Raw genomic sequence first — 118,668 nt, 5'->3', positions numbered from 1 at the left:
TGCTTATTATTTCCTTCATAGTGTATGATCACAGAAGTGACTATATTGAAGCTTGGAAGAGTACTTAAAGGTGTTTTTTGTTTGTTTGTTTGTTTTTTTAACAAAACTACTGTTGTTGATAATTCCACTTTTTAAAAATTTTTAAAATTTTTAAAAAGATTTTATTTATTTACTTGACAGACAGAGATCACAAGTAGGCAGAGAGGCAGGCAGAGAGAGGAGGAAGCAGGCTCCCTGCAGAGCAGAGAGCCTGACGTGGGGCTTGATCCCAGGACCCTGGGATCGTGACCTGGGCTGAAGGCAGAGGCTTTAACCCACTGAGCCACCCAGGCGCCCCTCCACTTTTTTTTTTTTTTAAAGCATTCTAATGTTTTCCATCTTCTTTCCAAAATAAATCTTGAATTATTTACTCTCGAAGGAAACTCAGAATTCTAGAACTTAAGTCTTGGCCCACTACTTACCATATGACTTGGCTCGATCATTTAACATTTTTACCCATAGTGAGCTTACTTGTAAGATGAGTATTTATCATTCCTGTTTGAATATAAAGTGAAATAATAATTATACCAAAAAAAAGACAAGAAAATAACCATTTAAAATTTGCAAGAGAGAGGATTACTCTGTTGTATGTATAATTTGCAAACTCTTTTGAAACCCTTTGCAAGAACAAGTATTTTGTGAACCATGTCAGTCATTTTTTTCTTGCTTATTTTTCAGGTGAAACTGTTCTTTGAATCTCTTAAGGCACAAGGGTTACATCTGGATATTTTTCAAATGATTTTGGAAGCCATAGCCAGAAATATTAAGTGGATGGAGAGGAATCTTCCCACTCTGAGGACTTGGCTACTGGTTAGTTCTTAAATGGTCAGTAGAAAGAGCACATCACATGTGGGCTTGAAATCAATAAAGCCCGTGTCAAAGTCCTGGGTATTTTGTCTAAACCAGTAAGAAGCCCCAAGAAACCAGCCACCGCAGCTGCCGGCTCTCAGCGGTTGTCTCTATCTGACAGATGTATGATGTTGAGGTGGGGGAAGTCCAGTTCAGTAGCTTACTTAAATGTAAACTTCCTGAATACTGGAGATATGTGGAGATGTGAATGTAGATATACAGACAGAGCTGCGATAGATTAGCCACACAGCCCACTACCTACATTGCCTTACAGCATGCTACTTTTTTGCTTTTTTGATGTTTTTTCTAGCCTTGCTTAGCATTCTGGATTTTGCCCAGCCAGTTTAACCTTCAAGGAAATAGCCAATTCTTTTTTAAAAAAAGTCTTTCATTTGCATCCTTTCATTTCCTTCCGCTTTTCCTCCTTCATCTCAGCCTGAAGAGTTCATTTAATTTTTACCATTCCTGGAAAATTTGAATCCAATTATGAAGTACAAGGATCAGGAAACCAGAGAATTCATCACCAAATCTCTGATTATTAGAAACTAGGTGTCAGGGCTTACCCACAAAGCCAGGAGGGCTGCTTGGCTTGAGCCTCACTGTCTTTTTCTTTCTTTCTTTCTTTCTTTCTTTTTTAAAGATTTTTTAAAAAATTTATTTATTTGAGAGAGAGAGAAAGAGAGACAGAGAGAGAGAGCATGAGAGGGGAGAAGGTCAGAGGGAGAATCAGACTCCCTGCAGAGTTGGGAGTCTGATGTTGGACTCAATCCCAGAACTCTAGGATCATGACCTGAGCTGAAGGCAGTGGCTTTACCAACTGAGCCACCCAGGCATCCCCAGAGCCTCACTTTCATTAAGAGCCTCAAGGATAGCCTCCCGAGGTCATCTCCACAGGCAGTAAAATCTGCAGTCATAGAGGTAGAGGAGAGAACAATTATACCTCACCACTTTAAACTGTACACTATCGCATTTTTAAAACATCTTTTGAAAATTGCAAAATTAGATTGTATCGTGTATATTTCCTGTTAACTCATGGTTTGATGTAAATATTTAAACATATCATGTTTTATAACCCAGTTTTAGCAGTTCTTCATATTCTTAAGGGAAACTGGATCTCTGAAATGCTTTTCTAAATGCTTCTCTTACTTGTTTTATTAATAAGGTATTTGGAATGAATAAGGAAACCACCACTCTTAGATATCAGGTTGTAAATTTAATAAATTCATATGCCCACATATGAATCACTATGAAGATATAAACATGTTCTAGAAAAATTTGAATCAATACACAGATTAACTTATCTGGGCTATTAAGGGAGACTGGGATATTGGAGCACAAGTAAGGTGGGCAGAGCGCTAACCCATCCATTTTATAGTGATATCTTGAAGGTTTACAGATCATTCTTTGGTGCCACGGTCAGAGACAAGGTACAGCTTGGATGGACCATTGACATGACCCAACACATTTTGCTAAGTTTGTTTTCAGATCATTTCTTGGAATCTCTGAAGCATCTTTGACTCTAGATTTGACTTGGTTGTGGTCTTATCAAGATCTGTGTAACATGTAATATCCCTCTGGAATTAAATGTGCTTTCAAATAAAGAAATTGAAAGAGTAAAGAATGTTACTTTTTCCACCAAGATAATGTGTAATTTAAGCAGAAGAATGTGTATGGGTTTTGGTAGATCTCTGTTGTCATACTTATTTCCATAAATAAGTAAAGTTATTTCTTTTGTATACTAAGTTATCTATCATAAATTTCCAAGTTTTTGGTTCTCTTCCTTTTAGTTCTTTACATATGTACACTTGTAAGTTCTCAGATTCTTGAGAACTAGGTACAGAAGTAGAAGTAGTAGTAGAAGAAGTTTTATCATTTGTTGGAAATGAACACAGTAAGTACTGTGCCAGTAATGGTTTAACAAGGAATTAAAAAAAAAAAAAAGAAATCTATTGTACTTAGTGTAGTATTTCAAAATCTTTACGGCAGGTGCCAAACCTCCAGCACCAACTAAGACTTGGCTAAAGTTAGTTTTACTTCCTTTTACCCCAAATGAACAAACAAGTTGTGAAATACTTATAGACGAGTTCATGAATGGATGATGGCGGGAGCAGACATGGCTCCAGGCCTGCTGACTTCCCACAGAGACTTGGGAGAATTCTGTGGTTTCCGAAGCCCACTCAGAATCAAAGGAGCCGAAAACCAATGTCTTGCTCTGTGTGAGGGGCTTTGTGGGGGGGGAGAATGGGGAATTCAGCCTTCAAGAGTCCAACTTTACCACCATGACAGGAATTTCTTGTCCTGCTTCATATATACCCCTGTGCATTTCATTTCTTGCTATGTCATTCTATTTCAGGTTCCACAGAATCAGAGGTCCTGATTTTCAGAGGGAAGTTCCTGGAGTTTTTTGTTTGTTTGTTTGGGGGTTTTTTGTTGTTGTTTTGAGTGGGGTGGGGGCTTATTCCATCCTAGCTATAAGGGGGATCTCCAAATAGTCCTGGAGGCTAGTTTTCCAGTTGAACATTGATGTCTGTCAAACACAAGGCTGCTTAAAATGGCCACATTTTTCTTTGCAACTTCCCTTTACTTACATTTGTTATTGACCTTCTTTCTTCCATTTAACCATGCATCAGTGTTTTCCATTTCAGCATATAAGGGTTTACAAGCTTTACGTTTACAGGCTTTAAATCATTTATCTGTTATGTTATCTGCTCCCTGAAAACTTAATCTCATTCATCAAAGTCGTGTCTCCAAATCATAAAGAAGGGCGAAAAATATTAGGAAAGGAGTGGGTTAGCTGGGTTGAAGCACATGTGTGTTTAATGTAATCTAATATTTTAATAGGTAGTGCCAGATTATCTTCCTGAAAGGGGGTGTTAATTTCTTTTCTTAAAAAAAAAAAAAGATTTATTGGAGAGAGAGAGAGGGAGAGAGAGAGAGTGCGTGTGCTTGCAAGAGCAAGCAGGAGGAAATACAAAGGGAGGAGGAGAGAGAATCTCAAGTAGACTCCCACGCCTGGCTTGGGGCTTGATCCCATGACCCTGAGATCATGACCTGAGCTGAAATCAGGAGTCGAATTCCTAATCTACTGAGCCACCTAGGCGCCTCTAATTCACTTCCTTTTTATGCCTGTATCCTGTGTTTGTCAGTACCAAATGTTAATCTTTTCTATCTAGTAACACTTTCCCTAGTAAAGTACAGCTTCCCTAGATATTTACATATCCATGCCACTAGTTTCTTTTGGTTGATATTTGCTTGATGTAATTTTTTGTATACTTTTACGTTGAATTTTTCTGTTTAGTTTCAGATGAGTCTTTCATAGAAAGGCTGTACCTGAATTTTGTTTGCTATTATGTTTCCCAACTTGGGCAAGCTCAGGCTCTCTCATCCATCCTTTCCACTCTCAAAGGCAAAAAAAGAAAAGAAAAAAAAATTGCCCTCAAGGTGAACACAGACTTCAGCCTTCTGCTTACCCCTCAGGATTCCTGCCTTCAATTAGTTTTTGATCCATGACTATTGCTTACTAGCTTTCCAGGTCACCAATATATTCAAACAATTAAAAAATTCTTGAATTCTTCATTTTTAGTTATTCTTAGCAAAAAGGTCAGCCAAGGTACCTAGTCTAGCATATTCCCAGAAGCTATAATAATTTATTTTCAACAATGTGCAAATGTCCAACACTTTTACATAAGTGACTTCTTAGGATGGAAATTGGTTTGCAGTATTGACTGCACAGTATCGATTTTTCATAAATAAACTTGTGGGATGCCTAACATTGTATCAGGAAGTTAGCAGTATAAACAGATCATTTGTTCAGGATTTAAATCAGGAAAATTTTCCAATATTCATAGGGAGAAACGGCTAGAAAGTCTGAGAAATGTAGACATAATTGACTGGGTGAAAAGAATTTCTCTCTCAATCACTTCTGCGATCTTTACTTTACAACCATGACTTTAAGATCTTTTGCTAATTCTCTTCTCTCCAAAAGTTTTCATCCTCTACCATGTCCCCAGATAAAGTCAGGAAACCACTTTTCTATTCTCAGTACATGATTAATTAATTCTCACCTCTAGGTGTTTACACATATGATTTCCCACCCTTCAAAGTTCATGTCTCCCTCTGTTGAATTATGCCATATTTCTTTGTTTCAATGTATCATTTCAGGTTTATGTTTCTGTAAGGGATTCACGTGTTGATCCACCTGACATTTCTTTGCAGTCATCTAAACAATGCTACAGTTATGATTATGATTATGATTATGGTGGGCAGAGTAAATTGTCTATGAAAAGACTTAAGGGATACAAAGGACATTATTTCTTGGTTTTAAAAACTATGTTCCTCATTAAATACTGTTCTCTAGGAAACTGAGCTTGGAAACTCTAACTGATTTCTAATTATTCTGAGTTTGAGTAGGGAAAAGGATAGGTTTAACACTCTGAACACTCAAATATGGCAAGAGGCAGGGATGGGGGTTGGAGAACTTTTTCTGAAAGAGAAACAATTATCTTCATGGCCCAAGGCTGTTAGGATATACTTTTATTTTCTTTCTGTTCATGACTCCAGATCTAGGCTCAAAGACTAGTAGTAGGAATTCTAGAAGGATAAACAAGAGCTTTTTAATCTGGTAAGGATTAAACAGGTCAAGAGTCTCAAGCTGATAAAGATCAAAGACAAGTTCTGGTCTGAAACAACTATGCACAATTCTTGTGAACCAGACAGAGCCCTCAGGAGTCAGACTGGGCAAGTTAATTCAACTCACCCCTAGGACTAAATTAAGGTCACTTAAGCAACAATGAATATGTTGTTGGTTAATGAGAGAAACTGTACAGCATTTAAAGGTTTGCATTTATTTTTTCTTACTCTAACTTGTGCCTTATCTATAGGCAGTAGTTATGACGCTACTGATCAAAGCACTATTTTGCTTTTATTTTATTTTATTTTATTCTTTTCCAAAGCACTGTTTTAAAAATAATGTTCTATATTATAGAAAAACCATTACCTGGTAGAAAAAGCATCTTATTCTCTGAGTTTCAGGTAACTGTTTCTCTGGGCAGCCTAGCTATTTGGATTTTAAGGCCAAGGGGAATATACACACTATTGTCTCCTCCAACTCACTGAGGACCTAGATAGAAATAACAATTGCAGTGTTGCCCTTGCAAGTCCAGATCTTAAAAATACATCTTCTCTTATCCAGTTGCCTTTTCTTCTATAATTTCGCAATTACAGATTCATTCCTTTGGGCTAATAAAAGTTCAAGTAGTCAATTGTAACTCATTAGTCATGCTTTAGTGAGACTTTTTAATTTTGTTTAAATGAATACTTAGTTCTTTATAGCTAGCTGAGAAAAGAGCCCTAAGGGGAGAGAGAAACCTGAAGCTGGGAGAGAGGATTGGGGTGGGTGGGTTCTGGGACAAGGGCAACACTCCAGAAAATACTGGTTTGGTTGGAAGCTCTGGAAGGCAGTATCTGTTACTTACTCAAGGGTGTTATATACAGGTGGCATTTGATAAATATTTGTTGACTGTGTGAAGCAGCATTTAGAATTGAGGAAGGAAAATGGAAAATGGGACCTAGCAGAACTCAGAGCCCCCTACTTGTCAATTTTGCCCCAGGCTGATCCTGCTAGTATATTTGTATACTTCTGTGTCATGCATTGTACACTATGCATATATCCTGGGTACTTGCCCCGACTGGCCCAATGTATTGCAAGCACCTTAAAAGTAAAAATGTCGTTCCTGTTTTGTTTTTAGTCTCTTTGGTGTTCTGCGCACCACGGGCACTCCACAAATGTTGCTGACTGACTTGACAGCCTGTGCTGGCAGCTATCAGCCAGAGGGAGGAAAAAAGCATCTGAGTCATCCCAGAGTCAGCCAAGAATCACAGTCAAGTGTAATTTTCGGCATAAATATTACAGTACCTTTTCATGCTCAGAAACAAACAAAAACCTGAAGGACACATTTAATGGGAAGGAAGCTTAGGCTCTGTGTTAGCAAGGCTGCTAGAAAGAAAGGAGAAGGAAAACTGAATCAGAATCTTCAGAGTGTAAACATCTCCCTCGAAAGAGCAGGTCAATCAAAAATGCCAGCTAGAGATAATTTCTAAAAATATCATTTTTATCTTCTGACTTTTATAGAAGGGGACCTATTATTGGTTTTCATAGCTAGAGGCAGGGCCCACCGTCCCTGACACATCCTAGCCTGGCTGGACCCCAAATGATGGAGGGCTTAGATATCAATATCAAGAACTCAGTTTCAGGGGCGCCTGGGAGGCCCAGTGGGTTAAGCCTCTGCCTTCGGCTCAGGTCATGATCCCAGAGTCCTGGGATTAAGTCCCACATCAGGCTTTCTGCTTGGCAGGGAGCCTGCTTCCCTCTCTCTCTCTCTGCCTGCCTCTCTGCCTACTTGTGATCTCTCTCTCTCTCTCTATCAAATAATAAATAAAATCTTAAAAAAAATAACTTGGTTTCCTTAGGACATGATTATTTTAAATTATCGGGTTGGAATATATCAGCATCATATAAATTTGTTTGCTCTCATGTTATGCTTTGCAAGTCTAAGCTTTTTGTTTTTTTGCATGCAATATACATGGTATTAAAATTTCACAGTTCACATCTAATCGTAATAGAAAATCCATCCTTAGTGCTTATTTTGTGCCAGTCTCTGTTCAAAGCACAATTGATGTGTTAATTCATCTTATTCTTATTCTTACAATAACCCTAAGAGTATGGTACTTACCTACTCAATTTACAGAGGAGAAAAATGAAGCTGAAGAAGATTAAGCAACTTGCCCCAGTCCCAGAAGCAATGGTTTTTTAGGACATTTAGAGAGTGCGTCTATCAACATGGTTCATTTTAGAACATTTTTATCACTCCAACAAGAAGTCCCCCATACCCATAAGCAGTTGCTTCCCATTCCTTCCTCTCTACCATCTTCGGCAACCACTAATCCACTTTCTCTATCATTTGGCCAGGCTGAACTTTTCATACAAATGGAATAATACAATATATGGTCTTTTGTAACTGGTTTCTTTGATGGTCATTTGTGTTGTTTAGACTTTTTGGCTATTATGAATAATGCTGCTATTAACATTCACACACAAGTTTTTGTATAGACATAGATTTTCAATTATTTTGGCTGGATAGCTAAGAGTGAAATCCTGGATCACTTTTTAACTCTATGTTTAGCTTTTCGCCGAACTGCCAGGCTATTTTCCAACACAACTGTATCATTTTATATTCCCACCACAGTATATTAGATGTCCAATTTCTCTAGATCTTCACCAACATTTATTATGTCTGCCTTTTTGATTCTAGCCTTCCTATGCCAGAACCTAGCCATGCTGTGAAGTGGCTTCTCCTAGTAGTTTTGATTTGCATTTGCTTTATGACTAATGATATGGACCATCTTTTCATAGGTTTATTGGTCATGTGTATGTCTTCTTTGGAGAAATGTCTATTCAGATCTTTTGTTCATTTTTAATTGCTTTATTTGTCTTTTATTATTGAGTTGTAAGAGTTCTTTATATATTCTAGATGTAAGTCCCTGTGAGGTATATGACTTGCAGATATTTCCTCCCATTCTGTAGGCTTTCTTTTTACTTCTTACTGCTATCCTTTGAAGTTACGTCTTTCTTGATACTTACCTTCAATTTTATTTCTCTTAGAAAGATGCTGTTATAATGAGTTGAATAGTGCATCCATCCCCAATCAAAATTCACATGTTGAATAACCATAACATCGTTATCTCAGAATGTGACTTTGCTGGAAATAAAGCCATTGCAGATGTAATTAGTTAAGATGAGGTCATACTGGAGAAGAGTGGGCCCCTGATCCAACACGACTAGTTCCCTAATTAAAAGGAAAATAAGCACACAGGTGTGCACACAGGGAGAATGCCATCTGAAGACTGGAGTTCTTCTGCCACCAGCCAAGGAAGCTAGGATAGAGGCCTGGAACATACTTTTCCCTTGGCCCTTCAGAGGGAACATGGCCCTGCTGATTCCTTGATCTTGGGCTTCTAGCCTCCAGAACTATGAGGCAATAAACTTCTGTTGGCAATACATTCTGAGGCAATAAATCTTCTACCTAGATTGTGATACTTCTTTTGTAGCAGCCTTTGCAAACTAATATAAATGCCTAATTTATTTTTCCATTTTAGTAGTTACTTCCAGATCAGAATTTGAAGTTTAGTAATATATCATTTCTTGGTTTGGAATCCTAATCTCATTGATCAATTACATCAAAAGTTACATTGCATTGGGCTCTGTCTTTACTTTTCCTGTGACAAGTACCTTAGGGTTTAAAGAAATTATTATCAAATTATTATTAAAATATATCCGTGTTTATAACCTTCAGTGGACATTTAAGTTGCCTACTTGACATTTTGATTGCTTGACTCTCCCTTTTCCCTTCTAAATAATAAAAATTATTTGATCCGAGTTCCCCCCATTTTCCCCTATGAAACAAGGAAGTGATCTTAAACTCAGCATTCCTAAACTCTGCTTTGTTTAAGAAATCGCTCATAGTAACCCTGTTTTTATTTCCAGTGATTGGTTTAGAAATGTACAAAATTCAGTTTTGGCAATTGAAACCTAAGACGGGTTCTAATGGGGGATTTTTGAGAAAGGTTTCCTTGCTCTTGAGAAAGAGACCAAAGAAAATGTTCCTTCTCCCTTCTCTGATGCAGTCCCCTATCTGTCCATGAGACACTCAGTCTTATGGAAAATTGCTCCCAGAGCAGACAGAGTGAGAAGTGGGTTGCTTGGTAAGGTTGGGAGCTGTAACTAGAGGCTGTCTTATCTCTGCATTTATGTGAGATGATAAATTTCCTTAATGTTTATGCTAATTTGATTCAATATTTTGGTTTTTGTAGCCCAAAGCATCTGAACTACTATATAACTGTTCCTTCCTAATAACATTTCCATTATATAGCTGAATCTTTTTGCTAATGTCTAAGCTCTACAAGAACTCTGTTGGATAATTATATTGCTTTCCTTAGTGCGCTAAGCATTTCTAGATTTGTGATAGCTTCAAACATCACTAATTGAGGCAGAGCATGGGTGTGGAAAATAGGTGACAGGTGAAATTAGATATTGACTCCTCTTGTCCTTAGGGTGACTGGGTAGAAGTCCAGGATAGCTGGAAACCTCATTGTGGTCATCTTTGTCCTGGAAGCAAGCAGCATCCTCTATTTTTTCAAGAGTACTGAATAAATAGCATTTCCTGAGGTATACACTAAATTAATGTATTGTTTAGTTTATTTCAAAATAATTAGAAAACATATTTAATAACGCTAAACTTAAAAGTTCACATGGAATGTCAGTAAATTAAATTGGAACATCAATTAAATAATTGATGGAACAGTCTTCCAGTAGCCTGAATTTAGCTATAATTCTCTTTACCCTTTATTTCTTGTGTATTATTGTCATTGGCCCTAAATTCCCTGTGGGAATAGGGAAGCAATAAACTCAAGAGCACTGGTTTAGAACACAGACCACCTGAGTTCCAGTCTGCATCTACCATTGGACTGTGAGTGACTCTAACCTTTCCAGAATTCATCTCATCTATTAAATTGAGACTTGGATTAGTTGATCCATGGCAGACCCAGTTTTTATTTTGATGAAAGTTTCTAGATTCATTGTTTAGCAAATTTGCTGCTTCTTTATAAATAAATGCTGTTTGTTACTCAGGGAGCTTACATTTTTTCCTCTCGTGTTATTTATTTCATAATAGGCCTCCAAATACTTTGTTTTCAAATGTTAAATGGTAGACAGTAAGGATTTTGAAACTAGTAGATGGGTATAGCAGATAATGTCACACTATCTGCTCTGATAATGAATAGTAACTTCATAATAATTTGAAGTATTGGATCCTTAAACTAAAGAAGGAAGCAGCTCTGTGTAGGAGGATAAGAGGAGGTTAATGATTGAAACAGAATCAGCAGCAAATTTATGAAATTATATTTTCTCAGAAAGTCTTCATGAAGTCAAATGTAAAATGCTATCCAAACAAACTAAAACAATATCACAAGGAAATCCCAGAATAAAGCAAAACAAAATTTATTATTATTCTTTTGAGATTAGGTAGGATTATGAAACATTTTGGTTGCTTGGTTTTTTTTTTTTTTTAACCTCCATTACAAAACCACAAGTCCGTAAATGTCCTTAGTGTGTGTGTGTAGGAATGGGAGGGATGGAAGGCAAGACGTTGGCAAAGAGGTAAAGAAGTTATTTATCTCTTTCTCAAATCTCAGGAAGACATGATGCCCCACCTATATTTGCCACGGCAGTGGTGAAGCATTTTTACCACAAGTCTGCAGAATTTAGGTATTTAAGACAAAACACAAGGTAGCGTGTTTCACACTTAAAAGCATGATAGACTCTAGCTTACAGGTAAGGTGAGGTGAGGAGACTTAACACTCTATGTTGTTTTAAATATCTCTGATACTAAGTGCTTTGGCTGCAAAAATAACTCCAAAGGAACATGACCTGACCTAAAGTATAGGGATGAGTCTCTTATCTGAGCAATATAAAGTTTGGAGTCCTTTTAACAAAATCCAGCCCTGCATATACTATATAACCTCTGAACACCGTTGGCACCAAACCTGTGGTTCACTTCCTGTTTGGGATTCTGAAGTGCCCTGGGGGAGGGGGGGTGCTAAGGGCTCTGGTTATGCTTAACATGGTGGGGAGAGAGTAACTTTGAGGTATCATAGGATACAGACATCTACTCCAGAATGATCACAAACACACTACTGTTTCTGGCAGAATTCAACATTGCAAATGAACTAGAACTCTAACTACCATTGCAGATAATCCTATATGCATTCATAAATTATTTGTTGCATACTTACCTTGGGTTAGGATACTGCCCTTAAAAAGGTAGTAACTCTGCCTTCATGGAGCTTGCATTCTTTTTTTTTTTTTTTTAAAGATTTTTATTTAATTATTTGACAGAGAGAGATCACAAGTAGGCAGAGAGGCAGGCAGAGAGAGTGAGAGGGAAGCAGGCTCCCTGCTGAGCAGAGAGCCTGATGCGGGACTCCATCCCAGGACCCTAAGATCATGACCTGAGCGGAAGGCAGTGGCTTAAACCACTGAGCCACCCGGGCGCCCAATGGAGCTTGCATTCTTGAGAGGGAGATTGATAATGATAATGATGAAACAGCAAACAAGCGTTGTTTCAGAGAGTGAGGAGTGCTGTGAAGAAAAGCAGGGCCCAGTCTTTAGAGAGGAGACTGTGTTTGTGGCTATTTTCCGTTGTGTGGTCAGGGAAAGGCTCTCTGCAGAGGTGACATTTGAGCTGACACCTAAAGGACAAGAAGATACCAGCAGGCAAAGTACCAGGCAGAAGGAATCATTCTTGCGCAAGGAACATGCAAGAGGAATGGTTAACAATGCTGGACAGAACTTGCCGACTTCCAGGAACCGCAAGAAGGCCTCTGTGGCCAAAGCATCCCTAGCGCGTGTAGAGGAGGATCCAGAGTTAGACCAGGAGTTTCACTTTTATTTTAACTGATGGGTATCCATTGGAGGTTTTAAAAGATGGAATGTTAAGAGCGTGATTTAATACAATTGACATCTAAAAATAAACGATTGCATTCCGATTTCACTTCTTTAAAACCCAATTTCTAATTCCGTACGGGTCAAAAGACACCCCAGCCGTCCCTGTTTGCCCAGGCTGTTTGCGGTCGCCGCCGGCTTGTTTGCACCCGACGTTTTAACAGCCTCAGAGGAGTGTGTGACAGTTGGCAGGCGCAGTGAGGCACTGCCAGAGCCAAGTCGCTGCAGGGGCCAGGGTGCGGGAGGGGAGGAGGGGAAGGAGGCTATGGCTGCGCGCTAGGAGGGCAGAGGCTTTCACTGCAAGCGTGGCGGCGGCGTACACTTCGAATAAGGGATAAGGAAGCGGGCCCCTACGAACCCGGGGTCCCTAGGGCCCTGGTTGTTCCATCCCGAAGGTTCGCCGGGTAATGCCTTGATTTGACATTGAAAACAATGCTGGCTCGCGGTTGGAGGCAACAGCGAGAGTAGAGGAGGCAGAAGCAACTTAGAGTTTCCGCTTCAACTGGGTAGCAATGTCTGGCCTGGCCGCGGGCCCCATGCGGCTGAACCCACTGGAGCCGCAGGTGTTGATTTAAAGCTCAGCTCTAGCAAGCCTTCTGCTCGCATACTGCGGCGCCCGCACCCCCGGTGAATCCAGCTCCAGGTTTTGTGATCCGCTTGCATGTAAAGACCGCGCCCTGAACTGCCCGCTGTCGGACTGGAACCTGCGCTTCTGGGGCCCAGCGGGAGTCCCCGCCCTCCCGTCTGTCTCCCGACCTCAGACCCCTAGGGACCACTCCGGTGTGGGCGGGGGGCAGTTCCGGGATGACCCATAGCACCTGCTCCCTCAGGCCTTGACGAAGTGAGCAATCCCGAGCCAGTCTCCGCAGGGAAACCGAAGCTTCGAATTCCGGAGAGCGACCTTCGCCCGCCGGCGTCAGCTGCGCCTCCAGATCGCGGCCTCAGTGGCACCTCTCGGCGAAGCCTCTCTTCATCAAGCTGTCCGCACTAGCTATCCACTCACTCTGCCATCACATCACCCTAATTTAATGTCAGCAGGACATTTCTTTCAGTCTTGTGTGCCTTCTGTGTTTATTGTCTGTCTCTGGAATGTCCACTACAGGGGGCAGTGGTCGATGTTTTGGGGCGCAGGATTCCCGGTGCCTAGGACCCGGCCGGGCCGGGATGCAGTAGACCGTCTTCTTTGCTGAATGACTGAACACTTTCCCCATGTATTTAAGAGCCTGAGCGGCTGGTGTTCCTGGAGGGGCGTGGCTTTTTTCAGGCCCCGCCTAGGAGGCAGCTCCCACCTCTAACCCGCTCCTCCCCTTCCTCTCCGAGGAGTTGGCCTCGGGCCTTGCGGTGTTTTTCCCATCGGCCTCCCCAGCTCCTTCTGCAGCTGTTGCAAAAACCCGGAACAGCGGAACTTCAGAGCGGCGGAGTGGCGCCGTCTCTCGCGGCACCTCCCCGACAGCCCTTGGCGGCCGCGCTGGGCATGCTCAGTCGACAGGGCCGCTTCAGTTCTTGGAGTAGGAAGCTTGGGCGCTTCGGCTGTAAGGAGCCGCGGCGGGGGGAAAATGGATCCCTTTACTAACGGTGAGTAGGCAGCCAGAGGCGTCAGGTTTGGGACTCTGTTGGGGCGCAGAGGGACGCTGGTCGTCGAGACACGCGGAGTCGGGCTGCAGCCGCCCCCGCCGTGGGTTTCCCACGAGGGTTTGGGGGCGGTGGAAACGTACTGGGGGAGGCAGCTGAAGACTGGGGCGGGGGTGGTCAGAGGCCGGTGCGGGACCCGGGGCTGGCGTGAAGGTCAGTGCCACCATCTGCCGAGGGCCTGGGGGCGTCGGGTGCCTCCAGACCCCAAGCTGCGCTGCGTGGCCAGGTGGGTGAATACCAAAGTTTGGGCTGCTTTGCGCAGAGGAGGGGAAAGTTGGCCTTCTGGGTTTGCCCCTGGAGAAGGTGGTGTCAGCCGCGGCTCTTTTGGCAGGAAGGGTTAAGCCTTGGCCACTGCCAAACCAAACTTCTCTTGTGCGCAGGGAGCTGTCCCCCCTGTCCTTCCGCGCGAGTTGCCTGCGTGACTTTTCCTAATAGGGCAGGGTGGGGGTGGGGGGCTTGGCAGGTTAATTTAGTGGAAGGAAGGAAAACTTGCAGAAAGGCTTGCTTGGTCCTGCTCTGCGAGGAGGTGCCTGCCCGCACTGTCACCCTCCTGTCTGTTGGTGAGGCATTCTGCAGGTCGTTCAAGCTTCCTTTCACGGGCTCCCGATAATACCAGTTTTTTCAGTGGACTCATTAAATATCAGGGGTCCGTCATGGTGATATCACAATGTGACTTGAGGCGAGAGTCAAAGCAGGAGCCTGCAGGATGCCCTGCAAAACAGCCACAGCTCTTCACTGAATGGACAGAATAAATCCCACCCTAGTTAAAACCAATGGCTTTTGTTTGGACCAGAAATGCCAGAGTCACAGCATAGGGGTGAGATGTCTTACCATTTTGTGGCCTTGAGTATATGGAGTCCCTTTTTGGGACAGAAAGTAGGAAGAATGCCAGTAAGGGAGAATTCATTTTAAAAATTAGACGATTCACTCTATCGTTGACCTGTGTTTTCTTGTGGGAGGTTGGTGACTTCAGGTAGACAGTTTGTCGCATGAGTAGAAGCCTACCTCTGCTCTGGTTTAGGTGGGTCACTTGCCCCTCAAGAGATAGAGACATATATATATATAGATAGATATAGATATAGATATATCCACTATAACCCAAACCCTAGCCAGACTTTGTTGTATGCTGTTTCATTCATGGGACTGCAAATTACTCATTATATTCTCCCTGCCCCTAATTCAGAATGCTTTATTCTACTGCCATCTTCCTGTCTGTACTAATTTGGCTTAATGATAGTAACTTTAATTCTGAATTTTCTTTCTTATTTAGGTTCTATTTGTAATTTCTAAGGCTCTAAGAATAGTTGGTAAAGTTACTAAGAGAATTAAGGAATACGGAGCTGAAGGTAAACTTAGAGACCTCCTAGTATTTTAAGTGTAAAATATGTTTAATACAAATCGTTAAATCATTTCAAATGAATATTTCAAGGCTTTTGCTTTGTCCTAGGTGGAATACTTGGAGCTTCCATATTTGTAGGATTTTAAATGTGAACTTTCACTTAAAAAAAATTCCCCACAAGTCTGAGTCACTGATTTGGTCAAGACTAGTGCTAGCTGATCTGGCGGCCCTGTGCCTACGGAATTAAAGTGCAATCTCAGATCCTCCAACTGGGGTCTTTTCTCCCCCCCTTTTTTTTTTTTTTTAAAGATTTTATTTATTTGACCAGAGAGAAATCATAAGAGAGGCAGGCAGAGAGAGAGGAAGGGAAGCAGGCTCTCCGCTGAGCAGAGAGCCCAACGTGGGGCTCGATCCCAGGACCCTGAGATCATGACCTGAGCCGAAGGCAGCGGCTCTCCCCTTTTAAAATATGTTCCTCTAGATGTTAATAGTTGCAGATTGTCACATTTGAGAGGGCAATGGAAAAGTCCCAGAGAGGTGAACAAAGAGGGAGGAATGCTTCAACATCGATGTAAGAAGTTGAATTTTTAATCCTTTTCCTATCTATCTTCCAGATTTTCAGAATCTGCTGGAAACAATTTGACAGTGCATCAGTTTAGTTAATGTGTTAATCACTTGTTGAGGGCTTAAGTGTCCTTTAACAAGGAAATAGAAACCATAACATCTGAAGCCAACCAAAAAATTAGCTTCTAGCTACGTGAGATGCTTTTCAGGTTTAAGGTAGACTATTTATTTATTTCAGAACTTTTGAAGGATAGCTGTAGAATTTTTCTAGTGTCTTTAAACAGGACTTGCTTAAGTATGTTTATCTTTTTACTTAATCCTATTTAGTACAAATGGTATGTACAACTAATTCTCCCCTAGGTCTGGGTGTTTTGGTGCAGAGTATTTCATGATCCCTAGAATTTATAATGACAGGATTTATCAAGCTTGATATTGGCTTTTGTTGCACATTCACCTTCTTCTAATAAAATATTCACCACTTACACTTTCTCATATAGCCTTGCTTATAGAGAGAGGTGTGAAAGCTTAGCAAAACAAGTTTCAGCAATTCAGAACCACTTGTCTTTCAATTAAAACATTGTCAGCGGTTTCACCCTCTGACCTAGAAATTTGTAAAAGAGGCAGATATAGTTTCTCTTTTGTCATTTTTAACTTTCAGTACTCATCTATTCCAGTAGGGCTTTCTGTGCTTTCCCTGTTTTCCATCAAAACTTGCTGCTCATATGGCTCATTTGTCTTGGGCCCTGCTCTCTGCCTGCTGATACTGGGTTCATTTGATGAATATCCTGTGTTAACCTGTCCAGGTAACATACTGCTACAACCTATTAAAATGCTTATCTCCAGAAAGGGTTTAAAAGAAGGGACCTTAGTGCCAGCAATTCCCATTTGGCTCAGGAGATATTTTTGATCTTGCCCTTGGGAGGGGACTTCTGACTATTACACTGCAGACTATATCCAGTCTGGCTTTGGATTCTTGGTGACAAAGATGTTCTGGACTAGTACTCAAGATTGGTTTGGCAGTAATTATTATGTCCTATTAGGCAATTAGAGGTGAAACTCTTAGGAAGTAGTGGTTTATATATTACTAAAAAAAACAAAAAATTGATGGCAACTCTCTAGATGTTTTGATAGCTGTACTAGAGTAGGGCAAGTAGTTATTTGATGACTTTATTTCTCTTTATTTCTTTATTTCTTATCCTTTACATGCAGGATTAGGGTATTTGAGAATAATTTAAATTCATGTTAAGGACTGTAAATGCCAAGGCTCAGTCTTAGGATCTGATCAAGGAGTTCTGAGGTTAGGGCTAGAAATGTGCGACTTCATTTTGAGGATACTAGAAGTATTCACCAGAAGGGAGCTTTTGAGAACTTTATTAGGTCAGCAAATTCAGGATTTGGAAGCATACTTATGGAGAAGAACTTTTTTTTTCCCCTCATATATACATATATTCATCATTTTTTTCTTATGAACAAAATTCCCAGGAATCACTTTGGTAGTACCACCTGGTATATAATCAAACAAGGGGGATTTACCTGTCTTGCAAACTATCTTTGTTTTGCTTTCAGATTGGCATCCAATTGGAAGTATTACCCAGCTTCTAAAATGGGAGGTCTGGAGAACAAATTTCGATATTCATGGGTTGTAAGGCAGTATCAAATTATGATTTCATCTTTTGATCTTACAAATAACAGTTGTCCTATAGCTGTGCATTTCTTTTTTAAAAAAAATAGCATGATCAGTCAAAAATACGAGTTTACCACATTTTGTGTGTGTGTGTATGTGTGTGTGTATATGTATTTCTTTTTTATGATAAATGGCCACATTGAAAGAAAATCCTTAAAATGGAAGATCATTGTTGTTCTTTGTAATGAATAGAAATATAGGTAAAAATATGTTTTTATCCTTCTGTCTTGATTTTTTCCATTTCAATTAAGAGAAATATGACTTAGATCAAGTGTTAACATCTTTTAATATTATAAGGTTGAAGGTGTAATTAGAAACTATTCAGTTTTTAAGGAAAGCAGTGGGGGGAAAGTCTTTTGCTTTGCATAACAATTTCCAAAAAAGTGTGTCTTGAGACAAACAGTGTATTTTAGGAATGATTAAAACCAGTGATTTTTTAAAAAGATTTTATTTATTTGACAGAGGGAGAGAGACAGAGAGCACAAGCAAGAGGAGCAGCAGGCAGAGGGAGAACCAGGTTCCCTACTCAGCAGGGAGCCTGACGCGGAACTGGGTCCCATAACTCTGGGGTCCGAATGCAGTCGCTTAACCAACTGAGCCACTCAGGCATGCCTAAAACCACTGATTGTCACTTATCTATAGATGATCCTTGAGACCTGAAAGATACATAACCAGAAAGATTGGTTATAAGGAAATTATCATTCAGAAATAAGCCAGGGATGATTTCCTCTTCAGTAATTCATGTGAACACTGTCTTTTGAATGCCCACTTGCAAGTAGATTTTCTGCTGGACACACTTGCAGGAAACCCACAAACCTGTCAGCAGATAATGCTGACCTCAATAAGAGAAATGAAATGGAAAGATCTAGTTTTGCTTTCATGCTAATATAAAACTAGGAAATACAGAAGAAACAAGAAAGCAATAAAACTTGAAGATAGTTTTCTAATTATGAAATAAATGTACCAGATTGTCTTTATAACCTGTTCCTGTAACATATGTCATCAGTAAGTTCACATTTGTGATGATTCAGTGTAATACTCCTGTTAGGAACCAACAAGCATTCTGAACCTTCTCTATGGAAGTATGAGGAAATTGCACTGTGGAGGAATTCAGCCAGGGTTACTCCTAAAGTTATGATGGAGCTGGATTAGGCCCATGGCTCTTGGCAGTTGAGGTTAGGACAGTGTCACTGTGTTTTGTCAGTTACCTCATGTCTTAAAAACAGTGGGAGGTTGGAACTAGAGCTAATAACACTAGTAGATCTTTCCATAATATTATTGGAGCAACCGGAGAAAGTCTTTTTTTTTTTTTTTTTTTTTTAATTTGAATCCCTAGATATGTACATTTTCTGAGTATTCACAAGAAACCAGGGGGCACCTGGGTGGCTCAGTGGGTTACTCGGGTCGTGATCTCAGGGTCCTGGGATGGAGCCCCGCATCACGCTCTGCTCAGCAGGGAGCCTGCTTCCCCCCCTGCCTGCCTCTCTGCCTACTTGTGATCTCTCTCTGTCAAATAAATAAATAAAATCTTTAAAAGAAACCAGGATTGGGCATGAAGGGAAATTTTGGAGCCTTTGTGGTGGTTCAGCAACTTGTGTATCTAGTGGCCTTTGTAAAGACAGCTGCTTATTGCCCTGGTCTTTCTATTCAGCAAATATGACAGAAACAAAGTAGTTTTTGTTCCTTAGTCTATGGAAGAATGGTAAGGATTTCCTTGTAACCTGATTCATTGTAATCCATTTGTGATTGTCCTGGGAGCACCTGTAGAACTTTGAATCCAAAGATCTTTAGGAAAAACAGAACAACAACAACAAAAAAAACCCCCAAAGATCTTTAGGGAAAACTGGGACTTAAGAGTTAGTGATGAAGATGAAAGAAATGTAGAGATTAAAGGTAAAGCAGGAGGGGGTGCCTGGGTGGCTCAGTGGGTTAAAGCCTCTGCCTTCGGCTCAGATCGTGATCCCAGAATCCTGGGATCGAGCCCCACATCGGGCTCTCTGCTCAGCGGGGAGCCTGCTTCCTCCTCTCTCTCTCTCTGCCTGCCTCTCGCCCTACTTGAGATCTCTGTCTATCAAATAAATAAATAAAAATCTTAAAAATAAAGTTAAAGCAGGAGGCTGATAGAGATTTCCAAAATGTTCATATCTTGAGCCTTACACATGTTTGGCTGAGAAATGAGTTTACTTTGGGGATCAGGACAATGATGTATGAGGTCGAATGATGGAGGAATTGGATTTGGAAGGGGCAAGCAGGTGGGACTGGTTAGAGAAAAGCAATTGAGGGTTGAGGGGATGAGTTAGTTAAAACTGGGGTTTGGAAGCCCTGGCAGGAGGTAGAAAACATTTGCCACAAGTTAAATCATACAGTGTACTTCTCTCTCTGATAGTAAAAAAATCCATTGTCTCTTTTAAGTTAAGACCATTCACTTTCCTGGGGGTATCCGGCTGGCTCAGTTGGTACAAGCATGCAACTCTTGATCTCAGGATTGTGCGTTCAAGCCCCACATTGGGCGTGGAGACTACTTAAAAAAAAAAAAAAAAAAAAGGTCTGTTCACTTTCCTGAATGTTTTAGATTTCAAGAAAAACATTTCTAAGAGGAATATAGAGCCATTGACTTTGTAGGAGCATCGTGATTGCAGTTACTATTTTTTAGTGCCTGGTTTTGCTTCCCTTTTCTACTGATGCTTATGATTGAACAGTGAACCAATTAGTTTTTTAAAATGTCAGCCTTAGCATCTAAACTAGGAAGAAGCCAGTTCACTTACCAAATAAAGTTCAGGCTTCTAAGGGAGTTTGAAAAAACAATGGAGAAAGAAGCAAGTTCAATAGTAAAAGACCCTTTGAAGTTCTTTTCCTTTAGTGTGTATTGCTTAATGAGGGTCTCCTGAGCATTCCTTTCACATATTTCAAGAATGCAGCCACCAAAATAAAACTTAAGCTAATTGTTTGGACTTTTTGTAAATTGAGGGATTGGATGGTCCAGAGTTTTCTCTAGACCCCTGGTGCTGTCCACGGAGGCCAAGCCAGTCATCTGGGATGAAGGGAGGTAAAGGCTTCCTAATGATTTATGGGGAGAATTTCAAAGCTGGGCTAACAGGAGAATGGGAAGTGCAGTGAGAGAATGGGTACCTTTGTGAATTGGGTGTACTCTTTTCCTTCCTGGCCCTTGCAGCAAATAATGACCAGGGCTGCGTGGTAGTGTTTCTTAGACCAGCTGCCTCTGGTCTCATTCACTGGGCAAGGAGACTTTGGGCCATGGTATTTCTCACAGCTGACACTGTTATTTCATAAAATTTTAAAAAGTTGTTAGAACAGTCATCATCTCAGCAGCATTACACCATTCCTAGGTTCTTTTTAGAGGAAAAATGCATAGTGATTAGTGGGAGTAATTGAGGACAGCTAAATGTTTTAAAGATCTTTCTTTAACTTGTTATTGGTAGTATGATTTGAAGACAGAAGTAGTGTAATCCTTACTTCTCAGTCCATAATTGTCAAAGTGTCCTCAATGGTTAAGTAAAGGAGGCTGCTATGGACCATGGAGCTTGGTGGAAGGAACTAGTATGTTCAAGATTTATCAAAAGAGTATCCATGAATTTAGGATGGTTCCACTTTATACTTGTTAGCAATATTTTCTCTGGCCTTTAAATTAAATGCTAAGTACATAAGCCCTTTGGGCCACTGACATTGTTCTTTTAGTAGCTAGACTGGGTAGCTAGGCTAGTTTAAAAAAACAACTCAGTGAGTGTAGAGTATTGAGTGTTAGTGGGACTAAGGGATGCTTTGCTCTTTAGAATAGGGGCCTTGCGTCCATCTCTATCAGTACAGGCTACTGAGAGGCTTGATAAGTTTTTATTCGGGGGAAGTACACAGAAGAATAATCGAGTGTCAAAGGAGGGTCCAGCCTGATTTGGGGATTAGATAATAGTGTTTTGAATTAGGTGGAAATAAGCAAATGTTCACTAAAATGTGGCTAACTTTGCTTCAGTGCAGTTCATTGCAGTTGGGCACATAGCTCTATTCTAATTAATTGTCAATTTAGGAAACACTACTGAGATAAAGACTTGAAGATTTTATGCATAGAAGCTTTTCTTGGCAGCTAATGAGATGACAATGACTATTAGTAGACAAAAATGTGGTTACAATCCCAGACTTTTGGGTAATCATCATATATTTTTTAATGAGTTAATGATAGTCAAAGTGACCCTCAGCAAGTTGTAAATTGATGTCAACGTTTTTGCTATGAGGATTCAAGATTATCATTTCCCTTGCCTTTATCAGTCTGGTGAGTCAGATGGAAAAATGTTTCAAAATTATCAGCAAAATAGTCTTTTCAAATCCATCTGACATCAGCTCTAGCAAATTTATTCACTAGTTGAGGTCTTGTCTAACCCATAAGCTTTCTGCATACATTGAATAGATCTCGTACATTTTCTTTGTGGATCTCCATCAGTGTTATGCATTCTCTTTAGATCACTCACAGGTATTCTTTAGGCTTAAATCCATTTTTCATTTCAAATAAAGAATTATGATAGGTTAACATTCTTTTGAAACTACATCCTAATAATTGATGGAATTAAAAATAAACTTTTAACTTTTGCTCTGCAGAAAGTATTTGCAGTTATGTAGATTTGCATGAGAGATTAATGAGCTCATGTATTTAGGCATCATTAACAGTTTCAGTTATTTGTACAGCTAAGTCTTTCTCAGAGGTCCCCTGAGGATTGTCAAGGGCTGGGGGGCCTGTGTTACAAGGAAATGGAAAAAAAAAACAAAACCAACAAATCTGATAAAGATTATAAATTTGAGTGGAGTACAAGTTGATATAAATATAAACATTATAGTAAATGATTTAGCTTAGAAAAGAAAAATGAAATTGAAAATTAAGCTCAATAATTTTATTTTTACCTGAAGGATAAATTAGTTAACTTTTAAGGGCATGAGATGGCATATCTTTATGTAAATTCTGTTCATTAGGACAATATTCTGCACTGTTTGTATTCTTTAGTCCATGGGATATCATGTTGCTCTTGTTAATTGATGTGTTTTAGGTGTCCTCTAGCCAGAATTTTAACTAGAGTATTTCCTCTGTGGAATCGACAATGTTTTTGAATGGTGGTAGAATTAAATGATTATTATTAGGACTTTGTATTTTATTGTACATTTTTACAAATTTATTGTAAATTTTTATTTACAATATTTTATTTTATTTACAATTTACAATATTTATTTTATTATTGTAAATTTTATATTTTCTCTTGGTTCTTTATTAATTTCATTCTAACTGACCAGAGAAAATAAATACAGGAGTATATATATATGTGTGTGTGTGTGTGTGTATATACACACACACACAGAGAATTTATTGTTCAAAATATTTTTCAGAAGATGAATGCTTTGGACTTAAGTCTGTTTTATTAAAACCAGGTAATATTGGGATTCAAATATATTTAATTATTTTTTGTTGTTGTTATTTTATTGTGAATTTCTTTTTACATCTTGCTAATAGTTTTTCTTTGTCTCTTATTTTCATCAAGACTAAAAATATTGCAAACCAAAATCAGTGTTCCATGTCTCCTTGCTCCATTCTTCTTTTGGGGAGTCAGCAGTTGGGGGTCAGAGAAGCAGCACAGATGATTTATATTAATACAAATCATTCTTGCATACCATTTTATACTGTGTCAATTAGCAAGTATTTTTTAAATTTGTTTTTGACAGACCTCAGTTATCTCTTTTTAAAAAGAATAGCTTTTAAAAAATATACTCCTCTCAAATAAATACATTAAAATGTACCTTCACTATGTGCTGACTTGTTCCGGGCTTTGTTCTTAAAGCGGGCATACAAGTAAGAATATGCAGTATGAGCTCTGCATTTGGAAAACTTACTTGCAGCAGGGTAAATTTAAAACAAATGTATATGAACACACAGATTAGTACACTGTCTTTGAAAATGGTCAGGCTTGGAAGAGTACAGATCCAATCCCACACTGTTTTCCTTAAATATATTTGGTTTTATACTTTTATTTACTTATTTTTTTCATTTTAGAGATCTACCCATGAATCTACCTCCTTTTGTAAGAGTACTACATAGTGTAGTGTAATGGTGAAGAGTAATTCATACGGCCAGCATTCAAATCCTGGCTCCTCACTCACTCACTCTGTGACTCTTATTTAAAGATATTACCTTGATGTTTTAATAAGTTACGTTAAAAAACTAAAACGTGCAAAGAAACGCAGAACCTTTTCTGATAACAATTGAGATCTAGGAGACGTGGTGGTTTGGGCACATTCCTGCCATAATGAGATTTTGAAAATTGGGAAACAAATGATATTTCATTTACTAAAGGCTTGAGGCCAGTATAGAAGGGTTCTTTTTATTTCAATCTTTTTATTAACAATTATGCATTTGTAACGCTTCCAGGGAAGTGTTGCCTAAGAGTAGAACTATTCATTTCTACATTCAACTTAATTCTGGCTTACATGTGTTTTCTGGTTCTTTCCAGCAAATGTAATATGCTACACTTTGCTGTTTATACAGGTAGATTTTGTTTCAGTGTTAAATCAGGTATTAAATATATTTTGTCTCTTAAATGGGGTTGAAATCGTTTGGAATTTAAGACCAAAAGAGGTAGTGTTAACATTAAGCTATGGAATAAAGGTACTTCTTTAACTGGTAACATTGCCTGTATTTCATAGGCATCAGGAATGCAGACGAACATGTCTATAATGTAATGTGTTTCAGTTCACACCTGTTTTGTGTTCTCACAGAAGCTTAATAAGAAACTAGTTTTACTAGTGAATTTCAATTTCTGTTGTACAGTGACACCCTTATTTTATTACTATTTTGGCTAAATGAATGTTACTTGGCAGCACCTTTTTGGCTCTGAGAATCTATTATTCATTTCGGTAATTTACCTCCCTACCTCCACCCTGCCAGAAGTCTCTGGGTCTGTTATTTGTTTGTTTTTTCTCACAAAGATAATATTCAGAACTTCCCAATCATACAAGGTAGTGATTTTGACTAAAGAGTAAGGTGAGGGAGGTTAGAAATAATCCTTTAAGTATTTGGTGGCTATACGGGTGTATTGCATGGAAATAGAGTAGAGGCATTCCTCTCCTTGAGTCACAGCTGTTCTTGGGAAACCTCAGCCTGAAGAAGATAGTGTTTTCCCACAGGTATAAGTTACTGGAGTTCACATTTCTGCCCAAGAATGTCCAGAGAGGCATAAATGGTATGTTATGAAAGCAGAGGTACCACTCGTTTAGGACTCCATTTTCTGAATGGTGAAAACCACATTTCCAGTTGTATATGTATGTACATGCTTCTTCAGCCAGGAACCATCAATTACATCTGACAGAAAAAATACAGTTGTCTTATATTTGGTTCTTACTAGAGTTGGCACCCAAAATAGTACCCCATATGTCAGATGTTCTTTCAATGTTACTTGAGACTAATACTACTTTAAACAACTCCAAAACAAACTTTTAAGTAACAATTGTGTTTTTGTTTTTAACTCCTTTAATTTTGGTTGTTTTTTTTTTTTTTCCTAAGTAAAGTTGAATTTGAATGCTCTTTTCCTTTTTCTATATATTTCCCTCTAGCAAATAGAGTAATTCCAAATCTCTTTTCCTGAATATTCTTATCAGTATTCATTCAGCTTTCCTTTTCACTGAAATGCCTTTTGGGTACTTGCTGTGTTTCAGACCCTGTGCTTTGTGCAGGGATGGTAGTGCTAAATGAGAAATGGTCTTAGTGTTTGAGGGGAAGGAAGATGAAGGTTAGCGGGAGGGAATCTCTTACTCTGAAGCATTTTCAGAATCATAATTAAAGAATAACCCAGTAGTTTCCTCTTCTTTCATCTTGTGTTCTTATTGCATCGCTAGAGAGCTGCTTTGCATTTGAGACCAGAGTAATGCAGTTAAATCAATTTCTCTTCCTGCCCTGCTGCGGGCCTTCTGGCTGACCTGTTCTTGGGGTACTTTGTCTTTTATTAGAGAGCCACAGAAACAGATACCAAGCCAATTAGAAGGGACTTTTAAAAAGGAATTTCCTAGTATCCCAGAATTGGTAAAAAGGCATGAATTGGTCTGCATAAGAATTCAAGTGGCCTTGTGGATTATGTAGGGGAAGCTATGCCATTGAAAGGCAGGGGTCTTTGTCAGTTGACAGGACAGAATAACTAATGGTCTGAGTTACTGTAGTGCAGTGTGAGCTGAGATATGATAGCATGAATTTCAGACATGACACCAACCAGGAGGAAAAAAATGGATGTTTCTGTCCAGATGTTAAAGGATAAAAGTTAAATGACATTCTGAGAAGAACAAAACCTTAACTCCTTAGTGGCCAAGTAACAGAAATTATACTATGTAAACAGTGAAGACATGTATTCAACATCTCCTTCCCCCTTAAAAGGAACCTGCATTCCCCCCTCTCTCTTATTCCATAGGTCTGTGGAGTTATTATATAGAAATAGTATAGGCAGTGTATTAACTCAGCCTGCCATAACAAAATCTATATGACTGGGTAGCTTAAACCAAAGAAATTTTATTTTCTTACAGTTGTGGTTAGGAGTCCAAGATCAAGGTAGCAGCATGGTAGGTTTCTGGTGAGAGCCCCCTCTTGGCTTGCAGATGGCCACCTTCTTGCTGTATCCTCACCTGGCTTTTCTTCTGTGTGCAGAGCTCAGTGTCTCTTACAAGAACACTAGTCTTAGCAGCTCCACCCTGATGACCTCATTTAACCTTAGTTATATCTCTTTAAAAGCCTTGTCTCCAAGTAGTCACATTAGGGGTTAACACCTCCATGTGTGAATTTTGGGGGGAATAGGGAGCCATCCTTTTCCATAGTTTATCTCAAGGTAAAGACGCTTGTGTTTTTCCATAGGAACAAATTATTGAAGTCTGCATTCCTACTGCCTGAGGATGTTAAAGGAACATAAACAATTCAGTTCTTTTTTTCTGGACCTAGGACTCCAAAATGATTCAGAACCCCTTGTCCTTTCCTGGCCTGCTATAAAGTTATACAGACCGGGTATATATTTCTTTTTCTTACCTAATATATTTAATCTATATGCTTTTTCATGAAACTGCAGTGCTTGAATTATATCTGGAGAGCTGGGCATTTTTTTCTTTATCTTTGAAAGCAAGAGTTATGTTTCTCAAATCTTTTGGTATCAGGACCCCTTTTGTATACTCTTAGAAATGATTGTGAACCCCTAAGTGATTTTGTTTATATGGGCTGTATCTCTAGATATTGTTGCACTAGAAATTAACACTGAAATTTTTTAAAAATGAAAATTAATAAATCAGTAGATTTCATACAATAAAAAACCTTTTACATGTTAACATAAATGACATTTTTAAATGAAAAATAGCTATCCTCCAAAACAAATTAGTGAGAGCAATTATGTCATTGCAAATCTCTTTAATGTCTGGCTTAATAGAAGACAACTGGGTTTTCAAATTTGCTTCTGTGTTCAGTCTGTTGTATCATGTGTTGCGTAACTTGTGGAAAACTCCACTGTAGACTTACGAGAGAATGGGAGTGAAAAGGGCAAATAACATCTCAATATGAAAACAGTTTTTGACCTTGAGGGCCACTAAAAGAGTATCAGGGATTCCCGGGGGTACCCATACTGCACCTTGAAAACTATTACTTTAAACATTAAACCTGCCTTTCATAGGGCCTGGAGAGGAATACCTTCACATACCTTCTATAGCAGGTAGAAAGTGGAGCTGATGGAACTGGCAGCAAGTGTCTCAAGACAGATCTAGGTCATAGGAGAAGGAAATGTTCTAGCCAGGCATATCTGACGAGCCACACCTCAGATGCCTTGGTTATTTGAGGACTCTAAGTCATTTTATTTCAGTCCTGGATGGTTTTAGGGAGGACACAAATTTTTAAAAAATGATTAAATTATGTCTTAAAAAATTGATTTTTATCTATTTTCTGTTTATACCTGCAGGATTTTTCAACAAGCTGCTCCTCTTTCTCAATAACCCCTCCCTCCAACATACACTTAATATGGATACATTATTTAACTTCTAGCCCTTGAATGGGTACTTAGATTTATCTTAATTATAATGAATTAAAGGCCCACAAAGGGGGCACCTGGGTGGCTCAGTGGGTTAAAGCCTCTGCCTTCAGCTCAGGTCATGATCTCAGGGTCCTGGGATTGAGCCCCACGTCAGGCTCTCTATTCAGCCCTGCTTCCTCTTCTCTCTCTGCCTGCCTCTCTGCCTACTTGTGGTCTCTGTCTGTCAAATAAATAAATAAAAATCTTAAAAAAAAAAAAAAAAGACCTACAAAGTTCAATTGTTTTTTTCTGCTTGTCTTGATCTGTGGAGTCCAGAATAAAACAAAATCCTTTATCCCATACTTGTCCCATCGTAGAATGATCTAGACCTTTAAGAGAACTGAAGTCAACCCTCTTTTTTCCTCTGGCTTTTTGGGGCCATGAGTAACTAGGACTGATCTAGTTAAACTGCCTTGCCCCCAAGATAGAGCATGTGGTAAACTGTGATTGCATGTAAACATGGGAACCTTGGCATATACACATAAGTTCAGATAACTTGAGCTAAAGTTCTAGAAAAATAGGTAATAGACCACCCATGCTAACACATCCATTTTAAGTACTTTGAAATAGTTATTAATATTAGGAGAAAGCCTTTTACTCTCTAGGTGCTTATAATTAGTGTCAGGAATACTTTTAAACAGGAGACCTTTTATGCTTCCTTTGTGTGAGTGGACAAAAAGTAATTTTGTAATGAAGTCCTGAAGTCTGGTGGTTGAATTTGTAGTTATTGTTCAAATAAACCTCTCAAATTGGCCTTTTTATAATTAAGATCAGAGTACCAAAGTATTGCATATTCCTGATTCTTGGTGTTACATTTTTTCAACTTAAAGTCAAAGCAAAACAAAAAAACTTTAGTTTATGCCTCCTTCCATCCTGATTCCTAAGCGGTCACTAACCCACTTTGTGTTACTACAGATTAGTTTATTTTCTACTTTCATAGAACTTTTAAAAGATTTTATTTATTTATTTGACACACAGAGAGAGTGAGAGAGCAAGTGCGCCTGTGTGCAAGCAGGGGGAGTAGCAGAGGGAGAGGAAGGCAGATTCTTAACTGACTGAGCTACCCGGGTGCCCTTACTTTCATAGAATTTTATATGAATAGAATTATATAGATTTTCTATAGATGGAATCATGTACTATCTTTTTTGTCCTGTTTTTTTCACTCAGTATAATTTATTTTGAAACTCATCCATGTATTAGTATGGTTCTTTTTTCTTTTTAAATTGCTGTAAGTATTCTATTTTGTTGATACATTATCATTTGTTTGTCCATTCACCTCTTACTGGATGTTTGTTTCCAGTTTTGAGTTATTGTAAAGCCGCTGGGAAACTCAAATACAAGTCTTCGTGTAGACAATTTGTTTTTGTTTCTCTTATTTAAGTATCTAGGAGATGATTGGTAGAGTCATCTGGTAGCTGTATGTTTTAACTTCTTAAACTGTCAACTGTTTTCTAAACTGGTTTTACCTGGGGCACTTGGGTGGCTCAGTTGATTAAGTGCCTGTCTTCTGCTTAGGTCATATCTCAGAGTCCTGGGATTAAGCCCCACGTGGGCCTCCCTGCTCAGCGGGGAGCCTGCTTCTCCCTCTCCCTCTGCTGCCCCCCCCCCACTTTGTACTCTCTTTCATTCTCTCGGTCAAATAAACAAAATCTTTAAAGATCCCCCAAAACTGGTTTTACCATTTCGCATTTCCATCAGTGTATATGAGAGTGCTTATTCTCTACATCCTTGCCAAAATTTGGTGTAATTATTTTTTTTTTTAAATTTTAGCCAATCTACTGTGTGCATAGTGGTATCTCAGTGTGGTTTTAATTTCATTTTCCTGATGACTACTGATGTTGAAAATGTTTTCATATTTTTTTTTGGCATTAGTTCATCTTTTTTTTGTGAAATGGCTGCTCAAATCTTTTTGCCCAGTTATTGAGTTACAAGGGCTGCTTATGTATTTTGGGTATGTGTTTACACAAAGGTATTAAACAAGTTACACAAATGTATAATATATATAACACATGTATTATATGTATTACACATATATAATAGTAGTTCTCTATATATAAAAACAATAAAGATGTTACTCTTTCATTTTCTGACTTCCATAGTTTTCTGTTAAGAAAGCTATGGTGGGGGCCGCCTGGGTGGCTCAGTGGGTTAAGCCGCTGCCTTCGGCTCAGGTCATGATCTCGGGGTCCTGGGATCGAGTCCCGCATCGGGCTCTCTGCTCAGCAGGGAGCCTGCTTCCCTCTCTCTCTCTCTGTCTGCCTCTCTATCTCCTTGTGATCTCCCTCTATCAAATAAATAAATAAAATCTAAAAAAAAAAAAAAAGCTATGGTGGGATGGCTGGCTGGCTCAGTCCATGGAGCATGTGACTCTTGATCTCTGGGTCATGAGTTTGAGCCATTGGGGGGGGGTAGAATTTACTTTAAAACAAAAGCAAAAACCAAAAAAAAAAAAAAAAACCCTCGTAATTTGAACTGATATTACCTTATTTGTAATATATCACTTTTTTTTCCTAGCTGGCTTCAAGTTTTTCTTTACTTTTGGTTGTTAGCAGTTTGTTTATTTGGGTCTTGGTTTGGTTGTCTTTGGATTTTTTTTTTCTTTTCCATTGAATTTCTTGAAATTATTTTTCAGGGTTCCAAGTTGTATTATTTGTTTCAGGGGTATAGGTCTGGGATTCATCAGTCTTACACAATTCACCGCACTCACCATAGCACATACCCTCCCCTGTGTCCATTACCCATCCACCCCTTCCCTCTCACTCCCCTTACCTCCAGCAACACTCAGTTTGTTTCCTGAGATTAAGAGTCTTTTATGTTTTGTCTCCCTCTCTGGTTTCATCTTGTTTCATTTTTCCCTCCCTTTCCCTATGATCCTCTGTCTTGTTTCTCAGATTCCTTAAATCAGTGAGATCCTGGGGGCGCCTGGGTGGCTCAGTGGGTTAAGCCGCTGCCTTCGGCGCAGGTCACGATCTCAGGGTCCTGGGATCGAGCCCCACATCAGGCTCTCTGCTCAGCAGGGAGCCTGCTTCCCTCTCTCTCTCTCTCTGCCTGCCTCTCTGCCTACTTGTGATCTCTCTCTGCCGAATAAATGAATAAAATCTTAAAAAAAAAAATCAGTGAGATCCTATGGTAATTGTCTTTCTCTCTTTGACTTATTTCGCTTAGCATAATACCCTCTAGTTCCATCCACGTCATTGCAAATGGCAAGATTTCATTTTTGATGGCTGCATAGTATTCCTACACACATACACACACACACCCCCACCCACCCACCCACCCACCACATCTTCTTTATCTATTCATCTGTTGATGGACATCCAGGCTCTTTCCATAGTTTGGCTATTGTGGAGATTGCTGCTATAAACATATAAACATTTGGGTGCACGTGCCCCCTTTGGATTACTACATTTATATCTTTAGGGTAAATACCCAGTAGTGCGATTGCTGGGTCATAGGGTAGCTCTATTTTCAACTTTTTGAGGAACCTCCATACTGTTTTCCAGAGTGGCTGCACCAGTTTACATTCCCATCAACAGTGTGGGATCCTCCGCACCCTTGCCAACACCTGTTGTTTCCTGACTGGTTAATTTTGGCCATTCTGACTGGTGTGAGGTGGTATCTCATTGTGGTTTGGATTTGTATTCCCCTGATGCTGAGTGATGTGGAGCACTTTTTCATGTGTTTGTTGGCCATTTGGATGTCTTCTTTGCAGAAATGTTGTTCATGTCTTCTGCCCATTTCTTGATTGGATTATTTGTTCTTTGGGTGTTGAGTTTGATAAGTTCTTTATAGATTTTAGATACTAGCCCTGTATCTGATATGTTATTTGCAAATATCTTCTCCCATTCTGTGGGTTGTCTTTTGGTTTTGATGACTGTTTCCTTTGCTGTGCAAAAAGCTTTTTATCTTGATGAAGTCCCAGTAGTTCATTTTTCGGGCCATTGTTTCTTGATAATTTTTCTGTCTCAGTGTTTTTGTTTTTTTTTTCCTTGTCATTCTGGAACTCCCAATTATATATATGTTAACCCTTTTGCTACTTTCTTACAGGTCCTTGTGGTACTGTTCATTTTTTTTTTTTTCTCAATCTTTTCCCTGGGTTCTTCAAATAGAATAATTTGTTTAAAAGAAATATTTATTGTCTGATATGTAAATCATAATCAAAATTGGCCTTTAGTTGAGCTTGTAAACCCCCTGAAAAATAGCTGGAGTAATGAGCTGCAGTGAAACTTGGTTTGGTGAAGAAATCTAGAGTGAAAGTTGAAAAAAACCCCACACAATATGATTTGCTGTAAACTTTTAAGTTGCTAACTGAAATGTATTTTTAAGCAAATTGGCTAGTTTGGTGCTTGGGATATGGAGGTGTCATTTTCTGTATCAGTAGTCTATCAGTTACAGTAGTGAGTTCTGTGTCCCAACAAAGAGCCGTGCAGTTATTTTTTCCCAATGATGACTGTGTTGAGACCAGTCTTTGTAAGAAGATGGGAATGTAATAAAATGTGTTAGAAATACTGCATTAAAAACAAATTTTAGAATTTGGTAAAGTGTCATCTCTTAGCCAGAAAACTCCTCTATTGATGATTATGCAGAGTCTGTCATTCCACGTATTATGTTTTCCAATACCAGGATTCAAATAGTGCTACAGGGGAGAAGGAGACAGGAAATAGATTTTCTGAAAAAATCAGCTGTAGTATAACATGTGAAATTTCCCTAAAAAATATAACTTTTTTAATCGTATCTAGTCTCTGTTTTGTCTGAGATCAGGATGGAATCATGTTTTTTGGTCTTGAGCTGTCAGCCTGTTAATTTTAATATGTTCGCTTTTTCTTCTTCCAGTTTAGACTTTTTAAAGTCTTGAGAATTCATTTTATTATGGAATGTAAAAACTCATTTTTTTATAAATATCAGAGTTCTTTGCTCTTTTCGAAGGAAAAAGAGTAGAATAAAGTAATAACTGTAGCATCTTTTAGACTTGCTACTTAGGTTGATGAGCACTTGTACAATGTTCCAAAGTTCTATTATCTGGAAGGGACTCATTAAAAAAAAAAAAAAAAAAAAGTAACAACCTAGCTTCTCTACTATGGCACAAGAAGAAATGACTTCTCTGAGGTTGCTTAACCATTTCCTGTAAGTCTGAGAAAAGTGGTTGTTTTCAAAATCATTGAGCTGAATTTGGGTGGAACTAAACTTAGCTGAGCAGTTCTGTGGGTTAAATTCGTTCATTGTTTCACTTCCAACTTTCTTGTAGAAAACTTAAAATTTAAACATTTTTAAGAAGTTTTGATTTCATTCAGTTTTACTAACCAGCTGAGTAACTTTGAACAATAATTAATTATCCATGAAATATAATAGGTTTAGAGGGTCTCATAAGAACTTTTAGTTCTCGGGGCGCCTGGGTGGCTCAGTGGGTTAAAGCCTCTGCCTTCAGCTCAGGTCATGATCTCAGGGTCCTGGGATTGAGCCCCGCATCGGGCTATCTGCTTAGCAGGGAGCCTGCTTCTTCCTCTCTCTCTGCCTGCCTCTGCCTACTTATGATCTCTCTCTCTGTGTCAAATAAGTAAAATCTTTTAAAAAAAGGAAACCTTTAGTTTTCTACAGTTGCAAAAAAGTAAAGTTTCGTAAAATGGGTATTATATTTGGATAATTTCATAATCCTAATGAGTGAGAGAACGTTCAATTTACAGACCATGATGAAGCCATAACAGGGAATATAATCGGGCAAAATCAAATAGCACTTTTTGAATACCTACTAAACGTCTGCTGAGAGAGTTGTGTAAACCGTAGTGTCAGTGTCTGACACACGGTAGTAGTGTCATCCATCTCTGGCACCATCCTGACCCTCTCTGTAGCCTTTCAGCCTGACATAGAGGCAGCTCTGTGACCACCCTGGATCCAGAGACTGAAAAGACATGGGACTTTTCTCTGGCACATTGGACCTGGTTTGACATTCCCTGGGCTATTTCAAGTCATGGCACATGGCCTAGAAGGATTTAGCTACTACAGTCAGAAAAATGTGGGTTTGAAATTTGGCCATGCCACTTACCAGCAAGTTATTTAACCTCTCTGATTCTCACTTCTTCATCTATAAAATGTTGTGAGGATTAAATGAAATGAAATGACATATGTAAAATGCTGACTAATAATACTGAAAGCTAATAATTATTTAGCACTTTACTATGTGCTAGGCTCTGTTCTAAATGCTTTACACATATCTCATTTAATTCTCACAACTCATTGAGATAGGTACCATTACCTCCATTTTACAAATGAGCAAACTGAATTTGGAAAGATGAAATAACTTGCTCAAGGTTATACAGTGACAGTGACAGAACACTCCAGTTTCAGAGACATTCTTAACTACCCTGCTTAGCCTAACTCACTGTTAGCGTATGCAAAGCCCTTAGTGAATGTTGGTTTTTATCATCATTATTGGTGGTGGCATTAAGACAGTGGTTGTGATAATGAACTTGGTCTTACTTTTTTCATTGTCTGATGTGGTCCTGTACTAATACCCAAGGCAGAGCACCCTCACATCTATCGATGAGGGGGAGTAAGAAACTATGAAGTCATATATTTCAAGGCCCTTGGACTTTGGAGGAAAAGCCCACAGTTGCACACAGTTTTTGTATAAGGAATGCTGTGCGTTCTGAATACCAGGTGTTCTACTCTAATGGGTCAGAGTAGAAGTCTGACCATGAGGCCCTGCTTATGTTCCCATTGCAAAGATGCCATAGAGTCATAGAACTTGTATGTACAGTGTAATCTCAATTTTTTCTTAGGGGATAGATTAGTCTGTAAGAATTATACACTACAATATTAAAAGTTTACTGTGTGAATGGTAGATAAATCATTCATCTATTGGTGCGTAACAAATGACAAAACTTAATGGCTTAAAATAAATTAACCATTTTATTTGCTCACAATTTTGTATTCAACAGTTTGTACTGGGCTCAGCTGGATGTTTCTTCCACTGGTCTTGCCTGAGGTCACTTGTAGCAGCCATCATTTAGCAGCTTAATTTGGAGCTGGAAGATTTAAAATAGCTTAACTGGCATATCTGGCAGTTGGTGCTGCCTGTTGGCTGGGTTGTCTTTCCAACGTAGTTAATCATCCACAGGGAGGCTAGCTCAGATTTATGCTCATGGGGGTTGCAGGTCAGTAGAAGAGAACTAATGAAAGCGACAAGGGCTCCTAAAGCTAGGACTGGAAATTTTGCAGTGTCACTTCTATTTTCCATTGATAGCAGCAAGGTTTAAAACCATTAGATTCAAGGGGTGGAGATAGAGACTCCACTTCTTAATAAGAGGTCCAGTGGGATGTTAGCAGCAAATACTGTCCTGGTATCCAGGTTACTTGATTTCACCGTCCAGGACCATTTCTAAAACACCCCAATAGTGTTGGTAATTTTTCATCAGTTCATTAACTTTAGATCTTGAGAAATTAAAGTGTGATCTGTTTGAGGATGTTTTCCTTTTTTTATACATATAAAAAGTGGAAAATATAGATAATAAAAACACCCAGCTTACCCAGAAATAACCTCCCAGAAATAACTAGTATTAACATTTTTATTTACAGTGTATCCAACTGGATGAATATTTATTTATTTAAAATTTTGTAACCTGCCTCTTAATACTATATTTTTAATTCCTTTCCATGTTTAAAATAGAAATAAATTGATGTAAATAATTTATATGCCTGCCTTGTATTTTATTAGCTATGAATATACCTATCCCCCATCGTTTGTGCTTAGGTTGTTTCCTTTTTTCTTGCTGTGTAAACAAGACTGCTGTAAACATTCTTACACATACATCTTTCAGTTATTCATGGGATGCATTTCTCTTGTGGAGTAACTTGGTCAAAGAATATATTTTAAGTTTTGACATATACTGATGAGAAATTATTATTATTTTTTAATTAACATATAATGTATTATTAGCCCCAGGGGTACAGGTCTATGAATCACCAGGTTTACACATTTCACAGCACTCACCATAGCACATACCCTCCCCAATGTCCATAACCCCACCACCCTTTCCCTCCTTCCCTCCCCCTGGCAACCCTCAGTTTGTTTTGTGAGATTAAGAGTTGATGAGAAATTATTTTAAACATTCTGTTGTTTAAACTCACCAGTATGTATAACTGCAGAGCAAAGTTCTTAAGTGTTACAGTAAAATTATTCCTTAGACATTCACAAGTAGGTGTATATATAATGATTTGTGTTTGGAGGAACTTGTATTTGTGCTCTTGGGATGAACTATTAGGGTGAAACTTAGATCTAGATCACTTTTCCTTTAACATGATCTCAAATATAATGAATATCTTTAAAAACCTAGTTAAGAATGGAAACTGTAAAGAAAATTGCATTTCTCTTAATATTTCAAGTCAAAATGTGTAAACTTCATTACTAATGTTGTCTTATTGACTAAAGCTTTTATTTTGCATGTGGGTCCACTAATAAGAGTTCTTTGCATTTCTTCTGTGCTACCCATGATGCACCTGTAACTTCCAGGTCTTTATTTTTTATTCAAGTGGTTTGAGAACTTAGATACTTTGAAGCCCAGGGGCAAAAATTCTTCTGTAGGGTCCTCCTTCCTCAATCTTTTTATTTTACTTGCTAATACTTAATTTGGCAGCCATGTTATTTGGGGGACTCACTTTTGTAGGGTTTTTCTGCTGCATGTTCAGTTTTCACAGAAACGATTTTCTTTTTTTTTCATTTAATGCAATAATTATTACATAGCTGCAGTTATAATTTTAGCTAGCATATATTGATTGGAGGACAACTAATCCTTGGCAAGAATACAGCTGCTCTTGTGGGGACACAGTGCTTGGACTTTCTACGGAGTAGCCCTTCTGGCACTCAGTGGGCACCTGGCATCAGAAAATGCCTTTGGAGGGCAATGGAAAACGTTGGTTAATTTGGAGGTTTAACTGGACATAAGTTAAGAGGACACCTACTTTGTTGAGGTAAAAATTTTTCTTCTTTTATTAAAGGAAATTTCTCTCATTTTTTTTATTCTTGTTTTACAATTAAGGTTTGTATTAAACTACAGATATTTATGTATCCCTCTCCTTGATCCTTTACATTCAGTTCTATATCTGAAGCATTTCATGGCAGGCTTCGTTAGGTGCTGTGGCCCCTGTTCGTGTTTGATACTCTTTGGTCATTAGCATTCCCCAGTAGAGTGAATGCCTCCTTTTCATCTTAAATGTTCTCCTTGATATTTAAAATAATGTGCTTCATAGCTGCAACATAAAGCTAGCCAGTTCATCTTATTGCTTCTTCCCTCCTGAACTAAAATGGTGACTTTTGCTTATAGGACTCAAAACTGTACAGAAAAAAACACCTGTGATTAGACTCAGAATACAATGTGGTGTAGAATTTGAAGATGGTGAAAAATTTATTGACTGAGTGTTTTCGTTTGGTAAAGTGAAATTGATGGCTATGTAATGCTGCCCTTTAGGTTGTTTTAATCAGAAAGTGTGAGCATTATGTAAATTTAAATTGCCTTCTTCTAAATTGTAGCTGTCATTAGTTATCTGAGTTTTATTGTGTAAATGCAATTATAGTAAATGAGCTTGGCCTTAAGATACACTTAATCCCTAGAGATATTTTGGGAAGGGTTGTAGTATCTTTACAATCAAGGCAGCCATTTGGCAAATATCTCAGCAGAGGACTTAAAATATAAAAACCGTGTATTAAAATCTCTGTGAAACAGATAGAATTATCTCAAGTTATCCTGTTCCACACTGGCTGAAATCCTCTATGGACCTTGCTGATGCTGATCTTAAAAGACATCAGGAGGCCAGAATTGTTGTTTATGTTATGCTTTGGTATTTGTGGCACAGAAGACAAAATGGGGTTTCTGGACTTGACTTATTTTATGAATTTATTTACTGATGTGTGCTGTGGGTAACATAGAAGCATCACCTTTTATAGTAAAAGGTGTGAGGCAGGAGATTGTACTGGTGAATCTTAAAGAGAAATGCTAGTGTGCTTGGCTGAAAAGTAGAAGATGTGTTTATTTGCTTATGATTTTGAAGCTCCTACCATAATTATTTAATATATGAGCAATAAAATATTAATGTGGGACGCCTGGGTGGCTCAGTGGGTTGAAGCCTCTGCCTTCGGCTCAGGTCATGATCTCAGGGTCCTGGGATCAAGCCCTGCATTGGGCTCTCTGCTCAGTGGGGAGCCTGTTTCCCTCTCATCTCTGCCTGCCTCTCTGCCTACTTGTGATCTCTCTGTCAAATAAATAAATAAAATCTTTAAAAAAATAAAAATAAACTATTAATGTAGCACCTCACAGTTTGCAGAGTGTCGTGACCCATTTATCTGATTTGACCCCTGTGATCATCTAAGCAGACAGGGCAGCCATTATCTCCATTTTACCTGTAAGAAAGCTGAGACCCCAACAGCACACTTAAGTGGTGGAGCCAGAACCAGAATCCACAAGTTCCTCAGCACTAAACTCTGTGCCTCCTGAACCATAATCAATTTAAATTATCATACCGGCTTTGAGGGAAGAGGAGGAAATGTAATAAGAAGTCCGAAGAATCAGTGTCCAGAAGAAATGAAACGCAGCGTGACTCAAAGCCCCACAGCAGGTGTTAGAAAGGCCTTCTTACCTTGTAGCTGGCGTATTAATTCTATCTTACTCCAAGCTTCAGTAGACCTGGGTTTAGTCTTTGGAGAATCTATGAATGGACATGGAGGTAATTTTCACTAATTAATATTTACTTGTAATGTGTTGGCTGTTGCTACTTTCGTTTCAGCATTTACTACAGCTATTTTCCTTGTAGGATGCCAGGGAGACCAAGGTGAAATGAGAGAAGAGCCCCTCTCTGGAGGAACTGTTTAAATGTGAAGCAAAATCTATAATTACAGTTCACCTATGCAGAACTTCCCTTCTTTATAGATTAAACCAGGCCTTGAAATTTTTTTAAACCTTCTCGCCTTCAAACTCTAACTCTGTAATAAGCAAAAAGTTACAGAATTAAAATATAGAAAAATTCTAGAAAAATATATGGAGCTGGTTTTGGAACTTAATATTTCATCCTAAATGTGAAAGGCTGTATAAGTATGTTGTGTACACAGTTATCATTTTTCAGTTTTGAGAGGCTGCCAGGAGTTTGTAGTGTGGAAAGAGTGAGGTGAGTCATGATTTGGGAATGATTGTTTTGATCTCTCCCTGTAGGCCCTGTAGAACATTGGCAGGGCGGCCAGAGTAATTAACACTGCACAGTCTAATTATAAACACAACTCTGTGGACAGTGGTGACCAAAGAAGAATGCCTGTACTGGATAAATAATCACGTTGGCAGGATTCCTTGCAAATGATGACTAGATAATGTCAAGTTTACATAAATCAAGTTGCTTTTCCCTATATCGTCTCATGAGTTATAACGGGGGACAAAGGTATTATCTGTGAAAGTCTCACTCACTTATTTTTTTAAGGGCCCATTTAAGCATTTCTTTATTGCAGTCCTTCTAACCTTTTCATCCTGAGAGAACAGTTAGACATCTTAATTTTTATGGTGTGCTATTTTAAGGAGAGTAGGGTAATGGGTCACAGTAGGACATTTGTTCCTGTTATAGTTGAATTGATTTTAAAAAGGCGAAAGAAACTAGGGATTTGAAAAGACTACATTGGACTAGTGTAATAAAGAGGAAGAAAAGAGAGTCTTTTCGACTGAGGAGAGTGAAGAGGGTGGACTAGGGGTAAACTGCGAAGTGGCCGCAACAGCCATGCATGCTTGAGAGAAACTGAAACGTATGTCACACATATATGGTCTCACATACCAGTCAGAGGCAGCGCAGGCACTCTGCGTGGTTGTATGTGTCTAAGGATTTCTTGACGCATGAGGAATGGTCTAGTTAGTTTAAATATAGGTTTGGTCATTGACGCCCTGAGATTTAGAACAAAGGTGTTTGTTGGCTGTGGAGTTTGGTTTCACAAAACTGTAACCTGAACTACTGCAGGATGGTTTTATTTCTGCAGAATGAACCTCAGAGTTGTGATTTACCCCAAATAAATTGAACACTTTAAATCAAATGCTTAAAAAACAAGGACCTTTTTTTTTTTTCTTTTTCTTATTGAGAAGTACTCAGTTGAAATTTTAAATGGACACTTAAAAAGATATTTTTTGCAGCCTTTGTGTTGTCCATTCACTTTTGGAAACTACTGAATGTGGTGTCAAAAAAGGTGGAAACTAAATGCTTTGCAGCCTTTTCCTGTCCTTGAATCAGATACTGTTGGTGTAAGAGCTGCATAAATAACAGTTGATGCTTTTACATTAATTTGTTTACACATGTACTCTTGGGTTTTCTGTTAAATGTATAGTTTCTTTAAAGGGTTTTCAAAAAGATTTCTCTTTTTAAGAAAACAATATTCAAAAATCTAAATTCAGAAATAGATGAGTTAAGTACAGTTTTTTTTGCATAAGAATGCTTTTTTTACTGTTGAAGAGATTATAAGAGGTTTCCTTTAAATAGCTCTCCAATTTCTTTTAAGTACTTGGATTTACAAAAAACAAACAACAACACCCCCCCCCACACACACACACAAAAGAACCCTAGCTTTTTATTTTAAGAGGTGGGTGAATACATATGGATCTTTTAATTGTCTGAAATTTTAATATTCTAAAATATATGGATGTTGCTAGCATTATAACTAAATTATTTTGTGTTTATCAGATACTCTCAGAAGAGGTACAGACAGAAGGCTGTGAGGCTTGTGAAAGAGAATTTATGTCTCTAGCCCAAGACCCAGTTCTGATTTGTCTCTTACATGAACCTAACTAGACTTTTGAGAAATGAAAAATTGGTCTTGGAGATCCATGAGGACCTGATACAATGTTTACTGAAGGCCAGTTTCTGGGAGAATATGATTAAGAACCAGTAATATTACTTTCCTGTATTTTTTGCTTTATTAATTTTCTGTTGTATCTGTTTTCTATTTCATTGATTTCTGCTTTGTTCTTTATTATTTCTTCTATACTATTCTTCTTACTTTCAGGGTGGAAACATATCACTGATTTTAAACCTCTTTCTAGTAAAGGTATTTAAAGCAGTAGATTTCTCTCAATTTTTAAAATTAAAATTTTTTATTATTTATTTCATAGTTTCTAAATTCTTAGTGGTTTATTCTTTGACTTGTGAATAATTTAGAAGTTTGTTTTCTGTTTTCCAAATATCTAGAGATCGTCTAGATGATTTATTACTATTGGTTTTTAAAAATTATTTCTATTATGGTCAGAGTTCATAGTCTAAAAAAACTCTTTAAGTATTTTATTATTTTTTTAAAGATTTCATTCCTTTGTCAGAGAAAGAGAGAGCGAGCAAAAAAAAGCAGGGGCTGCTGCAGGCAGAGGGAGAAGCAGACTCCCCACTGAGCAGGGAGCCTGATGAGGAACTTGATCCCAGGACCCTGGGATCATGACCTAAGCTGAAGGCAGATGTTCAACCCGCTGAGCCACCCAGGCATCCCTCGTTCAGTCTTTTAGAGGTTATTGAGATTTATTTTATAGCCCAGTATATGGCCCACCTTGGTGACTGTTACATAGATATTCTGCAGTTGTTTGGTGTAATGTTCTATAAATGTCTTTTAGGCCAAATTAGTTGATAGTATTGTTTAGATATTCTGTGGCTTGCTTGTTGTCTACTTGTTTGATTAATTATGGAGAAAGATGATAGAATCTCCAATTATGGTTGGAGATGTTTCTGTTTCTTGTGTTTTGCCATTTTCTATTTTGAATTTTAAAGTTCTCTTATTAGGTACATGCATATTTAAGCTTGGTATCTTATCCTGATGAATTTCTTTAATCACAATTTTATTCTGATTTGTTAATCTATTTGTGTCCTTAAATTTAAAAGGTATCTCTTATTAGACAGTGTGTAGTTGAGTCTTGCTTTTTTTAATCCAGTGTGATAATCTCTGTCCTTTAGTTAGAATTCTTAATCCATTTACAGATGATGAAATTATTCATGTGGTTGTGTTTAAAACTGCCACTTTGCTATCCTTTTTGTTTTTGTTTCTGTTTCTTTTCTAATGCTGGCTTTGGGGTTAATTGGGTATTTTTTTAATATTTCATTTTATTTTCTTTACTAGCTTTTTAGCTATCTGTCTTTTAAATTACATTTTTATTGATTACTCTAGGGTTAATAATATATATCCTTAACTTGTTAAAGTCTTTTTATTGTGAATATTATGCCATTTAACATTTTATACCTGACCCTTCTGCCTTCTTACTTTATACCTCCTCCTTCTCACTGGACACTTACCATTTCCCCTTCTCAGTTTACAAATATAATTTAATTTCTCTTATCCACCCTCTATTCTTTGTGCTCTTGTATTTTTTATTTTTATATATGTTAAAAACACATATTATGTTACTTTTAGATAGCTTTAATATACAGTGTTTTAAGGAAATTTTAAGCAGAATAAAGAGAATAAACTTTTATTTTTAACAACTTACTCATTATTTCTAGTATTCTTTCCTTCCTACGGATCTGAGTTCCTATCTGGTATAATTTCCCTCAGGCTAAAGAACCTCCTAGTGGTATCTTGAAGTGCACATCTGCTTGAAATTAGTTCTCTCAGCTTTTATATATTTGAGAAGATCTTTATCTCATTTTTGAGGGATATTTTCTTCGGATATAGAATTCTGAGTTGGCAATTTTTTTTCTTGCAGTGCCTTAAAAATGTTGTTCTGCCATCTTCTGGCCCCCACTGTTGTGATAAAAAGTTAGTGTTCTTTGTATTATTTTTGTCCTGTTTTGAGGCTTTCAGAAGACTTTTGTCTTTGGTTTTCAGCAGTTTGACTGTGATGTAGCTAGATATGATTTTCTTTGTATTTATTGTTTTTGGAGTTTGATGACCTTTTTGGATCTGGTAAATAGTGTTTTCACCAAACTTAATAAAATTTTAACTTTTGTGTCTTCAAATATTTTTTCTGCTTTATTTTCAGAGTCTTTTGGGGCTCCTATTACATATGTGTTAGACATTCTGATACTGTTCTGTAAAATTCTGATGCTGTATTTTTCTTCAGTCTTCCCCCCACTCCCCCAGTTTCTCAAATTGGTAATTGCTAGTAATCTGTCAAGTTCATGGACTGTTTTCCTCTACCATCTCTGATCTATTATTAAGTCCATTCCATGAGTTTTTTATTTTAATTATTGAACCTTTCAGTCCTAGAATTTCTATTCCCCCCACCTCCACTGGATTCCTTTTTTTTTTTTTTTGTAGTTTCAGTTTCTCTGCTGAGAGTCTCATCTGTTCATGTATTCTCCTTTGTTGTTCAAAAGCATTTTCCTTTATTTAAGACATATTTCAAATAGTAGCTCTGAAGTTTTTATGAAATGCAATATTTGGGCCGAGTTAAAGTCAGTTTCTAATGACTTATTTTTTCTTATGGGTCACATTTCTTGTTTTGTTGAATGTCTAGTAATGTTTTTATTATTGAATAGTGTTGATACATTGTAGAGATGCTGATTAAAAAAAAATTCTTTGTAGAGTGGTGTTTGTTTGTACTTTAGTTACTGGCTGATGGCCCTGTATAGGTTTGCTGGGGACTATCTGTGGTAAGCTCAAGGTTTTGCTGAGTCTCCTCTAACTTAGCACAATTCTGCCCCCAGATTCTTTTTGCTCTGTGGGTTTTGTTAGGGCTTGGTTTTAAATTTTGTTAATGTGGTCTAGAGTTGGTCTTATTCTAGGGTGTGCTTTTTCCTTTAAAGTGAAGTCTTTCTAGCTTTGCAAATTGATGTGCAGAGTTTCATAGTTCTCTTTATTCAGGTTGGGTTAGACTGGCAATGTTTCCCTATCCTGCTTGACCTCTAGTAGTTCTACTCCATATTAACCTTATTACAGCCACTCTTAAGTAAGCCTTATGTAGTTATGCCCAGCATTGGTTAAGGACTCTCAGGTAACCCTATACACACTTATGTGGTCCTCACTCTGCACAGTTCTGTCCTTTCCAGTGTCTTGTCTCTGCCACCAGCCCTGCTCGACTAGGACTCTATCTCACCATAATAAAATTAGAAAGTATTCCCAAGGCAGAGAAACAGACAAATGTAAGCTCATGTTATTGCTCGTTTATCCAGTAACTAAAAATAGTTGCATCATTTTGTCTAGGTAATAGTTGCTTATGAGAAGAAAGGAAGTTTGGTATCAGTTACTCTGTCATATTGGAAGTGGAAGTCTCTCACAGCATTTTTGTGTGTTGAAGTGAACTTTAGAGGTAACTTGAAAGGGAAAATTACATTTTAGTCTCTTCTACAACTAAATAATGAGCATATGGTGCTCTGATCTTCCTGCCTCCCTCTTCTAGTCTTCCATTCATAGTATTTTATGACACTGCTCATACATTGAAGGGTAAGCAAACAGGGTTTATCAGGGAAAGGGGCTGTTGAGAACAGCTTGAAAAGTTGTCCTCTGTTAGTGACTACTCTCCAGATTCTGGCGAGAAAATGCTGTATCTAAGCATGTAACTTAGCAGAAGCATTGTGATAAATAGGAAAGATTTTCTTTGAGTGTGTCTGTTGAGGAGGAGTGGGATAATGTTTTATCAGATCAGAACTGTACAGAAAAATCACTGTTTTTGTTCTAAATTCTAGTTGTTTTCTTTTCTTTTTAAGATTAAACTTTTAAAAAATAAGGTCTCTTTGATGGCAGAGGATTGCTTATTGGGGAAATAATTACTGTATTTGATAATTAGCCATCACTCAGAAATTTTATGAAGTTTCCATTTGGCAGTGATCTAGAAGATATAAAAGCTGTCTCATGCTTGAAGCTTTTAGCTCTGTTTAAATATGTCTGGAAGGCCTCTGAAGAAGCATAATTCTTTATTGTTAAGGCCCAATTTGAATATAGCAAGTTGTTTTATTACCTAATTGAATATAGCAATCTTGCATCTGCCCAAAAAGCCTTGTTGAAATCAGGCCTATTCTTTTCAAGTTGTTTTGCCTTGTTGGTTTGAAAATACACTCCATTTCATTTCATTTTCTCAGAAAATGTAATGGTAGTTTCAAGGGATTAAAGTTGTGGGAAGTTTTCTTGTTTTAATTCGAGTTGCTCACCACATTGTTTGCCATAGCTTTCCTTTTTGTTGTGTTTTCTAAATTGAATCCCTCTGTTAATCACTCTCTCTCTTGCCAGCACCTCTTGTGCATTTTCCCCTTAACTTTTCACCATATTCTCTCTATACATTGAATACCGAATTAACCCATCTGCTTTCTCTACTCTTTAAAATGTTTTTGGCATTTATATTTTCATTTTTGTAATTGTCGTAAAATACAACACACTTTTTCTTCTTTTAGACTTGGGCTGGTAAGCACTGCCAAAGGCATTTATGGAGACTGGTAGCACAACAAATTCTGCTGGGCATACTGAACTTCTCAGCCATACTCTGTCCTTGCATCGTCCTTCCCTGGTCCTCTGGTATGGCTTCTGTACTTTATTTTTGTCCTTAAGCCACCTATGCCTTCTGCACAACTGCCTTGGAGCAGATGGCCTTGATTCTTCCATCACAGAGAACATGGAGGCACTCTGTGTTCACATCCAAGCTTTTCATGCACTTAAACATTTTTCTTCTCTGTCTTTACTTTCTGTCTCCCAGGCTCAGAGGAGAAGTGCCTCATTCCCATCAAGATTAATCTGTCTACTGGAGTTTTTGTGACATCTTCCTACTCCTCTGGGATGTTATTCCAGCATTTCCTCTTGTCTACTCCTTTACCTCCACATTTTGTCATTTATTACTTTTCCTTCATGCTTAAGTTGTTTCTATCTTAAAGACGGACAAATAAACAAAAAACAAAACAAAAGAACTTAACTCTTCCTGTGCCATCTTTTCTTTTCTTTTTTTTTAAGATTTTATTTATTTATTTGACAGACAGAGATCACAAGTAGGCAGAGAGGCAGGCAGAGAGAAGGAGGAAGCAGGCTCCCCACTGAGCAGAGAGCGTGATGCAGGACTCGATCTTTTTTCCTTGACTCATCACTATGGACCTTGAAGGAATGGTCTGCCGCTCTTGCCTTCCCATGTTAATTTTCCATTCTTTGGACTGTTGGAAGTTAGGCTTTCATTCCCACTATGCCCCCTGAAAGTGCTCTACAAAAAGTCTCTGTTCCCTGGTTGCCAAATCTGATGACCTCTCCAGGCCTCATTTTCTGTGACCTTTCTAAGACGTTTAATGCTGACCACTTCCTTCATGAAAACTTCCTTTGTTTTCTGGGATACTACTTCCTGATTTTCCTACCTGTGACACACTCCTTCTTATTCTCCTTTTCTGCCCCTCTTCCTTTGCCCATGTCTTCAGTGCTGATGCTCTCTTTTACCTCCCTTTCGGTAGTGTCACTCATCTGCATGGTTTTCATTTTGTATACCCAAGTGATTCTGAAATCTGAATCTTCCACGCAGATTCCTGTTTTGAATCCAGATCCACATGACCTGATCCTCATAACAGTCCTACAAAATAGTTCTGCTTTCCACATTTATAGGTGAGGAAATTGAAGTGAAGGGATGTTTGGTCATCTCTTTGAGGTCAAGCAGTCAGTAGAAGAGGCAGAATTTGAACTTTCTAAAGTGAGGTCTTTAACTCTATAATATGCTATTAATTAAACATCTCCACCTGGCTATCTGAGAGATGTATTAAATATGTTATGCCCCATAACAAATGCCATCCCCTAACTCTGTTCTCATTACTCCTCTTACACTCCCCCCTGGGAAAAAAAAAAAAAAAGACAAACAAAACAAAACAAAAAACCAAGAGAGAATTTGAAAAGCTATATTCTCAGTCTCAATGAATGGCATTCTTTCTTTCAGTTATCCAAGCCAGAATGTGTATCAGGAATTTACATAGACTTCCCTCTGTCCCTCCATCTTACAGACCTGTCTGGCCCCAGGGAGCCTCAGTTCCTGGGTATTCTCCCTTTTTAACAGGACTTGTAATCATTCCCTCCTTTTCACGTCTTCTGCTGTCATAGTTGAGAACTTCATATTGATCTGGATTGCCATTATAGTGACAAATAACTCATTGCTTCCCATAATACCTGAGCTGAATAATAGAGGTTTTTAATTTTTAAAAATTTTTAATCTGTTGCAGAAGTTTTATAGCATTTAAAAATATGAATTATTGGAAAGCTGAAGTGAAAAACACATGTGAACTATAAGCTCCATTTTTAAATGATTAAATTTGATAGCCACAAAAGAATTGACAAACTGCTATGAAAGTTTTTAAATACTAATCGTCCACATATATCCTGTCACAGACAGATAACAGTTTGTGGATTGACACTGATCCACAGACAACATTGAGGAGCACCGGTTCATGGTACCTGAGGTAGAGAAATGTCTTCAGTTGTCTCAGATTACCAGATGGGCTTGTTATTTAAAATGGAAACGTGTCAGTTAGGATGTTCTTTGCTTCTGACTTATAGATAGCATGTATATATGGATTAAGAGGTTTTATAAAATTTTCCTGTTTCTGTAGGATCCCTTCTTTTAATATAAATGAATCCATTAGAGCAAGGGATAATCATGTTCCATTATAGTTTAATGCTAAGATCAAAGTGTATCGATTTAGGAGTCCAAAGCAAAAAAAAAAAAAAAAAAAAAAATTTAAGGGTTTATTTATTTATTTGACAGAGAGAGACACAACAAAAGAAGGAACACAAGCAGGTGGAATGGGAGAGGGAGAGGCAGGCTTCCTGCTAAGCAGGGAGCCCGACGCAGGGCTCAATCCCAGGACCCTGGGATCACGACCTGAGCCAGAGGCAGATGCTTAACCGACTGAGCCACCCAGGCGCCCCCAAGGCAAAATTTTCTTAAATAGGTTGGAAGTATAGTCTTCATGGGTTACCTATAACAAGAATGATTTCCCCTGGTTTGATATATTTAATTTGACATTGTACACATATACAAAAATTTCCCTTTAATGTGCAATAAATTATAGCAGATGAGTCAATATATTCTACTTCTGAAAGATTAAAATTCTACATAGTTATTAATCCAAATAGGTGATAAATAACAAAAGTAGGGTATTTGGATTTATTAGACATCTGACTAAACCCTTATCACAAGATTTGTAGTAAATGAAATGCAGACAGGTGATGCTTAAATGGTCAGATGGTAGAATACTGCTTGCCTTTAAAAAAAGACATTGCTGAGGAATCAAAACACACAAAACCAAAGTTCTAAGGGGATGTGAATTCAAGAGAGGGTGTGCTCTAAGTTAACTGAAGTTATATCTAGAGTTAGTTTAGAAATTGATTAAATAAAAAAAAGCCATACTGTGCCGACCTCCTTGTTGTCTACATCAGGTCTGACACAGAACAAACAATATGGGCAAATGCTAAGAGAACATAATTTTCCTATATGAGGTTTTAAAGAAAAAGTCAGAAAAAACCTTTTAGATATTTAAAAAAATCAAATTAAGCAATTAAGCTTCAGCACTGTGCCAGGACTAAAAACCACACAGAAAATTTCTAACCATTAGGAGTTCATTAAGAGTTAAAAAAATTCTTTTTAAATTCACTTATAGCAATATTTGCTCTGTTAAAGAAGTAAACACAGTTAACCATCCAAAAAAAAAAAAAAAACCACAAAAAACAAAAAAAAACCCAAAACCCAACACTTTGTCATGAGAAGTAGGAGCACTAGCGGATGTGTAGGAGATGAAATGCCTAAAGCGGGATTTTATAGTCACTCTTCTTCCGTTTGTAGGTCATTCACAGGAGGTGGGAAATTGGCAGCTTGCTAAACCCACCCCTAGAATGTGACTAAACGTTTTATTCAAAGAAAACTTATAAAGTAGCATAGCTTGTATGGAAGTTCAGGATAGAGAGGAGGTAGGAAAAGGTAACCTTGGGTTCTCCATGCTCCCCAAAGCAGAAAGGGGTGACATGTATGGAAAAGCAAGTTTATTTTTTAAATGTAATTTTTAAAAAAGGAGAAACAGGGGAACCAGGTGGAGGGTAATAGAGAGGGCACGTATTGCATGGAGCTCTGGGTGTGGTGCAAAAACAATGAGTACTGTTACGCTGAAAATAAATAAATTTAAAAAACAGAAACAAAAAGAAAATAACTTTTCTTAATTTATATCGTAGCAACTGAACCTGAGTTATGGAATAACATGTTCACCTGGTAGCCTGGGATGGAAGGGAGAAATGATGACATTGCTGGCAAGGGGAACAGGGAGAACAGGCACGTGGAGAATAGTTTGAAACAGCAGTGTGTTGTTCTCAGAAGAGGATGCAGTTTGAGGCGGCGAGTACAGCCAGGAATGAAGTGTCTAGTGCCGGCTGGGATGTGACTGTAGAGAAGGCTGAAACCGGTGCCTCTCAAGCGGATGTGCGCATGAATCACCTGAGGATTTGCTAAAATTCCGTCTCAGGAAAGGGACTTGAGAGTCTGCTCTTCCATAAAGTTGCAAGGTGATGCTGATGCACTGGTCCACAGACCACACTTGGTTCAAGACTCAATTTTGTCCTAATATTTACTGATACTTTGTTTCATGGATTATGAGTTACCACTGTTCAGTGTTTGTTGCATAATGCAAAATACATGGCATTTCTGTTAAGGTAGATATTTAGATATTAAATAATTTTATGTAAGTTTTGTTCTGATGATGGTAAAATAATACTCTTAGCAACTTTATTGCCAAGGGCAAAATAAATAATTTAGGTATAAACTCTTATTTTTATTGAATTAGTTGAATAAGATGATGCAGTATAATAATGGGAATAATCTAAAATTTGGAATTAGATTTTTAGACCTGGACTTCAGTATTGGTTGTGTGTTGAAACAATTGTGACTTAATGAAGCTAAATTAACCCATTTCTCTTTTTTGTTTTCTCATGTCTGAAATAGTTATACTTGCTATTTTATAGAATTGTTGTGAGGGTTAGAAATGATAATGTATGAAGTACCTAGCAGAGAAGGTTAAGGGAGGTTTCTATCACCAAACTTTTGAGATCCCTTAAAGCTAAATTTCTACTATTCTTAAATAAAGAACATTGGGTGATCTTATCTTAGGAATGATTGATCTGTGTGTGATTTATTTACCCTTTTTACTTTTTGTGTCTTATTTTCTCATTTTTGCCAAGTAATGTTCTTTGTAGTTTATAAGAGCTCTCCCTAACTCAAGATCCACTTATTCTCATGGTATATAATATGGTTGTTACAGAGGGGAATATGTTGTATTTCTGAATGCTCTGGAAGCATGAAATAATAGGTTGGATTGTAGTTGTATCTGGTTTTTAGAGTTCTTTCGTCTTATTTTTAAATGATTTCTTGATTATGGAAATTTTGTATATAATTTGCCACTTTTGGTTTGTTGTGAAATAGGAACATCCCCCTTACGGAGACAAAAAATAGCCCAGCCTCTTGCTTAACTATCATTTGAACCTATAAATAGATACACCAGTTTGTGTTCCTCTGTAGGGAGAATCTCAGCGAAGACTCAGCGGAGAGACCCACAAGTGCCTTAGAAGTAGGCTTGAGGTCTTTTAGGCAGGAATTCTGGTGGCTCTGGTGACCAAACCCCAGTCCCCCAGAAGGGGGACATAGAATGTGGGTGAGCACATCTCTGATCTGTGAGGATAGGCACAGCAGTTCTAAAGCCAGGACCTCTACGGGCCTTCAAAGCTCAAGACAAGGGCCCAGGTTGTTAGGCAGGAGTGTATTAAGGAAATTAGTATTTAGTCTCCACTGCCTTTTTCTGATACTAGCTCATTTATTTAGCTTTCTTGTTTCATGACTATGGTATACTTTTATTTTTATTTATGCTTGAGTTTTTAATGGATGACACAAGGAAATTATAAGCACCTTATTTCATTCAGTAGCTCTGAGCTGGAAATAAGTTTTAGTGATTAAAAAAGTTCTTAGATTAAATGTGGTTTTGATAGTAGGCATTTTATTACAAAATTTTTTTCTAATTCTGTGCCTTGTCCTTATGTTTTGGTTGTTTAGATCTGCTTCAGCTCCCCAGGAATATGATTGAAAACAGCATGTTTGAGGAAGAACCAGATGTGGTAGATTTAGCCAAAGAGCCCTGTTTGCATCCTCTAGAGCCTGATGAGGTGGAATATGAGCCCCGGGGTTCACGACTGCTGGTGCGGGGTCTTGGTGAGCATGAGATGGATGAGGATGAAGAGGATTATGAGTCATCTGCGAAACTACTGGGCATGTCCTTCATGAACAGAAGCTCAGGCCTTCGGAACAGTGCAACTGGCTATAGGCCGAGCCCAGATGGGACTTGTTCCGTACCATCTGCAAGGACCATGGCCGTCTGTGTTTTTCTTATTGTGGTTGCTGTTTCTATAATCATGGTGATTTATCTACTGCCCAGATGTACCTTTACCAAAGAAGGCTGCCATAAAAAAAACCAATCAATGAAACTAATTCAGCCACTTGCGACAAATGGAAAGGTGTTTCCGTGGGCACAAGTCAGGCTTCCCACCACCATTATGCCACTACGCTATGAACTTAACCTACACCCAAACCTCACCTCGATGACATTCAAGGGTTCTGTGACAATTTCACTTCAGGCTCTTCAGGCCACGTGGAATATCATTCTTCACAGTACAGGCCATAATATTTCGAGAGTGACCTTTATGTCAGCAGTTTCAAGCCAAGAAAAACAAGTTGAGGTCTTGGAATACCCATTTCATGAACAAATTGCCATTGTTGCCCCTGAAACCCTTCTCGAAGGACACAATTATACCTTGAAGATAGAATATTCAGCGAATATATCTAGTTCTTACTATGGGTTTTATGGAATCTCCTACACAGATGAAAGTAATGAGAAAAAGTATGTAGCCTTCCTAAATGATTCTACTTCTTTGCTCTGTGATGACTTACATAATATGGATTCCTTTGCCCACACCAAGAGACATTAATTGGAATTTTTTTTTTTTTTTAGGAGGTTATGTGCAAAATAGTAGAATGGTGATTTGGAAGAATATACTATTTCTGTCTTATTCAAAGCCGTTAGCAACTATGTCATGGAGGGATTTAGGCAGGTGGGTGGGAAGAAATGGATGAAGATTATATCAATTATAGTCTCTAGCACAAAATCTTAAGTTATTTTGAGCTTTTAATGCTGGTGAATCTAGTTTTCAGTCACCTCACGGGATCTCGGTGGATGCAAAAAGAATATTGATTTTTTTTTAAGACCTATTTTCCTAACACACAGAGCTTTTAGGAGGTGCTTAGTGAGATGGAGAAAGAGGGCAGGAAGAACTGTTGTATGCTTACATATATCATTTTTAGTGTCCTTAATATTTGGTGTTCATTAAAAAAGTCACTCGTTTTGGATTTCTGATGGAATTTTTTAAAAAATCTAGGAGAGACTTAATTTGGTTTTTAAAAAAGGTGATTCAAAACATAAAAGTATTCAGCCCCCTATTTAGTCTGTTATTTTTCACTTGAATCTTAGTATTCATAGTATATAGTTTCAGTTTCTGGAAAGATGCAGTGTACACTGTATACAGGTTATTCTTAAGTAGCAATAATGTCATTTCTCTTAATGTACATGAAATCTTACTAGATCTGTTTAATTTGATTGGCACATTCTCTCATATTACTTTGTAAGCCAGTTTTTGAATTACTGATGCTAGCCGTTTGGGAAATGTATGTTGGTGTATTGAGAAAAATAGAGTAGAAATGAATATTTAAAATCTATCTTAAGGAAATGGTTTGAACCTTCTTAAATGGTGAAAGACAAAGCAAGATCTATATACCTATGCAGAAAAGTAATTTTTTTCTTTGCCTTTATCTTTAAAAAAAAAAAAAAAGATCTCACTTGTGTGAGATCTGATGTTAAAAACAAATTTGATTGTGAGATGTGGGGATGGGTACTGCCAGAGGTGAATGTGACCCACGATAGGCTCACACCCATTTCCTTTGTGGGTCAATGTTTCTTTCCTTCCTTTTAATTTCACTCTGATCTAAAACTAGAACTTTACCTGTTCAAATGTCTCTATTAACAAAGAAAACTGAACTGTGATATAGTAAACAGGATTCCCCCCCAAAAAGGGCAAATTTATAATTATGGCAGCTCACGGCTTCTTGCCTTTATTTCTCCCTTTGTAATCATCATCTCTAGGAACTACAGGATATACATTAAAAACAATGCAAACAAACCTGGAAGACAAATCCTGTAGTCATCTCTTCTAATCAGATTATTGCCCTTGGAGTCCCTTGGGCCTACTACTATCTAATGGAAGGAATAAATGTATGGCAGAGAAAGGTGATTTTGGGTATGGTCACTTGTTGATTCTTGCCATGGGCTAGATCAAGTTGTGGAAAATGCTAGAAAAATAGAGAAGACAATTCCTTAAAAATAAGAAATAGGATATTATTTAAAAAATGTTTTTAAATATATTAAAACAAGTTAGTGTGTGAAATACTGCTATTAAAAAAAGTATATAAATCTGTTAACCTGCCTGCTTCAGTAAAACGAATGCCCCACATGGTTGTATATCTTGATGGAAGATAAGAGTTGAGAAGATTATTTACCTTTCAAGGTATCTGAGAACTGTAATTCAAAGCAATATTTTTGGTCTCTCTCCAACTTTTAATTTTGCATGATTCTGTTAGAGAAATTTTTTGCATGCCTCCTCCAAAGTGTAGTAAGAATAACTACTTAAACAACTAGATAAAATAACTAAGGGATATATTCCTTATCGATGGGAAAATCAGATTATATGTAAATGTCAAACATGTATTTGTGGTCAGGGAACTTTACCGATGTCATCTAAGATGTAGACATCAATGACCCTAAGATGTAGGGTAATTGAACTTGGAGTTCAGTCTAGAAGGTGTTGATGATATACTTAAGGTTCTAGATAATAAACTGATACTAAAAGAACTAGTAAACAAATTTAGGATGGGGATGTGTTTTATTTCTTTGCCTTCAGTTTTTCAGTCCTTTTTCTTGAACTCTTCAAGCATTCTCTTAACTGGTCGGTCTCCTGGCCTCCAAACTTGCCACTTTCCCCTACTCTTCTCTTGCCACCATCTTACACACAGTTGCCAGGCTCATATTTCTAGAAGTACACATTTAACCATGTTGATCTTTTGTTTAAGATCCTTTAGCACTTCCTCTTTTCTAATAGGATTCAGTTCAAGATTTTAACAGTTCTGGCCCTTGTTTTATCTCCTATCCCTCACCTGCCATAACGAACTTCATGTGACTCTCCTGAATTCCAGTGATAATAATAATATTTACTGAGAACCGAAGTGCTAGAAACTTTTCCAAGCACTTTCTGTGTTTAGTCTTTGATCTTTTCAAACCCACCAAGAGGTGGATATTAATATTTCATTCATTTTACAGGTAATGAGGCAGAGGCACATAAAGCAACTCATCTAACATCTTATGGCTAGCAGGTAGCAGAGGGGGACTTCAATGTCATTTTCACTAGAAGCCCTGTTCTTAACCACTATGATTTACTGGCTCCCTAGTTCACACCACCTTTTCATTTACCCATTGTTACTCCCAGTGGTTAGAATTCTGTTGCAGGACCCCCAGCTAATTCATAATTGTCTTCAGCACTTCAGGTAATGCTCAAAGTGCAGCTAGTATTTCAAGCAAAGGAAATCACTAATGAAAGCATAAGCTTCAGGGTATTCAACATAGATAGGACAGATTATAAGTATCCTCAAGAAGCAGCCTTCTCAAAGAGACTTTTGGTAAAAGTTATTACTGCATCCCTTTGAACAGTAATTTAAAATTTTCTTTGTCTCAGAACATTGTGATCCAAGTAGACTATATGCATGTTATGGATATCATTAAACTTTATGCCCTGGTCCCTTGTGGCCCTCTTCCATAATTTTCTGTTAAGTAGGTAAGAATTTGGGAGTGAAGTGAAGAAATTGAGTATTAGCAACATAATATGTTTAAATTGTTTCCTGTATGTTGATTGCTATCTTTTGTGCAGTTTCCTCAATAGAAACAATTATTTGGGCAAATCCTTATGGGAACAAAAGCACAATAATGTTAAGTGTGAACGAAGAGTTATGACTATCTAGCATTGGTAGTAAACATCTATGTTGGACTTTGTGCCAGACAAGTAGTTTTTATTTTGAGTAGACTTAATAGATTCTAACAAAACCCCTGTTTGGCAGAGGAGCGTACCTCAGTCCTAAGTTAATGAATAAGGAAACCGAGGAGTATGTTACTGATTTGCCTGAAGTCACATGGATGGAAAAGTGCAGGGTTTGGGTCTTCTTACTCTAAATCCCACACTCTGTTCTGTATGTCTTTTCGAAGTGGAAACTAAGCCATAAGCGAGTGAGGCCATCATGTCCAGAGGGGTGATTGTACATGTGCCATATTGACTAGTACCTGAAATATGTGCAACAGGGCCATACTTGCTCTGATTACTCTATGGCCGTGTTGGGATGATTTCCCAAATGCAGATCTCTTTTATTCCTCCACTATAATTGAAAATCTGCTTTTCTCCTCTTTTTCTTTTTATGCTTTTCTCCCAACCTTTATCTGAGGACTTTCCTATGATTTAGTCTCATGTGTTGTTGCTGTGCTTTAGAAAAGGGAGGAAATTTTTTTTATTTACTTCTGAAGATTGTGAAAGAGACCATCATACTACAGAGCACCTAGTTTTGTTTTTTTTTTTTAGTCTTCATGAAAGTGTAAGTAGTAAGTTTAAGGTTTAGTGTTGTGAAGCCAGAGTCTGGGTAGATGATTGATGGCAATTAATGACCACCCTTCATACTAATGTCCATCTGAAACCTTTTTAAGACCTCAGTGGCCCACTGTAGGCTACGTTTGTGGCTTTATCTCCAGCTATCCTGGACAGCAACCTCCAGTCCCTGAGTATCCATCACTCTGTCTTGTGCTTCCCACTCTTTCTACAGTGTCCTTTCTTCCCTTCTCCACCTTTTCAAATATTCCTCCTTTTTTAAGACTGTTCAAAATTTGTCACCAGTTTCCATATGGTATCTCAACTGCTACTCAGAATTTGTTTCCTATCCTTTGTTCCCACTGCTTTATTTTCATTATTAATGACATGGTTTACAGCCTGACAGGTGTCTGTTCATCATGTAACCTGTGACTCTCCCAGCTGATTGCAGATCCTTTAATGACTGGGATTTATCAGGTTTATCTTAGTGTCCCTAGTACTTGGCAAGATGCCTTCAATAGTAGGTGCTCAATAACTGGATGAATTTACATTTGTTTTAGGTACTTTGCAGCAACTCAGTTTGAACCCCTGGCAGCGAGATCTGCTTTTCCTTGTTTTGATGAACCAGGATTTAAAGCCACATTTATCATCAGGATCATAAGGGATGAGCAATATACTGCTTTATCAAATATGCCTAAGGTACTGTTCTGTTCCTTAATGTAAAACCTTTGAGTGGATCTCTTTCTTTGTAATTAATACTTGAATTCCTCTTTGTGATAATGTTGAGAATGATTAAAATCATATACATTCTTATTCTTTCTTAAAATACTTAAATAAAAGTTAATATACACATTGGAATTAATTAAGAAGTCAGCTCAAGGAGCAGTTGAAGAAAGAGGAAGAACTGCTGGATGTGGAATGTGTGGGTAGGAAATGGAAGTGTGTGCCATATACTAAAGCTGTACAGATAATAATATTATATGAACTAGTACTAAGATCACAGTGGTATTTTCTGAGATGTGTATTTGCTATTCTAAAAAGTGATACATGATAGTGTTGAATCATGACTGACCTTGGTGTTTTGTTGGTTATTTGAAAAATCTCTCTGGTAACGTGGAGGTTTAACAAGAGTGTGTATACCTCTTTCTTAGATGTAAATTCTGTGTGGGAGGCAGGGGGGGATGAAACAAAGCAGAATTTCTTTTATGCTAAACAGAAGCTAGGGTTTTGGTTTTTTCCTGACACGTGAGTGGCCATGTGGAACCCATGTGGTTAGTAGAGAGGAACAGCCACATCTAACAGACTATGGAGTCAACCTTTGTAGATAAAAGAGGATGTGATCTGTCCTTCAATAGGGATATCACTTCAGCAGCTCCACTCCTAGCCATACTCTTCACCTTAATCTTCCTTTAAAAGAGGGGAGATACCTACTTGCCTGATATCCCAAAACGTATCTTAATTCATGGTCAGAAAATCTTGCAACGTTGCGTGCTTTCTCTCATCTTGTGTCTACTGCATACTTCTCTAGGGACTTACCACCTTTGATTCTGCTAAGCCTTCTTAAGGTCATCAACATGGCACTTTAAAAAAGCTGTTTCAGTGCTCGCTTCGGCAGCACATATACTAAAAAAGCTGTTTCAGATCTTTCAGAGGGATATCCCAATTGTAGCTCCTTCTTCTGAATTTGTAGCAGTAGAGTAGAGCACTCCTACATCATAAGGAAGGAGTTGGTTTTGGTGCTATTTTAAAGGGGAAAGACAGAACCACTGATTCTCACTATTTCTAAGTTACATTTATTTGAAGTGGATCTTTTGAAATTAAAATTTCTTAAAGATTTTCACTATACTCGGTGTATTTGCATGATGAGGCACAATGGAGCAGGTTGAGAGTAAAGGCCATGCTCTGTTTAGAGTAAGAGTCATGCTCTCTTATGCTGAGAGACTAAAATATGCCAACATCTTCCCTACTTGTGTCCTATTTGAATTTTCAATTTCTTAGTTTGTTACTGTCATTTATTACCATAGTTACCTAGATATCTTTTCCCCTTTGCTTGTAGAATTCATCAGTCATCATGGAAGATGGACTCATTCAAGATGAATTTTCTGAGAGTGTGAAAATGAGCACTTACCTTGTTGCATTCATTGTTGGAGAGATGAAGAACCTGAGTCAAGATGTAAATGGAACCCTGGTATGTTGTTGTAGTAATTGTCTTGAAAGCCTGTTTCATAAGAGGTTAAGAGAGATTCTTTAAAGATTTCTGACAGCTGCTTTATGAAGGAAAATAAGCTTTTTAAAAATTTTTTAATTTAAATTCAATTAACATAAAATATATTATTTGTTTCAGAGTACAGGTCCATGAGTCATCAGTCTTATATAATACTCAATGCTCCTTATAACACATACCCTCCCCAGTGTCCATCACCCAGTTACCCCATCCCTACCCAACCCTCCCTTCCAGCAACCCTCTGTTTGTTTCCTATGATTTAGAGATCTTATGGTTTGTCTCCCTCTCTAGTTTTGTCTTGTTTCATTTCTTCCTCTCTTCCCCTATGATTCTCTGCCTTGTTTCTTAAGTTCCACATAGGAAAATAAGCTTTTGGATCACAACTCTGACAACTTATGCTAGAAATGTTACTTTTTGCTTAGTTTTATTTACTTTCATTAATTAAATACCCAAGTCAATAATTTTCAAGTTTCCTTTAATTTTACTTCTACAAGAGAATTCCAGTAAGACAGTATATGTATAACAAAGCTTCTATAACTGGGCTGCACAATATGTTAGTCAGGGGCTTTATGTGGTTTTTACATTTAAATTAACTAAAATTAGATGGTAGCATCATGGCTGAATAAGGTGTCCCTCATTCATGTCCTCTCACCCCAACAATAATTGACATCTGTTCATGGACAAAAATGGAAGCTGTGGGATCCAGCACCATATGCCAAAGGACCTGGGAGGAATCTTGCCCACCAGTGCATCAGGTACTAGGCATACAGACCATGGTCCTGGCTGTGGACCCTGTAATGGCATGTGAAACAGCTCTAGCTCTCTTGGCCATGATGTGGGAACACCTGAGAAATGCTGTCTTAGATAGTACTACCTGGACAAAATAGCATTTGTGGAACTCCACATTTCTAGCCAAAAAGCTCAGTACTCTTGGAGGAAAAAAAATGCAAGTTTGGATGCATTGGCAAGAGCAGTTAGTAAAGAGTGGAGGAGGTGACTGCTACTTCAGATGTGAAGACAATAATGTAAAACTTCAAGGAACATGAAAAATCAAGAAAACATGACAACACCAGAGAATCACAATAATCTTCCAGTAACAGATCCCCAAAACATGGACATCTGTGATTTACCCAACAAAGAATTCAAAATAGTTTTTTTAAGGAAACTTAATGAGGTATAAGAAAACACAAAAAGATAATTCAGTGGAATCTAGAAACAATACATGAACAAAATGAGAGTTGTAACAGAGAAATCATAAGAATTTATTCTGGGGCTGAAAAATATAATGAGTGAAATTTAAAAAGGGGAAGTAGAGAACATCTATAGTAGAATGAATCAAGCAAAAGAAAGAATCTGTGAGTTAGAGAACAGGAAGTTGAGGGGCGCTTGGATGGCTCATTCGGTTAAGCATCCAACTCTTGATATCATTTAAAGTCATGAGCTCAGGGTCCTGGGATGGAGCCGCATGATGAGCTCCCCGTGAACAGGGAGCATGCTCGAGGATTCCTCCTCTTCCCCTATCCCCCAGCCTGGCACATGCACTGCCTCCCCACCCCCAAATAAATCTTTAAAAGAAAAAAAAAGAGGCAGGAAAGTTGATATTATCCAGCGAGAGAACAAATAAATATGGAGAAAAGACTGAAGAAAGCCTGATTTATAGGACACCATCAAAGAAACAATTTGTGAATTACTGGAGTTCCAAAAGGAAGAGACAGAGGAGGGGGGCAGAAAGCTTATTCAAAAGAAATAATGGCTGACAGCTATCCAAATATGGTGAGAAATTTGGATAATCAAGTTTATGAAATTGACAGGTTATCAAGCAAACAGCTTGAAGAGAGACATGATAATAAAACTGTCAAAAAATCAAAGAGAATCTTAAAAGGATCAAAAGAAGAGAAGCTTGTATCTTTCAAGGAATATGTCTATCAGTGGATTTCTCTGCAGAGAACTTAGCAACCAGAAGGGAGTCAGATGATTCAAGGTGCTGAAAGAAAGAACTGCCAGTCAAAATACTCTTGTCTGACTAAGTTTTCCTACAGAAATGAAAAAGAGACAGGCTTTCCCAGATAAAACCTGAAGGAGTCCTTCACCATTAGCTCTCCCTTAAAAAGTGCTGAAAGGAGTCCTTCCATCCGAAATAAAAGGACTCTAATTAGTAAAATGAAAATATATGAAAATACACAACATACCGGTAAAGGTAAATATATAGCCAAATCAGAATACTCTTACAGTATCATATGGTGGTGTATGCATCCAACAGAATGCATAAAAAGCAGTTCTGAGAAGGATGTTTTGAGTGATAAATGCCTATGTTAAGAAAAAAGAAAGATCCCAAATAAACAACCTGACTTTATACCTCAAGGAACCAGAAAAAGAACAAACTAAATTCAAAGTTAACAGAAGAAAGGAAATAACAAAGATTAGAACACAAATAAATGAAAGAGGTAACAGAGAAACATTAGAAAAAATCAGTGAAACTGGAGCCGGGTTTTTTTTTTTCTTTGTTCTTTTGAAAAGTAAATTAAAATGACAGAACTTTACTCGGACTAAGAAAACATAAGATTCAAAATCAGAAATGAAAGAGGCATTACCGTTGATACCACAGAAATACAAAGGAACGTAAGAGACTACTATGAACAATTATAGGCAAATAAAATGGATAATCTAGAAAAAATGGATAAATTCCTAGAAACATACAACCTAACAAGACTGAATCATGAAGACATAAAACATCTGAACAGATCAGAAATGAGAAAAGAGATTGAATCAGTCATCAAAAACCTCCCAGCAAAGAAAGTCCAGGATCAGGTGGTCTCTCTGGTGAATTCTACCAAACATTAAAGAAAAATTAATGCCAATTCTTCTCAAACTCTCTAAAAAATTGGAAAGGAGGAAATACTTCCTGACTTACGAGGCTAGCATTACCCTCATATCAAAGCCAGATAAGGACATCACAAGAAAACTATAGGCCAGTGTCCCTGATGACTATACATGCAGAAGATGTCTCTGCACAAAGTTCTCAAGAAAATGTTAGCAAATTGAATTCAGTAGCACATTAAAAGGATCATAGACCATGATCAAGGGGGATTTATCACTGAGATATACGATGTTTCAACATATGCAAATCATAAATATGATACATCACATTAATAGAATGAGAGATAAATAGCACATGATCATCTCAATAGCTACAGAAAAAGTATTCGACAAAGTACAGCTTCCTTTCCTGACTAAAAAACTCTAAACATATTAGGTATAGAAAAGTATAACTCAACATAATAAAAGGCCATATATGACAAGCCCACAGGTAACATTATACTCAACAGTGAAAGGCTGAAGATCAGGAATAAGAAAAGGGTGCCCACTCTCACCACTCTTATTTAAAATAGTACTTGAAATCTTAGCTGGAGAGCTAAGACAAGAAAAAAGAAATGCAGAGGGGTCAAGATGGCGGAGAAGTAGCAGGCTGAGATGACATCAGGTGGCAGGAGATCAGCTAGATAGCTTATCTAAACATTGCAAACACCTACAAATCCAACAGGAGATCGAAGAGAAGAAGAACAGCAATTCTAGAAACAGAAAATCAACCACTTTCTGAAAGGTAGGACTGGTGGAGAAATGAATCCAAAGCCACGAGAAGATAGACCGCTGGTTAGGGGCCGGCTCCCGGCAAGTGGCGGAACAACGGAGCACAAAATCAGGACTTTTAAAAGTCTGCTCCACTGAGGGACATCGCTCCAGAGGCTAAACCGGGGTGAAGCCCACGTGAGGTCAGCGTGACACCAGGTCCTGCGGGGTCACAGAAGGATCGGGGGTGTCTGAGTATCGCAGAGCTCGCAGGTATTAGAGCCGGGAAGCCGGCTACAGAGACAGAGCTGAGGAGTGAGCTCTCAACTTGGGGTTACCTTGAACTGTAATCCGTGGCACAGGCCACTGCTCTATGAGTGAGGTCCATACAAGATCTGGGGAGGCACCCCCTGGGGGAACTCAGGGATCTGCGGGGTTCAGAGACTCCAGGCAGAGCTATATGCCAGAGACAGAGACACTTGGTCACAGGCTGGGTGAGCTCGGAGCGTGTCTGGAGGCCAGGGAGATGGGAGCAATTAAGCGCTTTTCTCCAAGCACATTCAGAGGCCAGGGAGACGGGAGTGATTGGGTGCTTTTCTCTGAGGGCTCACTAAGGAGTGGGACCCTGAGCTCTCCGCTCCTCTGGGCCAGAGACTACGAGGCCACCATATTCATTCCCGTCCTCTGGAACTCTACAGAAAGCGTTCAGGGAGCAAAAGCTCCCGAAAGCGAACCCAAGCAGATTACTTAGCCTGGCCCCTGGTAAGGGAGGTGCAATTCCGCCTGGGGCAAAGACACTTGAGAATCACTACAATAGGCCCCTCCCCCAGAATATCAACAAGAAATCCAGCCAAGACCAAGTTCACTTACCAAGGAGAACAGCAGAATTCCAGAGGAGCAAAGCATGGAATTCATGGCTTTCTCCCCATGATTCTTTAGTCTTGCAGTTAATTAATTTTTTTTTTAATTTTATTTTTTTTTCTTCTGCTAAATTTTTTTTTAACTTTTACCCTTTCCTCTTTTAATGTTTTTAACTAGATTATCTTAACAATACCTTTCATTAAAAAAAAAAACTTTTTTGATGGGGCGCCTGGGTGGCTCGGTGGTTTAAGCCGCTGCCTTCGGCTCAGGTCATGATCTCAGGGTCCTGGGATCGAGTCCCACGTCGGGCTCTCTGCTCTGAAAGGAGCCTGCTTCCCTCTCACTCTCTCTGCCTGCCTCTCTGCCTACTTGTGATCTCTCTCTGATAAATAAAATCTTAAAAAAAATAAAAAACAAAACTTTTTTGAACCTTCATTATTATAATCATATTTTATCTTTCATTGTATCTAACTTTATTTTTTGTATACATGTAGGGTTTTTTCTTCTAAAAAATTTGGGGTACAACTTCTTTTTATAGATCAAAATATACCCTAAATCTAGCTCCGGGCTTGTTCTAGTCACCAGCCCTAGCAAATTCTCTCCACTTTCTTTTTCTTTATTCTCTCAACCAACTTACTTTATCAACTCCTTTTTTAGAAATTTTTTTTAAAAAATGTTTTTTTTTTTCATCTTTATAGGCGTATTCCATCCCTTCATTGTGTTTACCCTTATATATGTTTTTCATTCTTTAAAATTTTGGGAGGTAGTTTCTTCTAAGAGACCAAAATACTTCCCAAATTAAGTGGGTGACCTTGTTCTAGTCACCAGTCTAATATATATATTTTTTCTTTTTTATATTTTTTCTTTATTTGTTTTCTTTTTCTTTCTTTTTTTTTTTTTTTTTTTTTGAACTTCTTTTTATCCCCTTTCTCCCCCCCACAATTTGGGGTCTCTTTTGATTTGGTTAAAGCACATTTTCCTGGGGTGTTTGCCACCCTTTTAGTATTTTATTTCTTCCTTCATATATTCTTATTTGGACAAAATGACAAGGTGGAAAAACTCACCACAAAAAAAAGAACAAGAGGCAGTACCAAAGGCTAGGGACCTAATCAATACGGACATTGGTAATATGTCAGATCTAGAGTTCAGAATGATGATTCTCAAGGCTCTAGCCAGGCTCGAAAAAGGCATGGAAGATATTGGAGAAACCCTCTCCGGAGAGATAAAATCCCTTTCTGGAGAAATAAAAGAACAAAAATCTAACCAAGTTGAAATACAAAAAGCTATTAATGAGGTGCAATCAAAAATGGAGGCTCTTACTGCTAGGACAAATGAGGCAGAAGAAAGAATTAGTGATATAAAAGACCAAATGACAGAGAATAAAGAAGCTGAGCAAAAGAGAGACAAACAAATACTGGACCATGAGGGGAGAAATTGAGAGATAAGTGACACCGTAAGATGAAACAACATTAGAATAATTGGGATTCCAGAAGAAGAAGAAAGAGAGAGGGGAGCAGAAGGTATATTGGAGAGAATTATTGTAGAGAATTTCCCTAATATGGCAAAGGGAACAAGCAACAAAATCCAGGAGGTGTAGAACCCTCCTCAAAATCAATAAGAATAGGTCCATACCCTGTCACCTAATAGTAAAATTTACAAGTCTTAGTGACAAAGAGAAAATACTGAAAGCAGCCCAGGAAAAGAAGTTTGTAACTTACAATGGTAAAAATATTAGATTGGCAGCGAACTTATCCACAGAGACCTGGCAGGCCAGAAAGAGCTGGCATAATATATTCAAAGCACTAAACGAGAAAAACATGCAACCAAGAATACTGTAGCCAGCTAGGCTATCATTGAAAATAAAAGGAGAGATAAAAAGCTTCCAGAACAAACAAAAACTGAAAGAATTTGCAAACACCAAACTAGCTCTACAGGAAATATTGAAAGGGGTTCTCTAAGCAAAGAGAGAGCCTAAAAGTAGTAGATCATAAAGGAACAGAGACAATATACTGTAACAGTCACCTTACAGGCAATACAATGGCACTAAATTCATATCTCTCAATAGTTACCCTGAATGTAAATGGGCTAAATGTCCCAATCTAAAGACACAGGGTATCAGAATGGATAAAAAAACAAAACCCATCAATATGCTTCCTACAAGAAACTCATTTTAGACCCGAAGACACCTCCAGATTTAAACTGAGGGGGTGGAAAACAATTTACCAAGCTAATAGACATCAAAAGAAAGCTGGGGTGGCAATCCTTATAACAGATCAATTAGATTTTAAGCCAAAGACTATAATAAAAGATGAGGAAGGACACTATATCATATTCAAAGGGTCTGTCCAACAAGAGGATCTAACAGTTTTAAATATCTATGCCCCTAATGTGGGAGCAGCCAACTATATAAACCAATTAATAACAAAATCAAAGAAACACATCAATAATAATACAATAATAGTAGAGGACTTTAACACTCCCCTCACTGAAATGGACAGATCATCCAAGCAAAAGATCAACAAGGAAATAAAGGCCTTAAATGACACACTGGACCAGATGGACATCACAGATATATTCAGAACATTCCATCCCAAAGCAACAGAATACACATTCTTCTCCAGTGCATGTGGAACATTCTCCACAATAGTTCACATTGTGGGACATAAATCAGTTCTCAACCAGTACCAGAAGTTTGGGATCATTCCCTGCATATTTTCAGACCACAATGCTCTGAAGCTAGAACTCAATCACAAGAGGAAATTTGGAAAGAACCCAAATACATGGAGACTAAACAGCATCCTTCTAAAGAATGAATGGGTCGACCAGGAAATTAAAGAATTGAAAAACTCATGGAAACAAATGATAATGAAAACACAACTGTTCAAAATCTGTGGGGCACAGCAAAGGCAGTCCTAAGAGGAAAATATATAGCAATACAAGCCTTTCTCAAGAAACAAGAAAGGTCTCAAATACACAACCTAACCCTACACCTAAAGGAGCTGGAGAAAGAACAACAAAGAAAGCCTAAACCCAGCAGGGGAAGAGAAATAATAAAGATCAAAGTAGAAATCAATGAAATAGAAACCAAAAAAAGGAAAAAATCAACGAAACTAGGAGCTAGTTCTTTGAAAGAAGAAATAAGGTTGATAAACCCCTGTCCAGACTTATCAAAAAAAAAAAAAAAAAAAAAAAAAAAAAAGAGAGAGAGAGAGAAAGGACCCAAATAAATAAAATCATGAATGAAAGAGGAGAGATCACAACCAACACCAAAGAAATACAAACAATTATAAGAACATACTATGAGCAACTCTACACCAACAAATTTGACAATCTGGAAGAAATGGATACATTCCTAGAGACATATAAACTACCACAACTGAGCCAGTAAGAAATAGAAAACCTGAACAGACCCATAACCAGTAGGGAGATTGAAACAGTCATCAAACATCTCCAAACTAACAAAAGCCCAGGGCCAGATGGCTTCCCAGGGGAATTCTACCAAACATTTAAAGAAGAATTAATTCCTATTCTCCTGAAACTGTTCCAAAAAATAGAAATGGAAGGAAAACTTCCAAACTCATGTTATGAGGCAAAGATCACCTTGATCCCAAAACCAGACAAGGATCCCACCAAAAAAGAGAACTACAGACCGATATCCTTGATGAACACAGATGCAAAAATTCTCAGCAAAATACTAGCCAATAGGATTTAACAGTACATTAAAAGGATTATTCACCATGACCAAGTGGGATTTATTCCAGGGCTGCAAGGTTGGTTCAACATCCGCAAATCAATCAATGTGATATAACACATTAAGAAAAGAAAGAACAAGAACCATATAATACTCTCAATAGATGCTGAAAAAGCATTTGACAAAGTACAGCATCCTTCCTGATCAAAAGTCTTCAAAGCGTAGGGATAGAGGGCACATACCTCAATATTATCAAAGCCATCTATGAAAAACCCACCGCAAATATCATTCTCAATGGAGAAAAACTGAAAGCTTTTCCGTTAAGGTCAGGAACACGGCAGGGATGTCCATTATCACCACTGCTATTCAACATAGTACTAGAAGTCCTAGCCTCAGCAATCAGACAACAAAAAGAAATTAAAGGCATCCAAATCGGCAAAGAAGAAGTCAAACTATCACTCTTCGCAGGTGATATGATACTATATGTGGAAAACCCAAAAGACTCCACTCCAGAACTGCTAGAACTTGTACAGGAATTCAGTAAAGTGTCAGGATATAAAATCAATGCACAGAAATCAGTTGCATTTCTTTACACCAACAACAAGACCGAAGAAAGAGAAATTAAGGAGTCAACCCCATTTACAATTGCACCCAAACTGTAAGATACCTAGGAATAAACCTAACCAAAGAAGCAAAGAATCTCTACTCAGAAAATTATAAAGTACTCATGAAAGAAATTGAGGATGACACAAAGAAATGGAAAAATGTTCCATGCTGCTGGATTGGAAGAACAAATATTGTGAAAATGTCTGTGATACCTAAAGCAATCTACACATTTTTTTTTTTAAGAGTAAGTTGCTCTGAGAGAGGATAGCAGGGGGAACCACTTTTTTTTTTTTTAAGATTTTATTTATTTATTTGACAGACAGAGATCACAAGTAGGCAGAGAGGCAGGCAGAGAGAGAGGAGGAAGCAGGCTGTCCGCAGAGCAGAGAGCCCGATGTGGGGCTCGATCCCAGAACCCTGGGATCATGACCTGAGCCGAAGGCAGAGGCTTTAACCCACTGAGCCATCCAGGCGCCCCCTAAAGCAATCTACACATTTAATGCAATCCCTATCAAAATCCCATCCATTTTTTTCAAAGAAGTGGAACAAATCATCCTAAAATTTATATGGAACTAGAAAAGACCTCGAATAGCCAAAGGAATATTGAAAAAGAAAGCCAAAGTTGGTGGCATCACAATCCCAGACTTCAAGCTCTATTACAAAGCTGTCATCATCAAGACAGTATGGTACTGGCACAAAAACAGACACATAGATCAGTGGAACAGAATAGCGAGCCCAGAAATAGACCCTCACCTCTATGGTCAACTAATCTTCGATAAAGCAGGAAAGAATGTCCAATGGAAAAAAGACAGTCTCTTCAACAAATGGTGTTAGTAAAATTGGACAGCCATATGCAGAAAAATGAAATTGGACCATTTCCTTACACCACACACGAAAATAGACTCAAAATGGATGAAGGACCTCAATGTGAGAAAGGAATCCATCAAAATCCTTAAGGAGAACACAGGCAGCAACCTCTTTGACCTCGGCCACAGCAACTTCTTCCTAGGAACATCGCCAAAGGCAAGGGAAGCAAGGGCAAAAATGAACTATTGGGACTTCATCAAGATCAAAAGCTTTTGCACAGCAAAGGAAACAGTTAACAAAACCAAAAGACAATTGACAGAATGGGAGAAGATATTTGCAAACGACATATCAGATAAAGGGCTAGTATCCAAAATCTATAAAGAGCTTCGCAAACTCAACACCCAAAGAAAAATCATCCAATGAAGAAATGGGCAGAGGTCATAAACAGACTTTTCTGCAAAGAAGACATCCAGATGGCCAACAGACACATGAAAAAGTGCTCCACATCACTCGGCATCAGGGAAATACAAATCAAAACCACAATGAAATACCATCTCACACCAGTCAGAATGGCTAAAATTAACAAGTCAGGATATGACAGATGCTGGCAAGGATGCAGAAAAAGGGGAACCCTCCTCCACTGTTGGTGGGAATGCAAGCTGGTGCAACCACTCTGGAAAACAGCATGGAGTTTCCTCAAAAAGTTGAAAATAGAGCTACCCTATGACCCAGCAATTGCACTACTAGGTATTTACCGTAAAGATACAAATGTAGTGATCCAAAGGGGCACGTGCACCAGAATGTTTATAGCAGCAATGTCCACAATAGCCAAACTATGGAAAGAACCTAGATGTCCATCAACAGATAAATGGATAAAGAAGAGGTGGTATATATATAATGGAATACTATGCAGCCATCAAAAGAAATGAAATCTTGCCGTTTGTGACGACGTGGATGGAACTATAAAGTATTATGCTTAGCGAAATAAGTCAGTTAGAGAAAGACAACTATCATATGATCTCCCTCATACGAGGAAGTAGAGATGCAATGTGGGGGATTTGGGGGGTAGGAAAAGAATAAATGAAACAAGATGGGATTGGGAGACAAACCATAAAATACTCTTAATATCGCAGAACAAACTGACAGTTGCTGTGGGGAGGGGAGTCAGGAGAGGGTGGTGGGGTTATGGACATTGGGGGGGGATGTGCTGTGGTGAGTGCTGTGAAGTGTGTAAACCTGGCGATTCACAGACCTGTACCCCTGGGGCTAAAAATACATTATATGTTTATTTAAAAAAAAAAAAAGTTCATTAAAAAAAAGAGAGAGAAAGAGAAGCAAGCGGCGCCTGGGTGGCTTAGTGGGTTAAAGCCTCTGCGTTCAGCTTGGGTCGTGTTCTCTGGGTCCTGGGATCGAGCCCAGCATTGGGCTTTCTGCTCAGCGGGGAGCCTGCTTCCTCCTTTCTCTCTGTCTGACTCTCTGCCTACTTGTGATCTCTGTCAAATAAATTAATAAAATCTTAAAAAAAGAAGAAAAAAGAAATGCAAGGCATTCATATTAAAAGGAAGAAGTGAAATTGTCTTTATTTGCAAATGATACATTATTATGTATAGAAACTCCTAAAGACTCTCCCAAAAAACTGTTAGAACTAATCAATGAATTTGATGCATTGCAGGATTCAAACCAGCATACAGAAGTCATTTGAATTCCTGTATACTAACAATGAAATATCTGAAAAATAAATTAAAAAATCCCATTCATGATAGCATTTAAAACCAATAAAATATTAGGAATAAATTTAGCAAAGTGGGTAAAAGATCTTCACACTGAAAATTGTAAGATTTTGTTGAAAGAAATTAAAGAAGACAAAATAAATGGAAACATGTACCATGTTCATGAATCAGAAATATTAATATTGTTAAAATGTCCATACTACACAAAGCCATCTATAGATTCAGTGCAGTTCCTATAAAAATTTCAATGGCATTTTTCACAGAAAAAAAAAAGGCAACAATACTAAAATGTGTATGGAACCACAGACCTTGAATATCTAGAAAAATCTTGAGAAAGAACAAAGCTGGAGATATCACACTTCCAAATTTCAATCTATACTATAAAACTATGGTAATCAAAACTATGTATGTATACTATGTATGTATACTAATATATGTATATGTGTACATATGTATACTAATCAAAAGAATATGGTGCTGGCATAAAAATAGACACATTGACCAAGAAACAGAATTAAGAACCCCCAAAAAAAATGCATAACTGGTCAACTCATATATAACAAGGAAGCCAAGAATACTCAGTGGGGAAAGGATAGGCTCTCTAATAAATGGTGCTGGGAAAATTGGACAATCATGTGTATAAAAATGAAACTGGACCCTCGTTTTACATCACTCATAAAAATTAAACATGTTAAAGACTTAAACATAAGATCTGAAACCATAAGTCTTCTTTCTAGAAGAAAAAAAACCTCCTTGACATTGGTCTTGGTAATGATTTCTTGTATATGACACCGAAACACAAGCAACGAAAGCAAAAATCAGTAAGTGGGACTACATCAAACTAAAGAGCTTCTGCACAGGGACGCCTGGGTGGCTCAGTCAGTTAAGCAGTTGCCTTTGGCTCAGGTCATGCTCCTAGGGTCCTGGGATTGAGCTCTGCATGGGCTCCCTGCTCACTGGGAAGCCTGCTTCTTCTTCTTTCTCTGCAGCTCCCCCTGCTTGTGATCTCTCTCTCTGTCAAATAAAGAAATCTTTTAAAAAAAGAGCTTATGCACAACAAAAAGAAACATCAACAAAATGAAAAGGAACTGAAAGAATGGGAGCAAGTATTTGCAAATCATGTATATGATAAGGGATTAATATCCAAAATATATAAGGAACTCCTACAATGCATTAGCAAAAATATATGTAAGCAATCTGATTTAGAAATAGGTAGAGGAGAGGTGCCTGTCTCTCTCAGTCAGCAGAGCATGTAGCTCTTGATCTTGGAGTTGCGAGTTTGCCCTACGTTGGGTGTAGAGAGTACTTAAAAATAAAATCTTTTAAAAAAAAAATAGAGGAACTGAACTGATATTTTCCCAAAGAAGACATAGAAGTGGCCAGCAAGTACATGAAAAGGTGCTCAACATCACCAATCACAAGGGAAATGCAAACCAAACTTCAAGGAGATATCACCTCACAATTGTTAGAATGACTGCCATTAAAAAGGTGAGAGTTAGCAAGTGTTGGTGAAGATGTGGTGGAAAGGGGAACCCTTGTGCACTGTTGGTAGAATGTAAACTGATAAAGCCCCTATGGAAAGCAATGTGGAGGTACCTCAAAAAATTAAAAATAGAACTACCATATGATCCAGCAATCCTACTTCTGGGTATACGTCCAAAGGAAACGTAACGAGGTTCTCTCTCAAAGAGATATCTACTCCCCCATGTCTGCTGTAGGATTATTCACCACAGCCAGGATATGGAAACAACCTAAATGTCTCTCTGCAGATGAATGGATAGAAAAGGTGTGGTAAACGTATTATGGATTATTATTTAGCCATGAGAAGGAGATCCTTCCATTTGCAATAATATAGATGGACCTGGAGGGCATTATGTTAAATGACATAAATAGCATAATGGACAAAGCCTTTATATATTATCTCACATGAGGAATCTAAGAAAGCTGCACTTTTAGAGACTAGAATGGTGGTTGTCAGGGTCTGAGTGGTGAGGGGGAAAATGGGAAAATGTTGGTCCAGCGGTATAAACTTCCAGTTATAAGTTTGAGATCTAATGTATAGCATGGTGACAGTAGTTAAGAATGCTGCATTATATGCTTGAAAGTTGCTGAGAGACTAGATCTTAAAAGTTCTCATCACAGAAAAGAATCGGTAATTATGTGAGGTGATGGAGGTGTCCTAAGTAGTACTACTGTGGTAATCATTTCACAATATAACAGTGTATCAAAGCAACACATTGCACATCTTAAACTTTCACAATGTTATATGTTAATTATATCAAATGTAAAGTTGCAAAAAATTAATTTAAATTTAAAACTCACTTCCTCAAGTCTCAGTAGTCACATTTCTAGTGTTCTTGTGGCTGGTGGTGACTATGTTGCATATCATGAATATTGAACATTTCCATCAATGCAGAAAATTTTATTGGACAGCACTGTATCTAAAACATACAGATTTAAGAGATAGTGTACAATATAGTTAGGAAATAAACTCCAGGTTATAAAAGTTAATTTAATCTTCCTTTTTAAAAAAGGAAGTTCAGATTGAGTTTCCTTAGAATAGTGATTAAGACTGTTTAAAGGTTTATATATCTATAATTTGTAAAAATTATTTGTTCTAATTAGGCTTCTCTGCTTTTCTATATCATTAGTCCCTGTCAGTAAATGATTATTTGGGGACGCCTGGGTGGCTCAGTTGGTTGGGCAGCTGCCTTCGGCTCAGGTCATGATCCCAGCGTCCTGGGATCAAGTCCCACATCGGGCTCCTTGCTTGGTGGGGAGCCTGCTTCTCTCTCTGCCTCTGCCTGCCACTCTGTCTGCCTGTGCTCTCTCTCTCTGACAAATAAATAAAATCTTAAAAAAAAATAAATGATTATTTGTTTAGATTTTACTCTTTAATTTCACCATAGAGACATAGTTAATATTTTCATACACGAACAGTATAGGAGAAAGGGTCTTTTTATTTTATTTTATTATTTTATTATTATTTTTTAAGATTTTATTTATTTATTTGACAGAGAGAGATCACAAGTAGATGGAGAGGCAGGCAGAGAGAGAGAGAGAGGGAAGCAGGCTCCCTGCTGAGCAGAGAGCTGGATGTGAGACTCGATCTCAGGACCCTGAGACCATGACCTGAGCCAAAGGCAGCGGCTTAATCCACTGAGCCACCCAGGCGCCCGAAAGGGTCTTTTTAAACTAAAAATGATTATTCTTCATGATAGAAATAAAATTTTTAGATTTTTTTCATATTTTGATCATCTCAGGGAATATTTTTACTCATTGTACACGTTCAGTTGGAGCTGGCTTTCCTTTTTAGATTTAAAGCTTTATTTTAATCACATTATATTTAGATTTTGCTAATCAAAAAGCATATAATCATTCTGTTAGAAAAGCTTATCATGGCTACCACATAACTCTTAGAGGTAAGGGCAGAGATGAGGATTATGGCTTTTCATCAGCAGTGATACCCTATGCCATTATGCTCAGCAGTAAAAGATGGAACGACTCACGCAGTTTCAGCATTCAAGGTTAAGTGTAGACTATGTAGTGGCCAAGTGCTTAAATGATTTACAAATCCTTGGCCTGAAGAGTTTTTGTCAAGTCTAAACCAAAGAATTTTTCAGAATCCTTTGAAAAGGATAGTGAGATTGGTTTAAATCTGATAAAATTCAATTAATTTTTCTTCAAGCATCACACCACAGATTGGGCTGTTGATTCAGATGTTGCAGCCTGGATAAAATCCAAAAGGCTCAATCTAGGAGAGTCAGGTTTGCTTCTTCAAAACCCAGCTGAATACCATCCTCTCCTTGAAGCAGTTCATTCTTTCCCCAGCTGGGATTAATCATTCCCTCTGTGATCTTTCATAGCACTTTAGTTACATCTCTGTTGTAATTATCACATTCTTTGATATAAGACCCCCAGCACTTTTTATTGTGTCCCAAAATATATGCAGTCTTGGCTTTTTCTTTCCCCTCTGTCCCTTCCTCCTTTCTTCTCACTGCCTCTAGGATTACATTTAAACTCATCATTCAGATCTTCAGGGCTCTCTTATAAATCCGTCTTTGTTTCTGATTGCTCCAGTATGGATTTGGCCAAGCTGAACTATTCACTGCTCAGATATATACCTTATTCTCATATATAGAGAGGAGGGCAGGGGAAATGGAGAGAGCGGGAAAGTGATTGATTGAGACTGAGATAGAGAGGAATTTGGAGTGGCTTTTTCTTTCTTTTTAATTTCTGTGTTATGAAGCAATATGGTTAAACCTGCACTCTGGAGTCCCTCCTCTACAGCTTCCTAGGATGTGCTCTTGAGCAGATTCCTCTATAATCCTGCCTGAACCTCACCTTCTACAAATCTAGTACTGTATTGCCTGTATTAGCCTGCCCTCTCAAGGATTAAGTGGTGATTTTTTTTTATGAAATACTTACTGCCTGGGAGATAGTAATACACACACACACACACACACACACACACACACACACACAGAGGATACTCTTTTTTTATCCATTTGCAAACATACATGAACTTCCTTGTATGTCCGTGAATATAAAGTCATAACTATTAAAAATTATTTTTATTAACATATGATGTATTATTTGCCCCAGGGGTACAGGTCTGTGAATCATCAGGCTTACACATTTCACAGCACTCACCATAGCACATACCCTCCCCAGTGTCCGTCACCCCACAGCCACGATCTCCCTACCCCCACCCCCCAGCAACTCTCAGTTTGTTTCATGAGATTAAGAGTCTCCTATGGTTAGTCTCCCTCCCGATCCCATCTTGTTTCATTTTTTCCTTCCCTACCCACCACAACCCCCTGCCCTGCATCTCAAATTCCTCATGTCAGAGAGATCATATGATAATTGTCTTTCTCTGATTATAAAGTCATAACTTTTAATGCTACCCAGCACCTGCATATTTCAAAACATATTCTAAAAAAAAAAAATAAATGTTATACAAATAAACAGTTGTTTCATTAATTTTCTCTCTTTTTATTAGGATGAGGGAAGACTCTAATACTCATGGAGCTATACTCTGTGCTGGCCTCTGTCTTAGGCACTCACTTATAAATACCTTTTCAGTTCATAAACCACACGGGAGGGAAACATTAATCCCGTATTGCTGAGGAAGAAACAGTGTCTCAGAGAGGTTGTGTTAAGTGACTCAAGATTACATAGTAAGTGAGAGTCAGGATTATACTGTCCACCACAATGTGCTGCTGCTTACACCCAGTGACAGAAATAACTTCTGTATGTATGGTGACCATAAATTTCGACTTGAAGTCTAACAAGGAATTTTTCTTACACTAAAATGTGGTAATTTTTAGGATGGATTCTGTTTTGTGTAGGAGTCGACATTAGGCCTATTTCACAAGATTCAGCAATAAGGCAGTGGGGCTTTATTTACTAATGTCAGTCTTACCAAAGAGCTAGAAATGTCAAAGTTATTAAACATGCCCTCTTTAGTGATAAAGATCACTACATTGTCAAAGTTTTAAAGAAAGAGGAGTATTTGTTTTTATCATTTCTGTCAGTCTTCAGTGTTCTTTACACCTCTTTCTGTTTTTAGAAATGCCAGAATTACCTAGAAAATTCTACATCAGTTTTAAAATACACCACTTTGTTTGTCTTGAGGTTTTTGTTTTATTTTTACCATTGCCTGATTTTGTTTTTATTGTAGACAGGTCTAATTTGTAGAATCATAGAGTGCAGTGCTGGTTAGTCAGATGTACACACCATGTTTTAAGCTGTAAGTCTTAAGGTCTGAATGTTAGTTGACTTCCATCTGACAGTGTTTAGAGTGCTCTTATCAAGCCCAGAATACTGGTCAAGACTTCTTTGTTGTTGTTGAATTAGGTTGTTCTGTTTCTTATTGCTTCTTTTGCTCTTAAAACAAGCTTGCTAATAATTATAATTACCAGATGATTTATCTAGTGAGAACTCATAGCACATCATTCTTTAAGGGGAAAAAAAAGGGGGAGAGAAAATAATAAACTATCTTTTTTCCTAATCACTGTATTCCAGAAGTGGAACTAAATGGATCCCTTGGTCAGATTTTAGTTTCATGTGAATTTCTTCTTCCTCCTTTATTTTTCCTCCAAAGAAAGGTGCTTTCACACATAGAGGCATAGCCAAATGGTATGTGTGGCAGAGGGATGTTGGAGGAGGAATCTGGGGCACGTGGGTGGTATTTCCACTGGGATAGCATCTTGGAGGTTAATATGTTGACTGTAATATAAAATATGTGTTTCTGGAAAGAATAGGCAGAGATAATGAAGATTCGTCTCAAATTCCTAGTGATCTTGGTATAGTCATTTACAATGGAAGTTAGAGATTGTAAAAGAATATGTCAGTCTTTGTCCCCTCCCCCCACTAACATTGATTGCAGAGGGGAAGGATGCAGGAAATATACACATCAATGGAATAAGCTTATAGTTCCTTTGGCAAGTGGTGACTGCATTCAATAAACTGGTCACTAACGGCTACAGATGGCAGAGTGCTGGGCTGGGGAAGTACTCTTGGCCACGTGAGGTGAGAGGTTAAATTTCTTTCATAGTTCCCTTAACAATATAGTTTTTTTTTTTTTTTCAAAGATTTTATTTATTCATTTGACAGAGAGTAATCACAACTAGGCAGAGAGAGAGAGAGAGAGGGAAGCAGGCTCCCGGCTGAGCAGAGAGCCCGATGCGGGACTTGATCCCAGGACCCTGAGATCATGACCTGAGCCGAAAGCAGCGGCCTAACCCACTGAGCCATCCAGGCGCTCAACAATATAGTTTTAACTGATTAACTCTAGTCCTAGATAGGTTATTTTTCCAGTAACCGTTGGCACAAACGCTCTACTCACACATATTTTACCCCATTTCTGTGTTTTTTAATAATAATAATAATACTAACTACCATTTATTGAACACTTAAATCGTGTCATGAACTAGTCTAAGTTCTATATATGTATTAGCCCACTTAATCTTCCCAGCAACCCAGTGAAGGTAGGAGTTACTTTTGTCACCCAACAAGGAGAGTTAACCAAACTGCTCAAATTCATACAATTAGCAGAGATTTATTTTTGTTTACTTAATTTTTTTCCTTACATTTAATTTTTATTCTGTGTTACCTCTATGTTTTTGTGATTAACTATAGACTAAAGCCCCACATAAGGACAACTCTGACTGAAAACTATTTGACCTTTTAGAAATTGTCGAAAGTTTTAAGCCCTTTAATGAGAGAATTGAATTAGAGTTCAGTGCATTTTTTGCAAGTGGTGAATTATTCAGTAAGTCTCCATTTCCCATCAGTTGAGATTTTTTTTTTTTAAGTTTTTATTTTCTACTATGTCTTGGCCATATCTCACATTCCCAGGTGAGTATAGAGGGCTTCTGTTTTTTTCAATCAACTGAAAAACAATAAATAATGCTTTTTAAGAACCCATTGCTTTTAACATAAAATTGCTTAAAACTTGCCTTCTGATACTTATTGAATAAGATGTTTACAGTTAGTTACAGCTTATATAAGTGTTTAACTTATGCACTTAGAAAAAGAGAAAAAATGTAATTTAAATGATGTGGGCGATGAGATCTGCCTCCCCTCCTTGTGAGCATGTATCCTGAAGGGAATGGGCAATTGGAATATGGATTTATCATCCCCTTCGTCGGTTTTAGTTACTGTGTGCCACTCACTGAGCATTGGATTCTGTTTGGTATGATTATTTCTTACACAACATGACCCATGAAAACAAGCCAACAACTGGAAAAAAGTAAGCTATCCCAAGGCTGGAAGAAAAACAGGCTTGCCATACTTACTGACAAAGCATGCATTGGTGTGTAACAGATTTTCCCAGGTTAATTTCAACAAATGTGTAATTTCTGCCTTGTATATTTGCTTTAGAGCTAACTCCCTTATGTGACTCCTCTGTGTTGAGTGCCTGTTTGATGTAAAAGTGCTAAAAAGAGGAAAATTTGTTTTGTCCTTCAAATATTTCAGTCTCGATAGCTCATAGGTAAGGAAGGGCAACTTTAGGTAATGGAGAAGACAAGTATCATGAAATTAATAAGGCAACTGCTTATATGTTGCTATGATATGACCCAAATAGTTTATTTGGGATCTTCTGTTAACTTGAAAAAAATCAGTAAGTTTTTGAACACTGTGGTATATGTGGAGGTGACTTGCTAAATTCTCCAGGGGCGTATTGATTTGGAAGCAAGAGTTTCTGTCCTATAAAATCTCATAAAACTCTTTTTTCGGTTCTCACATGTGCTTCTCAGTATTCACATGACTATCATGCCATTTTGGTTGTACCTGTCTTTACATCATATAGACATACGTATATATATGTTTTCTTTTAGGTTTCTATATATGCTGTACCAGAAAAGATTGGTCAAGTTCACCATGCCTTGGAAACAACTGTGAAGCTTCTTGAATTCTATCAAAACTACTTTGAAATTCAATACCCACTTAAGAAATTGGGTAAGAATCAAACAGTGCCTCTGATTTTCATTACTTTTATAACCTAGATTCATATTGCAAATGTTTTAAATCTTTAAATGTTAAATCTTTAAAAATTGTCTCTATTTGTTGAGATTATTCAGACTCCATAAAAACATCTAAATGTGGAGCTTAAAACATTTAGAAGTTTATGGAGGTGTTAAAGGGCTTACACAGTGTATAAGCTGTGTACATGGGAATTTGCTTAGGGCTTAGTCTGGAGTTTGACTAATTCTAACCTCCTAAGAAATTCCTGATTCAAATAACAAGAATTGAGTATTAGGAGCTCAGGAAAGCAAGAGCATGTCAGAGCTGTTTAACCAGGAGCTAGATAGGGGAATGTCGGATCTGCACTTTATTCTCCCTGCTCTAGAAAGTTGATTCATTGTGAAGGAATTAGGTTTCTCCTCCTTTGCTAAGTGAGAGGGGAGCAGTGGCTTTAAAGGGATGGTTCAGGTCTTTCTCAACTGACTGACAGGTGGGGAATGTACAAGGCAGGAGTAGGGTTCCATTTGCTGAGTATAAAATGACCTCGCTCTCTCTTGATTCACAGTGATAAACCAATGGGTAAAATATTTTTATTTAGGGAGTGCCCTAGATGAAGGAAAGTTGATCACTTCTTTCTTCTTATGTCCAGATTTGGTGGCTATTCCTGACTTTGAAGCAGGAGCAATGGAAAATTGGGGTTTGCTCACCTTCCGAGAAGAAACACTTCTGTATGACAACAATACTTCTTCAGTGGCGGACAGAAAACTGGTTACTAAAATTATTGCTCACGAGCTATCCCATCAGGTATTAGTAGCCAAGAATATTATATTTCATTTCTCTTTTATATCCTATAGTTTTAGAGTAGAATTAGATGCTAATAAGAAATTCAGCGTTTTATTGTAGTATCACCTTCTTTCATAATAAAGTGGTGTTTTCTTTTTTTCTTTTTTTTAGATTTATTTATTTATTTGACAGGGAGATAGTGAGAGCAGGAACACAAGCAGGGGGAATGGGAGAAGGAAAAGCAGGCTTCCCGACCAGCAGGGAGCCTGATGTGGGTCTCAATCCCAGGACCCTGGGATCATGACCTGAGCTGAAGGCAGATGCTTAATGACTGAGCCACCCAGGTGCCCCTGGATGTTTTCTAACACAAACTTGATTTCAAATGAAAATGCTGTCTCATGTTTGTGTAGGATTTTACAGTTTATAAAGCATTTGCATATCCATTATCTCACTTACTTCTCATAACTGCTCTGAGGTAGGTGATAATCCCAATTTACAGATATGGAAACTGAGACTCAGTTTAAATAAATGACTTACCCAAAGTTATACAATTAATAATTGGCAGCACTGGGCTTGAAGACCACTGTCTACTCAAGATCTGAGAGCTATTTCACCCCTGACAGATGCCAGCTGCTCAGTATAGCTTTGTGGTGGACAAACCCCTCCCCTGAATTTCACTCTGTTCTCATAACTCTTGGACTGTAGTTGTCAGGACTAGATTTATGTTTTCTTCTCCTGCTCAAACTGTGTTCTTTGTTAATTTGGGAAAGGGAGGGTACTCTTTGTATGATAAGGAGAAAAAGAAAGAAAATTATGTGGGTATGTGAACATCCTGTTTTCTTCTCCAACACCTTGTCTTTCTTTTGTCCCTTGCTGAGGGGCTTAACAGTGTTGGGTATGGGGGCGCCTGGGTGTCTCTGTGGGTTAAAGCCTCTGCCTTAGGCTCAGGTCATGAGATCAGGGTCCTGGGATCGAACCCCGCATTGGGCTTTCTGCTCAGAGCAGGGAGACTGCTTCTCTCTCTCTCTCTGCCTGCCTCTCTCTGTCAAATAAATAAATAAAATCTAAACAAAACAAAACAGTGTTGGCTATGGGTTGGGGGTGTCATGACGGAAGGGGGACGTGGAAGAAGTGTAGCACGTGCTCTGGTCAGTTTGCTTCCTGTCTCAAACACCATATATGTGCAACTCTGGAGCCCTTGTGAACACTTCATAACAGGCTGACATCTGAAGCACGTCCTTATTGACAGTCATGGTTTTGGACATGTAGCCTTCAGAGGATATCCTCTTGGTCTTTTATGCCTGGGGCCACCCATCACCGCTTCTCTGTTACTTCTGCTTTAAGTCTTAGAAACCATATTCCTCTGAAACAGGTTTAAAGATAATATCTTTGAAAAGCATATTATTATAATTCTCAAAATTGTTCTGTTTCAATACCTAGTAATATTATTTTGCTGCTGGTTTGAGATGAACCGTAGGCCACACTAAATTGCATACCCACCACTCTGCATTTTGGGGATTTTTGAGATACTTTTTTTTTAGGAGAGTCTCCTATCATTGTTATCCTTCTTATGGTTACATCGTAGAAGAAGACATTTAAAGAACTTTCTGATGTCCTTTATTTATATGCATGCCAACTATCTTAAGGAACATTACTTGAATTCTGTTTTGAATCCTGTAAATACCTCCTCTCAGGTGCCTGAGGAGAAACATGAAGCCTGGGCTTATGTAGGAAAATCTATCACATACAAATTTATTTCTTGGTTGTCATGGATGGCTGTAGATAGAATGGAAATAATCCTAGTAACTTAATATTAGAAGGTAAAAGAATTTCATTATCTAGGAAATAATACTTTTAATGAAGTGGCTAAAAACTTTTTACCTAGCAAACAGTGTGTGTGTTAATTTGATAAATATGCTAATTGTGTTTCTTGCTTGTTTTCCCATTCAACACAGTAAAATGTTAAAATTTTTATTTTCGTTTTAGAGTAAATATATACAAATTTTCTCATAAGTCTTTAATTTGAATGTAGTTTGTTTAATAACTATTTTTAAGTAGTTATAATCTGGATATAGATGATTAATCTGACAATTCAATTATTAACACATTTTTAAGAATGTAAATACTGTGTTGGTTAGTAGTTTGTTTTTTCCCTACAGTGGTTTGGTAATCTGGTCACAATGGAGTGGTGGAACGATCTATGGCTAAATGAAGGGTTTGCTACATTCATGGAGTATTTCTCTTTGGAAAAAATATTTAAAGAGCTCTCCAGTGTAAGTACACCATTTGTTATACATACTCTCATATTTACCATTTGGAGAAATGAAAGTGTTTCTAGAAAGATAAAATTGATCCTTGTTGCCGATAAATCTTCAACCTCTTGACATTTGACAATGAAAACTAAGCTTTTATTTATTGAAATGTTTCATTGAAAGCTGAAGTTTTGTGAAATTATTTTATACTTTGTTAAGATGAACATTTTAAATCACTTTGTTACATTTTATTTTTAAGAAATGTGGCCCTTCTCCTTGAAGGAATTTAGATAAAGTTGAAAAACCTTTTTTGGACAACAAAACATTTTATCGTTTGTATAAAGAGAGAAAGAAATTAAGACTGTGTAACAATGCTATCTCTCTGTTATTACTGTGATCCTTCTTGTAACATGGTACATAGATTGATACAGACAAATAATTTGCCCTGTTAAGATACAAACCATATTTATCATTGGGATATCATTCTGTCATAGAGATCATAATAATGATACTGTATATTAGACTCTGGAGATGTTTCCTATCATTAGAGATATTTGAACACACCAGGCCATAGTACAATAGGTATTGCCAAATAATCCAAGCAATCCAAGCAATCCAATCCAAGTGGGAGTGTGTAAATAAAGATCCCATTCAACCCTAAAATTCTCTGACTTTATATTAAACTTCCTGGGTATATGATCCAAGACTGTTTCAAAATAGGGATACTCTTAAGAGCTTTTAATCTGAAATTTTTTCTGAGTCCTGTTCAAAAACTTCAGGTGGGTAGAAGGAACTTGAATACTAAGCAAAATATTCTAAATCTATGTGTGTTACTTAATTGAGCAATGAGATATACAGTTTCACCACTTGGTGGTGCCCAGAATGTTTAAAACCTTCTAATGTATATTCTAGGGGAGCTTATCTACTGAGCTATCAATGAATTCTATTTAAGTGTCATATTTATTTTGAATGAATCTCAGTTAAGGGAAATGTCTATTACCTTAATAGAAACCTGGACCATGTATGAAAAGTTGGCTTAAGGACCAATTTTTATTTTTGTTTTTTAATTTCAGATGTTGTTTTTAAATGTACACTAACCATTTTAGAATATTTACTTTGATTTTCTCTCTGGACTTGGCACATTTGGTTGCTTTAGTAATAGATTCTTAATTTATTATTACGGCGTGGTTTAAGAAACAATGCTTTTCATGTGGCTAGGAAGTTATAATTTTTTTTTTAATTTAAGGAGTACAAATGAAAGTTGCTGTATTCCTATATTTTAAAAGCTTATTTTCTAAAGTGTAGTGAAGATTTTTTTTAAAATAATGAACTTAAACAGTTATTAGTCTAACTCATATAAATAATTACTATACTTGCCTTTGCCTTTGATACTTTTCGTGGTTTCCTAATCTGTTTGATGTTTTTGCTAGTATGAAGATTTCTTAGATGCTCGATTTAAAACCATGAAGAAAGATTCCTTGAATTCATCTCATCCAATATCATCATCATCTGTTGAGTCTTCAGAACAGATTGAAGAAATGTTTGATTCTCTTTCCTATTTTAAGGTACTGCTCTGTACACCAAGTACCTGGAGTGGGTTTGAAATTAATTTCTTTCTTTTTTTTTTTTAGATTTTATTTATTTATTTGACAGAGGGAGAGAGAGATCACAAGTAGGCAGAGAGGGAAGGGGAAGTAGGCTCCCCGCTGAGCAGAGAGCCCAATGTAGGGCTCAATCCCAGGACCCTGAGATCATGACTTGAGCCGAAGGCAGAGGCTTAACCCACTGAGCCACCCAGGCGCCCCTCAAATTAATTTCGTATGTGAGCAAGTTGCATGATTTAGATTACTTTAAAGATTATATTTTAAGATTATTTTCATGTTTGCTTCTATTTAAATCTTGGTTTTAACTTTTCTGGGTTTTTCTCCGTATCTCTGTTCTCATTTAAGTTCTGTGACTGGTATTCTGGGTAGTTAATCAGATCATACAGCCATATATCTCTTAAAGTTGGTTCAGTCTACAGATCTACAGGTAGAATATATCCAGGGGATGTTCTAAGCAAGCCCTTGGCTGGGTTATTGTCAATCGAGGCATGTTCCAAAGTCACAATTGCCAAAACACATAAATAAAAAGAGATTGTAAGAACTGAAAAGTAGATTGCAGGATCAGAAACATAGACTCCAGGTTTGGGAGTAAAGCAAAAACAGAAAACTAGAAACCTGATTAGGATCACTATAGATCAGGGGCACCTTGGTGGCTCAGATGGCTGAGTGTCTGCTTTTGGCTCAGATCATGATCTCTGAGTCCTGGGATCGAGCCCTGTGTTGGGCTTCCTGCTCAGTAGGGAGTTTGCTTCTTCCTTTACTGCTGCAGCTTCCCCCACCCCCACTCATGCGCTTAAAAAAAAAAAAGGATCATCATACGTCAGAGAACAGAACAGTGCCACTCACAGTTGTGATGGGAGTCATGAATATTTGGTCTTATTTGCCTCCTTACTCTGGCTGTCAGATTAATTGATTAATAAATGAATCCCTATACTGGACAGAGGAAATACACAAAACCTGTGAGATACGGTCCATATCATCAAGAAACTCAAAGTTTAGGTGGTGGGTGCTTGTGAGGCAGTAAAAATTGATGCAGGTGGAATGAATGGTATAGACTTTTTTTACCTTTTTCGTTTTTTTACCTTTTTTTAGTTGTGAAGAAAACTTTTTTGGGGAGGAAAACAGAAGTTGAAGGGAATTAAAAAATAAAAAGAATACAGATAAAGAGGAATGAGAAGCCCTGAGTAGGTCAGGAATAAGGCAATGAAGTCTACAAAGAAAAGTCAGGAATGCTAATGGGCAAGACATTTTTGTTTAGGGAGTAAATGCTTGACTGTGGTGGAAGCCATAGGTGGAGAAGGGGAAAGATGAGGAAGGTACGTTGGGGCAGTTGTAGAAGGTTCTGAATGCCATTAGGAATGTGGACTTTCTTCTGTAAGCAATAGTAAGCGTCAGAAGATTTTTCGAACAGAGGAATTCCTTGATTAAAGTTACTGTTTAGGAAAACTAATTTGTTCCAGTTTACAAAGTAGATTAAGCAGAGGGAGATCTAAAGTCAGAAAGTTGCTGCTAAAGTCCTAACACGATGTGGTCAAAGTGTGAAATTAGGAGTGGTACTGAAAGTGGAAGGAAAATGATGACTGTAAAAGCACTGGGTGGAGGGAAGTTCTGGAAGGATTTAGTGACAGGGTAAGGCAGGTAAACAAAGAGGTAGCCATGTTTTCCAGGTGAACACCTGACTGGCATGGAAAATGGTTATACTGTTAACAAATAAGGAATCAGGAATTTAGTTAGCTATATTAAATATATTCCAATCAGAGCTGCTGCTGTGATTTTTAAAGCCTGTATTGGATCTGTTGATAAAAATGTTTAAACTTGTGGTTCTGTTCTTGTACAGAGCTGTTACTTCAAGATTTGTTTTGACTGAGCTCCATCATCCTCTGACCCCCACCCCCTAAACCCTGAATTCAGTGTCTTCTGATCACTTGGTTTCTACAGCGTATCTAACTCCTGTCAGTATGGTAACTACTTATTTCAGGATTTTGGAATCATGATTTTCGAATATTTGGGCAAATATCCCACATAATTGGGAAAAATGGGACACTGAGTAATTTCCCAATATTGTATGCAAGATCAAATAAGCATGATTAGGGATATGTGTTTGACAGACATATTCTTTCTGGGTTTTTTAATCTCTAAACCTAATTCTGATATAGGATGTCTGTTGAGATCAACTAGGAAGTACATTTTGAAATAAAAGGAAAAAGGTCTAAAATTTAAATGGCAGGAGCCACCAAAATGAGGTGGTTCCATGGAGATGAGGATCCAGCAAGAGACTGAGAACGATGGGCAGTGATTAGGGGGAGAATCAAGAGGGTGTCCCAAGGCGAAGTGCAGAAAGACTGTAAAGGGGGAGTAATCAGGCATATCAAATGCTGCTAGCAGGTTGATAAGTTGAGTGTGGGAATTGCCATTGGTTTGACACCATGAAGTTCTCCAGTGACCTTGATAAGAACACTTTTAGTGGAGTGATGGTTGGATGATGGGTCTAGAGAAAGCGGTAAGAGAGCAAATGGAGATGGCAGATGTGGACAGCTCTTTCAAGGAGTTTACTACAAAGGGGGTGTAAGAAATAGGGTGATAACTGGAAGAGGCATGGGGTTAAAGAAAGGAAGGACTTTTTTTATTTTTTATTTGCTTTAAATGAGGAATGTTGCATAGTTTTGTTAATGGGAATGTAACAGTAGTGAGGGAAAGTTGGTGATGCAGGGGTGAAAGGGATCTGTTGGGAACAGGAATGAGTACTTAAGTTGATTCTATCAACTTAACAACATGAAGCACAATATAGAAAAAAGGGAGTAGTAGGTATTAAATTGAGTTGTCTATATCCGATCATCTTGATGGCTTAATACTGCTACATTTTTACCAGAAGTGAAATTCAAAGATTATTTGAGTACCTTCGTTACTAAGTGCTGTTTTAGTCACTGGATTTGAGCTTTTTGGATTTTCCCTCAGCTAGCATACAGTCTAGAAGAGGAAATAAGTTTATTTCTACATCTATAAATACATACTTAAATGTATTTCTACCTAAATATCTATCTAAATATATATATTAAATACATATCTGTAGCAGATGCAGGGAGTGATATAAATTGTTTTTGAAGTTGGAGAACTATTTCTATCTTGAATCAGGGAAGGCCTCCCAAAGACGTTGTTTGGAAATGACGACCTGGGCTTCCGCGACAGTCTAGTGTCACTGAAGACCTATAACAGTTGCATGCCGGGTTCGGAATTATTAGTGTATGCTTTCTGCCCTATGCATTCACTAGTTCCCAGCATATTTGAAGTGACTCTGCAGGAAGAAGAGAGATCTTTGTTATGTTAGCAACATGATGTACTAAAACTGGAAATTAATGTACTCCCAAGCTGAGAGGCCTCTGGAGCTCTGCTTGTTGATTATCTCTGGCAGTGAACTCATGAATTCAACTGGTATTTTGAGCTCTGGGATTGGGATGGGGATTCCACAGAAAAATGTGGCATGCTTTTCTGTTAAAGATGTATTCATAAACACTTATAGCACTGAGACAGCAACTGACAGACCACATAAAGTAGCTTACAGTAGAATTAGTGCACGTGGGAATCTGCTCCCATTATTCTTTTGTCAAATCCCTTAAAATAATTTTTCAGACAATCTGAGCACAATTCACTGATTATATGACAGTAAATAACTGTGTATTATAACTGGTTCTCTATAAGAATATACTTAGAATCATTATATTTTGAATTTTAGGTTCTCAATTCTATAACCTTTTATTTCATTTCCCATTATTTCTCCTTTTTCTCACTTTTTTTTAAAATAGGGAGCTTCCCTCTTGTTGATGCTGAAAACTTACCTCAGTGAAGATGTATTTCAACATGCTATTGTTTTTTACCTGCATAATCATAGCTATGCATCCATTCAAAGTGATGATCTGTGGGATAGTTTTAATGAGGTAAGTGACCCAAATATTTCATTTAGTTCTGAGAGAAGAGTTTTTCTATTTATATTTTTATCAAGTATATAACTAAGCTATGGTACCAAGGATAGTTATTTGAGAGAGGGGGGATGACTGGATTAAATGTCAAGAAATGGAAGTACTCATCTTAAGTATTGAGATTATTGTGTGTGGCCCTGTGTAACTATTTTTGTTCTATACCTTAATCTCAATTCCTACTTTGTAGGAAAGTTGCCCTTCCTGAATTAATATATATTACTATATTTTCATTATTTGATTTTTTCAAAAATCTGTTTTCCTTTTCTTATGCTTTTGCATCTTTATCTATATCTGATTCATAATTTTTTCCTACACTCTGCTCTATAAATCCTCCTGTTTTTGTGGCCATGTTCCTACAAGGCCATCTTTATAGAGGATGGATCATAAGCTGCCGCCATGGGCTGTGTATTGCCCTTGAATCATTTTGCTGTTTGGATTTTGTTGTTCCTGCAGGTGTTCTAACAAGCAGTACAGTTAAGTTCGAGTTAGGTTCAGAGCAGTGCATGAACCCAGCCTGCATTGTACATTTATGCTAATTGCCTAACCCTTATGAGCATTTTGGTATGTCACCCTGATCCAGATCAATGGTTCTTAATGTTTTGGAAGATCACAGATGTATTTGAAACTTTGAAGAATATTCTGGACATGTTCCCCAGAAAAACCACATATATACGCAAAGTTTCAAAGTTTTAGAGCCCTGGATTAAGAATTCCTATTCTGGGGGACCTGGGTGACACCGTCCGTTAATTATCTGACTCTTGGTTTTGGCTCAGTGTCATGGATCTCAGGATCGTGAAATTGAGCCCCATGTCAGGCTCCACACTCGGCACAGAGTCTGCTTAAGTCTCTCTCCTTCTGCCCCTCCCCTCTGGGCACGCTTGCTCTCTCTGTCTCTCAAATAAGTGGATAAATCTTAACAACAACAAAAACACCTCCTACTCTGAATCTTTCCCATATACTCTCTCTGCTTCCTTATCTTATCTGAAACCTTGCGTTTTCTAGCTGTTAACCATGCAATCAGAAGATAGACCTTCCCTTCTCTCTGAGTTCTCTTTGCGAAGATGAATTAGTCCCTATTACGTAAGAGTTGCTTCCAAATCACTGTTTTTTCTCTCATTATATGGTAACATTTCAATTGAAAGCCACATTATTTATTCTATACTCATTGCATTATCTCCTGACATTTAGAATATATTTCTGCCTTTCTGACTGTCTTCAGCTTTTGCATCATAATATTTTCCTATCCCAACCTCCTCCCTAATACTATCCCCAGGTCTTTCAGCACCTACCTCGAATAATGCACTGGCCTTTTCATTTCCATTATGTTTCAGAGGCCCAAAATTGCCTTTGGCAAAGTTTGTTTTCTTCCCAATTCCTTATCTAGAGATGAATAGATCAGAGCCATGAGAAATGTAATATTAATATTGCGGTGAATTTGAGTAGATTTAATCCATCCTTTCTGCTTTAAATAAATGGGCATATGGAGGCAGAGGTGAGGCCTGTCATCATGGAACGATACTGTTAGCAAACACTTAAAGTGCTTAATGATTTTAGGCGTTTGCAGTTCAAATCCATATGCAACCTAGAAAATGGTTGGAATCGGAAGGTTAACGCATCTGCTTTAAAGAGGTAGTTGTTCTAGAATTTCTTCTTAATCAATGATCCCAGTGTCATAGAGATAGTGGACTTTAGAAGGTCTGTGAACCTCCGACTCTGGATTCTAGATTTCGTAGATATACTGATGCAGTTTCTGGGAGAGAGCACTGGGCCCTTTGACATCTTACTCTGTCGCTGCTTTCTGGTGCTCCCCACGGCATTAGTTCTTTCCAAGGTAGACGCTCACATGTACGGAAAGCAGAGGGTCCGGATGCAGGCTGACTCACAGGAGAAAGTAGCTGTGCTTCTTCCTCTAGAGTATTTGTCATGATTCATACTTTCTAAAGGGTGGTATTGTGAGCCGAAAGAGTGCTTGTCCTGACGTAGAGATTTGGACAAACACTGGGTGTACTTCTTTTTCAACACAGGGTTTCTCTCACTTTCTCTAGTTATCACTTAGTTCTGTTCCAGGTGACTTTCCTTTTGGCAGCTGCTCATTCAATTAGATCAGAAGTGTAAATTTAATTCTGTATTCGTGCTTCTGGTTTTCTATTAACAGAACAGGTAGTCTTCATAGAATATGGTAGGCAGAGAGGGAAAGGTACAAACTGTATAGTTTTTAAGCTGTTCACTTTTAAGCAAAAATAATTTATTCTTTTTTTTTTTTTTTTTTGTAGATCACAAACAAAACACTAGATGTAAAAAAAATGATGAAAACCTGGACCCTGCAAAAAGGATTTCCTTTAGTGACTGTTCGGAGAAAAGGAAGGGAGCTTCATGTGCAACAAGAAAGATACTTTTTAAATACGAAGCCTGAAATTCAACCTTCAGATGCAAGGTACATTCTGGTTTTCTCCTCCAGCTCTCTCTCTTACACCCTTGGGTTAGAGTATTTGTAGTCACAGGTTTCTATGAAACCTAACAAGATTATCTTTTTCTGGGAATAGCTTGAAAAATTTCTTCTTCCTGCCAAAAGGAAAAAAAAAAAAAAGACCCAACAAATTATGTGTAACTGACTGAAATACTGGAGAGAGTAATAATCTTCCAAAATTTTCTTTTTACAGCTATCTCTGGCATATTCCACTATCCTACATCACTGAGGGAAGAAATTACTCAAAATACCCATTGGTATATTTACTGGACAAGAAGTCAGGTTTGACTCTAATTAATTCTTTTCTGATAAGAAATATGTAACAGCATTTTTTTTTAAAACTCTGACCTAGCAGCAGGAAGGAGATTATGGTTTCCAAAGTGCACGCTGTTGGAGCTAGTTTTACGAATCACCTACACAAGATAGGACTAAAGTGAGTTTGGTCCCTATATCATGGATGAAGTTAGTCTTTCTTGTTATGGGAAGTAAGGTATAGAAAATTGCCCTGAATGTGCTAGCAGTCTTGGTAGAAAACAGCAAATGCTGTCTTTTTTTATATCCTAGATAAATATTTTATGTTACCAAGTATGAAGTAGTAGAAGCAGAGCAGTCTCTGAGCGCGCACTCCGCTCTCTACGTTTTAGGGTGAGTTTGGGCAACTGCATTTCAGATGATTCTCATGCATAATAAAGGTTGATTCATGGTCTGGATTTAGAGCAAATAATCACTACAAAATGTCCTATGAGCATAGTATACATTTTTTGTTAATAAGAAAATGGTAAGAAATTATGATTCCGAAGGGGGGGGATAAGAAAATGTAAAGATTATGTATGTTGTTGGACCCATAGGAGTCTATAAAACACAAAATTGAAATGTAGTTTCTGACCATTTGTTAAATACCACTGTAAATGCCACACCATGCACACTCTTAATTTACATCCTGAAAGAACATGAAGCTCTTGGGTCCTGCGGGAACCATTAGTGATACTCCAGATTTATGAAAAGGGAACATTTCTTGTTTGAATTTGTATCTGGTTTTCACACCTATATTTTTGAGAGGGGAGTACAGTCTAGTGGTTAATGGAGTTAATGGACTTTGTCTGGTTCACTTGTATGCCTGCATGTAGTTCTGTGATTCTCTGCACCTCATTCCCTCAGCTATAGAGTGGACATCATGACCCTATTTTATAGTGTTATGGATTGAGTTCATTTATGTGAAGCGCCTACAGTAATGTCTGGCATGTGTTACGTGGTATATACAAGTTACCTGTTGTTATTCGTGTTATTATTGAAAAAGAAATCTTTAAACATATCCACATTATCCACATTACATAAAATCTAGAAAAGGAGATAAACATATCCACTATATCCACATTACATAAAATCTAGAAAAGGAGAACAGATCACCCCATCACAACTATTATCATGATTATTTCTTTCTAATAATTTTTAAATATTTTTTAAAATATTTAAATAGTTAAAATTATTAAAAATTTTTAAATTTTTAAATTATTAAATATTTTTCTTCTTAGTTGATACCATTATGTACAAGTGATTTTTATCTTGCCATTTTAAAAAGCATATACAATATTGATTTGATTTTTCCTTACTGTTGGACACTTGATTCACCATTTGTCTCTATTAGAAAAAAAGGTCTTAGTAAAAATTTGTGATCTTAAATGTTTTGCCATTATATGAACTTCTTCATAGGAATGCTTCTCAGAAATGAAGACTGTTATCTTTTGTGATTTAATACACATTTCTAAGTTGCCTTTCTGTGATGTAATAATTTATAATGCCAGGTGAAATATGTGAGCTTGCCAGTTGCGTTGCCGTTTAACTAGAGTGGAGTGCTAAAACACTCATTTAAAACATTAAGAACACTTGATAATATTATATCTTCAATTAATATAACATAACCAGGGGTTCAAGGAAGGGCTGCTTTTGATGAAAACGAAACTCGTTACTTTTTTTTTTTTTAAAGATTTTATTTATTTATTTGACAGAGAGAGATCATAAGTAGGCAGAGAGGCAGTCAAAGAGAGTGAGAGGGAAGAAGGCTCCCTGCCGAGCAGAGAGCCCGATGTGGGACTCGATCCCAGGACCCTGAGATCATAACCTGAGCCAAAGGCAGCGGCTTAAACCACTGAGCCACCCAGGTGCCCCGAAACTTGTTACTTTTAAGTGGCCTTGAAAGGATGGTCCCTGACCAACACTTAATCCCATCTCCCTTTTTAGACCAATAAGGAAATTTTCCAGACCTCCCAATAGTATGTAAATTTTTGGTGGTATTAGAAATAATTGGGCAATGAGAAACCTGCTTTTATAAAAGACCCTTAACTTTTTAAGCTCAGTTTGAATGTGAGCTTTGAAAACTGTCTTTGAGACTCATATCCCGAAGTCTAGCTCCTGTTTTCCTGCTATAGCCTTTTCTCCCTCTGCCCTTCCCTGGCACTCTGTGCTTCTGCTCTACAGAAACTGTTTCACACCTCAGCCGTGCTCTCTTGCCCTTGCACGTGCTGTTTGCTCTCCCGGAAGAACACTCTTACCTCTCCACTCCCTTGATTTACTGCTATTCATTCTTCAGATCTCAGCGTGCTCACTACTTGTTCCAGGCAGCCTTCCCTAACCTCAAGACAGGTTAGATATCTGCTTGTGTGCTCTAATAATACGGTCTGCTTTTCTTCTTTTGATACACTGTAAATACTGTTTCCCTTAGGTCTGTCCCCACATTAGATGTGTTCCCTATTTAAGGTAGAGTTCCTGGCTAGGTGAATCACTTTTGCGACCTTAGCACCAGTACGCACACATTTTTTAAAAGAATAAACTTTAGTATGTAATGAGGTGACTCAATTTCAGGTCTCACTGTGAAAAGTTTTAGGAAAAGAGCATTCAAAGCCTGATGAAATGATAACTTCTATTTTCCTTCCTTTGCAAGTATTCTTAATAAAGGGGAATATGCAAAATGTGCCATAATATAATTGGTTTAATCTGGAGCTGGAACTGAGCCAACAGATGATGGAAGCAGTGTCTGTTACTTCCTCTTCTCAAACATCCTTCCCCTTGCTGCTGCCGCCGCCGCTGCTGCCGCTGCTGCCCCTGCTACCACCGCTGTTTCAGTTCCTGGCAGTTCAGGTTTTGAGAGTCCACACTGAAAATGTTCTGTCCTCACTAAAAATTATTGACCCTGAGGGTGGTTGGGTCTTCTTGGTTCCTAATGCTCTGGTGAGAAGCACTCTTATTTTAATTGCATTTTAATTTTTTTCTGTTCACAAAAGCGTAGCAGAGACAGGGACTACAGAGGCTTACTTTTTGCCGTATGACTTTAGTACGGTGTGTGATTTGTTAAGTCTCTAGTATATTTCCATGTGTTCTAATGCCAGGGCTGCTGGGTTAGTCCGTTTGTTCAGTCAACTATAGGAGTTATATTTGATCCATATCTTTGTCACTTTTCCCCACATACATGAATTTCGAGTGATTAATAGTTGGGCCTAAGAAGGTGTGAAAGGGGCCATTTTGTCAAGCTACATATTGGGAAATTTCACTAAAATAATAAGTGTATCCCTCTCCCTTTTCTCCTCTTTTCCCTCCCCACTCCCTCTCTCATCCACATCTTACTCAGACCTAAGCTCTTTAATGGTAGGAAATCTTTATATTAAATCTAATTTGAAACATTGATGATACCACTGTGCCAGAAGTGTGTATCTCACACTAAAAGACCTGGCGTTGTCTTTGAATAAAGGGCATTTGGAAGAAAAGAATAAGGAAGGGCATACAATTAAGATATTTATTATGTGCCATCCTTTGCTCTTCCCCCCCCCCCAATAAAATAAAGGAGAATAAAGGGTATTGGGGAAAGGAATGCTTTTGAACAAGAGGGGATGTAGTTTAACTGCACATATCGTGCTAGTCCTCTGGAGCGAGCTGCACAGGCAACTTCTCAACTTTGTGTAAGAACTTGTTTTTTGTTTCTGTGTTTTAGTGTTTCTGTATAAAACAGTAGTTGATTTTTGTAACTCATTGACAAATGGTTTTTAAAATCACTCCTAAATTGCTTTATCTGGGCTTCTGCCATGTAAGATTGGAGTGAGTCTTTTTTAATCCTCAATGGACTGTGAAAATTGAACTCTTAATCTGTTAATGATTATGATAAATTAAAAACATATGAGGGTAGCCTCATCCACATTTGAGCTGTAGGATGTAGTTACCTCCCTTGTGTGCAAAGCTATTATTTTTTGATACCTGTGGTTTTAAGGTCCTTCATTCTGGATCATTCAGAAGACCTGAGGGAGACTAATATGTTGATTCTTTAAATGATAACTCTCCTCTCTCTGCTCTTGGCTACACTGCTTTATATTCTGTCATCAAGATGACAGTAATAATTTCGAGTACACTCCCAGCTGCCTTCCTCCTTTATACCGTCTGGACTTGGCCAAGTTTACAACACGGCAAATTGCTTATCAGTCAAAATACACTGTATTTCAGTATTTTCCTGCATCCATCCAATGGAAGAATTGCCATACTTATCATTTCTTGCCTCTTTTTTTGGCAAGGGGAGATTTGGAGCTCTTTAGTCTTGATTCCCAAGGTTCTTTCTTGATAAAAACTCTGCAGGAAATTGTGTTGGGTGACCTGGAAAAGGTCGATATTTTTTCCGTAGTTAATGATAAATTTCATCAGTCATTGTTTTTTTAAATGTCTCCCTATTATTACTTAGAACTGCATTCTGCTCTATGAAAAGGAATAAATCCTATTAATCCTATTAATGTAGTTGATTTTTCCCATCTGCTGCTCTATCAGCCATAGAACAGAAATTAATATATAATTTTTTAATGGAAAAAACTGATTATTTGGTATGTCATGTTAGGACATGATCAGAATGTAAGTCTCTTCCATATTAAACATCCTTTGTAGTTTCAGTAGAATTGGAGTAACTCAGGTATTAAGAGAATCTGATAAATTTTAATAATTCATGCTTTTGAAGTTGTTAGACCCTGAGATTTTAGGTACCAAATTTAAATGTGTTTCTAATGCATTTTATGTGCAAAAGCCATCATACAGAGTTATTATGGTAGTGAAAATTTTAAGACAACCTAATTATTTCCAAATAGAAGATGGGTTAAACTATGGTAGGTTTTCAAATGGCATTTATGAAGATACTAGAATACTGCATATGAAGACAGTGGAAAAATGGCTGAGGTAGAAACTGATAGGTAAAAAAGCAATACAAATATTAATGCATATCTATCCACTGTGTGAAATATTACATTAATTAAAATGCATGTGGGAAAAGTCTTGGCACAGAATACACCCCACAAAGCTATCATTGTCTGAGTTTAGATTATTTTCCTTGTCTCTGTTCTTCTTTGATAATTTTTAAAAATTAGTACTCCTTAGGGGCACCTGGGTGGCTCAGTGGGTTAAGCCGCTGCCTTCGGCTCAGGTCATGATCTCAGGGTCCTGGGATCGAGTCCCACATCGGGCTCTCTGCTCAGCAGCGAGCCTGCTTCCCTCTCTCTCTCTCTCTGCCTGCCTCTCTGTCTACTTGTGATCTCTCTCTGTCAAATAAATAAATAAAATCTTAAAAAAAAAAAATTAGTACTGCTTAAAGTTGGAAAGAAAACTTACTTTGAAAAAAAAAAAAAAAGAAAACTTACTTTGTAAATATCTATAAACCATACTTAGATTTGGCTTGAAAACCTTTACTGTGACATGGTTATTTTGTTCGTTCATTTATTAATTCACCAAGGATTTTTCTTTTTAGTATCTGCTAGGAACCTTCTTCTGGGCACTGAGGGATTAGCAGTAAACAAAATAGTAAGCTCATGGAACTAGATTCTAGTAAAAAGTAAATCTGGAGATGCTCAGAAGCATACCCTTAACTATTAAATTAAATCCAAGTCTTTGTTGCCAACTTATTTAAAGGACATTTCTCGATTCATAATTTAAAGGATTTGAAAAATTCCTACATATATTTTGTAGTCAGATTTTGTAGTAATATATTTTGGTAGTCATATATTTTATGACTCCTTATTAATTGAAATCATTTTATATAAATTTCCAACAAGTCTTTTAGCATTCGTATATGTAATAGTAGGGACCCAAAAATGCATATCACTTTCCTGTTATTTTAACTGACTTATTTGTTTGTGCCTAATGAGATCTTCATCCTCCCCTAATGTCTATTTTTGCTAGCTTTGAATTTGTGACTTTTCTAAATGGCTTCATTTATTCTTCCTCCAATATAATTAAAGACAAAGGCTGAGATGAAACACTTTTTACATAGGTTTTTCACTATCTTCCCTGCTTCCTCACCCTACACACTCTCATCACCTGCTTAAAACACCTGTATATTTTGAACTCTCAACTTGGGTGTCATTTCTTCCCAGAAACTTCTCCTAACCTCCACTTGGTGGTGGAGCATTTCTTCTATGTTCTTCTATAGAATGCCAAATTTTCTTTTTCCGTCAATAACATTTATATGATATTCTGTTTGCCTGGCCACATTGGACTGTAAGATCTGGGGAAGAAGGGGCATTTCTCCCTTGTTCACCATTAAATAAAAAAAATGTTAAATGAATGAGTGGTCAGTGGTAGGTATTCATCCTTTCTGATGGCTGAGTAATGATCTGTTATATATATGAACCACATCTTCTTTATCCATTAAGGAGGGCACATGATGTGATGAGCACTGGGTGTTATACGCAACTAATGAATCGTTGAACACTACATCAAACACTAATGACATACTGTATGTTGGCTAATTGATCTTAAGTAAAAAAAAAATTTTGAAATGAATGAGTGGTGATCTTTGCTGACTTTAAAATAACTGCACTAGGAGGCAGACATTTAGTTCCTTAGTAGAATAATTAAATGTAACAATATACTATATTAACTTAGAAACAAACAAAATGTCCATTCAGTACTTTTTCTTCTCCTATTATCTCTCCTCTCTTTCCCTCATTTTTTGGTCTGTATTAGGTGTCATCAATCTTACAGAAGAAGTGCAGTGGGTCAAAGTCAATACGAACATGAACGGCTATTATGTTGTACACTATGAGGATGATGACTGGGAAGCACTAATCAAACAGCTGAAAACAAATCCTTACGTCCTGAGTGACAAAGACCGAGCCAACCTCATCAACAACATCTTTGGACTTGCAGGGTATGTGAGCTTGTTTTGGGTTGGCTGGTTGGTTTTTAAACAAGTGTTCTGCAGAAAAGAACACTTTAGAAAAACAATTCAAGAGAACTAGCGCATGTATTGCCTGTTAGGTATACTCGTTTTGGATGATGGGGAAGATGTAAGATCTAATCCTTGCCTTCAGGGGTGCTATAATCTATATAGAAACATCCACTACAAACATAGTGAACAGTTAAATAACAAGATTTAAATAATATCTTAAGACTTGCCCATACCAACAAGTAGGACACCTGTTTGCTGAATAAAGTAGGCATTCAGGCTTTATTTCATGAAAGAATCTTTTTCAAGCAGCATTTAGTTTAGGCGTGAAGCTTAGTGCCTACCCACTGGTTTGAGCGATGTGTCTGAGAGGTGGGGCCTTCTTACTTGTGTACAGCTTGCTTCCTAACTACTCTGTGCATTACGGAATCCCAAAACTATGTGTGGCAGTGATGTGTGTAGCTATGCTCTGAAGAGTGAGAGTACCAACTTGGGTTGTTTTTGGGTCTAGAGACACATGGAATATTCAAAAGTGTTCTTTCTGACCTTTGTTGACCTTCTTATTTTGGTTCATTTTGTATGAAGTGACCTTACATCATCTGAGCAATCATTGTTTTGCCTTCTCCTAAATGATTAATTCTTAAAATGTACTCACCATAAATTCACAGTGGACCTGTAACAACTTTGACAAATTCCCATACAAATAACAAAATATTTTCTTTTTGATTCAAATCTTCTTTATGCTACTTGTCCTCACCTGGTAAATATAAGTAGTAAATAAATAAATAAAGTTAGTACTCTTCATCGTTTCCCACGAAACAGGACATTGTAATATTTTCCATGAGTCTGTAGCAATTTACAGGTGACTTGGGGAATAAAACTTGAGCTCTTGTTTATCTTTCTCATGAAATCTATCTTTAACCTTGGGTCATACACATGAACTTAATCAAGGATAATAATATTTAGTCTGACTTTACCGAATACCACTCTAAGCTTAAATTTTTAGTTCTTCAAGACTCACCATCTGTTCATAACATTTCTCTGCATGCCTATAGAGTTCATCTCCCTCAGCATATTGACTTTTCTGTTCCATTACCTTTTAGCTTAGGCAAGGTATCTCTTCAGAGGGCCTTTGATTTGATTGATTACCTTGGAAATGAGACCTATACCGCACCCATCACTGAAGCCCTGTTCCAGACCGGCCTCATCTACAACCTCCTTGAGAAGCTAGGATACATGGATCTGGCCTCAAGAGTAGTGGTAAGTCTCCCTTATTGCCAGTATGTCTTTGTTGCTTGCCTTTAATGTTGTGATTCACAGTTCTGTTCAGCAGAGTAATTGGCTGAAAAAGGAACCAGCCACGTTCCCTCTTCTTCATTTTCCTAGTTATGAAATCTTTACTTTGAATCATAATGACATTGCTTAGCAGGAAGTGTTGATAAAAGGCTTGCATAACATGGTCTTGTTTGAATATCAAAATAAAGAATTCTGATACTGCTGTCAAAATGAGGTCACATGAAAAGAAAACCTCTATTCAAATCCCAGTCTCTTTTTACATAATAAATGCTTGAAGTAGGTCCTTTTGCAATGGGGTGTTCCCCATTGATTTCCTAGTTGGTCATTATGAAATGACAGTGATGTTTGTGTTGAGAATATTCTGTTTTAGGAGTTCTTATTGATACCTCTCTTAGGGAGGATGATACTGGTGGATATATTTCTCTGCAAAGACTAAAGGAGTCTCGGTATTGGGGACTGCTTTCCCTTTTTAAAAACCAGTTGCCTAATTAGTATTAAATTATATTTAATACTGATTTCTCAGTATTAAACTGTTGACAGAGTAAAAGCTTGGGAGGAAGAGATTAATTCTTTGTTTCATCTGACTCTGAATCAGCACATTCTGACAACAGGTTTTGCTTTAGAGAACAGTCAGGTTTTCCAGGGACTAGGCAAAAGGCAGCTTTCAGAAAAAGGAAGAAAGTACTGAACCAGAAATTAGAATGTCTTTTAGGGTTTTGGTGTCTTCACTGGTGAAGGCAAGAGGTTGGATTACATCTTTTTTTTTTTTTTTTAACAACCCCCTTTCTGCCTCTTGCTAGGCTACTGCACATCTTCTGTGATGAGTTCTCCATCACACACTATTCTCAGTGTGAGGAGGCAAGGCCAGCTGGTGGGCCATATGGAGCTTGAGAAGCACCCTTCCCCCAGGTCTCTGATCTGACCCCAAAAGAGCCATGCCTATCCCTTCCTGTAAGTGTGATGCTTAAGTCAGATGATTTCTGAGGTCTTTTCTTTTCTTTTTCTTTTTTTTTTTTTTTTAAGATTTTATTTATTTATTTGAGAGACAGAAATCACAAGTAGGCAGAGAGGCAGGCCGAGAGAGAGGAGGAAGCAGGCTCCCTGCTGAGCAGAGAGCCCGATGCGGGGCTCCATCCCAGGACCCTGAGATCATGACCCGAGCCGAAGGCAGAGGCTTTAACCCACTGAGCCACCCAGGCGCCCCTCTGAGGTCTTTTCTAATTGTTAAGATTTTCATCTTTCTTCTGTATCATGAGGCTCTTACCATCCTTAATAAAAACCAGTATCTTCAAAATGTGACAACCCATAGTAAATACTGAGCAAACAAATGAGTGAAACATACCCAAAACTGGTTCATTTCAGTGCTTGTTATGTTCTGTACACCATGCTTAAGTATTTAATGTAGATTACCTCTTTTAATCCTCACACAATGCCAGACAGATATCTCTACCCTCCTTGAATAGATAGGGAGACTCAATAACCTCCCTCCCATCACTTACTAGTAAATTACAAAACTGAGCTTCAAACCCAGATTAGTTCCACTCTGAAGCCCCGTTGTTTTGTGTTATGTTGCTGTATTTTAACTTAACTTGTCTTCTAGCAATGTCATCTTTCAAAGGATACCTTTTGGTTGGAAAAATCAAGACTGTTTCTTTGCTATCATTTTTTTAAACGGAGGTTATAAATTAAAACCATTTGAAAAATTTGTAGACCGTGTGTTTAAGGTTTAAGATGACAGACTTACACTTAGTGGCCTTAAAAATAAAGTCAACTTAATATTTGAGATTTCTTTTATATTTAAAATGTTAATAAAATTTATAGTCTCCATGTGCATTTCGAGGAGTATGCAAATAATTTATTGGTCTCTTTAGGGCAAATTTAGAATCCAACACTGACTTTGTACTGTTAGTATATGGAAGAGATTGGCTTTGTGGTAGCCACTTCAGCTACTGTAGGTGAACGTTTGAGTTGTTTGCAATTTGGAGCTATTACGAATAGCATTGCTACGAATATTCTTATCTATAGCTTTGTTGAATATATGTATGCATTTCCATGGGGTATGTGTCTGGAAGTGGAATTGCTGAGTCATAACATATTTATAGTTAATACTGTACCATCAAATCGTTAAGTGTTGTATCAATTTGTGCTCCATCAGCAGGGTATGAGAATTTGAGTACTATTCTGGCTCTGTATCCTTGTCAACACTTTGTATTAATAGTGATCTTTTTTCTTTTAGCCATCCAGTTGGATGCATAGTGGTATTGCAATTTTGCCTTTAATTTGTATTTCCCGGGTGCCTGGGTGGCTCAGTCGGTTAAGCATCTGCCTTCTGCTCAGGTCACGATCCCAGAGTTCCAGGATCAAGTCCTGCGTTGGCTCCCAGCTCAGTGGGGACCCTGCTTCTCTTCCTGTCCCTCACCCCACTCTCATGCTCTTTCTCTCTCTCAGATAAATAAGTAAAATCTTTAAAAAAATTATTTGTATTTCCCTAATGACTAGTGAAGATGAATTCCTTTGGATTTGTTTATTGACCGTTAGAGGTACACTTTGGATAAGTGCCCAGGTGATTAATGTTTTTTCTATTGGATTTTCTGCCTTTTTCTAATTGATTTGTAGAGCTCTTTATATATTCAAGATAGGAGTCCTTTGTTCCTCATGTACATTTCCAAGTATCTTCTCCCCCTCAGGCTTACTTTTTCAGTCTCTTTATGATGTTTTTTGATTAGTGTAAATTCTTAATTTTTGTGTATGAAATCTGCCAACCCACAGATATTCTCCTTTGCTCCCTTCTGAAAACTTTATGATTTTACCTTACGCATTTAGAACGATGCTCCATCTGGAATTGATTTTTGTGTATGGTATGAGTTAGACACAAAGATTCTTTTTTTGATATGGCCATCCAGTTGATCCGTCACCAGTATGCTTCATTGTATACTTAGATTTTTTTTATTATTGAATTTTTATGATTACTTTGGGGGTTATTAGTGCCATATCAAATCAACACCACTTGCGGTTGTAATTTAGTTTCCTTTAGCTGCCGTAATAAACTAGTACAAACTTGTTGTCTTAAAACAACAGAAACATATTCTCTCACAGTTCTGGAAGCTAAAAGGCCAAAATTAAGGTATTGGCAGGGCAGATGGATTCCTTCTGAGGGAGATTGTCTTCACGCGTCTCTGCCAGCTTCGGGCAGTTGCCAGTGGTACTTAGCATTCCTTAGCTTGTAGATGCATCACTACAATTTCTGCCTCTGTCTTGACCTGATTTTCTCTCTTTGTTTCTGTGTCCAAATTTCTCTGTTCTTATGTAGGGACCAGTCAGTAGATTTGGGGCCATCAAATTCAGTATGACCTTATCTTAAATCAGTTACATCTGCAAATACCTATTCCCAAATAACTTTACACTCACAGATTATAAGCAGACATGAATGTTGGGGGGAATACAATAAATAACTTGAGTATGTATCACTCATTTTTTTTTTTTTTAACTATTGAAGGATCATGTTGGTAGTGAATATACTCTAAGAAGTTAGCAGAATGGGGGCGCCTGGGTGGCTCAGTAGGTTAAAGCCTCTGCCTTTGGCTCAGGTCATGATCCCAGGGTCCTGGGATTGAGCCCAGCATCAGGCTGTCTGCTCAGCAGGGAGCCTGCTTCCCACATGCCCCTCCTCCCTGCCCCGCGCCCCCCGCCGCCCTGCGCGCCCCCCCCCCCGCCTCTCTGCCTACTTGTGATCTCTGTCAAATAAATAAATAAAATCTTTTTAAAAAATGTATAAAGAATTATTCTTTTTTAAAAAAAAAAAAAGTTAGCTCAATGTTCTTGAAGCTGCCCAGCTAGTTAAATTTCATGGTGACAGAAGCCATTCTTCCCCCTGCCTCTCTCCAGTAACTCTGTTGGGGGCCTAGTGTCAGAAAGCACTTGATACTTACCTCGGGCTGTCTCTATGCTGTGAACACAGATGCTAAATTCAATCTAAGAAGTTAGATCTTTTGAGTATTTTCTTTCTGTGACGCTCGAGTAACTCTGAGTCCTCATCCCAGATGATGATTTCCAGTTTGCTGGGCAGGCATGTGTTTATGAAGAACATACATCAGGGTGGGGCCCAGGGGATGGATGCTTAGAGGAAAAGGGCAGCTTAGTGTGTGTTTGTGAGCCTATGGGCCCATAACTGCTGGAGATTTTATACACTTGATCGTTAGTTAAAACTCAGGTTAGGGGGGTGCCTGGATGGCTCAGTTAAAGAGGTTAAAGCCTCTGCCTTCGGCTCGGGTCATGATCCCAGGGTCCTGGGATCGAGCCCCGAATCAGGCTCTCTGCCTGGCAGGGAGCCTGCTTCCTCCTCTCTCTCTGCCTGCCTCTCTGCCTCCTTGCGATCTCTGTCAAATAAATAAATAAAATCTTTAAAAAAAAAAAAAAGTCAGGTTAGGTAACCAAGAGTGAGAAGTTGTCTCTTAAATTCAGCGGGCATTCTGGTACCATCAAAGCGCTCTAACTGTAGTTAGAGATAGGAATGGTAGACATTTCTGAGTCCTTGGATCCAATCTTTAAATAGTATTTGTGATGAAGACTGGTGTCTAATTTTCTGTGTTGTTGTCACCAGAGCATTTTGAACATATATTGGTCATTTTGTTATCTAGGCTGCACATACCTACACAATACATACATCTCTATCACATTTTGTGATGCATGCTGTGGTTTGGGGGGATAGGGTCTGCAGGCACTTTTGAGTTGTGTCAAATGGTTCACATCTGATGTTATTGTCTGATCTCAGCCATATTTCTGTTTCATCACTTACAAGTCTGTCGTTCTTTTACATATGAGGGATTGGTGGGATAAACCTTTTGCAATAAAAGCTGACACATCACTTTTAAGAAGCTGAGTTGACCCAAGAAAGAACTCCCTGGGCATATCAGTGTAAAATTAAAGCAGTAAATCAAAATGTAGTACATAATATAAATGCCACCATCTTTCCTGTCTGTTTTATTTTAAAAATCATTTTGTGTAACTGTTCTTGCATTTTATTGCATACCCAATGTTTGTAGCTTGTTTAACCCATCCGTTTTTTTTCTCTCCCCACTTGCCATTTTCATTTTATAAAATCAGAGGATTGGATTCTATTGCTTAATGGGTTTAAATTTTACAAAACATAATTTAGAACCATGGAAAAACAGGTTCTTTCTTTGACCCCCTGGCTTCAACAAAGAAGCACATGCTCTATGATTTATTAATATTAAAAATATAACCTGGATTACTTATAAAAATGATAAAACAGGGATTTTCTAAAAACAGAATTATTTTTATAATAAAATCTTTTGCTCTATTATGTTATCATTTGAAACATATCAATTCTCTGGGGATTTCATCTTAACTCTTTGGTACCAGAAATAACTAGTAAGATTGCACCCAGTAACTCCAGTGGAATAACTGCTCGGGAATTAGCCTTAGCTTCTTCAAGCGTTGGGTGTCCCTTGCTTCCAGTATTTTAATGTGCCGTTTTTTCCCCCTAGTCATTTCTATATGTTTTAGTAAACCCTCCTGACATTTTTCTCCACTGAACTTTTTTTTTAGTAGTATCTCAAGCATGTAACTTTTTTTCTTCTCATTCTTTGCTTGTTTCTGCTTGACAGTTCTGAGTAGCTCTGAATTTTCTTTTACTCTTCATTCATTTGGGATGTTTTGCCGTCATGCTATTGAGAACGTCAGGCCAGTGGCAGGCAGCATGCTCAGTGCAGCCATGTGTATCAGTAGGATCTCCTGCCTTGCTTTCATGTCCCTAGGATTATCCATCAGCGCGGCAAGTATTTTTCCACTTCATGTCCTCTCAATGACTCGCAGGCTTTGTTATTCACACATTCCACAAGGTGTCTGTTCTCTGTTTCATCGCTTTTGAAGCAAACAAAAGCGAGTTGACACGTTATCACAAATTTGGAGTCCTCCTTGCCCAGATTCCATTTTTTCTTTCTCGTAGCTCCACGGGAGACTTCCTTAGAGAAGGTCTGCTGAGAAAATGGCGTCAGCAGTTTAAAAAACTCCAACTAGGACTCATTTTAGGTATTGACAGTGGTACTCTGCAAGAAAAAGATGCTCCGTGAAGAATTTGAGCTGGTTTTCTGGGGCGTATGAGTGTTACAAACCAATGAATCTAGCATATGGGTATTTGCTGTGTTACTCTTGTTGTTTTACTACAGGTCTGAAAATACTTTACATAAAAAGTTGAGGGTGAGGAAATAACTATAAACAACTCTTCTTGCCTGCATGCCTCATTTTCTTGCTAATTCAATTAGATTAATTTGTTAGATCATCAAGCTAGCTGATATTTTAAGTATTCCTTTAATATTGCATTCAGAGACATTTAAACATCTGCCTGTCGGTAAAGAAGTTATTTTTCTCTCATTGTTTTATGGGTTTATGGAATCTAAAGTCATGAGGTTAGAAAGTTCCAGCTCACTTCTGGCAGTGGCTATAAGTGATACTTGCTGGCAGGAAAATATCTTCTCACTGAGTACACACAGAAGACAGGCTCTCTACTGCAGTGAAGTCATCCGTTCTTTCTGTGTTATGTAATTAAGAGACCCTCTCCCCTTTGGCTCTAGAAGCTGATGTATAGTCTTTGTTATTGAATGGTTTTGCCCAGTTGTATGCGGGCTTTGTATGTCAGTTGATATTTATGAAGTAATACCTAGGCCCTCTTCTAGCTCTCTGAGTGAACGTTGGGGAAGAAAGATCTAGCCATCTTGATTTTTCTGATTGTCCTAATGATTGCTAACAATTTGTCTCTGTAGGCCAGGGTATTTAAATTACTTCAAAGCCAAATCCAGCAGCAGACTTGGACTGACGAAGGCCCCCCGTCTGCCAGGGAGCTTCGGTCACTCTTGCTCGAGTTCGCGTGTGCCCACAGCTTCGAGAACTGCAGCACTGTGGCCAAGAAGCTGTTTGATGATTGGGTGGCGTCCAACGGAACTCAAAGGTGACGTGTCCTTCCACTCAAATGTGCTCTCTTCCTCTTCCTTACCTTGGTATCATGTACTGAAACCAGGATCTTTTCATCCTGGCTCATAAATGTTTTAAGACTGAGTGTTAGCGTAGGTGAATTCTGTATACTTGTATTGTCAAATAAGACTGTTTTTTTAAACCATAGTAAAATACATGAAGCATAAAATTTATTATCTTAACATGTTTTAAGTGTACAGTTCAGTAGTGTAAGTATATTCACACTGTTGAGCAATGAATCTCCAGAACTTTTTATCTTGCAAACCTTGAACTCCTTACCCAGACAACTCTCCATTTTCTCCAGTCCATAGCCCCTGGCAGCCACCACTCTATTTTCTGCTCTAAGTACCCTATGTGAGTGAAACGTATAGTATTTGTCTTTTCTGACTGACTTGTTTCACTTGTCCTCAAGGTTCATCTGTGTTGTAGCATGTGTTAGAATGTTGTTCCTTTTTAAGGCTGAACATATTCATTGTGTGTATACGGTGTAAATGGTGTATACACACAGAATTTTGTTTCTTGATTCACCCATTGATAGACATTTGAGTTGCTTCCGCCTTTTGGCTTTTGCAGATAATGCTGCTGTGAACATAGGTATACAAATACCTCTTCAAGACTGCTTCTGACTCTTTCAGATGTATACCTAGAAGTGATATTGCTATATCACATGGCAGATCTATTTTTAATTTGGGAGGGGGGCTACCGCCATGTTGTTGTACTTAGTGGTTGCATCATTTTATAGTCCCACCAGTAGGGCACAGGGGTTCCAGTTTTGTCACATCCTCACCAAGTACTTGCTATTTCTGCTTTTTTTATAGCAGCCATCAGTATGGGTGTGAGCTGTCAAACAAGTCTCTTGTAATTTAGCGCTATACCATAGCAAGTATAGTTAGCAGTTAGTAGACATGTTTTTGATAATGACTGGTTTTCTCCGTGTTCCATAGTGGGCATTATGGAAATAGATTCAAGCATCAGATGAGAGTTGGGGTGGAGGATTGGGATAATCTACTGAAATCCTTTCCAGCTCTGAGATCTTAATAAGGCCAGAAAACTGTGCTTCTTCCCCTCTTCTCACCATTCCCCTCACCCTTGCTGCTGTATTTCCACCATGGAACTCATCACAGTATGTGGTAATGCATTGATTTATTCTGTACATTGTGATAGCCTCTGAATTGCCAGAGGGAGAGACTGGGTCTCCTTCTCTTTCCCAGCTTCCAACCAAGTGTCTGCCTGGTTCTTTGTGGGTGCTCAGTGAATAATTACTGCATTAAGTTGAATTGATATTCTTTATGGTCACACCACTAGGGAAGTAGCTGCCCACTGAGTTAAATATTTTCCTGACAATGAGTTGTAAAGACTCTTCTGTTATGTGCTATGACTCCACAACTTCCTTGCCTTTGTATCCAGGATTTCTTTTCCTTGTTTTTCTCATATTCGTACCTTTCTTACAGCCTACCTACTGATGTCATGAGTACTGTGTTCAAGGTTGGAGCAAAAACGGAGAAAGGCTGGTCATTCCTGTTAAGCAAGTATGTCTCTCTAGACTCTGAAGCAGAAAAGAATAAAATACTTGAAGCTCTTGCCAGCTCAGAGGATGTACGGAAACTTTACTGGTATGAAACCACCCAAGCAATATGACATATAAAAACCAAAAGCATAAAAGCATGGTGCTCCTAGGTTTGGGGAGCTCCTTTTCTCTGGGATCTCCCTATTTCTGCCTTTACTTGTGGACTAGCCTTGACTTTGGACAGTGTGTGGGGGAGCCCACGTGTGTTGGGCTTCGTCTCAGGGACTGGACCTGTACAGATGGGCAGGAGGGGCTTTGCCTAAAAGAGATTGGGAGATGCCATAAATCACAGTCCCCTTCTCCTTTGTGCTTAAGAACTTTTTGATCTACTTGAGATGTTATCTTTAGTTAGTGCTTTTTCTTTTCTTTCCTTTTTTTTTTTTTTTTGGTCAAGGCATTGCTCTATCCAAGTTATCATTTTAAAAATGTAGGCACTTCAGTAGAACATATAAAAACCATGAGTTATACATTATGTGAATTTGTCAGACCTTTCCTTTTTTTTTTCTTAGAGATTTTATTTATTTAATTGACAGAGAAAGTACATAAGCAGTGGGAGCAGCAGACTCCCCACTAAGCGGGGAGCCTAATGCAGGACTCGATCCCAGGACTCTGGGAACATGACCTGAGGCGAAGGCAGAGGCTTAACCAAAAGAGCCACTCAGGCGCCCCAGACCATTCCTCCTTTTTAATATCCAGCAGATGAAGGGCTAGAGGTGGTAGTTTCACATGGGGTAAGAGGGGCAGTAAGGAGGGGAGGTTTCCTGGCAGGAAGAACAGTCAGTGTCAGGGTAGAGGAGCTGTAGGTAACCAGGAGAAATATGAAGGTATCTTGAAAGTCAGCAGTGGGAAGGAAAGGAGGGGCATGTGGCTCTCATTGCTTCTCTTGTATAACTTTGCTCAGGTAAATCTTTCTAGTGTTCCAGAGGTGTTCTTAGCACCTGTCCAGACCCACTTTCCAGAGGACGCATTATAGTCATTTTCTTTAAAGTAGTAGCCGGCCTCTGACGCAAGCAAATAAAAAAAAGTTTTTGTTTTTAAATCAAAAATAATTTTGTCTTGAACTAGTAGTACACTGATGAATTCCCCAGTATAAATACTTAAACAGTACCTAAGGAAATGGAATAAAATGTGAAAGTACCTCTCAGATGACCCCTCACTTCCATCCTTACTCTCTTCTCTCTGTTAACGGCATCTGTCCCGGTGTGTGTATTATATACTGAGCATAGTTTATACTGTACCAGGTGTTCTCTAACATTCTTTGTAGTGAGTGATCAGTCTTTGAGATTTGCCTTGTTCATTCATAAAGCTTATTTCATTTGTTTTTTTTTTTTTTTTTTAAAGATTTTATTTATTTATTTGACAGATAGAGATCACATGTAGGCAGAGAGGCAGGCAGAGAGAGAGAGGAGGAAGCAGGCTCCCCGCTGAGCAGAGAGCCCGATGCGGGACTCGATCCCAAGAGCCTGGGATCATGACCTGAGCCAAAGGCAGAGGCTTTAACCCACTGAGCCACCCAGGCGCCCCTATTTCATTTGTTTTTATGGCTACACACCATTCCACAGTATGGCTCTATCACAAGGTATTTAATCCATCACATGTTGGTGGGCATTTGGGTTTTCCTCCCATTAAAAATTGTTCTGGGGCACCTGGGTGGCTCAGTGGGTTAAAGTCTCTGCCTTCAGTTCAGGTCGTGATCTCAGGGCCCTGGGATCGAGCCCTGCATCGGACTCTCTGCTCAGCGGGGAGCCTGCTTCCTCCTCTCTCTCTGCCTACTTATGATCTCTGTCAGATAAATAAATAAAATCTTTTAAAAAATTTTTTTTCTGCATTCTTTTGGGGATATGTGTTTTCCTGCTAGAAACAGATATTCTAGCATGATAAATGAGAATTGCATTTATATAAGTACGAGGCTTTAGTATTTATCAGCTGTGTCCTAGTGTCAATTTAAATAACCCCAGTTTCTTTTTTTTTTTAATATTTTATTATTTATTTGACAGAGACAGAGGTCACAAGTAGGCAGAGAGGCAGGCAGAGAGAGAGGGAGAAACAGGCTCCTCACTCAGCAGAGAGCCTAATGCGGGGCTCGATCCCAGGACCCTGAGATCATGACCTGAGCCGAAGGCAGAGGCTTAAACCACTGAGCCACCCAGGCGCCCCTAAATAACCCCAGTTTCTTAAACTGTAAAGTGGAGATAGGTAATGACCCTGTTTGAAGCCTTGTTGTGTCAAGAATTTAGAACATAATCTAGTCCATATAAAGTATCGATAAATGTTAACTATTAATATTAAAAGCATATTCTAAAATGTTCTTGCTTTTTTACATCAAACAGCCCAGTTTTCTAAGAGTACCAATGTACCTATCTACTCATATCAAATAAGGTTTTTAACAACAACAACAAAATCCAGTCTTCAGAGTTATAATAAGCTCTACCTGAATTTATTTCCTAAATGTCCTTACTACATTAAGAACTATTTTATTATTGTGTGACAGTATATTTAAATCCTTATCTTATTGGTGAGTTCTGCCTTCATGTAAAAAAATGACAAGTTTTCAATGTATGGATCAATCTTAGACCAACCCAAAACTTATATCTTTTGAATTGCTTCAGCACCTTATTTAGGAGACTGGCACTGATTTTAAGTTCAGTGATCGCTTCATGACAAATACTTATTTTGGAAACTACATCTGCTTTGCTCTTCAGGTTAATGAAAAATAGCCTCAGTGGCGATACCATCCGAACACAAAAGCTGTCTTTCATCATTAGAACAGTTGGCCGACACTTCCCTGGACACTTGCTGGCATGGGATTTTGTCAAAGAGAACTGGAGCAAGCTTGTCCAGAAGTAAGTTTCTCAGATAACTACTAATTTTTCGTATTTTCCGGTTCTTCATTTTAAACTCTTCCCAATGTTGTATTGATTCATAGGATTTAAGATCTGCTGTGAGAGGAAAAATGCTTCAGTGACAGTTTAACTGAAACACCCAGAAATTTTCACCCTTGTAAATGTAATCCCATAATGTGAGTCATTTGACAGTGGCACTCCATTCGAGTACTGGTTAAGCCCAGCCATGCTTGACACTTAGGTCACTTCGCCTCACGTGGCCATTGACTATTTCAGAAGAGCTGTTTAGTTATGTGTGTTGAAAAATACCTCTTCATTGCCAAGGGATTGGATAAGAACTCAACAGCCACCCAGACAGCATGCGGAGGATTGTTTTTTTTCTTTCAAAGCAGTAATGGCATTTCTGGGGTAAGGTGTGATTTTTGAATCAATTAAATGAATTAATAATTTATCTGGGTATCCATAACCCCTGCCTTTTTCTGCCCACCTTTCCTTGCCACTGATAGTGGGAATGTGTGTAGGGTTACTTCCGATTTCCCGAGCCTCGTTACCCAGGAACAGGACTCCCAGTCTGCCTTTGGCCTGTGTAATGTATGGTCAAGTAATTCTTTTGTACTTAGGAACTTTGCTTCCCAGCAGCTGCCTCATGTTTTTGCTCTTTTGGCTCTTGTATTTGTGTTTCTTCAGGTTTCATCTGGGGTCCTATACCATACAAAGTATTGTTGCTGGGTCGACGCACCTGTTTTCAACAAAGGCTCATTTGTCTGAGGTTGGTTGTATAAAATGTTAGCAGGGAGATTGGGTCACCCTTTCCCCTTAGGCTGCTCAGTCTAAGTCAGATGGTGCCTTGTCATGCCACTTTCTGCCCCTTCTCTCTGTTGGCCTTGGTCAGTGCCAGCAATTCTGCCCTAGGATTACTTCTTAAAGTTGGGGGTGGGGGCTCAGCAACGAGGACAAATTCTGATGAGGAAGATTTCTGATTCCATTCTCAACAGTATTCCCGCGTCTGCCTGATACAGATCATTTTTTGAATTAAGACCGGCATATGCCAAGTCTCTTTTTAAGTGGTAACAAAATGGTTTTAAAGAATTCCATTCCAAAGGTAGAACTGTACTAATTTTAATTTTAGACTACTTCATTTACTGTTACTTGGCTTTTTTTCTTTTTTCCCATTCTAAACTGGAAAAATTCATGCTTGTGGAAGTAAGGGCAATTCATTTTTTAAATTACCTCAGATTTCACTATAGTTGACCAGGAACTTGATGTAAATACTTCAAATATTAAACTACTTCTTGGAGACACCTGGGTGGCTCAGTTGGTTAAGCGTCTGCCTTCCACTCAGGTCATGGTCCCGAGGTCCTGGGATCGAGTCCCGCATCGGACTCCCTGCTCAGCAGGGTGTCTGCTTCTCCCTCTCCCTGCTCCCAACTCTTTGCTCTTACTTTCTCTTGCTTTCTCTCTTTCTCCCAAATAAATAGATAAAATCTTTAAAAAATTAAAGTAAAACAAAATTAAAGTCCTTCTTTTCTGTACTTCTTTCAAGAACTCAGTATAGCCATGACTCAGTTAAACTTATTGGAAAAGGTAACTTATTCAGGAGTTACCTAGGATTTCCTGTTCTTTTGAAATACTTCTGTGTGCAACTTTTACAGGTCCAGGCGTTCTTTGAAAATCAGTCAGAGGCAACCTTTCGGCTTCGCTGTGTCCAGGAGGCTCTGGAAGTCATCCAGTTGAATATCCGTTGGATGGAGAAGAACCTCAAAACTCTGACATGGTGGTTGTAGCATGTACAGCTGTGCCCCATTTTGTTGCCCGTTCAGAGTTCTTGTTAACGTGGGCTCTGCTGCTTTTGCAAAAAGCCAAGGTGAAGTCAGAATTGCTGCCGAGTCGTTTGCAGTCTTTAGGAGTTCTAGTTCGCTCAGGGCCCATCCGTGTTTTTCATCTGTCTTTCTCGAATTGTCTTTGGGCAGTACGTAGTTATTTATTACAAAATTAATTCACCTATATGCCAACATCTACAAAAACAGTGAGTAATTTTTCTACTTTGAAGATACACAAATGGGGGTGGGGGAGTGGGGAACGTCTGTTTTGGTTCTGTTCTGTTTCTCAGTATCCGGAAAGTACTGACCCAGCGAAACAAGGGAAGATCTACCGTGGGAGCCGGCCTCTGCGGGCGCTGCTTTGCCAGCCTTGTTGTTGCCTAGTGATAGACGATAGATGTTCCTTGAGTGTGGTACAGAACATAGCTTCAAAAACTATGGTAACGAAGTCTGCGAATCCTACAACTGTTAGAAAACTGATCTCAGGTGTGCAGATCTACTTTGGTTTGAGGTTTTGATTAATCTTTTATTTTCTGAAACAAAGTTTAAATAAGATCTATAGCTTCTTTTTTTTTTTTTCTGCAGAACAGCCAGGTGCTACAGAATTTTTAAATTTTTGTTGTTCTGAAAAGCTAAGTAACAAGGACAAGAGATTAAATTTTCCAAATATCTAATACTTATTTTTCACCTTTTAGGAAAATGTTTCAAACTGAGTTAGCTTTAATTATAATTATTTTATTTATGAATTCCAATATTCTCCAAATCTGTACACCTTTATCACTCCCTGCCATAGATATAGCTTGTGTTATAGAAGAATATGTCTACATGTGTGGCAAGCATTTTGTTAGTACTGTTGTCTTTTATCATGACTTTATCACTGTTACTAAAAATAAAATTAGGTTGCCTTTGATGTTACCTAATCATAGACACCTTGCTCTGTCAGTCATACTCCTGTGTAGATTTTCATGTTATATGGTAGCATATATTAGAAGCATATTTTAAAATAGGGCCTTTGAGAAATTTAACATTTTTATTTGAAGTTCACCATAGTACCTTAAAAGAATAAAGAGAATATGGGATAGGAGTAACTTGATTCAGATTTAATATGGTGGGCTTTGAATTTTTTCTACTATCAAAACAGTACTTTTCTTTAGTTGAAAAATCAGTGGGTTTTGTTTGTTTTGTTTTACTTTGTTTCTATCATGCCCAAACTAACTGATTTAAAGGAATGGCCAAGGAAAGAAAGAAAGGGAAGATTTCCAAAATCGTATGGCATTTTCACTCCTTGTAAAGGAGAAATACTGTACTTGAATTTTTTGAGCTATGCAGACTTAATACCTAGATTGTTGAGTTTCTTTGATTCTTAGGGGAAAAGCTTTCTTCCTAATAATTTTTGAGTACTTAATATTTTGTTTGAAAACATCTTCTGTGTACATAAAAAGGGTAGATACCCATTTGTGAGCACTTAAAACACTCCAGAGAATCAATGGGAAAGGTCACCTTTTTTTAAGTTAGCAGGTATACAGTGAAAATATGTGGGATTGTGTATAAAATTATATTTTATTTTATGAAAATATTTTTATATACCAAAATTTACAATGCTGGCAAGCTAAAAGGTAGCTTTCTTTAATCCTAGTGTGTTTTCCCCCAAGTTAGTCTTTTCTAAACATTTACCTCTGGTTCAGAGTACAAAATATTATATCCTGAGAATTGCAGAATCCTCTAAAGATGTCTTATGGAAGCTGGGGTGATTGTAGATCTTTATTCCTCTTGTGCTCAGCAGATGAATAATAGTTTAGTTGATATTGGAAGTTAGTGTGTTTTTATATTTTTAGAGTGGGGAAAATACTAAACTTTTGAGGGGTTTTTTGGTTGCTGGTTTTTTACCATGTTATATTACTGAATTCCACTTTGATACAGAGTTTAAATTTTGCTACTTCTCAACATCAGTTAAGATTTTTCAGTTATACCTGCCCATCTTTACATTGCTCCTGTAATCTGTGTTAACTCTGCATATGGCAAATCTTATCTTGAATTATATAATTTTTCTTGAGTGTGTGTGTATGTGTGTGTGTGGGCAGAGAGTAATGTTTAAGTAAATCCTTATCAAAACATGGGCTAAAAAAGGAACTGCCTTGTAATCCATTGCTTTCTTTGTACTCAGTCTGTTCATTGCCATAATACGGGATCCATGCTGGCTGTAGTTCTATTTGTAGGCCTCCCCTAGAGTAGCCCTCACCTCACTGTTTCCCACAGAAGTCCGTAATTTTTAATGTCAAGCTAACCCATCTCTATGGCACTTCCAAAAACAACCCTTAGTCAGGAATATAAGGCTACGAAATAGGTAGAACATGTGACATAACAGGCATAACCGTAGCTTTTGAAGTTTTATGCCCCAACACTTTGGCTTAGCCATGGTGTCTCTGAGAACTCCCGTCTGTGCGCCTGTGGCTCGCCAGGCCCAGTGTGACGCCGTCGGGTGTTCATGTTCGCTGCAGACGGACGAGCTGCTTGAACGTAGTAGAAGATGCCCATTATGCTGGATGATTAAGAAAGGTAAAGTTGGGAATTTGGAATTGCAGAAGAAAAACTTGTGCTTTGGAGATGAAGTAGAAATCTAAGGCATCCAAGTTCTTTATCAGCAAGAGATTGGATACATTAAACTGCAGGGTGTCAGCTCCCACCCCCAGCTCCCACCGGCCCCCATCTCATCGTTTTCTAGAAATCCCTGTAAGTGAAACTGTGTTGCCGTTGTGTGAGTGTTCCTGAACTTTCTTTCCATCCCAGGTTCTGCTTAATTCTCTTTGCCGTTCATGTTTTTATTTTATTGTACTTGAGCCTCTATAGGAAAAAAAGAGCTGTCAGAGGAGTTCTGGGTATATAGAGGCTCTGGGGCTGCGTCAGTCTCCCTGGGGACCGAACAGAGTCCTTTCTGAATACTGGAAAGTAAGAAATGAAAGTTAAGTGCTAAGTTTGTCGGATTACTGGTAGCCTGTTACTGAGTTGTACTGTAAGAGCTAGTGCAAACTGAAGCACCTGGGCCCATAATGGGTGGTCGGATTGCTGAGTATTCATGTCACCCCCATTCATCTCATGGGGCTGCAGAGAAGGCGTAGGAGTTCAGGACACGTATCATCGCTGAGGACAGCGTTTCCTGGGTGGAGTTTGCAAAATGAGATCTGAATTCCATAGGTCTGATAGAGCTCTTTTTCTCCCCTTTGCCTTTGTCATTTGGTGTTTACTGCAATGAATTCTCTTTCTAAAGAGCTTCTTCTCTTCCCACTCTGACACTTTCATTTGTACTTTAAAAAAACGAAGGTGTGTATTTTTGCTATTTTTGCATTCTTTTCTTTTGTGCTTCATTCTCTGCACTGGCAGTGGGTCCTGAATGAGAAGGGGCTGTTCACACGTGGGATAAATCTCCTCTCCTCCCTTTCCCTTCTCTGCATGTGCAATAGCCCATAGAGCAGTGGATTGATGTCTTTGAGTGGCTTTTGGCGGGGAAAGGGGTTTATACTTTTTGAATGTACATATGTGGCTTTGATCTACTTTTATTTTCCTTCATTCTGTGTACTTTCTTCTGATAAAGAGTGAGATACTGTCCTGTGAGAATCTTTTCTGCCCTTCCCATATTGCCTGTGTGGGCAACAGCTGCCCAGTAGTTACTTGATGTTTCTTTTTTGGAAGTTGATGGTGATACTGGGAGGTGGGGGGAAGAGCAGAGAATGTTCTTTTTAAAATATGTGCAGAATGTTTTTGCTGCTGTTTTGTGGGTGTTACTTCATTTTGCACTTTGTTCGTCTTTTTCGTGGTTCATTTTCCTAATGAACCGTGGCGGTCCGGAAGTCTGATGGATGCCCAGGTACCGCTTCCCTTGTTGCTTGCATGGACAGTAACTAACAGATTAGTTGTAGCTGCTCTTGTTTGGATCTAGTCTTGTGGGGTGGGGGTTGTGTATCATCCTTTCAGATGTGTATCTGTGTTATGCCCCTTTATGTTTCATTTTGTGTATGTTCTTTTGGATGTGTGATACATACTTAGTGAAATTGAGGTTCAGAGTATGACAGATTTCCTGTTTGCCCTTTTCCTTATTGCCTTCTTGGGCGGTAGCTAATGTTTTGTTTTGTTTTGTGGGGTGGGAGGAAGTAGGGTATGTATTTATATGTAAATAGACTTCCTACTACTTGACATTACTTATTCATTTCGTACTGCCTCCTCCTGAGAGGATGTCAAAGTACGCAATGAGATGTGGAGGTCCGGATGTATGACATTCTCCTTTTGTCCCCTTCCCTTATTGCCTGAGTGGGCAATAGCTGGTAGAGTAGTTGTTGGAGTGGGGTTTGGGGGCGGGGGGGAGGGATGTGTACATGCTGTATATACCTGTTTTTACTACCAAGTTGTATTATTTCATTGGGTATCCCGACTGGAAGTCACCCAATGAACCACGGAGGTCCGGATGTATAACAATCTCCTCTTGTCCCCTTCCCTTATTGCCCGAGTGGGCAATAGCTGGTAGAGTAGTTAATTAGTTTCAGAGGTTCTTTTGTGGGTTTGGGGTAAATACTTTAAGTGTGTGTTTGTGTGTGTGTGTGTGTGTTTACTTCCTTATTATATAGTGCTTCTCTGTGTACCCAGCCTTTCACTTGGACACATAGGTTCCTAAAGAACCATGGAGTTCTAGATGTGTAGCAATCTCCTCTTCTTCCTTTCCCTTTTTATCTATGTAGGCAATAATTTTCAGGTGGTTTGGGTTTCTTGAGGTCTTGGGGGTAGGAAGGGACTAAGGGTGGGATATAGACTTTTGGAAACTGTATGTACAGTGTTCGTTACTATATTGTGTTACTCCGTTTCGTACCCCTTCCTTGGGCGTGGAGGTACCTAATGAGATGTGGAGGTCTGAATGTATGACGGTGTCCTCTTGTCCCCTCCCATTATTGCCTCTGTGGGCAATAGTTTTAGAGTAGTTCTAGATTAGTTTTTTTACTCTACCCCTCCCTCCTCAGAGAGGGTGGGGATACATACTTTTTAAAATGTATATAAATATTTTTGTTCCTTTTTTCTGTTACTACATCTTGTACCTAGCTCTTTCCATGGATATTTAGGTACATGATGAAAATTAAGGTTCATTCTATGAAAAAAATCTCCTCTTGTCCCCTTCCCTTATTGCCTGTCCAGGCAATGACTAGCGGCATAGATGTTTAGAGGGTTTTTTGGGCAGGGTGGTGGGGGCATTTCTGGGTTTACATTTTTAAAGATGTATATATACGTCTGCTGTGGTGGTGGTGGTGGTTGTTTTGGTCTTTTACTTTGAACTGATTTTTTTTTTTTTTTTTTGGCTTGGATTTGTAGATACACAGCGTAGTGCAGAGGCCCAGATCCAGAGGCGTGATAAACCTGTTCTCTCTTCCCTTACAGCCTGTGCACGACTGTATGAGGATACTGGAGGACTTGGTGTTTGTTTTTTGGGTTTGGAGTTCTTAATGGGGAATGGGCTTATTAGGTAAGATAGGTGGTTTTTTAAATGTATATAGATGTTTCTGCTTCTTTTTGGTGTTTACTTCATTTTGAATCTAGTCCTTTGCATGACGATTTAGGTACTTACCAAAAGTTGAGATTGATTCTATGAAAAATCTCCCCTACTCCCCTTCCCTCATTGCCTGGCCGGCAGTGGTAGAAGAATAGTTGTTTAGTTTCTTTTTTTGGAGGGGTGGGGGGTGGGTGTAGTCTGAGTGAGAGAGAGAGAGAGAGAGTGTGTGTGTGTGTGTGTAAACATTTTTTTTTTAACGTATATAAATGTTTGCTACATTTGTGTGTTATTTCACTTAGTACTCAGTCCTTTGTGGGACTTGTAGTTACATAATGAAACACGGAGGTCCATACGTATGATAAATCTCCTCTGCGTCCCTTCCCTCACTGCCTGCATGGGCAATAGCTTTATAATTTGGGGTGATTTTTTTAAGGGGGAGAGATGATTTGGGTGGGTTATGAGGAGGGGAAAAGGACAGGATATGAACTTTTAAAAACTGTATATAGATGTTTTCCTATTACTGATTTTGTACCTAGTCTTAGCGTGATGTATAGGTACAAGATGAAAACTGAGGATCAGTGTATGACAAATCTCCCCTTCTCCCCTTTCCCTTATTGCCTGTGTTGGCAATCGTGAGTAGAATAGTTGTGTGTTGTTTATTTACTTGGTTTTTTGGGAGGGGTTATATTTTTGGCAGGGGAATATTCTTAACACATATGAAGATGGGTGGGGGGTTTTTTGTTTCATTTTGTATTCAGTTCTTTGCATCGCTATCTCTATTGGGACCTAATGAAAATTCAGTTTCATAAATTGACAGATCGCTTCTTCCTTTCCCACATATTTCTTCATTTAGCAGTGCCAAGTGTAGTTGTTGTTTTGTGGTTATTTTGTTTTATTCTCTAGGATATATGCCTTTAAAAATGTAAGTGTATATAAGCACATATCTAATCTGCTTTTTTTTTCATTAATACATGGATCTAAAAAAACAAACAAACAAACAAAAAAAAACGAGTCCCACCAAATCCCTGCCCTCTGACTTGAAAGGCGTGGGGTGGTGTAACTCATGGCAACAGGTATAGAGCAAATAAGTTGGGAGAAGACACTTGGCTGTGGTTGACTTAGGATAATCAGATTCAGATTCAGGTTCAGCATTTCTTGTGCTGATTCAAACTGAAGGAAATGGTGAGAAGGGACCTGTACTTTGGAGAGTTCAGAAAGCCAAGAAGACAATACTAAGTACAAAGTAGTTTTAAAGGTCTTTGCTGATTAATCTTTCAGTAACTGGTATGCCAGTAAAAGTGCTGCCTAGAACTTTTGTGAAGACCCTTGAGAGCAGCTTCTTTTGGGGGCCTGGAATTCTGACTTGTCTACAGAAGTCTCCCGTAGTTCCATTGATAGCATGTTCCTATGTAACCCGATAGAACTTATTTTGATTTCTGGAATGAATGTTTTGAGTCATTGCCACGGTTCTAGTGAATAACCGCATGGGCCCCAAAATGAATCATTCCAGAATGAATTGGGGAGCAGGCCCTCCTTCAGCGCCCATCTATAGTAGGGCAAGTTGGCCCTTTACTACCCAGAGCTCTTCTGTGTGGCTGCTTCTCTCTCCTCAGTTCTCCGTTAGCTGGACCATTCCTGTTTTGTTTTTTCTTTTTGTCTTCAGCGCCTGCGGTATTAAATGTTACCCTCATGTACGCTTAAAAATGTAAGCCGTGTTGCCTCATCAGCTGTACGTTTTTGCATGCGTTTCATACATCCAGACTTGGCGTTGTTCCCTTTCAGCATTCTTGAGTCGTACTGACTCTTCCCCACCACATGGTAAATGTTAGGACTCCACGTTTGTCTGCATCAAAGAAAATGCATGTGTCAAGTCCCTCACTCCCTCTCTGCCTCTCTTCCTTCCTTGCTTGCTTTTTTTCTTCAAGCTTCTGAGCAATCTTTGTTCTGCAGTTGATAATGAATATAATGCTGAAGATTTGCCATATTTTATTATATATATTTTTTAGAAATGTTGATAGGACTCCTAGAACATTTGCAAAAAGATACCATTTACCATATCAAACTCTCAGGTTCTAGTGTTCAAAAATTAGCCTATACTTTGCTGTTATTTATACCTGCTGCTGTAGAAAAAAATAAGAGTTTGTTCATGACACATGTAACTTTGGTCATAAATAAGCGAGAAAGGGGCACCTTTTTGGAATTAGTCATGGTAGTCATTAGTGATATTTCTGAACAGTTCTTAATTTGAAATACTTCAAAGAAGTAAAGGTCATGGCTTAGCTGAATGAAATGTTCCAGAAGTTGCACTGTATAAACCATCAGTACATAATACACTTGTGTGTGTATGTGTGTGTGTGTGTGTGTGTGTGCATACAGATATATATATAGAATTATAGCATAATTGGAGCATTTGCATTAATCAGCAAACTCACACTGAGACAAAACTTAAGTCTTATAGCCGTCTTGATTAAAGCCAAGTGTTCCATGTTGCTATGAAGAGTAGTCTCTTTCAAACACTTTGAAAAGTAATTACTTGGAAACTTATAAAAGTATTACATTTTTGTATTTAAACACCTAAATGGATCTCCAGTTCTTTGAATCTGAGCTTGTGGGTGGAATTCTAAATTTGTATCATAATCTGTCTTTTGTGGAAAATTTTGAAAACAGTATGTATAATATATATGCAAATTGTGTTGTGTCACTTGTAAAGGGAAAAGGCTTATTTTTCTTTATATTTCTGATAACTTGTTTTGCATATGACCAGCACTGACTGAAAGGCATGTGTAATTGCAAACACTGTTGCTTTTTTTTTTTTTTTTTTTGTGAAATGAAAATAAAAGTATTTAAATATAAATGTTGTGTGGCCTATTTGGATGAAAAAAAAAATGGGTATGTAAAATGGTGCATCTTCTCAGATTACATGCTTTACCAGGATAGTGACCATACACATTGTGTTGCATGATTTGGTTTCTACCCCACTAGGACCCCAGTATCTCCACTGCCTTTAACTCAAGGTTTCTCAAACTCCCA

General features: G+C 38.1%; 2 protein-coding genes and 1 non-coding gene across 6 annotated transcripts in view; all 3 read left to right on the top strand.

Annotated features, from left to right (window-relative positions):
- Positions 1–1,612, top strand: part of ERAP2 (endoplasmic reticulum aminopeptidase 2) — a 39,229-nt gene extending 37,617 nt beyond the window's left edge. For all 3 annotated transcript variants that reach the window (XM_046000909.1, XM_046000908.1, XM_046000907.1), the window contains one exon: positions 718–1,612. In XM_046000909.1, coding sequence (XP_045856865.1) covers positions 718–861 — 144 coding nt within the window. In that variant the 3' untranslated portion in view covers positions 862–1,612. The remainder of the gene's footprint in view (positions 1–717) is intronic.
- Positions 1,613–11,874: 10,262 nt separating this feature from the next.
- On the top strand, positions 11,875–118,466 carry LOC123938249 (leucyl and cystinyl aminopeptidase). 2 transcript variants are annotated; one of them, XR_006817698.1, is made up of 19 exons: positions 11,875–14,020; positions 50,702–51,542; positions 55,935–56,073; positions 57,431–57,562; positions 77,206–77,326; positions 77,982–78,136; positions 80,275–80,388; positions 81,798–81,932; positions 85,772–85,903; positions 88,219–88,379; positions 88,606–88,694; positions 95,394–95,577; positions 96,699–96,855; positions 103,674–103,858; positions 105,333–105,494; positions 108,151–108,291; positions 108,979–109,060; positions 109,944–110,155; positions 115,461–118,466. XR_006817698.1 is itself a non-coding variant. In XM_045999457.1 (18 exons), exons 1-18 carry the CDS (start codon positions 14,002–14,004, stop codon positions 110,073–110,075), a joined length of 3,081 nt encoding a protein of 1,026 aa, XP_045855413.1. In that variant the 5' UTR covers positions 11,875–14,001; the 3' UTR covers positions 110,076–118,466. The 2 variants fall into 2 exon arrangements, 1 of the variants encoding a protein (XP_045855413.1); XM_045999457.1 differs by having other exon boundaries at positions 109,944–118,466.
- Positions 39,885–40,018, top strand: LOC123939550. The gene has a single exon (XR_006817915.1). It is a non-coding gene; the product is annotated as a small nucleolar RNA SNORA13 (small nucleolar RNA).
- Positions 118,467–118,668: the final 202 nt, after the last annotated feature.

Source organism: Meles meles, chromosome 3 (genome assembly GCF_922984935.1).
Source record: "Meles meles chromosome 3, mMelMel3.1 paternal haplotype, whole genome shotgun sequence".
Lineage (NCBI taxonomy): Eukaryota > Metazoa > Chordata > Mammalia > Carnivora > Mustelidae > Meles > Meles meles.
Note: the sequence above shows the minus strand (reverse complement) of the source record. Positions and strands in the feature narration are given on the sequence as shown.

Bases quoted from the DNA above. Each gene is read 5' to 3' on its own strand.
- LOC123938249 (XM_045999457.1), top strand. The intron at 51,543-55,934 runs GTATGTAGCCTT...CATTTGTTTTAG, and splicing joins GATGAAAGTAATGAGAAAAA to GTACTTTGCAGCAACTCAGT. The intron at 57,563-77,205 runs GTATGTTGTTGT...GTTTTCTTTTAG, and splicing joins AAGATGTAAATGGAACCCTG to GTTTCTATATATGCTGTACC.